Source organism: Primulina eburnea, chromosome 11, assembly GCF_022965805.1.
Source record: "Primulina eburnea isolate SZY01 chromosome 11, ASM2296580v1, whole genome shotgun sequence".
Classification (NCBI taxonomy): Eukaryota; Viridiplantae; Streptophyta; class Magnoliopsida; order Lamiales; family Gesneriaceae; genus Primulina; species Primulina eburnea.
Genome location: NC_133111.1, coordinates 29,862,056 through 30,006,234, shown reverse-complemented (window position 1 = coordinate 30,006,234; position 144,179 = coordinate 29,862,056). Strand labels below are relative to the sequence as shown.

General features: G+C 39.1%; 1 protein-coding gene and 1 long non-coding RNA gene across 8 annotated transcripts; both read right to left on the bottom strand.

Moving 5' to 3' along the window:
- Positions 1–40,894: 40,894 nt before the first annotated feature.
- Positions 40,895–41,291, bottom strand: LOC140804955 (uncharacterized). Its single transcript, XR_012112243.1, has 3 exons — positions 41,240–41,291; positions 41,058–41,165; positions 40,895–40,951 (listed from the first exon to the last, which is right to left on the bottom strand). It is a non-coding gene; the product is annotated as an uncharacterized lncRNA (long non-coding RNA).
- An 8,714-nt stretch (positions 41,292–50,005) lies between these two features.
- Positions 50,006–131,460, bottom strand: LOC140804954 (uncharacterized). 7 transcript variants are annotated; one of them, XM_073161120.1, is made up of 4 exons: positions 131,413–131,454; positions 131,230–131,322; positions 130,996–131,112; positions 50,015–50,319 (listed from the first exon to the last, which is right to left on the bottom strand). In XM_073161120.1, exons 1-4 carry the CDS (start codon positions 131,428–131,430, stop codon positions 50,206–50,208), a joined length of 342 nt encoding a protein of 113 aa, XP_073017221.1. In that variant the 5' UTR covers positions 131,431–131,454; the 3' UTR covers positions 50,015–50,205. The 7 variants fall into 7 exon arrangements, 3 of the variants coding, with proteins under 3 accessions (XP_073017221.1, XP_073017220.1, XP_073017222.1); XR_012112240.1 differs by lacking the exon at positions 50,015–50,319 and adding an exon at positions 130,744–130,899 and having other exon boundaries at positions 131,413–131,460; XM_073161121.1 differs by lacking the exon at positions 50,015–50,319 and adding an exon at positions 130,744–130,915.
- Positions 131,461–144,179: the final 12,719 nt, after the last annotated feature.

Below are 144,179 nucleotides of genomic sequence, written 5' to 3'. Positions count from 1 at the left end.
TTCTTTCACCCCCTTGTAGCCGATACCCTTTCATCTTATTCTTCTATTTTTTTTTCTGCAGGTACACGTTGATTTGCTAGGTATTTAGTTGAGGAAGGATTAAGGTTAATTATTGTGTTTGAACTACTCACAATTTGTGAATTAAAAGTGGAAATGAATGAAAAATATCATTTAGGAGTGACTTGAATGGGTTTACTCCACATTTGAATTTGTTTAAAAAGGTTGACCGATGTCCTACAAATTTTTCATGGTATGTTATGGTTTAAACTTTGCATTTTACTTGTTTAAGATTTTAAATACCCATTATACATTTTAGTGAATTTACACCTTAATTTAAAATGAACTCTTGTATGGCATTGCATTGTTAACAATTTAAGTATTTAAATTTTATATTTAATTTCTTGAATATTTTATACCTAGATTAATTCATCCACATTTGTTCACATATTTTAATTTAAGCTTTAATTAAATATTGAACCTAAAAGAATTTATTTAACAACTTAGATCTAATTAATTTAATAAATCTTAGAAAATTCTTTTTATTTGAATTAAATTATTACTTGACTAAATTTAAATTTAGGAATATTTTTCTTATTATTAATCTTATCTTCTAATCTCCAAACTTCGGTCTGCCTCGCGTATTTATCTTGAAAAGATAAAGCTAAACATCTATTTTTAAAACAAATAATCATGATTTAAAATTATTAAAAATGCATTAATATCTCGTTTATAAAATTTCATATTTAATTTAAATAATAGAAATTATTCATGACTTATACGTAATCTGATTTTCGGGTTCTACAATAACTCCACAGACAATGCATGAATCAATGCAAATCGTTCAGAAATAAATGTATGAGAAGCACCCATATCTATCAATACATAAGCAGGGTAACCACATAAAGAACAGTTACCTGCAACAACATCATCTGGTGCTTCCTAGGCCTGGTCTTCAGTCAAGGCAAATACTCTGGCCTGCTGTCTAGGAGGCTGGCTAACTGTCTGGCTTACTCCTGGCCTCTGCTGTGACGGAGTAGTAGTCGGTGGGGGCTGGAATGTGTGAACAGCAGATGATCGTCTGTCAGGTTGTGCCACAGATCCAGATGATTCAGCTCCCTGAGATCTTTGGGAACCTCTTTATGGACAAACTCTGGCAAAATGTCCCTGCTGTCTGCAGATGTTGCAAGTACCAAATACTCCTTTACATTGCTCTGTGTGATGTCTCCCTCCGCAAGTTCTGCAATAGGCCCATGTATAACTCTGTCGGGAACCACTGGAGCTAGAAGAACTGCTGCCAGACTTCTTAAATTGTTTCCCTCTAGCTTTCAACTGATCTTTCTTTCCACTGCCGCTACTGCCACTTTCGAATCTAGGATGACGTTGTTGGAACTGAGTCGAGGGTGGTTGTTGTGGTCTCGATGCTGGAGGAATATACAAAGCTCCTTTCTGTCTCATCAGACCTGCTTCAGCTCCCTTGTCTCTGTTCAAAGCATCAGCAAAGTTATTTGGTCGCCCGGTGTTCACTAATGTAAATATCTCAGGATTCAGCCCATTAATGAACTGATCAGCAACAGCTTGGTCATTCTCAGCAACATGTGGAGAAAAACGCAACTAGGTAGAGAACTTGTCCACATACTCTTCAATGTTCAACTGACCCTGTCTCAAATTTGCAAACTCTGCATCCTTGTCCTTTATGTACGACACTGGGAAGAATCTTTGGTAAAATTCAGTCTTAAAGATATTCCAGGTAATAGTCGTACCTTGATGCTCCAATGCTCTCTTTGTCATGATCCATCAGTGTTGAAAACTTAATTCCGGTGTTTTGACAAAAAGACTTACCAACTGAACTAAGCAACTGAACTGATCATCAACTGAACATGTCATCTGCTGAATTCAGTTAACTGTTCGATACAACTGAAGATCATTCTCGGCCTGATCTCTCAGCTGTACACGTCATCAGTTGAAAGCGACAACCAACAAATAGTACAAATACCTGCAACTAGTAGTGGAACGCCGCATTACAGAATTAACAGTGTACGATTGACAGAGTATATCGACGTGGCAATCAACGGTTAGAATATTCAAACATTCTTTTATGTTACCGTTGAGAGGAGAGCCTATAAATAGTCGAAGGCAGCAACTGAAGACACATCCCGACTTTCAGTTATCTTATTTTACTTGCTGTAACGCTGCAAAAATATCTACTTGCATTCAGAAATCAAAGCTCTCGCTTATCAGTTATATCAGTAATATTCAAGACTACATTCTCGAGCTTAAAATAGCACTTTTTAATATTTGATATATTTTCTGAAGTTGTGCTAAAATCAGTTACGATCTGTAAAAGTGTTGCATACTAAGAGTTTCAGTTTTGGCAAAGTGATAAGTCCAAACTGAAGTGGGTCAGTGCAGTGTTTTGTATTTGATCAAAGTCTTTTAGTGAATATCTATCTTCGTGATAGAAGGGGTGACGTAGGAGTTATTCAAATCTCCGAACATCCAGAAACAAATTGTGGTGTCATTACTTCAGTTGTCATTTTCAGTTAGATACTCTATCTTTCAGTCAGTTTATTTTCCGCAACTGTTTTATTCAGTTTAACTGATTGTTATTGACTGACGGGATATCTAGTTTCAGTTTGTAACAAAACTGAACTCATATTGTCGCAGAATATTTAAATTCGAGCAGTGTTTATTCAACCCCCCCTTCTAAACATTCTTTATTCTATTAACCGATCCATTCAAGGGGTATCAGAGCGAGTTATATCCTATCAAAGATTATCTATACTCAATTTATTCACTATGTCTTCATTCAACAAGATTCCTATGTTCTCTAGAGAGGATTTCGACGATTGGAAGATCAGGATGCAAGCTCACCTAGCTGCACAAGATGATAATATGTGGTACATTATAACTGACAGACCCAGGAAGATTTTGAAAGCCAATACAGCTGTTACCATTACTGATGGGGCACCTCATCGTATAGAAAAGCCCAGAGATGAGTGGACTACTGAGGACAAGAGGAAAGCAAATCTAGACAATGTAGCAAAGGACATATTGTATAAAACACTGGACTAAGTAACGTTCAGTAAAATCAAGATTTGCCAGACAGCCAAAGAGATTTGAGAGAAGCTAATTCAGCTTTGCGAAGGCAACGAACAAACCAAAGAAAACAAACTTTCTGTTGCCGTGCAGAAGTTCGACAACATCAGAATGAAAGTTGGAGAAACAATGCATGAATATGATGAAAGAACTAGCTCCATCATCAACGAACTGAATGCACTTGGAAAAGTGTATACCAATAAAGAAGTAGCTTTGAAGGTGATCAGAGGCCTTCCCAAGGAATGGGATGTTAAAACTATGGCAATGAGGGAGTCTAAAGATTTAAACAAAGTTGAACTCCATGATCTATTTGCTGACTTAAAGGCATACGAGTTTGAACTACAAACTCGAGAAGGAGAACCATCTACTCCAGCAGCTACTACTACCTTAACTGCTGTAAGAACAGAACCAACTGGTTCAGTTGAGAAAGCTGCTGATCAACTAAGCAATGATGCCATATCATTGTTCATTAAGAAATTTGGAAGATTTATGAGGAAGAATCAAGGGAATTTTCAGAAGTACTATCTAAGAAACAACTCCAGAGAAGAGTCAAATGCATGCTACAACTGTGGCAAATCAGTCATTATATTGCTGACTGTCCCAAGCCTAATAAGGACAACCAAGTTTCAACTGAAAGAAAGAAGAAAGTGTATGAGCACAAAAGAAGATCTAAGGACGACAAGAAGCCTTACAGAAAGAAACATGAAGTACTCCTAGCTGAAGATAGCAAAGCCAAATGGACAGACACTGACAGCGAGGAATCAGAACCAGAAACTTCATGCAGTTCTAGTGACAATGAAGAATAAGTGAAATGTCTGATGGCTGCTGATACAGAACTGGAGTACAACAGTCAACATGTATTTGACTTTAGTTCAACTGATTTACCAGAGAAGAAATTATTTCAACATTGCATGACATGGTTAATGAGTATCAAAAGCTTTCTTTATCTTTTGAAAAAGCCAGAGCAAAGCAAAATGATCCCAAAGACGATAAAAAAAAACTGATGAATCAGTTGATATGTTGAGTCTGAAAAAGGAGATTGCTGAGATCAGAAATGAAAGAAACATGGATCAATTAATGATTCAAAAGTTGTTGCTTGAAAATTCAAAGCACACTGAGCTTATTCAGGCTTGGAACAAATCAGTCTGATGCTTTAAATGATATACAGAATTCTCAGAAATCAGTTACTGATAAAACTGGTTTAGGATTCTGTAGTAAAGATGATTCGTCTTCCAAATATACTCAGCCAAAACTGAATATAGACAAAGGGAAATACATTCACTTTGTAAAATCAGTTATGGTACAAGAACAAGCTGAGCCGAGTAAACTGATTGAACAGCCAACTCAAAGTATGAACAAGGGCAAAAAATGTGGAATTGGTTATAGCCCAAAAGTTGTGACTGACTCTCGAAGTCAGCAACCAAAAACTTTCAGCAAAAATTACTCAAATGGCTTATAACGGCCCGAAAATTCTTGTTTGAAAATTTGCGGAAAAATTTAAAATTTTCTTTGTAAATTAAGAAAATGCCTCATTCATGAAATAGACCGTTAACTTAAGTTTAAATGATTAAAAATAGCAGCGGAAGGAATTATTTGTTTGCAAAAGAACAATTTAAGAATAATCCAACAACGGATAAACTGTTTGAGCATAAAATAGTAAGTGCTAAAATGAGGTCCTCGGGTTCCTACTACTGCCGACCCAAGCTAGCTCACTGGTCCCCGCCCTCGGCCCCGGCATCATCAGTACCTGCAACAATCAAGTCTAGTGAGTCTAAAGACTCAACATGCATATATCGTAAATAACAAGTAAATAAATAGTAAAATTTCATGCAAGTGAAAATATCATGTCATGAGGTATATCGTAAAATTTCGTGGCACAATTAATTATAATCGTGCATAAATGAACTCAAAATCAAAGTGAAAATGTTTGCTTCTTGGAGCTCTGTACTGAAATTAGCCTGTAATAATTTTTCTTGTGAGATTATGGTCTACGCAAGTGGCCCCTGCACTGAAACTAACCGGTAACTGGCGACCGGATAATAAAATTCTCCCATGACCGGTAACTGGCGACCGGCTAAAATAATAAACGTCTGATCAGACTATGCCTCAGTATACTGGGTGGTACAAACTGAACTGACCGGTAACTGGCGACCGGATTTAGCAATAATCCCATGATAGTGAAATGGCCACAAGCAATATCGCATAATCTCAAAAATGAACATTTTAGCACATAATATAATTAATTCCCGCAATTAAGTATCCTGTAACAATTTTACATGAGTGGATTGGATCGCTCTCAGGCTCGCTGCAACCTAAATATGTCATGAAAATATGCAATTGATTTATGGGACCAAACTACGAAATAACATTAAAAAACGTGACAATTACACCGAACAACTTCGTATTTAATCATGACTCCGAACCAACCCAAGCCAACACTGAAACGTCATATAGTCATTATTAAAATACGCTTAAAATGATAAATTAATGCTCCTAAAATAGTTAGGGCCGAAATCTAGGTGGATGGAGGCCAAAACATGAAACGCTCTTTCGAGAGTCAATTTGGCACATCGCACCGCAAATTCTCGTACGACTTAAAAAATGATCCGAATGACAAACGGCAAAAAACATGACCTTCCTAACTCGATGAGGCACTGTCCAGTCCAAGGCCATGAGCTAAAAGCCAACCGAGAACTCGAACGAGCCACTGAGCTATCACAGCAAGTTGCTGTCCAAAAATACAGCAACTGTGCTCTGGTTTCCTTGCGTCGTTTGCGAGGCTAATGGCCATTGGGGCTTGAACCACCGACCAGAACCTCTTACCAACATCCTAAGGAATGATTTGAACCATGGCTAAGGGCCCTAGGCCAGCCACAATTTGTCTCACACCATAACTAAACCTGAACGTCACACCCGAGAGCACCCTTGCATGCATGTAGTGTCTTGCTACGTTTGATATCACGTGTCGTTCCAGTGGCCATTTGATTGACCATGGCACGATCTAGACATCTAGGGGCATGGTATGAACCGTGGATAAGGGCCATAGGCCAACCAAGATCCACACCAAGCCACCAAAACCAAACCATACATGCTGTACAATGAGAGGTGCGAATGTGGGGAGGGGCTGTTCTTGTTGTTTAATTTAAAAACCGATTCACCATGGACCAAGCCACCAAAAGGGCGAATTAGTCATGTTTTAGACATGCTAGGGAAGTGATCTAACCATGGATATAGGCCCTTAGGGCAGGCAAGATCAGATCCTTTCCCCTTGACAGCAAAACCGAATTTTTGAAGCACAAAATGACACCGATGGAAAGCTGTTGTCATTTTCGGATTTCATCATGCATGAGGTTTGTTTGAATGGACCAACATGGTCCTAATGCCTCCTAATACATGTCTATATGTCGTCTTGGGAGCCTGGAGTCGAGCCAACCACCTGAATATACAAAAACAAGCGAAACCGTGAAGGCACAAGATGGACCGAAAATTCTGCACTATATTATCGAAAATGCTTGACATATATTTCGATTTTTGCTTATCTAAACTTGATCATGTAATGAAAATAAATGATATTATGACTTGATTGAAGAGTCAAGGAAGAATATATGCATGCCTGGTTTCGTTTGAAAGAAAAACGAAAAGAAGAGACGATCCGGCGCGGAGGAGGTGGAGCGCTTTCTATTCAACCTTGCTAGCTCGATTTTTCTCTCCTCTTTCTAGCTATGAGGGTCACGATTTCTACTCTGAAATGACTCTGAATTTTTGAGATTAGGGAGATGAGGAAATGGTTAGGGGAGTGAGGGTGATGGGTGCAAAATATAAGGGACAAATCAAGACCAAGTCTCCCTCATTTTGAAATTTGAATTGTTTTTGCTATCAAATAATTTGTTGGTGCTTGTAGGGGGTGAGGTGGCCGATTGTTCCTTGCTAATCTAGACTAATATAATGCTCATTAAATAAATTAAGTAGGATGAAAAGATAATCATGCTAAGGACTGACAAAGAATGGGTCAAAATGGTGAGTTGGCATGGAAATGCTTAATCTACTAAGGGGCCGAAAATTTACTTCTAAAAGAAGGGAATTTATTTTCTAACTAGTAAATTTATAACCCTTAAAAGCCTCACTAATCCTTTAATTAATTTAGTGAATTAATCCTTTAATTAAGGAACTTAAATGAACTTATTTCCTATTCACCTCAAGTAATTAAATTAAATCCTCAAACCTCTTTTTTAACTTAAATGAACTTACTTGCTAGCTAAAATAAATTCTGAAAATGTTTCTTGAATCTTAAATTTTATCTCTAAACTTCAACTCTAGTCCGGCCTCACTGAAATAACTGAAATGATAAAAATCAAATTGCTGCATGAATTAATTCACTTAAGGAAAATCATTTAAATACTCATGAAATAAAATCATTTAAAATACTAGAATTATGCATGGTTTATACGTAGTTTAAGTTACGGGTTCTACAATCCTTCCCCCTTAAAAGAAATTTTGTCCTTGAAATTAAAACTCACCGAATAACTCGGGGTATCGACTCCTCATCTCCGACTCAGACTCCCACGTAGCTTCCTCCTCTAAATGGTTAAGCCATTTCACTTTGAGCTCGCCTAACCTAGCTTGTTCCGAAGCTTCTTCTCCTGCCTGTCTAGGATCTGCACTAGTCTCTCCTCACAAGATAGGTTCGGAGTGAGCTGCAACGGCTCGAAGTTCAGGACATGCGAAGGATTCGCCATATACTTTCCTCAGCATAGAGACGTGAAAGACATTGTGTACTCCGGCCATATTCGGCGGAAGAGCCACACGATAAGATAGCGTCCCAACTCTGTCAAGGATCTCAAATGGTCCAATAAATCTCGGACTGAGCTTTCCTTTCTTCCCAAATCGCATGACACCCTTCATAGGTTCCACCTTCACAAAAACATGATCGCCCACGGCAAATTCTAAATCTCTCCTCCGCTGATCGGCATAACTCTTCTGTCGACTCTGAGCAGTCCTCATCCTATCACGGATCCTGACTACTACATCTGCAGAATGCTGAATAATCTCTGGACCCAACTCTGCTCTCTCTCCTACTTCATCCCAATGAACAGGAGAGCTGCACTTGCGGTCATACAGTGCTTCATACGGAGCCATACCAATAGAAGACTGGAAGTTGTTGTTATAGGTGAACTCTACCAATGGCAAATTTGACTCCCAACTCCCACAGAAATCAATGACGCAAGCGCGGAGAAGATCCTCTAAAATCTGAATGACTCGCTCTGACTGCCCGTCTGTCTGTGGATGGAAAGCTGTGCTAAACAGCAACTTCGTACCCATAGTCGAATGCAAACTCTTCCAAAATGAGGAAGTAAATCTGGGATCTCTGTCAGATATGATAGAAACTGGAATGCCATGGAGTCGGACTATCTCCCAGATATACAACTCTGCGTACTGAATCATGGTGAAAGTCGTCTTAATAGGCAAAAATGCGCTGACTTGGTAAGACGATCAACAATCACCGAGATGGCATTCGATCCTCTGGCTGACCTCGGCAATCCGGTCACAAAGTCCATGGTAACATTCTCCCACTTCCACTCGGGAATAGGGAGAGGCTTGAGCAAACCTGCTGGTCTCTGATGCTCCGCCTTCACTAACTGACAAGTCAGGCACTCAGATACAAATTGTCTGATGTCTTCCTTCATCCCTGGCCACCAATACAACGACTACAGATCTCGGTACATCTTCGTACTCCCTGGATGAATAGAGTACGGGGACATGTGGGCCTCTGATAGAATCACTGCTAGGAACCCACATCCTGTCTCGGTATCTCACAATACCGTCACTAACTGAATACAAGGCACTGCCCTTGGCCTCATCCCTCTGCTTCCACTTTGCCAATTGCTCATCTGCTGACTGACCACTGCGAATGCGGTCCAAAAGGGAAGACTGAATGGTCAAGGTAGATAGATGGGGAACTCTACCTTGAGGATAAGTCTCAAGATCAAACCTCAGCATCTCAAGCTGAAGAGGTCTCGAAACTGTCTAATGAGCCATCACTGCGACTTTTCTGCTCAATGCATCCGCAACTACATTAGCTTTATCCCGGGTGGTAGCTAATGTCACAGTCATAATACTTCACAAGCTCCAACCAACGCCTCTCACTGCATGTTCAGCTTCTTCTGCGTAAAGAAATACTTGAGGCTCTTGTGGTCGGTAAAGATCTGGCACTTCTCTCCATACAGATAATGCCTCCAAATCTTCAAGGCAAACACTACTGCGACCAACTCTAGATCAGTGGGTAGGGTAGTTCTTCTCATGAGTCTTCAACTGTCTAGAAGCATAAGCTATTACCTTCCCATGCTGCATCAATACTGCGCCAAGATCGAGCTTCGAAGCATCGGTATATAGAACAAACTCACCTGGCCCTGATGGCAAGGCCAAAACTGGTGCGGAGATAAGAGCTTGCTTCAAAGTATCGAAGCTCTTCTGACACTCCTCGCTCCAAACAAACTTCACATTCTTCTTTGTCAGTGCTATGAGTGGAACTGCAATCGAAGAGAATCCCTTGATGAACTTCCAATAATATCCTGCTAAGCCAAGAAAACTGCGGATCTCTGATGCATTCTGCGGCACAACCAATCTCTGACTACTGCAACTTTCGTTGGGTCTACCTCAATGCCACTGCTGGAAACAATGTGGCCTAAGAACGCCACCTTCTCTAACCAGAATTCGCATTTACTGAACTTTGCGAATAATTTGTGATTCTGCAAGGTCTGCAACACTGTGGTCAGATGCCTGCTGTGATCCTCCCGATTCTTAGAGTAGACGAGAATGTCGTCTATGAACACTATCACAAACTGATCGAGGTACGGCTGAAATACGCGATTCATGAGATCCATGAAGATCACTGGCGCATTCGTCAAACCGAACGGCATCACAAGGGACTCGTAGTGACCGTAACGAGTCCTGAAAGCTGTCTTCGAAACATCGGCGTCTCTCACCCTCAACTGGTGATAACCTGAACGCAGATCTATCTTAGAGAAAATCGAAGCTCCCTGCAACTGGTCAAACAGATCCTCAATCCTCGGAAGTGGGTATTAATTCTTCAATGTAACCCTGTTCAACTCCCGGTAGTCAATACAAAGCCTCATAGTGCCATCTTTCTTCTTACAACAGACTGGCGCGCCCCAAGGTGAGAAACTAGGGCGAATGAACTCCTTGTCAAGAAGTTCCTGAATCTGCTTCTTAAGCTCTGCCATCTCTGTCTGTACAAGTCGGTACGGTGCTTTAGATATCGGAGCCGTACCTGGCATAAGCTCGATGGAAAACTCCACCTCTCTCTCAGGTGGCATACCAGAGACGTCCTCAGGAAAAACGTCTAAGAAGTCTCTAACGATCGGAACATCTGAGGCTGACTGACTGGACGCCTCGGGGACAGATACAAAGGTAGCTAGAAACGCCCGACACCCTCTATGCATGAGCTTCCTAGCCTGGACATAAGGAATAATACGTGGTAGAGGAAAGTACCTGTCTGGCTCGAATAAGAACTGCGTCATTCCAGGCGGTCGGACTAGAACAGATCTCCGCTGGAAGTCAATCAAAACTCTATTCCGCAATAGCCAATCCATCCCTAGAATAATGTCAAACTCTGGCATCGACAGTACGATAAAATCCGCATAAACAAGGTTGACATGGAGCTCAAGATCTATGCCTCGGATCACATTGGTGGCTGCCATCTCCTCGCCAGACGGCAGTACTACGGAATAGGCTATATCTAGCCCAATGGTCTTAACTTTGAGGAGATTAGCAAAGACCTCTGAAATGAATGAGTGAGTGTATCCTGAATCTATCAAGGCCTTCGTAACGGAACCGGATATAAAAATTCTCCCTGAAAGATCGGAACTCTAAGTTGAACCCAATTGTTACAAAGACTAAAATTATAGACATGCAAAGGTTGAAGTTCTTCTAACTAAAGTTCCCAAGTAATACTAAGTAGAGCATGCAATCCTATCGCAATTCTATATTCAATATATTAACCCAAAACATTAAGTTCCAAATGCAGACTCAAAGCTTAAGGTACCTTGTCATCAGCATAGTGTCGGGGTTCGTCTCCGTCGCATGGAGAGCAAACACTTTGCCCTGGGTAGGCAGGTTCCTCTGAGGGCACTGCAGAAATAAGTGGTCTGGACTACCACAACTATAACACTTTCCTGAGCCGTACATACATGCTCCAGGATGGCGACGTGAGCACTTAGGACAGACTGGGCGCTCAAGAGCCCTCGGGGCTGGGCGTCCCCGCTATTGCTGCTGCTGCTGGCCTCTGTTCCTAGGCGGCCCGTGAAAAGGTCTCTTGTTCTGCTGCTGCTGCTGCTGCTGAGGAGGAGGGCGGTGCGATACCTGGACTGATCGCTTTCCCAAGCGATCTCTCTCGATATCCCGCTGATCCTACTCTGCGGCTAGGGCTTTGGAGACAGCGATCTCATAAGAAGTAGGGTCAGACACCCTAACATCACGGCGCAAGATCGGCTATAGACCAACCAGGAAATGCATCATCTTTGCTCTAGCATCATTTGCGATCAGGGGTACAAAATGAGAACCCCTCTCGAACATACGGATGAACTCCGTAACAGTCATATCTCCTTGCCTCAAGCTCATAAACTCAGTGGTCAACCTGGTGCGGACTTCCTCAGCAAAGTATTTGGAGTAGAAAACCTCCGTGAAGCGCACCCAACTCAGCGTCCACGTTCAGGGCTACCGATGCTCCTTCCCACCATAAGCGGGCATCTCCTCCGAATAAGTAGGTGGCACATCGGACTCTGTCTGCATCTCCAAGCTCCATGAACTCGAAGATAACCTCGAGGGACATGATCCAGTCCTCAGCAATCATGGGGTCAGACGTCCCAGAAAACTCCTTCAGACGCATCTTCATGAATCTTTCGTAGACAGTCTCGGGCCCTGTCGGCCTGGTCGCCACAGCATGGTTCCCCGCAAACTGTGCGAAGAACTGCGTCATCCCAGCTAGCATCTGGGCATTCATGTCTGGTGAAGGTGGACGTGGTAAGTCTCTCTCCTGCCTCGGCTGCTCCCTGTCCTCTCGGCGAGGCTCATCCTCAGTAGGGCGCTCAAGGATGCGTCTAGGGGGCATATTGTTTCATACATAACCCATACGTAACTAACATGCATAATTCCATAATTTATTTAAATTTAAATACTGAAAAAATAAAATGAATCTGGACATAAAATGCTTCATGAAATCATGCCATTACAAATAATTCATGCTTTAAAGAAAATGCGTAAATGTAAACTTACAGACCGAAGAAGTGACTTCATGAGCTTCTCGTGATCAGTAGTAGTACAACCCTATACAGAAACATTGCTCTGATACCAGCTATAACAGCCCGAAAATTTGCGGAAAAATTTAAAATTTTCTTTGTAAAGTAAGAAAATGCCTCATTCATGAAATAGACCGTTAACTAAAGTTTAAATGATTAAAAATAGCAGCAGAAGAAATTATTTGTTTGCAAAAGAACAATTTAAGAATAATCCAACAACGGATAAACTGTTTGAGCATAAAATAGTAAGTACTAAAATGAGGTCCTCGGGTTCCACTACTGCGACCCAAGCTAGCTCACTGGTCCCCGCCCTCGGCCCCGGCATCATCAGTACCTGCAAAAATCAAGTCTAGTGAGTCTAAAGTCTCAACATGCATATATCGTAAATAACAAGTAAATAAATAGTAAAATTTCATGCAAGTGAAAATATCATGTCATGAGGTATATCGTAAAAATGTCGTGGCACAATTAATTATAATACGTGCATAACTGAACTAAAAATCAAAGTGAAAATGTTTGCTCCTTGGAGCTCTGTACTGAAATAGCCTGTAATAATTTTTCTGGTGAGATTATAGTCTACGCAAGTGACCCCTGCACTGAAACTGACCGGTAACTGGTGACCGGATAATAAAATGCTCCCATGACCGGTAACTGGTGACCGGGTAAAATAATAAACGTCTGATCAGAATATGCCTCAGTATACTAGGTGGTACAATCTGAACAGACCGATAACTGGCGACCGGACCTGTAACTGGCGACCCGATTTAGCAATAATCCCATGATAGTGAAATGGCCACAAGCAATATCGCATAATCTCAAAAATGAACATTTTAGCACGTAATATAATTAATTCCGCAATTAAGTATCCTGTAACAATTTTACTGAATGGATTGGATCGCTCCCAGGCTCGCTGCAACCTAAATATGTCATGAAAATATGCAATTGATTTATGGGACCAAACTATGCAATAACATTAAAAAATGTGACAATTACACCGAACAACTTCGTATTTAATCATGACTCCGAACCAACCCGAGCCAACACTGAAACGTCATATAGTCATGATTAAAATACGCTTAAAATGATGAATTAATGCTCCGAAAATAGTTAGGTCCGAAATCTAGGTGGATGGAGGCCAAAACATTAAACGCTCTTTCAAGAGTCAATTTGGCACATCGCACCGTAAATTCTCGTACAACTTCAAAAATGATCCGAATGACGAACGGCCAAAAACATGACCTTCCTAACTCGATGAGGCACTGTCCAGGTCCATGGCCATGGGATAAAAGCCAACCGAGAACTCGAACGAGCCACTGAACCGTCACAGCAAGTTACTGTCCAAAAATACAACAACTGTGCTTTGGTTTCCTTGCGTCGTTTGCGAGGCTAATGGCCATTGGGGCTTGAACCACTGACCAGAACCTCTTACCAACATCCTAAGGAATGATTTGAACCATGGCTAAGGGCCATAGGCCAGCCACAATTCGTATCACACCATAACTCAACCGAACGTCACACCTGAGAGCACCCTTGCATGCGTGTGGTGTCTTGCTTCGTTTCATATCACGTGTCGTTCCGGTGGCCATTTGATTGACCATGGCACGATCTAGACATCTAGAGACATGGTATGAACCGTGGCTAAGGGCCATAGGCCAAACAAGATCCACACCCATTTGATTGACCATGGCACGATCTAGACATCTAGAGACATGGTATGAACCGTGGCTAAGGGCCATAGGCCAAACAAGATCCACACCAAGCCACCAAAACCAAACCATACATGATGTACAATGAGAGGGGCGAAGGTGGGGAGGGGCTGTTCTTGTTGTTTAACTTAAAAACCGATTCACCATGGACCAAGCCACCAAAAGGGCGAATTAGTCACGTCTTAGACATGCTAGGGAAGTGATCTAACCATGGCTATAGTCCCTTAGGGCAGCCAAGATCAGATCCTTTCCCCTTGACCGCAAAACCGAATTTTTGTAGCACAAAATGGCACCGATGGAAAGCTGCTGTCATTTTAGGATTTCATCATGCATGGGGTTTGTTTGAATGGACCAAAATGGTCCTAATTCCTCCTAATACATGTCTATATGTCGCCTTGGGAGCCTGGAGTCGAGCCAACCACCTGAATATACAAAAACAAGCAAAATCGTGAAGGCACAAGAGGGACCGAAAATTCTGCACTATATTTTCGAAAATGCTTGACATATATTTCGGTTTTTGCTTATCAAAACTTGATCATGTAATGAAAATAAATGATATTAGGACTTGATTGAAGAGTCAAGGAAGAATATATGCATGCCTGGTTTCGTTTGAAAGAAAAACGAAAAGAAGAGACGATCCAGCGCGGAGGAGGTGGAGCGCTTTCTATTCTACCTTGATAGCTCGATTTTTATCTCCTCTTTCTAGCTATGAGGGTCATTATTTCTACTCTGAAATGACTCTGAATTTTCGAGATTAGGGAGATGGGGAAATGGTTAGGGGAGTGAGGGTGATGGGTGCAAAATATAAGGGACAAATCAAGACCATGTCTCCCTCATTTTGAAATTTTAATTGTTGTTGCTATCAAATAATTTGTTGGTGCTTGTAGGGGGTGAGGTGGCCAATTTTTCCTTGCTAATCTAGACTAATATAATGCTCATTAAATAAATTAAGTAGGATGAAAAGATAATCATGCTAAGGACTGACAAAGAATGGGTCAAAAGGGTGAGTTGGCAAGGAAATGCTTAATCTACTAAGGGGCCGAAAATTTACTTCTTAAAGAAGGGAATTTATTTTCTAACTAGTAAATTTATAACCCTTAAAAGCCTCACTAAGCCTTTAATTAATTTAGTGAATTAATCCTTTAATTAAGGAACTTTAAATGAACTTATTTTCTATTCACCTCAAGTAATTAAATTAAATTCTCAAACCTCCTTTTTAACTTAAATGAACTTACTCGCTAGCTAAAATAAATTCTGGAAATGTTTCTTGAGTCTTAAATTTTATCTCTAAACTCCAACTCTAGTTCGGCCCCACTGAAATAGCTGAAATGATAAAAATCAAACTGATGCATTAAATAATTAAATTAAGGAAAAATCATTTAAATACTCATGAAATAAAATCATTTAAAATACTAGAATTATGCATGGTTTATACGTAGTCTAAGTTACGGGTTCTACATGGCTACTCAAATTACTAAAACAGTAAGCCAATTCAGAAAAGATACTGGCTGAACAAATAGTTGAAAAAGGGCAAATCACATATTGTATCTCCTGCACACCATACACCAAACTCACACAAACAGGGAAAGACCATCTGGAATACAGCAACTGGACAGTCAGTTAGACTAATCCAAGTCTGGATTCCTAAAGGACTAATCAACTTTGGACCCAAATAGAAAAAAGGGTACCAGAATCTTATCTTGTGTGTGATTGCAGGTAACAAGTACAAGCATTGAATCTATATGGTACTTGGATAGTGGATGTTCACGCCACATGACAGGAGATTCAAAATTATTATCTCAACTGGTTAAGTACACTAGACCAAACATCAGTTTTGGAAATGATTCTAAAGGTAAAACTGTGGGTAAGGGTAAGCTTATCCATGGTAACTTCACTATTAATGACGTTTTATTAGTTGAGAATCTCAAGTATAATCTGATTAGCATCAGTCAGTTATGCGATAATGGATTCTCAGTTCAGTTTAACAAACATTCTTGTTCAGTCAAAAGCTCAACTGAAGAGATCATTCTATCTGGCAAAAGGTGGGGAAACACTTATAAAGTCAGCTGGAATGATCAACCTTATGCGCCAGTATGTTTTATTGCTTCAAAATCTTCTAAAAACTGGTTGTGGCATAAGAGGTTAAACCACCTGAATTTCAAATCTATTGCTTATTTGAGTAACCACGATCTTGTTACTGGATTGCCCAAAATGGATTTTATCAAAGACAAAATTTGCTCAGCATGTCAGTTTGGTAAGCAAATCAAATCTTCTTTTAAGAACAAGGGTCGTAAATCTTCTTCCCGATGCTTAGAGCTGTTACATATGGATCTATTTGGTCCAATACCAGTCATGAGTTTAGAGTGAATGAAATACACCTTGGTGGTTGTAGATGACTTTTCAAGATTCTCTTGGGTCATATTTCTCAAATCCAAAGACCAAACTGCTGCTCAACTGATTAAGCTTTTCAAAAGATTATTAAATGAAAAATCAGTTGGAATTGACAGAATCAGATCCGATCGAGGAACTGAATTTGTCAATCAAATTCTTTCAAATTATTTAGAGAACACTGGAATCAAGCATGAGCTCTCAGCAGCTAGAACACCTCAGCAAAATGGTGTAGCTGAAAGGAGAAATCGGACCCTCAAAGAGGCTGCTAGAACGATGCTTGTTGATTCCAGTATCTCTCAAAGGTTTTGGGCAGAGGCAGTGAACACTGCGTGTTACACTCAAAACAGATCAATGATTAATAAGAATCATATGAAAAAACCTTATGAGATTTGGCATGGAAGAAAAAGTGTGGTTTCCTACTTCAAAATATTCGGCTGCAAATATTTTGTACTTTTCAACGGTAAAACTCATTTAAAATCCTTTGATGCTAAATCTGCAGAGGGAATATTTCTTGGTTATTCTTCAGTGAGTAAAGCTTATAGAGTCTTCAAAAAAAATACTTTGAACGTTGAGGAATCTATTCATGTTGTGTTTGATTAATCTGCACTAACTATTAAGCCAACTGATACAGTTGAGCTAGCTGATAGATTTACAGATATAAGCTTGGATGATGATGATGAAGAAGATATCCATATCAATCAAAGCAACCTCGAAACACCTGAACCGGAAGTATTAGATCAACCAGACGAACCAGAAGTTATCCCTAATGATCAGTTAATAGAGCAACCAAATGAGATTCAGTTACCAACTGAAACTGCTCCAACTGAAACTGAAAACGTTCAGTTGCCCACAGAAGTAGTTGCTGACTCAGAAGCAATAAATGTTGAACTCAGATGGAAGAAATCACATCCTCCAGAACTGGTAATAGGTAATCCATCTGATCCAGTAAGAACCAGAAATCAGATGCTCAATCTATTTATTCATTCAGCCTTGTATCTCAATTGGAACCAAAGAAAACTGATGAAGCTCTTGTTGATCCTAACTGGATAAATGCAATGCAAGAAGAGCTAAATCAGTTTGTCCATAACAATGTCTCGAACTTAGTTCCAAGACCAATTTCAAAAACTGTTATAGGTACAAAATAGGTGTACAGGAACAAACCGAATGAAGATGGTTCAGTTGTGCGTAACAAAGCAAGGCTAGTAGCATAAGGCTATAGGCAGGAAGAAGGAATTGATTATGATGAGACTTATGCACCAGTTGCAAGACTGGAGGCAATCAGAATATTCCTCGCCTATGCTTCATTCAAAAACTTCAAAGTCTATCAAATGGATGTAAAGAGTGCATTTCTGAATGGCCAGTTGCAGGAAGAAGTCTACGTTGAACAACCTCCAGGTTTTATCAATCATCACCTTCCTGATCATGTCTACCATTTGAACAAAGCCTTATATGGTCTTAAACAAGCTCCAAGAGCTTGGTACGAAACTCTTTCAAAATTTCTAACTGATCACGATTTCTTGGTTGGATCAGTTGATAAGACCTTGTTCAAATTCTCCAAGAATGATCATATTCTACTCGTTCAAATTTATGTTGATGACATTATTTTTGGGTCAACTAACCCCAAATTATGCGAAAGGTTTGCTAAGCTAATGCAGGATAAGTTCGAAATAAGCATGATGGGTGAACTGACATTCTTGCATGGTTTACAAGTGAAGCTACTGGATTCAAGAACTTTATCAGTCAAACCAAATACAGTAGTGAATTGCTGAAGAAATTCGGCATGGAATCATGTTCAGCTGCAAGCACTCCCATGAGCTCATCAGTTAAATTAGACACTGACCAAGGGGGAATATCAGTTGAGATGACACTTTACAGAGGTTTAATAGGTTCATTATTGTACCTAACTGCTAGTCGTTCTGATATTGTATTTGTTGTATGCATGTGTGCTAGATTTCAAGCAAATCCTATGCAATCACATTTTACAGCTGCCAAGCGTATTTTGAAATATCTTAAGGGCACACAAAATGTTGGGTTATGGTATTCTAAAGATTCATCTTTCAATTTAGTTGGATATGCAGATGCAGATTATGCAGGATGCAAGCTTGATCGAAAAAGTACAAGTGGATCATGTCAGTTTCTAGGAGACAGACTGATCTCTTGGTTCAGTAAGAAGCAAACATCTATAGCAACTTCCACAACTGAAGCAGAATATCTTGCTGCTGGAAGCTGTTGTTCTCAACTGCTCTGGATTCAGCAACAACTGAAAGATTATGGTGTTGATGCAAAGGAATCTCCAATATTCTGTGACAACACAAGCACAATTGCTATCACCTATAATCCAGTTCTTCACTCCAGGACTAAGCACATAGATTTCAGACATCACTTCATCAGAGATCATGCTTTAAAGAAGAACATCAGACTGGAATACGTCTCAACTGAGCAGCAAGCGGCTGATATCTTCACCAAACCATTGGGCAAGACTAAGTTTTCTCATTTTCTCAATATACTTGGATTAATTGATTTATCCTAACCAGCTGTTATTGCTGTCTTGATTCTTAATTCATCTTTCAGTTTTACTGTCATTTACTGATTCTTCAGTTAGTTGTTTATTTATATGACTCTCAACTGATGTCAGTTAATCTTCTATCGGTTAGTGTTTCATCAGTTCATTAGTTCATCTGTTATTAAAACTTATTACTTGCAGGAAAAAGAAACACCAAGTTACACCAAAATAAACATTTCATTCAACGATAAATATTCGCTTGGATTACATTGTCATATTTTTCCTCTACATCGTCTATCCACATTCTCAACCAAACTGATAGAGCTGAGGAAGACGTCTTACAAAAGCTATGGAAGAAGCTATGCGATTGAGAATCTCCAGTTCCTTTTGAAGCATCAGCTGATGAATATGACCATCTTTAAAGACGTCTACCCAAACAGCGATATTCAAGCACTCCCGCACTTCTGTCAACTGTTCCACCAGTCTGGGAGTGGTAGCCTCTCCAGATTTATGCAGGAACTCAAGCTCCTGTAATTTTTCCCAATAAGGAAGACTGGTGTAGAAGACTTCATCTTCGATAGCCGCCTTTCTAGCTTCCAGAGAAAATGGAGAACCACTCGAGCCACTCGCATCTGCCATTTTCTTCTTGAATGTTTTCTCTTTCTTCCACCAATATGACTGAAACTAACAATATCACTTATATTTATAGCAGATTTTCAAGGAAGCTGAAGGGTAATCAACGTGTCATCAACAAATAATATCTATGTTATTTACTTTTCACTTTATTTATTTTATGCATTTATTTAGGGGGAATATTGGTTTTAAGAGGTTAACTGAGAATACAATTGATTAGTCAGCTCTCAACTGAAAGGACACAGTAACAACTGATCGTTCAGTTGAGCTTCTCACTAATCTTCTAATATAAGTTAACTAATTAAACCTATTATATTCAAAATCAAGCGACGTGACTGTCTTTCAAGCATTAAATGATGCCTTTCAATAAATTATTAGTGTCGACGTGGACACCTTTGAAACCGTTCAAATACACACGCATTTGGCACACGTACACATGAATTTATTTAAAATTTTCTTGGACTGACACGTGTCCAAAAATTCGAACAGTAACTTACAAAAAGATTTTACCCGCTCCATTTCAGTTTCTCTTTACGCTTATCCACAATATTTTGAGAGCAAGAACAAATTTCATCCTTCAATTTTCTTTTCAAAAATTCATTCAGTTCTCAATGGCAACTCAAATACCCGCTTATATGCTAAATGCTAAGGCTATCAATTTTGGGTCAATACTATCCTTCGGGGATGATGATGTCAAGAAAGTTTTTCAAAAACTTAAGATTGCTGGATTACGGACGTTCTTGGGAAAATCATCTCAAGAAATCTACCCAAAAGAACTTCAGGATTTCTACTCCACCGGTATGGTCAACTCTGATGGAAACATAGTTTCTACTGTCAATGATCAGTCTCTGACCATCTCTGAAGAATCCTTTGGAGAAATTTTCTCTCTACCCTCTGATGGATTGGCACATCTCTCGGCTGTTAAAGCTTCTGATATTGAAGAGATGAAAACTTCACTTTCCGCTGATGGACGGAAGATCAAAGTCTCCGATCCAAAGTAAGAACTGAAGTATGAAGTTCAGTTACTTGCTGATGTTGTAGCCAAAGGGCTGTTGGCAAAAGCTGGATCGTTTGCTTGCCCTTACTTTGGAGAAATTTCAAGTCATTTCTGTTATTATGGCTGATCGTCAATTCAACTGGAAGCATCTCATATTTAATATTCTGAAGAATATATTCCTGTCTTCCAAACAATCCAAGGAATTTGCAGTGCAACTCAACTATCTGCTGAAAATAAACGGGTTAGTGGCTGATGATTCAGAAAGATCATTAAAGTTTAAAGTTTTTAATGCGAAGAACACTATGCCACTAAAGACCAAACTGTACATTTCTCCTGCTCAATTTTTCAAGATCAAACAGGAGATTGGGACTGGTTAAGCGGCCCCAAAATCAATGAAGAAGGCCAAAATTTTGGCTCTACTGAAGGTAGCAAAGAGGAAATTAATTTTGAGTGCATCTGATTTAAAGAAAACTCCATCCCCACAGATTGCCAAGAAACCAAGAACCCAAAGGGTTAAATCTTCATCTACCAAGGTATCCATTCCTACTGATATGATAATTTCTTCAGATGCTCAGCAACCAATAGAAGCAGTCCCTTTGAAAATCATTCCACCAGAAGCTTCAGTTGGTGCCAAAAAGGAATCAGTTAGGACCAAAGCGCCTCTGATTCAGATCACTCGCCCTGCTAGTGTGGCACCTGCTCGACCCAAAGGGATAAAATTTATAGAGGTGGTGGAATCAACTCGAATAGGATTGGAAATCCTTCACATTCTAAGTACTGATAAAGGCAAGGGTAAGCTTATTGAAGAGCTCAGACCTTCCAATGCCATTCAGACACACATTGACCTTGTTTGGGCAAAGGTTAATAGTTTTGCAGCTTCAAAAATTCAGTCCTATGATGCTTGGACAGATTTTCGCACACAAGTTTTTGCCAAGAAACTGAAGAAGAAATCACAGCTGAACACCTTCATCAAATTGGAAGCATTTGTTCTCAGAACGGTGAAAGCTGCAACAATTGCTTAGGCTATGGAAAGAAAAACTTATTTGTTTGATCAGATGAGAGAAAAGAAGTTAGCACAAATTCTTAATAAGCTGAAGGCTAACTACATTCCAACAAATCCTACTGCGTTTGCTGATCAAGCAGTAATTACTCAGCTTGATACCGATTTGCTTGGGTTACAATCTCAGATAAAATTTTGGGAAACAGATCAAGAATTAGTTCTTTATCAAGGCGATTTAGACAATGATGAAGAGGAAATAATTGAGGAACCAACTTTTGAGCAGCAAAAACCTTCCTCTGAACAAGTTCTTGTTCCAACTGACGAGCCCGCAAAGAATTTGCCTCAACCATCTCCTGCTGAACAACAACTGTACACTGAAGTAGAGCTTTCCTTTGCGAACATTGTGGAAATTATCCAAGCAGTGGTGCAGGATACTAAATTGAGTGAACCTATGTCTAATCCAGTTGATCACTCTGCTGATCAAATCAATCCAGAGGTCACCATCTCTTTAGAAGAACCTAGTTCAGCAAGATCTATTTGCTGAACAAGCTATTTCAACTGATGTGCCAATTGATTCTCAAGTTCATTCTTTAGAGGCACCAGTTTTGGTTTCATCACCATCTTCTATTCATCAAGCCATTTCTTCTGCCGATCAGAATCCATCCTCATCGTCTCCAGTTCAAGGAGAAATCATTGTAACTGATGTTCCAGTTCAGAATGTTGCTGCTACAGTCTCGACTGACCAATCCTAGTCATTTCTGAACACACAACAAGAGAACCAGGAACCTCTCATCAGTCTCCTCCTCCGTCTTCATCAGATTTTGATCTTATTTTTGAAGAGGTTCAGAATATGCAGGACAGTATGCAACAAATGCTTACTGCCATCTCAAAAATTCAGAACACTCAGCTGTCACACACTCTGAATGCCATATAAGCTATTGTTACCTCTCTGTCATTTGCAGTTGAAGATATACAGAAAAACAGAGGGATACTTTCAAGTCTCACTGCCACTCAAGACTCTATCAACAAACGAGTTGACAGTGTGGAGTCTCTTGTCTCAAGAAAGATAGATTTGCTTCAAGTTGCAATGACTAATGCTATCAGCAATATTTCCGACTCTGTCCACCTCCTGTCTATTGACGTTCGTAAATTATCTACTAAGATGGAGCTGTTGGACAAAAAGGGGGAAGAGCCTTAAACTGATTTTAGAAAAGCAGAATTTGTGAAGAATATGAGTTCAGTTGAATCTACATCTTATTTTATATACAAGAGTTCAATTATTCAGTTATATTTTCTCTAAGTTTTGTCAAACACCACAAAGGGGGAAATTGTTGAAAACTTAATTCCGATGTTTTGACAAAAATACTTACCATCTGAACTAAGCAACTGAACTGATCATCAACTGAACACATCATCTGCTGAATTCAGTTAACTGTTCGATACAACTGAAGTTCATTCTCGGCCTGATCTCTCAGCTGTACACGTCATCAGTTGAAAGCGACAACCGACAAATAGTATAAATACCTGCAACTAGTAGTGGAACGCCGTATTACAGAATGAACAGTGTACGACTGACAGAGTATATCGACTTGGCAATCAACGGTTAGAATATTCAAACATTCTTTAATGTTACCGTTGAGAGGAGAGCCTATAAATACTCGAAGGCAGCAACTCAAGACACATCCTGACTTTCAGTTATCTTATTTTACTTGCTCTCACGCTGCAAAAATATCTACTTGCATTCAGAAATCAAAGCTCTCGCATATCAGTTATATCAGTAGTATTCAAAACTACATTCTCGAGCTTAAAATAGCACTTTGTAATATTTGATATATTTTCTAAAGTTGTGCTAAGATCAGTTACGTTCTGTAAAAGTGTTGCATACTAAGAGTTTCAGTTTTGGCAAAGTGGTAAGTCCAAACTGAAGTGGGTCAGTGCACTGTTTTGTATTTGATCAAAGTATTTTAGTGAATATCCTATCTTTGTGATAGAAGGGGTGACGTAGGAGTTATTCAAGTCTCTGAACATCCAGAAACAAATTGTGGTGTCATTACTACAGTTGTCATTTTCAGTTAGATACTCTATCTTTCAGTCAGTTTATTTTCCGCAACTATTTTATTCAGTTTAACTGATTGTTATTGACCGATGGGATATCTAGTTTCAGTTTGTAACAAAACTGAACTCATATTGTCGAAGAATATTTAAATTCGAACTGTTAGAGTAGGTGCCCGTCGAGCCAAGTGTTGGCCGAGTGTTCACAATGAAACTCTATGTATAAACGATCTTTATTTTAATAATATTTGAAATTATTATTTTGGCACTTCTTTATCTGAATACCAATACTAGTTGCATAGATAAAGTCCTTGAATATACAAATAGTAGAAAGAATATGAGATGCTCATATGATGAGTATCATGAAACTCATATTTGGAATACTGTATATTCTAAACAGTTCCTAGTCGATTCAGCCGCCGCTAAGAAGGATATAGGCCGCTCGAGTTAGAGACTAGTATCTGCGATGTGAGTACCATGTTTCATTGTTAGGGGACATTGTGATGTCCGAGCATGCAGATAGGTGCTGCTGGTAGAATGCACTGAACAACCCTCCATAAAGGACTTTCCAAGTGGTTCTCACTTATAGAGTGGAAAAGTCCTAGTTTATGGTTGTACACCATTAGTCCTTATGACCCGGGACAACATTGAGACTCTATGTGCTAGAATTACACTTTGACTTGTTTACCGACTCTTATGGGGTCATCAGGTGGCAAGGTTGGGTGTTCTGTCGAAACATATAGGAGTCGATGCATTGTAGTCGGGGATTCACCGCTTACCTTCGGGTATGGATATCATATGTGTTCTCATGTGTATGTAGGTTGAAATCTCTGATCAGAGTATGGTGGTAATTATGAAAGGGATTTCATAGATTACACCATCGATGTAACTACAACATGACACATAGTATCGATTCATTGACAACTCTCGATAAACCAATGGTTGTCGAATCGGTCGGGATATATGAGTTGAAGGGATCGTACTGTACGCTAACCATAATTGAATGGTTCTTGCAGGCACTATCATTTGATACCTAGGTAATCATGTAAGCGATGCTGCTAGGCGTTTAACATGATTCGTTGGGTGCTATCAGACTTGAGTTCTGACATTCTTATTATCCAGGAGTTGATAATTAAGAATAGAGCAATTGGGGTATGCTCATATAAGGACATGTTTAGTCCGAATCACATGGAGATGTGAACCCACGGCTAGTTGTATCAATGAAACATTGAGGGCCACACAAGTACTAGCTTTCTAGATCCCGTTGAGAAGTAAAATAGTTCAAAGTGTTGAACGGCTTATAAATGAGTTTATAAGCGTAAGAAAAAAATAGAAGTATGACTTCTTTGAGAGAAATGTAACTTTTAATTTATGAATGTGTTCTTAAATTAAAAGTTTGCCAAATAAATAATGTATTTGAAAATTGTGATTTTCATAAACATTATTGTGGACTAAATTAAATTATTTCAAGTGTTGAATTAATTATACACTAGTGGACCTAGTAGAGTCCAAGTAATTAAATTAATTCAAGTGTTGGATTAATTTAATAACATTGGGCCTTGTAGAGCCCAATTAGAAATAATTATTCAACTAGTGACTTGAGTGAATTCAAGTAATGTTTAATTAGTGTCAAATATGTTTGAGATAATTAAAATATGTCCATGGATTTTTAATTGTTAAAAATCAAATAAGACTTGCATGCATGGGAGGTGAAAAGTTGGGAGACAACTTTTGCAACATCCAAGGCATGGCATGCCTTTGGAATTCACACCTTTTTCCACAACCAAGACAAGTCTTCCCTCCTCCCTTTTTGAATCCCATGGCCGAAAATTGCAAATTGGATTCTCCAAGTTTTTATCTCATTTTTCTTCTTCAATAGTTGAGGAAAGAAAACACTATCTCAAAGAAAAATGCTCTAATTTTTCTAGTGCAAAATTAGAGTGGTTCTAGCTTGTTGATAGTGGGCTTAATATTTGAGCAAGGGGGCTCAAAGGGAAGCTTGAAGATTATCTTGCCATTCAAGAGCTAAGGTGTTTACATCTTAGTTGGAGCCATCATCAACCTCAAGAGGTTGATAGGTAATTATTTCTCAACACCCTATGTATGACAAAGTTGAGATTTTGTATATGCTACAATTAGTACTAGGTGGCCGAATTTTTCATGTGATTTTCGAAATTTTTGTTGCTACAATTGCATTTTCGGTCACCTAAAATCGATCCCTTTCAAGTTGTATCAAGAGCTAAGGGTACTAGTTTTTGTGTAGCATATACATAATATTATATTGAGGTCGATTTCTAACCGCATGAGATTAAAATTTGCAACAAAATCAAGGCCATTTTTGGGACATATTTCGGAAGCTTGTTGCTGCCCATTTTGGGCAGCTCGGGCTGTCCGAGGGGTTGCCTGAAACGGGCAGCAAGGGCAGCCCAAGGGGATGCCCGAACAGCCCCTTGTTTTTCTAAAAAAAAAAATTTATGTTGGCCGGAATCCGGCGACGGTGATGACTACTAGGGTTTTCAAAAGGTGTTTTGAAATATCAAAGTGTCATGGGACCTTGAGTTGTTGGGCCATTAGATGGCTAACATATTTGTGAATTTAAATGGGCCAAAATGTTTTTGGTGAAAAATGATTTTTTGGGCCCTTAAGTTTAAATTTACAAAAGTTGCAAATATTTTCTCATGAAATAAATAATTGAAGTTGGACTTTAATTATTTATAGTAAATTGTGATTTACAAGAAATTCGGTTATAAATAAATTAATTAGAAAGTAGACAAAGGTGTTTGTATACTTTGTTAATTTAGTTTATAATCGTGGCAGGTTAGTGATTTGATCAAGATATATAATATTGGATCAATTAATTATTGTGATAATTAATTGATGGTGTATGATATGTGATATTATGCATGAAGGATGATCAAAAGCCCAAGCCAAATTTGCTAGGTGTATGCTAGGATATTTTGTGTTGAATGATTGTAATAATTATCAATTTATAAAGTGGGCTTGGTTTATGGCCCGTTCCCACCCCCATGAGATGTATCCCTATTTGCCATGGATATTTATTTGTAAATATTAGTATAGTAGGATGATCAAGATTGGAAGATGGTGGCCTATGATGATTATGAAGATCAAAGACATGTAAATATTGGAAGCTAAATGTAATAATTGCATTTGCATCCCTTGCATTTCCCTAGGATTGGACCTAGGCCCGTGCTTAGCTCACACGGGCCATTAGTATTGGGGCGATTGATCATCCCTATTTTGTTTACTGTTTATAATATATGCATGATATGTTATAAATAATGAGTATGTGCGTTATTATTATGATAATAACAAAGTTGCATGAATCCGGCAAACATACGATCAAACATGGCGAGCTTTTAAATAAAATTAATGATGAGACCTTTAAAAATTAAAAACCCTCATTTTGAATAAGATTCAAATTAATATCAAGTCCCGAAAAGGGGAATTATAAATTTGTTTATAATTTCCATTCTTCCATCGACAATAGGTGCATGATGAACGCTACCCGTACTCGGGGCTCGGCTCATATTATTGTGGGGGCCCTGGGTGCCGAAAAGCTGTGACATCCATTGACATGGTGATGTGAACTACGTGGAACTCCCATGATTTCGGCTCATATTATTGTGGAACTCATGGCGACCGTCCATTAAGGTTCAACATCGATGTGTAAGACTTGACACGTGAAGATGAACGACGTCATATTATTGGGTCCTAATCAAACGTGAGACAAAGTTTACGTAGAGGGTTGCATTGTGATGCAATTGGAAATTACCTTCTAGGAATTGTCATTGGCTGATATTATTCGTGATCATGATTCGCTAATTGGACCTTGCGTACCTACTGAGGAAAGGAGTTTCCCGTTTTCACTAGAGGGTAGTGAAAGATGTCAAAACAGTGGGAGTAAACATTTATAAAGTTAAAGTCCATACTTTGTATCTTACTAAATATTTTAAAATAGTCATTAACATTTATCTGTTTACTTTTCAGTACTATTTGACAATGTCTTCAATTCGCAATCCGCTTTCTGCCATACTCGAAAAACATGTATTAACCGGACCTAATTACCTCACTTGGCTAAGAAATCTGAAAATCGTCTTGAACTCGGAAAAGATTGCATATACACTGACTGAGTCGCCCCCTGATAAGGCTCCGACTGACTGCACTCATGAGGAATTGTAGACCTACAAGGATTGGTGTGACCATGACTTGAAGGCCGAAATGTTATATGCAGGCTTCTATGAATGATGAGCTACAGAGGCGTTTTGAGGGTGCAAAGAGTGCTGCTGACATTCATTTGCATCTCAAAGATCTCTTTGGAGAGCAAACACGTCCTCTTAGGCATGCCACGGTCAAGGAGCTGATCACTTTACGCATGCGAGATGGGGCTTCGGTCCATGAGCATGGCCTAAAGATGATTGGGCTCGTGGACAAGCTCGTTGGCATGGATTTGATGTTGCCTTCGGAGTTGACCACCGACGTGTTGCTTTTGTCACTGCCTAGCTCGTTTGATCCTTTTGTGGTGAATATCAATATGAACAAGATGGAGCCGACCCTTGAGGAGTTGGTGAACATGCTTGTGACTTTTGAGTCCACCATCAAGAAAGAGAAGTCGGTTCTTTATGTGGGTTCTTCATCTGGTACGGAGACCGATCCACGTGGGAAGAGAAAGAAGCGTTCTTTCAACGTCCCAAGATGAACGTGCCCTTGAAGAGGCAGACTCTGGGTCCCGTTCTGGCAGCCACACCAATGAAGGCTGACAAGACTGTTGACATCTGTCATCACTGCAAGAAGCCTGAACATTGGAGGCGTAACTGCATGGAATATCTTGCCCAGAAAAGTTCTGGAAACGGTATGTTCTACATTGAAGTAAACATTTCAATTAACTCTATTTCTTGGGTATTGGATACCGGCTGTGGCTCAAATCTTTGTAATGATTTGCAGGTGATGGGAAGAAGTAAGAGGCTCAGGGAAGGTGATACCTTCTTGAGGATGGGCAAAGGAGCAAGGGTTGCTGCCAAGGCTGTTGGAGATGTTTACTTGCATTTGAACAATGATTTTAAGTTTGTTTTAAGAGATGTTTTGTTTGTTCCAGACTTGGTGAAAAACATTTTTTACATTTCTATGCTTGATAAAGATGGATTTTCTTGTTTATTTAGCAAAGGTGTTTGCAACATTTACAAGAACGAATGTTTAATTGGTATCGGAGAACTAGAAAACGATCTCTACACCTTAAAATTAAAAGATATTCCACTTAACAATGTCCAAGCTATAACTACAACAAACAAGCGCAAACAAGATACTCTAAATTCGGCACAATTATGGCATGCTCGATTAGGACATATTTCCCTAAGAATTGATGAACAATCTAGTGGGAGTGGGCATGTTTGATATGTCTGATATTAATGCTCTCACGACTTGTGAATCCTGTCTAAAAAGAAAGTTGACCAAAATTCCCTTTAAAGGCCATGTGGAGCGAGCCAAAGGGTTATTGGATTTGATCCATACCGATGTGTGCGGTCCGCTTAGCATAACCACCAAGCATGGACATGCCTACTTCATCACCTTTACCGATAACTTTTCGAGGTATGGGTATGTGTATTTGATGAAATACAAGTCTGAAGCCTTTGAAAGGTTCAAAGAATTCAGAAGTGAAGTAGAGAAGCAATTGGGACGAAGCATCAAGACACTTCGATCTGATCGAGGTTAGGGAGAATGGGATTCTCTCTCAGTGGACTCCGCCCTCTACACCGCAGCTGAATGGTGTTTCGGAGCTTCGTAACCGGACTTTAATGGACATGGTTCGGTCTATGATGGGGTTCACGGAGTTGCCGCCATCTTTTTGGGGATATGCGCTTGAGACAGCGGCACTGTTGTTGAACAATGTCCATTCAAAGGCAGTTGACAAGACTCTATATGAGATATGGATGGGTAAGCCAACCAAATATTCTTATCTTAGAATATGGGGGTGCCCTGCTTATTTGAAGCAGGTGGTGGGAGATAAATTGGATAGTCGATCCATTTTATGTTACTTTGTGGGATATCCAAAGAATTCTGTTCGATATTACTTCTATAATCCCCAAGAAACAAAAGTGTTTGTTTCTAGGAATGCAACCTTTTTGGAAAGGGAATTTCTATTGGATAGAAAAGGGGAGATGATAGAACTCGAAGAGGTTCGAGAGACACCCACCATTATAGAACCCACACCCGAAGAGCCAAGAGAGGAGATACAAGCTCCTAGAAGATCCGAGAGAGTCTCGAGACCACCTATGAGGTATGGTATACTTCTTGAAGAGGGCCATGACGAGCCTATCATGGATGTGATCCAAGGACCTTCAAGGAAGCATTATCTGATGCCGATTCATCCAAGTGGCTTGAACCAATGGAATCTGAGATGAATTCCATGCATTCGAACCAAGTGTGGAATCTCGTTGATCCACCTGAGGAAATTGTTCCCATAGGGTGTAAATGGATTTACAAGAGAAAAGCTTGGGGCGGATGGGAAGGTATTGACCTTCAAGGCGCGATTGGTGGCAAAAAGATATACTCAAAGACAAGGAGTTGACTTTGAGGAAACCTTTTCTCCAGTTGCAATGTTCAAGTCCATAAGGATTTTGCTATCCATAGCTGCATGGTATGACTATGAGATATGGCAGATAGATGTTAAGACAGCCTTTCTTAATGGGGATATTAAGGAAGAGATTTACATGTCTCAACCCGAAGGGTTCACATCTGTCGGGAGTGAGCATATGGTATGCAAACTTCAAAGATCTATTTATGGTTTAAAGCAGGCATCTAGGAGTTGGAACCTTAGATTCGATAGTACAATCAAAGGGTTTGATTTTACTAAGAATCCTAAGGAATCCTGTGTGTATAAGAAGGTTAGTGGGAGTGCTGTGACATTCCTGGCGCTGTATGTTGATGACATTCTACTCATTGAGAATGATGTAGGAATGTTGCAATCAACTAAGATATGGTTAGCAAGTAAGTTCTCGATGCAAGACTTGGGTGAAGCATCTTTTGTATTGGAAATACAGATCTATAGAGATAGATCAAAGAGATTGCTTGGTCTCACCCAGTCCACATACATTGATACCATCCTGAAGCGGTTCTCGATGGATGAGTCCAAGAGAGGACATCTACCAATGTGTCATGGCGTGTCCCTATCCAAGTCTATGTCTCCCAAGACTGATGCAGAGATTGCGGCGATGACACGCATTCCATATGCATCTCCAATTGGTAGCATCATGTATGGGATGATATCTACATGTCCTGACATGGCTTTCGCACTAAGTGTAGCAAGTAGATATCAATCAAACCCTGGTCTTCCACATTGGAAAGCTGTGAAAGACATCCTATAGTATTTGAGGAGAACCGATGAATTGTTCTTGGTCTATGGGGGTGGAGAACTAAAATTGGAAGGCTATACCGACTCTAGCTTCCAAAGCGATATTGATGACTCAAAGTCAACCTCTGGATTCATATTCATGCTCAATGGTGCTGCTGTCTCTTGGAAGAGTTCCAAGCAAAACAGTACAGCGGATTCCACCACTGAGGCAGAATACATTGCTGCATCAGCTGCAGCAAAGGAGGCTGTTTGGATAAGGAATTTCGTCCAAGAGTTGGGCGTCATTCCTAATGGAGTTGCTCCTGTCCCGGTGTTTTGTGACAACACGAGAGCCATTGCTCAAGCAAAGGAGCCGAGGTCTCATCAGAAGTCCAAACACGTATTGAGAAAGTACCACATCCTCACAGAGATCGTGGAAAGAGGAGATGTCATGATTGACAAAGTCGACTCCGCAGATAATGTTGCTGAGCCGCTAACTAAGCCTTTACCTAGACCATTGTTCGAGAAGCATCGCGAATCAATAGGGTTTGAAGCATATGGGTAATTGGCTCTAGTGCAAGTGGGAGATTGTTAGAGTAGGTGCCCGTCGAGCCAAGTGTTGGCCGAGTGTTCACAATGAAACTCTATGTATAAACGATCTTTATTTTAATAATATTTGAAATTATTATTTTGGCACTTCTTTATCTGAATACCAATACTAGTTGCATAGATAAAGTCCTTGAATATACAAATAGTAGAAAGAATATGAGATGCTCATATGATGAGTATCATGAAACTCATATTTGGAATACTGTATATTCTAAACAGTTCCTAGTCGATTCAGCCGCCGCTAAGAAGGATATAGGCCGCTCGAGTTAGAGACTAGTATGTGCGATGTGAGTACCATGTTTCATTGGTAGGGGACATTGTGATGTCCGAGCATGCAGATAGGTGCTGCTTGTAGAATGCACCGAACAATCCTCCATAAAGGACTTTCCAATTGGTTCTCACTTATCGAGTGGAAAAGTCCTAGTTTATGGTTGTACACCATTAGTCCTTATGACCTGGGACAACATTGAGACTCTATGTGCTAGAATTACACTTTGACTTGTTTACCGACTCTCATGGGGTCATCAGGTGGCAAGGTTGGGTGTTCTGTCGAAACATATAGGAGTCGATGCATTGTAGTCGGGGATTCACCGCTTACCTTCGGGTATGGATATCCTATGTGTTCTCATATGTATGTAGGTTGAAATCTCTGATCAGATTATGTTGGTAATTATGAAAGGGGTTTCATAGATTACACCATCGATGCAACTATAACATGACACATAGTTTCATTGACAACTCTCGATAAACCAATGGTTGTCGAATCGGTCGGGATATATGAGTTGAAGGGACCGTACTGTACGCTAACCATAATTGAATGGTTCTTGCAGGCACTATAATTTGATTCCTATGGAATCATGTAAGCGATGCTGCTAGGCGTTTAACATGATTCGTTGGGTGCTATCAGACTTGAGTTTTGACATTCTTATTATCAAGGAGTTGATAATTAAGAATTGAGCAATTGGGGTATGCTCATATAAGGACATGTTTAGTCCGAATCACATGGAGATGTGAACCCACGGCTAGTTGTATCAATGAACCTTTGAGGGCCACACAAGTACTAGCTTTCTAGATCCCGTTGAGAAGTAAAATAGTTCAAAGTGTTGAACGGCTTATAAATGATTTTATAAGCGTAAGAAAAAAATAGAAGTATAACTTCTATGAGAGAAATGTAACTTTTAATTTATGAATGTGTTCTTAAATTAAAAGTTGGACAAATAAATAATGTATTTGAAAATTGTGATTTTCATAAACATTATTGTGGACTAAATTAAATTAATTCAAGTGTTGAATTAATTAAAAACTAGTGGACCTAGTAGAGTCCAAGTAATTAAATTAATTCAAGTGTTGGATTAATTTAATAACATTGGGCCTTGTAGAGCCCAATTAGAAATAATTATTCAACTAGTGACTTGAGTGAATTCAAGTAATGTTTAATTAGTGTCAAATATGTTTGAGATAATTAAAATAAGTCCATGGATTTTTAATTGTTAAAAATCAAATAAGACTTGCATGCATGGGAGGTGAAAAGTTGGGAGACAACTTTTGCAACATCCAAGGCATGGCATGCCTTTGGAATTCACACCTTTTCCCACAACCAAGACAAGTCTTCCCTCCTCCCTTTTTGAATGCCATGGCCGAAAATTGCAAAGGGGATTCTCCAAGTTTTTCTCTCATTTTTCTTCTTCAATAGTTGAGGAAAGAAAACACTTCTCAAAGAAAAATGCTCTAATTTTTCTATTGCAAAATTAGAGTGGTTCTAGCTTGTTGGTAGTGGGCTTAGTATTTGAGCAAGGTGGGCTCAAAGGGAAGCTTAAAGATTATCTTGCCATTCAAGAGCTATGGTGTTTACATCTTAGTTGGAGCCATCATCAACCTCAAGAGGTTGATAGGTAACTATTTCTCAACACCCTATGTATGACAAAGTTGAGATTTTGTATATGCTACACCTAGTACTAGGTGGCCAAATTTTTCATGTGATTTTCGAAATTTTTTTTGCTTCCGATGCGTTTTCGGTCACCTAAAATCGATCCCTTTCAAAAGTAAGGAAGAAAACTCATTCTACCCCACTCACTCTCTTCTAGCTCAGTCTACGAAACATACAGTTCTGGAACCTACTGCTCTGATACCACCTGCTGTGGGGACCCGGACGCTAATTCATCTCTTAATCGTTCATGGGGAATAATTGGATCAATTCAATAAACTGGGTCTAAATTTTTATTTTTTTAAAATAAAAGTGCGGAAACATAATAGAATCAATCTGATATAAACATCAACATAAAAGTACAAGTATTGTACAATTACATTAAAGTCAAACTAGGGTTCAACTACTATACATCAAGTGCCGAATCCTATTCTACTTCTAGGTCCGAATCTCCACGCTAACATGGTAATCTCTCATCCTCTTCTTGACCCTGATCATGTCCCACCTCTTGTCATGCACACATATAAACACAACAACAGCCGGATAACTCCGATGAGAAATACATTTCCAGTATAAACAATGTATACATGCAATCATATAACAGATATAAAAGCATATAACAATCATCAGTAACATGTATCAATCTGAAACATGAAATGATATAAAACTGTAACTCAAACTCATATCTCTGACACAAATCTGATCTAGTCTAGTCTCGGGATCTCGGTTCCCGGACGTTGGCATATCATATAGAATCTCTGCAATAGAAGTCGATCTACTCCTAAGAAACATCGATATAAACCAAACATCCAATGTCTAGGCACCTCTGCCCAAGATTTGGCACATCTGCCAATGACTCGTTCTCGTAATCTATCTTCTGTTCTCTGCTATTCTATAAGTCAGTAGAATAGGCATATATATTCAAATAATACAAAGGTATTAAAACAATAACAATAAGTATGTGGTTTAGGGAAACTCAAGTCAAGTCTAACTCGAGTCGATCTCCTGGTTAACATTGATTTACACCTTTCGTTTCTCGGTCTGCGAAGTCGAAGTCTCGAATTCGAAGCCTGTCAATACTAAATCTGGCAATGACAATATCGAAGAGTACAATATCAATATACCACTCAAATCAATACTGGATATAATCAGAACTCAATCTAAGTCTATTTCAACGGCATAACTGCACAATCTCAATATACCCAGCAATACAAATATCAACAGATATCAATCTCAACTCATAAGCGATCGACAAACATAATCTGATATCAAATCTGTATAATCTCAATCAAATCAACTCTGAAAAGTCATAACAATTTCATACGGTATCTGTTCTTCAATCCGGTTTCGATTATACGATGTCTACTATGTCAAGAATACCATTTATCAATCATATCTGATTCCTTCAATATCATATTTTCAAATCATATCAAAACGTAGTAAAACTTACGTCTGTGTGAAGCTCTTGTTGGGAGGAATACAAAACTATGTTCGGATTAAAATTTTTATAGTCGGATCTTGAATAATCAAATTTCTAAGAAATGAAACCTCTTTCTGATGAATTCTGACTTATGAAGAAACGATAGTATATATATGTATATATATATATATATATATATATATATATATATATATATATATATATCAACTTGGATGATAAGGATACGTGGCTTATTCTTCATACATATCAGTCGGCGCTCGGGCAGTCAAAGATTACCGCTCGGGCGCGGAACGTTCTGCCCGAGCCTTCACTTGTGATGCACTGGCGTGGGGGCCGTAATTTTCTGCCGCTCGGGTGCCGAACATTCTGTCCGATTACTAAACCTATTGCACACTAGCGCTCGGGCGGTCCTTTCCTACCGCTCGGGCACCAGACCTTCTGTCACAAGGTTTGTACGGTAATGTACCGGCGCTCGACTTCCCAACTCATATTTACTTTAGTTCCTGAAATCTCTATTGTGTCAATTAATCAATGTCTGATTAGAGGGATAAAATCTCGGGCATTACAAGAGTGATTAAAAAAAACCTGGTGGTTGTTACACATATACTTCTTCCTGCAACTGACCATTCATAAATTCACTCTTCACGTCCATCTGGTAAACTTTAAAGTTTTTGAAAGATGCATAGGCAAGGAACATTCTGATTGTCTCCAGTCTTGCAACTGGTGCATAAGTTTCATCGTAATCTATTCCTTCTTATTGCATATACCCTTGTGCTACAAGTCTTGCTTTGTTGCGCACAACTGAATTATCTTCGTTCAGTTTATTTCTGTATACCCACTTTGTACTATAATGGTTTTAGAAACTGGTCTTGGAAATAAGTTCCAGACATTGTTATGGGTAAAATGATTTAGTTCTTCTTGCATTCCATTTATCTAGTTAGCATCAGTAAGGGCTTCATCAGTTTTCTTAGGTTCCAGTTGGGAAACAAAAGAAGAATGAACAAATAAATTAAACATTTTATTTCGAGTTCTTACCGGATCAGAAGGGTTACTATCACCAGTTCTTGTGGATGTGATTTCTTCCATCTGTATTCAGTATTTGTTGCATCCATCTCAGCAACTGATTCAATTGGCACTGAATATTATTTTCAGTTTCAGTTGTTTCTGTATCAGTTGGTAACTGATTGTTATAATTTTTCTCCACCAAATGATTATCAGTTACAATTTCTTGTTCAACTGATTGATCCAGCACTTCTGATTCTGGTGTTTGAAGGATGTTTCGATTAATATGATTCTCCTCTTCATTATCATCTTCCAAACTGATATTTGTAAATCGATCAACTAGCTCAACTGGATCAATTTGGCTTATCAGTTATCACAGATTCATCAAATACAACATGAATAGATTCTTCTACATTCAAAGTGAAATTGGTAAAAATCTGTAAGCTTTACTAACTGAAAAATATCCCAGAAATATTCCCTCTACAGATTTAGCATCAAAGAATTTTAAATGATTTTTGTCATTGTCAAGAATAAAACATCTGCAGCCGAATATCTTGAAATAAGAAACCACACTTTTGCATCCATGCCAGATCTCATACGGTGTTTTCACATGGTACTTGTTAATCATTGATCTGTTCTGAGTGTAACATGCATTGTTTACTTCTTCTGTCCAAAATCTTTGAGAAATACTAGAATCAGCAAGCATTGTTCTATACTAGAAGAAAAACGCTAAATGAGAACAGATTTTATCCGTTTCTTTTAGGGTGAAAAAATGATGTTGTAAGCAGTGTTGTTAAAAACCAGGACAACGACAACGGATCAAATCCGTTGTCTTAGATAACAAAGACAACGATTTTGCATTGTTTTTAAAATGTTTTGTAATATGAGATACGACAACAGTTTTACAATGCTTACAAACCATTGTGTTATATGAGCTATGACAACGTTTTTGCAACAAATTAAAAACGTTGTTGTTCTGAATTTACAACAACATTTTGACAATGGATAAAAAACGACGTTGTTTGTGTTTTACAACAACATTTATGCAAGGAATAAAAACTGTTGTTGTAAGTTATTTTAACAACAAGTGAAAACCGATGTCTTTGACCTGGATTACAAATCAATTTTGCATCATTTTATAATTGTTGTCGTTAAATTTTTAAAAACTGTTGTCTTTCACATTTTATATACAATGAACTAATTAATTAATAATTGTATAAAAACACAAATTAAAAAATCCTGAAATTAGAACTAATAAAAACTAAAAGCATACAATCATCCTCAAAAAATTCAGCCCAAAAGTGCTTACATAAATTGTTCCCACATCAACGTACCATAATCCATAATATTTGATCGAAAATAAGTCTACAACACCAAAAACACTAGATATAACTAAAGGTGCATATTTTTATGAAGCTTTCTTTCTCCGTCTACCGAAGCTTTAAAGTGTTTATGTAGAACCCGAAGATCAGATTACGTATAAGCCATGCATAATTGCTACTATTTAAATTAAAAATGAATATTTTATATATATATATATATATATATATATATATATATATATATATATATATATGAAGTGTTTTATTTATTTTAATAATTTTAAGTCATGATTATTTATTTTAAAGATAGATGTTTACGCGAGGCCGGACCGGAGTTTGGATAGTAAAGATAAGATTAATAATAAGAAAAATATTCCTAAATTTAATTTAATTCAAGGAATAATTTAATTTAAAGAAATATAATGTTTTAGAATTTATTTAATTAATTGGAGCTAAATTTTAAATAAGTTCTTTAGATTCAATATTTAATTAAAGCTTAAATTAAAATATGTGAACAAATGTGGGTGAATTAATCTAGGTATAAAATATCCAAGAAATTAAATATAATCTTTAAATACTTAAATTGTTAACCATTCAATGCCATACAAGAGTTCATTTTAAATTAAGGTGTAAATTCACTAAAATGTATAATGGATATTTAAAACCTGAAGAATTTGAAATACAAGATTTAATCAATGTTATACCATGTAAAATTGTTGATCACTTTCAGTTCAATCTTCCCATTTTAAATGTGTGGTTAACCTCATTCAAATCACCTCATTAGCCATTAAGGTGAATACAATTCCTCACCTCTGATTCATTAGTTATTAGTGAATTCAAACACAATAATATACCTTAATTCTTCCTTAACCCAGCATGCTAGTAAATAAACGAAAACATGCAGCAAAAATGAGGAAAAGAATCGACTAACAAGGAGAGAAGAAACAATTTGAATCCATTCAACTCTTTCACTTGTAACTCCCATTTTAATGTATATTAAGACCCTTTAACACCACCTATAACATTCATCTTCCTTACCCAAATGTCCTACACTCATATGCTCAAAAAATCAGAAGGAAACAGCTGAGAAAAATCGTGAAAAACAACGACAGCAAGGGAATGGAGAGCAATTCAAATTCCATTCAACTTCTTGACTTGTAACCTCTATCTAAATGCACTTCAATACCCATTTACCAATCCTTGAACGTCCATCTTCAATATCTACATTTACTACATAACCTTACCTTCGAATTATATCAGAAACATAGCAGCTTAGAATCATGAGAGCAGCAGAAAAGCAAAGAAAGAAATCCAACTCCGTTCCGCCGCTCGTATTCGTCGTATTGATTTGTTTTTGTCAAAACAAATTTTCAGGCATGTATCTGTTGTTTCTTTCTCTTCAATCAAGTCCTATAGATATTTTTAAACCCCATATGTTCATAATTCACAGAGCAAAACATGAAATTTGACAGCAAACACAAAAAGGCATCACAGGTTTTCTCGGCTTTTTGATTGTGCCTCACGGTTGCTAAGTTTTTGGTTGATTTCAGGATGTTGTTCGGTTCCAGGCACTCAAGGCTACTTCTAGGCATAAATTAGAATGTGTTAGGGTGTTTTTGGTACAATGGTTCAAGTCCATACACACAATAACCAAGATATGACAGCAACATTTCCATGAGTACATATTTTGTGTCACGTTTTCTGTCATTGGATGGTTTAAAGGGTGTGTTCGAATCTTGACTGTCCTAAGGGCTGTAGCCATGGTTATAACCCTCTCATATCATGTCTAGGACATTAAAAAATCACCCTTCCAAGGTTAGGTACACGGCGTCATCAGATTTTACATTTACATGGCATGTGTCACACGGTTTTTAAAAATTCAAATTTTTGTATGAGTATGGTTTCGGTTTTTGGGTGTTGGATGGATTGTGGTTGGTTTGTAGCCCATAACCACAGTTCATACAACACTCCATCATGTCTAGATTGAGCCATGGTCAATCAAATGGCCACTGGAACGACACAAGACAATAAAAAAAGTCAATACATTCCATTGCACAGAAATTGAGCTCTCGGCTGGTAGGTTTCAATGTTCTAGGTGTTAGCTTGGTTTGTGGTTGGCTTTTAGCCCTTAGCCATGATCAAAGTTATACCTTAGGATGTTGGTAAGAGTCTTTGATTGGTGGTTCAAGCCAATGTCCGTTTGTTTCAGATATATACCCCACGCACACACCACAGCTGCCGCTGAAGTTCTGTTCTAGACAGCATCTTTGTGTTCTTGGTTGGCTTTTAGCCCATGGCCTTGGACTGGATAGTACCTCAATGAGTTAGAAAGGTCATGTTTTTGGCCGTTTGTGATTTGGTTAAGTTTAGAGGTCGTACGAGAATTTACGGTGCAATGTGCCAAAATGACTCTCGAAAGAGCGTTTAATGTTTTTGGATTTCATTCACAAATTTTCGTGAATACAATCATCTTGAATATTTTTCAATATGTTTGGGATAATTTAATCATGGTTAAACGTTGGTTTAATGTTGGTTTGGGTTGGTACGATGCCATGAGTGAAAATCAAGTTGTTGGTCCTAATCGTCTCATTTTTTTTTGGTTCTATTGCTAAGTTTTGGTCATTGTGAGATTTATTGCATGTGTCAAATATTAGAATTAAGTCGCAGCAATCCTGAGAGCGATCCAACTCATCCGGTAAAAATAAGGTTATAATTATATTACGTGCATAAAATTATAAAATGTTTATTTTTGAGATATATGCGATATGTCTTGTGGCCACCTTATGCTTATGTTTGGAAGTCGGTAGGCGCAACCGAGGACCTCTCCTCCCGGTGACTTACGACCGGTTTAGGATTATGTATGGGTACAGATATCCAGTCCAAGGGCTGTGGTAATCTCTACCGCCCAGTATACTGTGGTTTAGTCTGATCAGGCACTCACGTTATGATACGGGCCACTTGCTTAGAACCATTATCTCTACCAGAAAATTATGATATGACATGACAGAGCTCTATTGAAGTCCCCAAGGAAAAGCATCATATCATTATCAAAAGGGATATATCAAACATATTAGGTTAGGTTTTAATTCAGAACATAAAGAAGGATTTCATAATGGTATAAATATTTTGATTTACTTTTCTAGAAATTTCGACATGACCTCCCCGTAAATAGGACATCCCGAAAAAAATCAACACAACATAACAACTGTATACTCGAAAATGAAGTCCATCGATTCTAACATAAAACAAATCGCATGCAGAGCCGGCCAAGCTCGATCATTCCAAATAAAATCTATCAATCAAGTATCACACCATATGTACACATACACGGGGTATGTCCTCGGCAAATGACTGAAGATGCAATTATTTAACACTTACCAACAAAAATATCCGAAATGTTTCAACAGCACAACAACAGCAATTCCCTGGAAATGGAGGAGTTATAATTTTCAAACTTTTCAAATGTTATTCACTTATATCAAACAATTGTGAAATGAAAAGAGAAACATAGAATTATGGAGGGAAGCGTTCTATACATAATCATAAATATGATCCTTTCTGCCAACTCAGAACGCACCTCATCGATTTCTTCCCGAGAGTACTCTGATTTTGTGAACTGTGAACACACATACAAATTATGTTACTAAAAAAACAATAATTACTGAATTTTCAAAATGTTGAAATCGATAATGTAAATTTTCAAAGAAGCAATATAATTTTACTATTGATCATAATGAATCTCTCTCGATAGTTGCAATTTCTTCAAAAATTTGTCTCATAAATCTCATCACATAATAACCACATTGTTTTGCATCTGGTTGTTGAGGAGCCTATGGTAATTATAAACAAATGATTAATTAAAAATATAAGCATTAAAGTTACTGTTTAACATAATTACACATACATTTACCACTTCCCACAAAGCATTTTTCCTGCCTTTCCTTCCCTTGTTTGAAAGGCCCTCCATACAATAACAATAATTATTATGAGTTTTTTATTGACTAAATTTAAATTCTTAATAAAAAAAGAATATTAACTCACATTTCCACTACATATTTTCATTCCTCATCGCGAATACGATGATACAGGGAATCCAACAAATAAATAACCTCCTTGTAAGGTTCAATGACAACGAGGATCCAATGAAAACTGTAAGGCCCAAGAATTATAGAATTGATAAACCAAGATTATCAATCTTCATTAACGAGAGACTCAGAAGATATGAGAATGCATGAGATGCAATGAGGGAAGAAAAGACATGAGAAAATAGGGTTTGCAAGACCGCACCCGCGCCCAGAACAGGAGTGCACCCGCGGTCATGCAATTATGGATTTTTGCAAAAGAGGCCGAAGCCATACTGCACCCGCGGTAAATGGACAGAAAGTTGTCAAATTTATTCGAAGCAAGACCGCACCCGCGGTAGGAACAAGACCGCACCCGCGGTGGTGTTACCGCACCCGCGGTCTAAGATGTACCGCACCCGCGGTCGTGAATTTCAGAAAATGATAAGCATGCCGAAGCATGAGCGCACCCGCGCTGCTGAACACACCGCACCCGCGGTCATGCGTGGTTGCTGAAAAATAAGCCACGTCTCTGGAGGTTGCATGCAGTATATATATAGAAGCATGACACGTTTTCTTCAGAATTTCAGAAGGGAAATCGAGAGCTTTGGGAGAGAAGTTGATTTCTTAAGTTAGAATTTGATTTACAAAGAATCCGTCCATCAGAATTCAAATCCGAACGCAGTATCATGTTCCTCTTGACTCAAGCTACACAAGGACGTAAGTTCTGTTACGTTTTGAGATGTTTTGAAAATATGATGTTACTAGAATTGAATATGGTTCAGATATGGTGTTTCTACTACCGTAGACATTTTAGAATTGAAGTCAGATTAAAGACAGAATGTTTATGTAATTGTTATGATTTTTGAAAGATATTGACTGAGATTCTATATCAGAATTGTGTTAGTATGCAGAGTATGAATTGTATTGACACAGATTATGAGTTCCAGTATTATATTTGTGATGTTCAGATTGACGAGGTTATTCAGATTGTATGGTTATGCTGTCGAAACATCAGTAAATTGATATTGATCAGATTCAGTAATGATTGAGATTGTATTGTGATATCGATGACATGAATTGAATTGTATCTTGTTCAGATATTAATCAGATTATGTACTGATTTGAGTATTGATCAGAACAGATTGTGTATTGACTTATTCACTGATACAGTGTATTCGATATTGTCATTTCAGATTTGATATGGACAGATTTGAATACAGGTCATCGTCTTCGTCAGACCGGGACGACAAATGTATAATTCATGTGATATTCGGGAAGACACAACTCAAATAAGATCCTATTTGAGTTTCCCAACAAAATCACATACTAGATTATTGTTATATGCTTTGTTTATATGTTGATATGCTATGCTTTATTTACAGATTGTTATTAATTGCATTTAAGATAGGGAGTATTGACAAATCAATCAAACTTCTAGACGTTCGGTGGTATCACAGCGTAGGGGAAGATCAGTCTCCTATTGTACATGTGGATATAGATCAGACCGAAGTCTAGGAATAAGACGTACCGTCACCCCGATTGGTAGGGTAGGTGATAGATTGTCTTATTCACACCGGGATCCCTAGAGTTATAGTTGAGTCGAGTCTAGACATGATTTGACTAGAACTGCATGCGATTATGGATGTGGTTTCATAGATTATGAAACCCATTTTCATTTGCTTTCAGTTATGATAGCATGTTGTTATGATTTGATTTGAATAGCATGTTTAGTTGATTTGAGTTGCATGCTTATTTGGATTTAATTTCATCGATTATGAAATCTACTGCTTTAACTTTATTCATGATAGAACTTTTCATGATTTACTCTGTATATATGCATGTTTATCATGTTTTATACTGAGATTTATTCTCACCGGAGTATCCGACTGTTGTCTTGTTTTGTATGTGTGCATGACAACAGGTGGGACAAAATCGGGGTCGAGAAGATGATGAGAGAAGACGAGTTTAGCGTGGTGATTCCGGACTTGGATAGATTTGGTTTTATTACTTGAACTTTAGTGGTTGAACCTTAGATTAGTTAAAAGATTGTTGTATCTTTATATTGAATTGTAGTTTTATACAGATATGTATATTATGTAGATGCCATTACCATCCGCACTTTATTTTAAAAAGAAAATTTTTAGACCCTGTTTATCTTAATTGATAATTAAATCCCAAATATGATTAAGAAGAAAGATCAGCGTCTGGGTCCCCACAACAGGTGGTATCAGAGCGATAGATCCTTTAGACTGAGATAGATTGAGATAGAAGAGAATGAGCGGGGTAGATTGAATTTTCTTTCCTTGCATGTGATTGCTAGCATGAGAATTATGTTAATGTTGATTGACATGGTGTGTGCTAGCATGATTTATTGCTTTCCCTATTACATGTTGTTTGTTATCTGAATTGACTACAACATATAATTACCAAGACTGAATCAGAATAGAGTCTGAATCAGAGGTATATGATCAGAGGAGGGCTGAGACAGAATATATAGATTGTGTATTAATTTGTTTGATATTCAGATATACCGCCTCGGAGAATTCCAGAAAGGGAGAGTACTTCGTCTGCACAGATAGATGCATCAGAAACTCAGATGGAAATAAAGATGGCAGAATTTCAGTTATTATAGCCGCCGATTCTTAGTGGTTTCGAGACATCCGAAGATTGTCAGAACTGGTTTGATGATATAGAAATACTATTTGATTTACTTGCTTGTACAGATGAACAGAGGGTTAGAATGGTGCCTTATCAGTTACGAGAAGCCGCCAGGAATTGGTGGATTACAATCAAAGGAGTATTAGCACAACGTGGTACTGTGATCACATGGGAAGTCTTCAAGACTGAATTCTATCAAAGATTATTCTCAGCTTCGTACCGAGAGGACAAGAAATCAGAGTTTGAGAATTTGAGCCAAGGGCAGCTGAATATTGAAGGATATGTGGCTAAATTCTCTACTCTACTGCGTTTTGCTCCTCATTTAGCTGGAAATGATGAAGCTGTAGTGAATCAGTTCATCAGAGGATTGAATTCGGAGGTAGTTGCATTGATGAATTTGCAGTGACCTTACCATTTTGCGGATATCTTGAGTAGAGCGAAGAGAGCGGAGGCGAGTCTGATTAGACAATTAACAAGGTTGTGTGTGAAGCAACCCCAGACACAGCAATCCCCTCTCAGATTTGATCGCGGCAGTACGAGTGGGAAGCAAGATTTGCTGAAAACTCGAAAGAAGCCATTCAAGAAGATGGGAAGTGGCTCCTCTAGCTCAAGTGGTTCCAGTCAAAGCCATACTGAAGTCTATTGTAGGACTTGCGGAGGGAGACATTACCTAGAGCAATGCCAAGGAGTGCTTGGTAGATGCAATATTTGTAGACAGCCAGGGCATTTTGCTAAGGTTTGTCCACAAAGAGGTCCCCAAAGATCTTAGAGGGCTGGACCATCTGGATATGATGATCGAGGGACAGACCCAGGACCCACTGGGTGACATAGTGACAGGTACTGTTCTTTTACAATTACAATGCATATGTATTGATATATACTAATGCATTTCTTAAGATTATCTTTGACTGAGTTGCATTGATACATGATGTACCTGTTGGGTCTGTACTACTGTAATATCGATGTCTTTACCTTTTGGGAAAGAAAGATTGATATCAGAGATTTCTGTAACATTTTGTATATTACAGTAAGATGAGAATAAGATCGAGTTAGATTATGATGTACTTGTGTTTCTGATTTGATTGCATTATTGATGTTAATATGCTAAACAAGTACAGAACTGTTTTAGATTCCTTTCAGGAGAATATAAGATTTAGACCAGATATGGTTGATGACTAAAGATTTCACTGTAAGGATTCTAGATTTAGAATTCCTTTGATATCTGTGATGTCTATGAATCGATTATTACAGAAAGAAACAGATGGTATCCTTATGTATTCAGTAGATTTACTGAAATCGAGTCTAGCATTGGCAGATTTGCCAATAATGCATGAGTTCGCTGATGTTTGCCTAGATAGGATGTTAGATTTAATTTAAATCAGAAAGATAGATTTCAGAATTGAATTTAGCTCAGATACTGATTGTTATTTTATAATTCAACACAGAATAACGTTGAATGTACAGAATGATACAGAATGAATTGAAATATCAGTAGCAGAATACCAACCAGGAGTTACATCTGATTTAGTGTTTCTCTTTGGCATGTGTCAGTATATTCAGAGATGTTCTGATGATTCTATGCTTGTTATATCTATGAGATTTTTATATATTTGCAGCATCTGATTGATTGAATCGAATATTTGAAGATTGTATTGAATATTCTGAGAACTGTGATAATTGTATACATAAATTATTCAGATAAGAATCTTGCTTGAAACAGATTGTATTCAGAGTATACGTTATCTGAAATTAGTATATGGATTGAGTTTGACACAGTTGAGATTGTGATCAGGGGCTGATAACGATATCGATATCAGAAAGATCATAAATTTCAGAGATGTCAGAAATATCAGAAATGTCAGAAATGTATTTTGTTTGATTTGACAGATTATTTTATTCGACTGTTGCTTTATATCTGCTGAGTATTGTTATTGTTCTAAATCAGTAATTGAGACATCTTATATTGTGTTGGGGAGCATATTTTATTTGCAGATGGAATATAACAGTTGATCAGAATGATATGAAGATATGGACCAGAAATCATTGTTTTATGAGTTCACTGAACTCACTAGATCTGTATAGGATATTGATACTTCGTTTCTGATTTGATATTACTGTTATTTTGAATCCGTGTTCGATACAGATTATTGTGAACCGTTGAAATTAAATACAGTTCAAACCGAATCAGAGCTGAATTCGAGAATTACAGCAATTCAGAAATGTGATTAGAATGTGCAGAACTAGATTTTTATAATCAAAGCTGAGTAACAGATATGTGATTTTATGTTTTGTATGAGACTGACTATCTTGCGATGTCAGAATGTTTCAGAATTGTATAACAGAATTGATATCGATAATCAGAACAGATACCAGGTAGGTATATTTTCTTTAATTTATGTTATTAACTGATTTGTTATATCGAATACTTTGAATTAGATATCACAGATAGGGTCAGATGCACCGTAGTGGATTCAGTTTTCATTCTGATGATTGAGAATGTATGATATTCGAACAGATAGTTGTGATATAGACAGATAATATCAGTTATGACCAAAATTGTACTGAAATGTTGGCAGAAATTGTACTGATATGTCCAAATCGCTAACAGAAAAGACAGAAAGATAGAAATCAAAAGATTTATTGCAGAATTGAATAGTTCTAAATAGAAGCTTTCGTAATGAAATTACCGCTATTTTCTACAGATTGTGATATAATACGATTGTGATTGACAGATTGTTCAATCTATATCTATTAGTTTGTACAAGATGACGTACAAACATGACCAAATGACACAGATCGATGTCAGAAAAGTGGTCAGAATAATAAGAATACCACAGTAGATTATATCAGATTGTGATTTTTGATTGATTGTGTACTTGTGATAGAGTATATCACGAGTTCTCTCTTTAGATTGGTTTTACAGATTGACAGATAGTTAGAAGGTATTATCCAGATATTAGAAGATTTTGGTACAGCTTTAGTGCTGAATGGTAGCACTATACAGCTTTAGTGCTGGATGTTAGCACTAATTGTTATGACTTATTATTACCGTATGACAATAGCTATTAAGATAGTTCAGAATGGACAGATTTAAGAAACCAACATCGGATAATGACAATTGGTATTTGAAGCTAAAGATTGTATATGTCTTTGCTTGAGATAAACAGATTTGATAATAGCTGATGGAAATGATAGGTGATGAGCTGTAGATTGGTTTATACGGATGTTGTATAACCAGTAATGCGAGATCGATTCTGTCAAAAGGATTGGAGAAGTAATATGACATTATGCTTAGTGAATTCTTATTCCAGATTGGAATTAGATATTCTAGTTTTCATTCAACTCTATTATGCATTTCCTCTGATATCTCCAAAGTGATTGTTTATGAGTTCGAGGACGAACTCAGATCTAAGAGGGAAAGAAATGTAAGGCCCAAGAATTATAGAATTGATAAACCAAGATTATCAATCTTTATTAACGAGAGACTTGGAAGATATGAGAATGCTTGACATGCAATGAGGGAAGAAAAGACATGAGAAAATAGGGTTTGCAAGACCGCACCCGCGCCCAGAACAGGAGTGCACCCGCGGTCATGCAATTATGGATTTTTGCAAAAGAGGCCGAAGCTATACCGCACCCGCGGTGCCAGACGAGACCGCTCCCGCGGTAAATGGACAGAAAGTTGTCAAATTTATTCGAAGTAAGACCACACCTGCGGTAGGAACCAGACCGCACCCGCGGTCTAAGATGTACCGCACCCGCGGTCGTGAATTTCAGAAAATGATAAGCATGCCGAAGCATGAGCGCACCCGCGCTGTTGAACACACCGCACCCGCGGTCATGCGTGGTTGCTGAAAAATAAGCCACGTCTCTGGAGGTTGCATGCAGTATATATATAGAAGCATGACACGTTTTCTTCAGAATTTCAGAAGGGAAATCGAGAGCTTTGGGAGAGAAGTTGATTTCTTAAGTTAGAATTTGATTTACAAAGAATCCGTCCATCAGAATTCAAATCCGAACGCAGTATCGTGTTCCTCTTGACTCAAGCTACAAAAGGACGTAAGTTCTGTTACGTTTTGAGATGTTTTGAAAATATGATGTTACTAGAATTGAATATGGTTCAGATATGGTGTTTCTACTACCGTAGACATTTTAGAATTGAAGTCAGATTAAAGAACAGACCGTTTATGTAATTGTTATGATTTTTGAAAGATATTGACTGAGATTCTATATCAGAATTGTGTTAGTATTCAGAGTATGAATTGTATTGACACAGATTATGAGTTCCAGTATTATATTTGTGATGTTCAGATTGACGAGGTTATTCAGATTGTATGGTTATGCTGTCGAAACATCAGTAAATTGATATTGATCAGATTCAGTAATGATTGAGATTGTATTGTGATATCGATGACATGAATTGAATTGTATCTTGTTCAGATATTAATCAGATTATGTACTGATTTGAGTATTGATCAGAACAGATTGTGTATTGACTTATTCACTGATACAGTGTATTCGATATTGTCATTTCAGATTTGATATGGACAGATTTGAATACAGGTCATCGTCTTCGTCAGACCGGGACGACAAAGGTATAATTCATGTGATATTCGGGAAGACACAACTCAAATAAGATCCTATTTGAGTTTCCCAACAAAATCACATACTAGATTATTGTTATATGCTTTGTTTATATGTTGATATGCTATGCTTTATTTACAGATTGTTATTCATTGCATTTAAGATAGGGAGTCTTGACAGTTCAGTCAAACTTCTAGACGTTCGGTTGTATCACAGCGTAGGGGAAGATCAGTCTCCTATTGTACATGTGGATATAGATCAGACCGAAGTCTAGGAATAAGACGTACCGTCACCCCGATTGGTAGGGTAGGTGATAGATTGTCTTATTCACACCGGGATCCCTAGAGTTATAGTTGAGTCGAGTCTAGACATGATTTGACTAGAACTGCATGCGATTATGGATGTGGTTTCATAGATTATGAAACCCATTTTCATTTGCTTTCAGTTATGATAGGATGTTGTTATGATTTGATTTGAATAGCATGTTTAGTTGATTTGAGTTGCATGCTTATTTGGATTTAATTTCATCGATTATGAAATCTACTGCTTTAACTTTATTCATGATAGAACTTTTCATGATTTACTCTGTATATATGCATGTTTACCATGTTTTATACTGGGATTTATTTTCACCGGAGTATCCGGCTGTTGTCTTGTTTTGTATGTGTGCATGACAACAGGTGGGACAAAATCGTGGTCGAGAAGATGATGAGAGAAGATGAGTTTAGCGTGGTGATTCCGGACTTGGATAGATTTGGTTTTATTACTTGAACTTTAGTAATTGAACCTTAGATTAGTTAAAAGATTGTTGTATCTTTATATTGAATTGTAGTTTTATACAGATATGTATATTATGTAGATGCCATTACCATCCGCACTTTATTTTAAAAAGAAAATTTTTAGACCCTGTTTATCTTAATTGATAATTAAATCCCAAAGATGATTAAGAAGAAAGATCAGCATCCGGGTCCCCACAAAAACTATGCAGAAACACATAATCAGTGCATAAAATGCAATAAATTGTCGAAATGAAGCGATTGAAAGTTATATTGTAATTCGTACTCACCCGATATTATACGGCACAAAAACTACATGATCCACTGATGCACCACTGAGCCTACCTGCTATAACAATTGCATTGTGGTTCAACCTTTCAAGCTTACCTGTTTTGTTCTGTGTATTTTTTGACACGTATAGAATGCTATGTGGATTGACAAATCTGAATTTCTCCGTCTTTTTATCTTTCAATAGATTTTTGTAAAGATTCCTGGCATTTAAAACATAAGTAGCATACAAAACAATAATGTAAACAAGACAGAATGGTGGCACAAAATTTTATGTTGCAACAAATTAGATTTCGGGTTCATTATAATGACGGTAGAACAAATTTTTTGCAAAATATTTGTGTTTATAACTCAAATCAAATCACTTAACATATGTAGCCAACTACACAATTGGCCGAAATTGGGTCCAAATGATACAAAGTAATGATGTCGTCAAGGTGCAGAATAAGTATGTAATCATCGCCAAATACATCATGATCTAAAATCATTGATATGTATCTTCATTCATCAAGAGCACGCTTACTATAACAATACAACATATGTAATGATCTTGGGACACTTGCTGACAAATGATGTTTCTTCATTGACTGTTCAATTGTCTTCCTTTCGGCCTTCTGGTAATTGCAAATATAAAAATGTTAGATAGAATGAATAAGAAACATTTTAGTCAATTTAGTTTTCCATCGAATATAACATGTACCTCATTGAATTTCACTATCAAGTGTTCTGGCCAAACCACAAGTGTTCCCGCAGCATCACAAATAGTTTCACATTCACTAGGAATCGGAAATGGCAAAGATGTTGATTTGTTCACTGCTTCATCAATGGAGACCCGTATGCAATTATGGGGTAACGGAACACCATGGATCAATTTATCTTCTTCTTTGACACAGACAACTGTACCGTATGCAAAAATATTTTTGCTACCTTCCAAAGTCAATGCAATTTGTTTACCCTAAAAAAAGTAGGAATTTCGATAAATTTTACTTACTCTATGTTACGTTGTTATTACTTTACCTACAGCTACTATCATACATGTAAAACATCAAATTTGCTAACAATTTGCAGCTCCACATCATCATGTTTCATGTTGCTTTCATTCATTTGATTTAACTTCACAAAGCAACTACCTTTTTCATCGATCGACATGTCACATGCACCATTTTTATACATAATTGCTTCAAGTTTTTTGATACGTGTATCTTGTTCTGAAATTTTCTTCTTTGCTTCCATCAACTCCCTTTTGTGCTCAGTGCTTACATCTTTCGCAACATGTAGAGGCTCGTATTTCGTATTTGTAAATTTGCGGAATTATTTTAAAAAAAATTCTTTAAAAGTAAATAACTTGCCTCATTCATAAAATAAATTGATAAAAAGTTTAAATGTTTAAAGTATCAGCGGAAGTAAATATTGTTTTTCAAAACAACAACTTAAAATAATTCATTGTAACAAAATAAGTTAGAGCATAAAATGATAAATAAACTGAAACATGAGGTTTTCAGGTTCCTACTACTGCCGACCCAAGCTAGTTCACTGGTCTCCGCCCCCGATCTCGACCTCATCATTACCTACACCAATCAAGTCTAGTGAGTCTAAAGACTCAGCATGCATATATCATAAATAAAAAGTAAATATATCATAAAATTTGGCGTAACATAAGAATGTCGTATCATAAAACGTAACGTGAGAAGCGTGTAATTAATAATTATAAATACGTGCATATCTAAAAGTCGTATAAAAAATGCTTGCTCGATAGAGCCCTATCATAAAATAGCATATCATAATTTTTTGTTGAGATAATGTTCTACGCGAGTGGCCCATAACATAACATAAATCGTCCGAGCAGACTAAACCACAGTATACTGGGCGGTAGAGATTATCACAGCACTTGGACTGGATATCCGTACCCATACATGAACGTGAACCGGTGGTAAGTCACCGGTTGAAGTAATAATCCCATAAGCTGCAATCCCATAAGCGTGAGGTGGCCACAAGACATATCGCATATATCTCAAAAATAAACTTTTTATATTTTATGCACGTATTATAATTAAATTCCTGTGTTATTTTACCAATTGAGTTGGATCATTCCCATGTTCGCTGCGACCTAATTCTAACATGAGAAACATGCAAATAACTTAACTTGAGAATAAATTCGTAATGGAACCCAAAAACGGGGCCAACTAGACCAACAACTTAACTTCTAACCATGACTCCATACCAACCCGAACCAACATCAAACCATCGTTTATTCATGGTAAAAATACGCCTTACACGATGAAATAATGCTCCTAAGAATTGTAAAACTCGAAATTTGGTGAATGAAGGCCAAAATCGTGAAACGCTCTTTCGAGAGTCACTTTGGCACATCGCACCGTAAATTCTCGTACGACCTCTAAACTTAAACAAATCACAAACGGCCAAAAACATGACCTTCCTAACTCAATGAGGTACTGTCCAGTCCAAGGCCATAGGCTAAAAGCCAATCAAGGACTCGAAACAAGCCTCTGAACCGAAGGCGAAGTTGCTGTCAAAACAATTACAGCAGCAGCTGTTGCATCTCCGTGCTTCGTTTTCGAGACTATCGGTCATTGGGGTTTGAACCACCAATCAGAGCCTCTTACCAACATCCTAAGGTATGGTGTATACTATGGCTAAGGGCCCTAGGCCAACCACAATCCAAGCCAACACCTACGACGATCCCAAGCTTCACCCGAGAACACACATGGCACGGGTGGCGGTGTTGCTTGTTTTGCTGTCATGGATCATTCCAGTGGCCATGTGATCCACCATGGCATGATCTAGACATCATGAGGGATTGTGTGAACTATGTCTAAGGGCTAAAAAGCCAACCAAGATCCACACCAACCTCAAAACCAAGACTACATATGCAGGGAAAAGAAAGGGGATCGAAGGGGCACTTGTCTTGTTTACTTTAAAAACAGATGGAACCATGAACAAAGCCATGAAATGTCATCTTGGTCACGTCCTAGACATGCTAAGGAGGGGTTCTAACCATGGCTACAGCTCCTAGGGCAGCCAAGATCCGAACCCTCACCTTAGGCAATAAACCATGCAAATCGAGACTTATAAATTGCAACATGGAAAGTTTCTGTCAAAAAGGGTTTTGCTGGGGCGAAAGGGCTGAAACCATTGGACTAATCCCTTCCTAACACACCCTATAACATGACCATAAGCAGCCTAGAATTCTTGGAACCGAGCCAGACCCTGAAACCACAAAAACAATACCAAACGTGAAGTGCAAGGAAGGCCAAAAATCTATGCAGAATTTTTATAACACTTGCTGTCAATTTTTGGTTTATGCTCCATGAAACATGATCATATTATGTTTTAAATTACTTATATGGCTTGACTGGAGAGAAAAAAAACGTGTATACATGCCTGAAATTTGTTTGAAACGAAAACAAATCATTACGACGAATACGGCGCGGCGGAGACGAAGTTCTCTTTTCTTGTTTGATTTCTCTCTTATTTTCTTCCTTCCTTCTCACGATTTGCTACTGAATTCTCTCTGAATTTCGAGAATATGGGGAGGAGAATGGCTAGGGAAATGAAGGGAAAGTCTACTAATTAAATGGGGGTTGAATGGCAAGATCAAATCTTTCTATCCTAGAGTTTGAGATATAACGAAATGAGGTGTGATTTGATTTGATTGAGCGAGTGTGAGGGCCGATTTTATCATTCAAAAAATGTGGTAGAAAAATTGCTTAATTATTATTTGCTGAGGATTAAATGTGAGGGGATTATCTACCAAGAATGGATAAGGAAAGAATCAAAGAAAATGAGTTGTCAAACTTTTGAATCCTACAAAGATGATGGCCGAAAATTGCTAGATAAACATGGTAAAAATATTTCTAAATTATTGAATTTTAACTCTTTAAAGTTTTAAACACTAATTATGTATTTTAGTGAATTAATAAATTAATTTTGGATAACAATTTTCTTGCATGCATGGCTACTTCTTTAAATTAAATTACTAGCATATTAAGTTACTATTTCTTAAATAAAATAAGCCTAGATTAACTTATCTCAATTGGTCACACATTTTAATTTAGGCTTGTAGTTAAATTATTTGACATAAATGAACTTATTTACTACTTGACTCCAATTAATTAATTAAATTCCTAAACATTCTTTTTCATTAAAATAAATTATTCTTTATCTTAAATAAACTCTAGGAATATTTTTTTATCATTAAATTTTATCTCAATACTCCAACTCCGATCCGGCCTCGTTTATTTATCCGAAAAGATAAAAGCTAAACTACTGCGATTTAAAATAAATGATCATGACTTAATGAAATTTAAAATGCTTTAAATAATAAAGAAATCATTTTTAATTTAAATAATAGTAATTATGAATGGCTTATACGTAGTCTGATTTAACGGGTTCTACAACTCTCCCCCCTTAAAAGAAATTTCGTCCTCGAAATTAAAATTTACCGAATAACTCGGGATACCGACTCCTCATCTCTAGCTCAGATTCCCACGTAGCTTCCTCATCTGAATGATTAAGCCATTTGACTTTCACTAGCTTAACCAGCTTGTTCTGAAGCTTCTTCTGTCTGTCTAATATCTGCACTGGCCTTTCTTCAAAAGACAGGTTCGGAGTGAGCTGCAACAGTTCAAAAATCAGGACATGCGAAGGATTCGCCATATACTTCCTCAGCATATAGACGTGGAACACATTTTGTACTCTGGCCAGATTCGACGGAAGAGCAACACGATACGCTAACGTCCCAACCCTGTCGAGGATCTCAAATGGTCCGATGAATCTCGAACTGAGATTTACTTTCTTCCCGAACCGCATGACATCTTTCATAGGTGCTACCTTTACAAAAACATGGTCGCCAACGGCAAACTCTAGGTCTCTCCTCCTCTGATCCGCATAACTCTTCTGTCGACTCTGAGCAGCCCTCATCCTATCACGGATCTTGACTACTACATCGGTAGCCTGCTGAATAATCTCTGGACCCAATTCTGATCTCTCCCCTACTTCATCCCAATGAACAGGCTATGTGCACTTACGACCATACAGTGCTTCATACGGAACCATACCTATAGACGACTGAAAATTGTTGTTATAGGTGAACTCTACCAATGGAAAATTCGACTCCCAACTCCCTGAGAAATCGATGACACAAGCACGGAGAAGATCCTCCAAAATCTGGATAACTCTCTCTGACTGCTCATCTGTCTGAGGGTGAAAAGATGTGCTAAACAAAAAATTTGTACCCACTGCTGAATGCAGACTCTTCCAAAATACGGAAGTAAATCTAGAATCTCTGTCAGACACGATAGAAACGGGAATACCATGAAGTCTGACTATCTCTCGGATATACAGCTCAGCATACTGAATCATGGTGAAAGTCGTCTTAATAGGCAGGAAGTGTGCTGATTTGGTAAAACGATCAAAAATCACCCAGATAGCATTTGATCCTCTGACTGACTTTGACAAACCGGTCACGAAGTCCATGGTAATATTCTCCCACTTCCACTGAGGAATTGGAAGAGGCTTGAGCAAGCCTACTGGTCTCTGATGCTCCGCTTTCACTAGCTGGCACGTCAGACACTCGAATTCAAAACTTTTGATATCCTTCTTCATTCCTGGCCACCAATACAACAACTGCAGATCTTTGTACATCTTCGTACTCCCAGGATGAATGGAGTACGACGACATATGGGCCTCTGATATAATATCTGCTCGAATAGAATCACTGCTAGGCACCCACATTCTGTCTCGGTATCTCACAATACCGTCACTAACTGTATACAAGATACTGCCCTTGGACTCATCTCTCTGCTTCCAATTTTCCAACTTCTCATCTGCTGATTGTCCGCAGTGAATTCGGTCTAGAAGAGAAGAATGAATCGTCAAAGTAGATAGACGGGGAACTCTACCTCGAGGATAGGTCTCTAGATCAAACCTCTGCATCTCAGACCGAAGAGGCCTCAAAATCGCTAGATGAGCCATCACTGCAACTTTCCTTCTCAGTGCATCCGCAACTAAATTAGCTTTTCCCGGGTGGTAGCCAATGTCACAGTCATATTCTAGCTCCAACCAACGCCTTTGACGCATATTCAGCTCTTTCTACGTAAAGAAGTACTTGAGGCTCTTATGGTCGGTAAAGATCTGGAATTTCTCTCCGTATAAATAATGCCTCCAAATCTTCAAGGCAAAAACTACGGCTGCCAACTCTAGATCATGGGTAGGGTAATTCTTCTCATGGATTTTCAGCTGGCGAGAATCATACGCTATCACCTTCCCATGCTGTATCAACAATGCGCCTAAACCGAGCTTCGAAGCATCATCGGTATACAAAACAAAGTCTCCGGGCCCTGACGGCATGGCCAATACTGGCGCGTAATATACAAAACAAAGTCTCCGATAGTATCCTGCTAGCCCAAGGAAACTACGGATCTCTGATGCATTCTGCGGCACAACCCAATCTCTGACTGCTGCAACTTGCGCTGGGTCTACCTCAATACTGCTGCTAGAAACGATGTGGCCTAAGATTGCCACCTTCTTTAACCAGAATTTGCAATTATTAGAACTTCGCGAATAGTTTATGCTTCTGTAGGGTCTGCAAAATGCGGTCAGATGTCTGCTGTGATCCTCTTGATTCTTTGAGTAGACGAGAATGTCGTCTATGAATATCACAAACTGATCAAGATACGGCTGAAATATGCGATTCATGAGATCCATGAAGATCGCTGGCTCATTCGTCAAACCGAACGGCATCACAAGGAACTCGAAGTGGCCATAATGAGTCCTAAAAGCAGTCTTGAGAACATAGGAATCTTTCACCCTTAACTGGTGATAGTCAGAACGCATATCAATCTTAGAGAATACTGAAGCTCCCTGTAATTGATCAAATAAATATTTAATCCGCGGAAGTGGGTATTTGTTCTTCACTGTAACCCTGTTCAATTCCCAGTAATCAATACAGAGCCTCATCGTACCATCCTTCTTCTTCACAAACAAGCCTGGCGCGCCCCATGGTGAAAAACTCGAGCAATTGAACTCCTTTTCAAGAAGTTCCTGAATCTGATTCTTAAGTCTTGCCATCTCTGTCGGTGCTAATCGGTACGATGCTTTGGAGATCGGAGACGTACCTGGCATAAGCTCAATAGAAAACTCCACCTCTCGCTCGGGTGGCATACCAGAGACGTCGTCAGGAAAAACGTCTAGAAAATCCCTAACAATTGGGACATCAGAGGCTGACTGATTGGGTGCCTCTGGAACAAATATAAAAGTTGCCAAAAACATTCGACACCCTCTATGCATGAGTTTCCTAGCCTGGACACAAGATATCAAACACGGTAAATGAAAGTACATGTCTGGTTCGAATAACAACTGCTCCATCCCAGGCGGTCGGACTAGAATGGATCTCCGCTGAAAGTCGATTAAAACTTTGTTCCTTAGTAGCCAGTCCATACCCAGAATGATATCAAACTCTGGCATCGGAAAAACGATAAGATCCGCATAAACAAGATTGCCATGAAGCTCGAGGTCTATGTCTCGGATCACATTAGTAGCTGCCATGATAGGATCGATTAGGGGGGGTAATCGTTGAGCTACAATAGCTCGGTTCTTGAAATATTGAACACCGATGAATTAAATCGAGTTTGGTGTTCAAACCAAGCGGAAAATACTCGAAATAATCCTTCGTAGAAACCGAATAAATATTTTGTAAACCATTTAAAATATATGCACGTTGAATGAGTTAAAATATTCAGTTGAAGCATTTTATCAAACACTTGGTGTACAATATTTTGGTATTTGAAGAACACATAAAATGCTTCAACAATGCATCTTTAAAACTATGGAAATCATAAGTAAATGCAATAAATAAATAGACACGAATTTGTTTATGGATGTTCGGAGATTTCAAACACTCCTACGTCACCCCTTCTTCCCCTTGGGAAGGATCCACTAGAAGACTTTGATTTATACAACTCATTGTACAAACCCATTCAGCTAGGACTTACCCACTGCCTAAAACTGAACTCCTAGCACTCAAGATTGTAGGCAGCACCTCACAATCAGCATATTGTTTAATGTCTCATATGCAAAGACTACAAACACAATGTTTTACGTCTTTGTGTAAAGACTCACTCAACTAAACTTTTCAGCTCAAACTCTCTGTATATGTGTGAGTGATTGTTTGTGAGGAATTTATCAGTTACAGTGTACATCTCAAATGTTTCCTCACACAAGGGCTTGTGCTCTCAACTAGCTGATATATTCATGCTAAGTGCCCATGCTTTGAATCCACTTCCAAAGCTCTTGTTTGATCTTCAAGATGTTGTATTTATAAGCTCCAACACTGATATATACGTTAGACACAAGAATATGACCGTTAGGAATATTTCTGTACTGTTTCAGGAAGTGCAACGGTCAAATTCGTCTTGCTGGAAAATTTCCCGACTGGTCAACTCTGGTCAACTCAACTGGTCAATCAGTTCAACTGGTTCAGTTGGTCTGGTTCAGTTCAACTGGTTCAGTTGGACTGGTTCAACTGGTCTGGTTCAGTTCAACTGGTTCATTTCAGCTGGTCTGGTTCAACTGGTCTGGTTCAGTTCAGCTGGTCTGGTTCAACTGCTCTTCAGCTGGTCTGGTTCAGTTCAACTAGTTCAGTTGGTTGGTCAACTGGTCAGCAGCTGGTTCAGTTTCAGCTGGTGTGCTGAAATCAGTCTAGCTGATTTCAGTTTGTGCAGAACCAGTAGCTTCATCGTCATTTATCAGCATCGTAAGCTTCGATTCAGACTTTGACTTATTAGATTGATTTGTAGATCTTTGTCTTATCTTTCCAACGCATACTGAATCGCTTCGTTTCGATAACCGAGCTGAGAGATATGACCAAAATACCGCAGCTGCTCAAACCCAACTGATTGCTGTTTTCGTGCAGTCAGTTCGTCACTTCAGCGATCCGTTATCCCTTGATAACATTCGATTTTGCCCAACTGACGTGAAATACGACTTGTTCCAAATTGAGTTTTCTGATCAGTCCAGTTGGCGGATTGTCGTTTGGATCATCCAGCTGAGAGATATAATCAAAATACAGAAGCTTGCCAGAAATTCAGTTTGTGCAGAATTCAGTTTCAGCTTGCTTCTTGTGTTTGCAACTTCACACTTGAGTAAATTTGTTAGAAACACAATAACAAGTTTTGTTAACATCAAAATCAAGATTACGAACATGAAATGTTCCAACATGCCAGCTCCTCTCCAGAAGGCAGTACTACTAAATAGGCTATATCTAGCCCAATGGTCTTGACCTTTAGAAAATTAGCAAAGGTCTCCGAAATGAACGAATAGTAGCCCCTGAATCTATCAAGGCTTTCGTAGGTGAACCAGCTATAAAAATTGTAAGGCTGGAGAATTATTTGTCTTCATTGATGTGATATTCGAAGATATGAGAATGCATGACATGTAATGAGAGGCACTAGATTTATTAGTCTTCATTGATGTGATATTCGAAGATATGAGTATGCATGACATGTAATGAGAAGCACTAAATGAGATGATGAAGTGTTGAATGAAGAAGAGACCGCACCCGCGGTAAGAAAAGGACCGCACCAACGGTTTTAGTTCATGAAATGTGGAAGAATTACAGTAGGGTCACCGCACCCGCGGTCCAAGAAAGAGTGCACCCGCGGTTGATGGACAGAAAGTTGGCCATTTTTTACAGTTGTGCGACCGCACCCGTGGTGTAAACCAGACCGCACCCGCGGTCGTCGATTTTAGAATATGGATAGGGCTGCCGAGACCTTAGCGCACCCACGGTCTAAGAAGCACCGCACCGGCGGTGCAACGTGTTGCTTGAAAAATAAGACACTTGCCCTTGCCATGCATTATGGTGTGTTGTCCTTATTCATTTCCTTCTTCAGCAGATAGAACCGAGGGATTTAGGGGAGAAAGCTTCAACTTTTCTTGTGCTCTTAAGCTTGTGATTTTGAAAGATTCACACATCCAAACTTTAATCCGATTTCGGTTTTGAGCTCCTCTCTTCAATGGCTATCAAAGGATGTAAGTTTGGTTATGTTTCAGCATGTTTTGAAGTGTACATGTTGGGGAAATTCTGTTATGCTTATAATCATATGTTCTTGAGATTATGGACGTCGTAGAAACGTAAATGGATCGAGAAAATGATGGCATATGATATTGTTACGATTTTCAGTATATATATATATATATGTGTATGAGATTATGCAGATTTTGAGAATATGGTGGAGTATGTTGTTGAAGATGTTGTGGATTATTGATAATTGTTGTATTGATATGACCCGTATCAAGAAACTACGTCGTTATGCCGTCGAAATGACTTGAAATGAAATATTGATTCCTATGTGTATTGTTGTGTACTAGAGATTGACAAAATGCACATTTACTATGCCATTTCAGATTTTTATTGGCAACTTTGACATTGAGATTTCGACTACGATAAAGACTACGACAAGAAAGGTATAATTCATGTGAATTCGGGGAGATACAACTCGAATTAGAATTGATTTGAGTTTCCCAAAATCACATACTAGTTGTTGTTTGTATTGCGTTATGTTTATGCTTTGTTTATAGATTTATATTCAAGCATTTAAGATAGGAGAGTCATTGGCAGATTTGCCAAATTTCTAGATGTTCGGTGGTATTGACGCATAGGAGCAGACTTCCTCCAATTGTAGACATTCGATACAGACAGGACCGAATCTAGGAATAAGACGTGCAGTTACCCCGATTGGGAGGGTAGTTGACAGACAGTGACGTCTTATTCATACCGGGATCCCTAGAGTTAGAGTTCGAGTCGAGTCAAGATATGAATTGATTTGAATTGCATGCTTATATCGTCCAACCAACTTTCACATTCCACGGAATTCTCCGTCCCTTTCAAAGTCGGTGGATGGAATGACTGAAATCTTTTCAACAATTGCTCCATTGGAGTAGGGGTCACATCCATAGGAGGATTCGATGTACTTCCCTGTTCTGGTATCCTTCTCGGAGGCATATCTGATAACCGAAGAGGTTAGTAATTCCAAATACCACTTACCAGTTTCAATCCTCCTCGGATCATCTTACAGCTGATCCATTCCAATAATATACAATATCATATCAATATCAGATAATTCAGGTAGCATATATTAAAACAGGAATCATGCTAGCAATCAAAAGCAGGAAAGAAAATCAATCTACCCCGCTCACTAGCTTCTATCTTAGTCTAAGGGATCTATCGCTCTGATACCACCTGTTGTGGGGACCCGGATGCTAATCAAGTTCTTAATCATAATTGGGACTAATTAATCAATTAAAAACAGGGTCTAAATTTTTTTTTTAAAATGCGGAACGTAGTGAAATTAAAACATATATACATATCAGTATATAAAATACAAGTCCTGTATTACAACATATTTATTCAAACTAGGGTTTGACAATTACTATCAAGTGTTCAACCCTATCTCTAGTCCAAGTCCGGTGCCACCACTCTAATCACGATCTCTCTCTTCATCTCCTGGACCCTGATCCTGTCCCACCTGTTGTCAAGTACACATACAGACAAGACAACAGCTGGATAAACCGGTGAGAATATAATCCCCAGTATAAATCAACGAAACATGCAATCATATAAACAATATAAAGCATGTAATCAGGTAACAGCTATATGTAACAAAGTCTGAAACATAATCATTATCAAACTGTCAACAATACTCGTAGCTACATCATTCAGACTAGACTCAATCCTAGTCTAGGGATCCCGATTCCAGAAGTTGGCATGCATATATCGACTAACAGTAATAGAAAAGACTCCAGTTCTATCCACGCCGATATGGTATCGATCAACAATAATAGAAAAGACTCCAGTTCTATTCACATCGATACGATATCGATTACCAGTAATAGAGGAAGCTATTATTCTATCCACATCAATATAGTACCGATTAACAGTAATAGAAGCAACTCTAATTCTATCCACATCGATATGACATCGATTAACAGTAATAGAAGAGCTACTAATCTATCCACATCGATACGATACTGATTAACAGTAATAGAAAAAGCCACCATCCTATCCACATCGATAGCCAAACATCCAGTGACAGACTTTGGCACATCCGCCAATACACCATCTTATGACATCGTGCAATGTGCCCGTGGTGATCCCACCACTAACGGCACTTCTATCATAAGATTACTCTTCTAAAACCTGTAATCTATAACTCAAGAAAACAAGTATATCAATCAATCAATGCAAATATCAATGCAAATATCAATGCAATAAAGTAAAGTATGTGATTTAGGGAAACCCTAGTCTAAACCGACTCAAGTCCATCTCCCAATACCACATTGACTTATACCTTTCGTTGCCGTCTCGGTTTCTCGCTCAGTCAAAGTCCTAAACTCAAAGCCTGTCTGGTACTGACAATATCAATAATCTCATATCAATATACCAGTCAATTCCATAACAATCTGATCAATCTGGATCTAATTCAAAATTGACGGCATAACTGTACAATCTCAATATTCCCGTCAATACAACATCACCAGATAACAGTTACAATCCATAACCTATACCCAATTCAATCTATAATCAATCCATAATCCATATCTGTCCAATATCAACTGATTATAATCAAAAAATCATAACAATTCCATAATCAGTCTATTTCTTAATCTGACTTCGATTTTACGATGTCTAACATGTCAAGAACATCATAATCTGAATCCTATTCAATTCTGACAATAGCATAATTTCAAAACATGTCAAAACGTAGCAAAACTTATGTCAAGTTGTAGCCTACGTCGATAGGATTACCGTACCGAAGTCGGATTACGATTTGGACGGACGGATATTGCACAGTAGAATTTTGAAATCAAAATCCCTCGGCTTCCAATTCTTTTTCTCTCCGATTTACAAATTCTGTATGTATACATATATATACTCGTGCATGCACATGAAACGTGTCAGCTTGAGAATTCGTGCGTAGCCTCTCGCGCATATGCGCGCATTGTTGCCGCGCATATGCGCGAGACCATGTCTCTGCGCGTGCAACACAACTTCGCCTCGCGCATATGCACGCACGCTATCGGCGCATATGCGCGGGGCCAATCAAAATTTAGGGGGGCTACTGTCCCCTTCGCGCATATGCGCGCAATCACCCGCGCATATGCGCGAAGCCCACTGTTCGATGCGCGCATGTGCGCGCATTGGTCCGCGCATGTGCGTGCTGCCTCCTTACACTTACACACACTTTTCACACGTACTTGTATTTCATGTCCCGATTAATCCTTTCATAATCATATCAAATTATATTTCAATAATTACAGATTACTAGGATTAAATTTCCGGGCATTACATGTTGTGTCTGTATGTGTGCATGGCAACAGGTGGGACAAGATCTGGGTCTCGACGAGGATGAGAGATTGATAGAGTGGTGATCAAGGGCGTGGAAGAAGAACTAGTGGTCTAGATGTTTGGACATTGTTAGTACTAGTTTGTATATAAATGTTGAAACAAGACATATTTGTATTTATGTCTATTGAAATAAAATAGATACATCTTGCTTTATTTATACATTTGATTTTATGTTAAAAGAAAAAATTTGACCCACATTTTATTGAAAAGATCCAATAAATCCCAAACAGAATCGAGTTAGAGCCCGGGTCCCCACAAAAATTCTCCCTGAAAGATTGGAACACTAAGCTGAACCCAATAGTTACAAGAACTAAACTTATAGACATGCGAAGGCCAGAGTTCTTCTAAACTAAATTCCCGAAAATAACACTGTTTAGAGCATGCAACCCTGTCACAATTCTAAGTTCAAAATCTCAACCCAGAACATTAATTCCCAAATACAAACTTAAAGCTTAAAGGTACTTGTCATGAGCATGGTCTCCGGGTTCGTCTCCGCTGCATGGAGAGCAACAACTCTGCCTTGGGTAGGCAGACTCCCCTGCGGGCACTACTTCACCAAGTGGTCTGGACTACCACACTTTTAACACTTCTCCGAGCCATACATACACGCTCCAGCATGGCGGCGTGTCCACCTAGGACAGACTGGATGCTCTAAAGTCCTCAGGACTGTACGTCCCTGCTGCTGCTGTCCTCTGTTTCTGGATGGGCCGAGGAAAGGCTTCTTATTCTGATGCTGCTGCTGAGGATGGCGGTGCGGCACTTGGACTGGTCGCTTACCCTGGCGGTTTCTCTCAATATCATTCTGGTCCTGCTCTGCAGCTAGAGCTCTGGAGGCAGCAATGTCATAAGTAGTAGGGCCAGCCACACTAACATCACGGCGCAAGATCGGCCGCAGACCATATAGACAATGCCTCAGTTTGGCTCCAGCATCATTCGCAATCAGGGGCACGAAATGACAACCCCTCTCAAACTTACGGATGAACTCCATAACAGTCATATCTCCCTGCCTCATGGTCATGAACTCCCTGGTCAACCTGGAATGCACCTCGTCAGTAAAATATTTAGAGTAGAATACCTCTGTAAAGCGCATCCAGCTCAGAGTAGCCAAGTTCAAGGCTACGGATGCTCCTTCCCACCGTAGGCGGGCGTCTCCTCCAAACAGATTGGTTGCACAACGAACCCTATCTTCATCTCCGAGCTCCTTGAATTCAAAAATAACCTCGAGGGACATAATCCAGCCCTCGGCAATCATAGGATCTACCGTCCCTGAGAACTCCTTAGGTCTCATCTTCATGAATCGCTCATAGGTCGCCTCAGGCCCCACCGGCCTGGCTGCCACAGCATTATTCCCCGCAAACTGTGTGAAGAACTGCGTCATCCCAGCTAACATATGGGCGTTCATGTCCGGTAGAGGGGTGGAGGTACATTCCTATCCTGCCTCTGATTCTCGCCGTCCTCCTGGCGAGGCTCATCATCTCTCGTGAGCTCAAGAATGCGTCTAGGAGGCATACTGTTCCATATATACAACCCATACGTAACCAACATGCATAATTCAATTATTTCTTTAAATTAAAATAAATATTGCATTATCATAATCTGATCATAAAATATTTCATGAAATCACGCTGTCAAAATATTTCATGCTTTAAACAAAATGCATAAAAGTAAAACATACTGACTGAAGACGTGGCTTCGTGAGCTTCTCGAGATCAGTAGTAGTACAACCATTTACAAGAACATAGGCTCTGACACAAATTTTAGAGGCCCATATTTCGTATTTGTAAATTTTCGGAATTATTTTAAAAAAATTCTTTGAAAGTAAATAACTTGCCTCATTCATAAAATAAATTGATAAAAGTTTAAATGTTTAAAATAGCAGTGGAAGTAAATACTGTTTTTCAAAACAACAACTTAAAATAATTCATCGTAACAAAATAAGTTTGAGCATAAAATGATAAATAAACTGAAACATGAGGTCCTCGGGTTCCTACTACTACCGACCCAAGCTAGCTCACTGGTCCCCGCCCCCGGTCTCGACCTCATCAGTACCTACAACAATCAAGTCTAGTGAGTCTAAAGACTCATCATGCATATATCATTGTTCCATGTTTTCTTAAATGCTCGCAAGCGCACGATGTCAAGTTTTAATACTGATTAGAGTACAGATATCGATCCCACGAGGAGTGTGTAAAAAATGTATATCAGTTCTTGTAATTAAATAGTCTCAATTTTATTTAGAAAAATCAATTAAAAGATTGATTTGTTTGAACGAATTAATTGAAAACAATGAATTAATTAAATCAACGAATTGAGAAATAATAATGAGAGAAAATATCTAGAGAAATGATTTCACAAAGTTTCCACGATAATTATTCACAGTTGAATTTATATTATTCTAATTATTTAATGTCCAAGAACACTTAAATTATTTTATTCCCCCTTTCCCAAGTGACGAATAACTATATCAATCAAACTTCGATTCACTTATTCCTAATAAAATCTACGTTTGATTGGTAAATGCTAACGATGTTCTTACATAAGCCTCGCTAAAGTTATACGCCTTCCGAACGTTATACGCATTCAACGATGTGTCTCTAATGATCTATAATCCTAGTCCCTCTACCGAGGTATAAGATTAATCAAACAAAAAACAATTTATGGCCAGTAAATTGCAGTGTAATAAATACAGAGAACACAATTAAACAAGAGCGGAATTCAATCAAATAAACCACTGTGTCAAATCATAGTATCCACAAAGTTACGTCATTCTCTAGACTAGAAAATTAGTTCATGAAGAATTCTAAATAAAAGCAAAACATGTTTGAATATTTAGACTCGACACAATAGAAAATAAAGATGAAAGAATCAGTTAACAAATCCGAGGTGTCGTCTCTGTCCCCAGATCCGTCGTTCTTTGTATTTATTCTTGTTTCCTCGTGTCTTTTAATCCCTGGACGGCTGAATCTCTCTTGGAATTCTTTCTCAAATGACGGCCCCTTCTTTCTGACCTAGCTCACGCATTTTATAACATTCTGGACGCTCGGTGCGCGCGGTGGCACGAGATCGCGCGCGGTTGCGCGTGCGCTGCTGCTCATCTAGCTCGTGCATGTGTGCGCGCGGTCGCGCTGCCACGCTTAAGCGTCTGGTCATTCGCTTGTATGGGTGCGCGCGCCTGCGCGTGATGTGGCGCGGCCGCGCCCGCCTCTCGGGTTTTCTGCTGCTTCCGTGCGCGCAGGAGCACGAGATGTCGCGCGGTCGCGCACAAGCTTCTAGTCTCCCGTCCATGTACTTGTGCGCGCGGCTGCGCGTGAAGTGGTGCGGTCGTTGATATGCGTCGTTTTTACGTGTTTTATTGCATTAGTCTGTGTGTTTTGCATTGTGCATACGTTTATTTCAATCACATTCTGTGCATTTTAGAGTAAACATTTGCATTTTAGCATATCTCACTCGGGCATGATGAATTTGCAGGAAAAGTGGCCGGAAAACCAAAAATGGAGCAAAGTGTACAAAAGAGAGGGCAACAGACAGAATGAGCAGCGCCCGAGCGGTAATTTTCTACCGCCCGGGCGCGAAAGGTGACCAAGTCGACAGAAAGGTCGGCGCTCGAGCGGTAGTTTTCTACTCTCGAGCGCGAATGCCGCACATCCCAAGAGATTTTACAGAAGGTGTGGCGCTCGAGCGGTAGTTTTCTACCGCCCGAACGCCACCTATTTTTAGAAAGATATTGTGTGCGATTCCTTAACTTATTTTTGAAGAAGAATGCTATGGAAAGATGAGGGTCGACATTCAGATGGATAGAGACTTGATTTTGCAGCCGCCACAAGTTTTTGGAGAGCACTTTGTGCTTGGATTGAAGATTGGAAGTTTTCCGAGCATCGTTCTTCGCAGATTTCGTCTCGCCTAGTATTTCTAATTTTGTTTTCATCGTTTAAACTTTGTTATGCTTAGTTTGATAATGAGCTCCGTTGCCGGGGACTGTTAATCTCGCCTTGTTTTTAGTGCCGTTTCCGGGGACTGTTAATCTACGATTTTATTTTTAGTTATTTTCTCTAGCATTGTTTTATTTCTCTTGAGATAACACTTCACATTTTATTACAGATATCCCTTCCAGTGCATGCCAAAGTCACTTGACGTGGAGCTTGAGTTCGATCCTGAAATTGAAAGAACCTTCCGCAGGAGAAGACAACAACAGAGGCTTAAAGAACTGATGGAGAGACACGAGCCAGAACGTGAGGAGGAACAGCGTGAAAATAGACAAGTTGAGATACCGCGTCGCATACCAATGCTGGAGTATGCCCAACCTTCTTTGGAGGGTGCAAGCCCTAGCATTGTGAGGCCTATCGTGCGGGCAAATCACTTTGAAATCAAGCCAGCCATAATCCAGATGATTCAGAACACAGTTCAATTCGGAGGAACTGCAGAAGATGATCCAAACACGCACATCGCAGATTTTCTTGAAATTTGCGATACTTTTAAATTCAATGGAGTTTCTGATGATGCTGTTAGGTTGCGTTTATTTCCTTTCTCCTTACGTGATAAAGCTAAAGCGTGGTTAAATTGTTTGCCTGTAGGTTCGATCGCTACGTGGGACGACATGGCTGAAAGCTTTTCTCATCAAATACTTCCCTCCCTCCAAGACCATGAAGCTACGGGCAGACATTACGTACATTTGCTCAATTTGATCAGGAATCTCTATATGTAGGCATGGGAACACTTCAAGGATCTACTACGAAGATGCCCACATCACGAGTTACCACTTGGGTTAGTCGTTCAAACATTTTATTATGGTTTTCTTACGCCTAACCGTACTATGATAGATGCGGCTGCATGTGGAAACCTGTTGAGAAAGACCGCGGAGGAAGGATATGAATTGTTAGAGGAGATGGCTGCTAGCAGCTATCATCCTCAATCTGAAAGGAACAACCAGCGGAAGAGTGCAGGAGTGCACCAGGTAACTGATTTTTCTGCTATTACTGCACAACTTGATGCTTTAAACAGGAAAATAGACGGCTTGAATGTGGGTGGCACGGCGATGCGTCTTCAAGAGATATTCTGTGAAAAGTGTGCAGGGGAACATTATGCGAAGGACTGTCAAGACAACAATCCATTCTATGTGCAAAATGAGGCACCAGTGAACCAAGTGGGAGTCCAAAACCGCCCAAGGCATGACCCTTATTCGAACACATACAATCCTGGGTGGAGGCAACATCCCAACTTCTCATGGGGCAGGTCAAAACAGTCAGAATAGACCGCAAGGAGGACAACAATATGGGAAACAACCGATGTAAAGATCCGATCCTCCTAGAGAAGAAAAGTCCAACTTGGAGCAAATGATGTCTAAGTTTATTTCATCCACTGAAACTAGACTTCAAAATCAGGATGCGTCGATAAAGGGGCTTGAAAATCAGATTGGTCAGTTAGCGAAGATGATAGAAAGTAGAGAGCAAGGCACCTTGCCAAGTAACACAGAGACTAATCCAAAAGAGCAAGTGAAGGCCATCGAGTTGCAGAGTGGGAAAGTTTTGGAGTCAAGGGAAAAAGATAAAACTCAAATAGAGGATGAGCAAACTGCGACATCTAAAGGTAAGTCCTCTAACTCTACACTAGCACCCACTGCACAACCAAAAATTGTTATTCCTCCACCCTTCCCTGCAGCATTGAAAAAAGCAAAACCAGATGCACAATTCGGTAAGTTTCTTGAGGTGTTTAAAAAATTGCGTATCAATATTCCCTTTGCCGATGCTCTAATGCAAATGCCTAGTTATGCTAAATTTTTTAAGGACATTTTAGCAAATAAGAGGAAGTTAGAGGGTCACATGATAGTGAACTTAACTGAAAATTGCTCCGCTTTGGTGCAAAACAAAATCCCACCGAAGCTAAAAGACCCAGGGAGTTTTTCTATTCCTTGCATGATTGGTGATGTTGTTTTTCATAAGGCATTATGTGATCTTGGTGCAAGTATTAATCTTATGCCATTATCTGTGTTTAGGAAACTTGGGTTGGGAGAGCCTAAGCCGACGAGGATGTCCTTGCAACTGGCTGATAGATCTGTCAAATACTCACGCGGAGTGATTGAGGATGTGCTAGTGAAAGTGGACAAATTCATTTTTCCTGCGGATTTCGTGGTGCTCGACATGGAAGAGGATACAGAGATGCCTCTAATTTTGGGGAGACCATTCCTTGCGACTGGCAAGGCACTGATTAATGTACAAGAAGGGAAGTTGAGATTGCGAGTGGGCGAGGAGGAGATTACTTTTGATGTCTTTAATGCACTTAAGCACACACTGCATTCTGATAGTTGTTTTAGAATTGATGCTTTTGACTCTCTTGTGTCTCACTATGTGCAGGATGCTTTTAGGGACCCTTTGGAGGCCACTATCACTACTGAGTTGGGAGAAGAGGAATTGGATGATGAAAAAACTGAAATTGTGGCACATCTCAATGCCAACCATCCATGGAGAAAGCCAATGAAGATGAAACTGAAAGATCTAGGAGAGCGCAGAGATTTGATCCCTCCAAAGTCGAGCATCGAGGAGCCACCGACGCTTGAACTCAAACCCTTACCTCCGCACTTAAAGTACGTATTCCTAGGTGAGAATAACACATTGCCTGTCATTATTTCTGCTGCTTTGACAGAGGCTATGGAGGACAAATTGTTGCGAGTTCTCAAAGAGCACAAAAGGGCATTCGCTTGGAAGGTGGCAGACATCAAGGGAATCAGTTCATTGATATGCATGCATAAAATCTTGATGGAAGAAAAGTACTCACCTCTCGTGCAACCTCAAAGACGACTAAATCCAAAGATGCAAGAGGTAGTGAAAGCTGAAACTATTAAGCTTCTCGATTCAGGTATTATCTACCCTATTTCCGATAGTGCTTGGGTAAGTCCGGTTCAATGTGTGCCTAAAAAAGGTGGGATTACGGTGATCACCAATGAAAATAATGAACTTATTCCCACGAGAACTGTTACGGGGTGGAGAGTGTGTATTGACTATAGGAAGTTGAATGATGCCACCTGTAAGGACCATTTTCCACTTCCTTTATTGATCAAATGTTGGAGAGATTAGCGGGGCATGAATTTTATTGTTTTCTAGATGGGTATTCGGGGTATAATCAAATCACAATTGCACCTGAGGACCAAGAGAAAACCACTTTCACTTGTCCTTATGGCACGTTTGCTTTTCACCGAATGCCTTTTGGTCTTTGTAATGCACCTGCTACATTTCAGCGCTGTATGACTGCTATATTCCATGATATGATTGAAACCTTTCTTGAAATATTTATGGATGATTTTTCTATCTTTGGTGCAACGTTTGATGAGTGCTTGCAGAATTTGAGATCCGTGTTGAGAAGATGCGAGCAGACGAACTTGGTGCTCAATTGGGAAAAGTGTCATTTCATGGTACAAGAGGGAATTGTTTTAGGGCACAAGGTTTCGGAGCAAGGAATTGAGGTGGACAAAGCAAAAATTGAAGTCATAAAGAACCTACCACCACCAGCCTCAGTAAAGGGAGTTAGAAGTTTTTTAGGCCATGCCGGTTTCTATCGGCGGTTCATCAAAGATTTTTCTAAAGTTGCCAAACCTCTATCTTCTCTACTTATGAAAGATATGCCCTTTGATTTTAATTCTAATTGTTTGCAGGCATACGATGATTTAAAGGAGCGCTTGGTGACGGCTCCTGTCTTGGTGGCACCGGATTGGGATCTGCCCTTCGAGATCATGTGCGATGCCAGTGATACTGCGGTTGGTGCGGTCCTCGGCCAAAGACGGAACAAGGTATTCCACACTATATACTATGCAAGTAAGACTCTAGATGAAGCACAATTAAATTATGCCACCACTGAAAAAGAGTTACTTGCAGTAGTGTTTGCACTTGATAAATTTCATGCATATCTTGTTTTGTCAAAAGTCATTATTTACACAGATCACTCTGCACTGAAATATTTGCTTGCTAAAAAAGATGCAAAGCCACGCTTACTTCGGTGGATCTTACTGTTACAAGAGTTTGATTTGGAAATAAAAGATAAGAAAGGTGTTGAGAATGTGGCGGCGGATCATTTATCTAGACTAGAGCTTGTTAATAATGACTGTGTAGATCGAGCTATTAATGATTGGTTTCCTGACGAGCAACTGTTTGAGATGAAACATTGTCCATGGTATGCAAATTTTGCTAATTTTCTTGTCACAGGCGCACCTCCACCAAACCTATCGTTTCACCAACGAAAGAAATTCTTTTCTGACGTGAAATACTATTTTTGGGAGGAACCGTTTTTGTTTAAAATTTGTGCAGATTCCATGATAAGACGATGTGTCGCGGAGGAAGAGTTTGATCAAATTCTCAACCATTGCCATGACTGTGAGGTAGGTGGTCACTTCGGACCAACAAGAACGGCATCCAAGGTACTTGAATGTGGCTTTTATTGGCCAACTCTCTTTAAAGATGCTCGTTCTTATGTGCTACATTGTGATAAATGCCAGCGGTCAGGTAACATCTCTAACCGTCATGAAATGCCTTTAAATAATATCATTGAGTGTGAGGTTTTTGATGTGGGGGGATAGACTTTATGGGACCGTTTCCCAGTTCTTTCATAAAAAAATACATCTTGATTGTGGTGGATTATGTGTCTAAGTGGGTAGAGGCGGAAGCGTACGCCACTAATGATGCTCAAGTGGTCTTAAAATTTTTGAAGAAAAACATTTTTAACCGATTTGGAACACCCCGAGCAATCATTAGTAATGGTGGCACTCATTTTTGCAACGAACTTTTTGAAAAACTTTTGAGCAAATACGGTGTCACACATAAGATATCTACCCCTTATCACCCCCAGACGAGTGGTCAAGTGGAAGTTTCTAACCGAGAGATTAAGCGGATTTTGGAAAAAGTGGTAGGTGTCAATAGGAAAGATTGGTCGGTGAGGTTAGACGATGCTCTTTGGGCATATAGGACTGATTTTAAAACACCTATAGGTACTACACCGTATAGGCTTTTGTTTGGTAAAGCATGTCATCTACCTGTAGAGTTAGAGAATCGGGCATATTGGGCAACAAAAGCACTAAACTTTAACTTTGCTGATGCAGGTGAACGACGTTTGCTTCAACTAGATCAGTTGGAGGAATTCCGGAATCTGGCCTATGATCTAGCACTGTCATACAAAGAAAAGACAAAGAAGGCTCATGATAGGCGGATCATCAAAAGAGAATTCAAAGAAGGTGAAAGTGTCCTACTCTACAACTCCCGGTTGCGACTATTTCCCGAAAAATTGAAGTCGCGATGGTCTGGTCCATTCGTGATCTCGAAAGTTTATCCATCGGGAGCTGTAGAATTGAAAGATGGGAAGGATGAGACATTTACGGTCAATGCCCAGCGCCTGAAGCACTACATGGGTGGCACAATTGAGCCACAACTTGGAATCACCCGGTCCCAAGACATGCCGAACTGAGACAGACCGACAGTCAAGCTCTCGACTATAAATTGAGAATTATTTTCTTCCCCTTCTCTCGCATTTGATTTAGATTTTCTTTCGTGTCAATTTAGTTATTTTCTCTTGTTTTTGTTTTACTTTATTCTTGTTTTTTTAAAAAAAAAGAAACAAAAAATATTAGTTTTGAAATAGGCAGAGAGGTTCGCGCTCGAGCGGTAATTCTTTACCGCTCGAGCGCGAACGTCTACCTCGTGAAAAAATTTCCCGAGAGGTTGGCGCTCGAGCGGTATTTTTGTACAGCCCGAGCGCGCGGGCGTACCTATGGAAAATAAATTCCAGTGAGGTTCGCGCTCGAGCGGTAGTTTTCTACCGCTCGAGCGCGACAGCTTTTAAAACGCGGAATCCCTTCCCCCTTTCTTCATTCTGCACGAAATCAACCCAAATATCCTCCCCAAATCCCTAACTCTCCCCCACCCCCTTTTCGATTTTCTTGTGCAGGCACCACCATCTCCACTCATTTTTCCGGCGGCAAGGCACACTCTCCTTCAGGAAGCAAGAACACCCTTCTCCAATTCAAGGCATCATCTTCCACTCTTCCAACACAATGGCTCCCAAGAAGCAAAGAAGAAATCCCAGTTCCTCCTCTTCATCCTCATTTGATAGAACACGTTTTGTGAGTGCGGAAGCTCGTGCTAGATACGACCATGCTAAAATTCACCGAAACCCCATTCCCAAAAGGGGATTTCGTCGCCAATTTGAGGATAGATATTTAGAGCCCCTTGTGGACTTGGGTCGAAGGGGATGTGACAAATTTAGTGAGCACCCTCAAGCTACAGTGGTGTCGGTAGTTAGGGAGTTTTATGCAAATGCTTGTGAGCGAACTGATGGGAGAGCTTTTGTTAGAGGCAAGCTTGTGCCGTTTGATTCGGCGACAATTAACGCCCTCCTAGAAACAGCGGAGGTTGACGACTCCAACTACCAGGCATTGATTGCGGAGCCCAACTACACTGAGATTATCGAGACTTTGTGTCTTCCTGGGGCGAAATGGAAACCACTAGGGGGACCCCCGAGTTGTTTCGACGAGAAGTATTTGCGCACCACTGCTGCCATGTGGTATTTATTTGTGGCCCGGCGGATGATGCCAGTCTCGCATAAGAGCGAGGTTCAAAAGGAAAGAGCGGTGCTGCTGTTTGCGTTGACCCGAGGGTACAACATCAATGTTGGCATATTTATAACCTCTCAGATCATGTTGAGTGCCCACAACAGCCACATCGGGCTTTTCATTCCGACGATCATATCCGAACTGTGTGCACGGGCTGGGGTACTGTTTCGGGACGACGAGGAGTGGCTTCAACCGATGAAGCCGATTTGTCAGAAGGATGAACAGAGAAAAAGAGCGAAACAACAGGCGGACTTCCCCACTCAGGAGGGGGAAGCCGGTGGATCTAGCACTGCCATCCCACGCCGCCTCCCACCACAACCCCGCAGGCGAACTCAGAATGATAAGATGGATGAAAGTCTAGCCTTCCAAGCACATAAGAGTCAGTTCAACGCCTATGTCGCGGACCATTTATCGCACATTGACTCCATCATGCGCACTTTGCTTGTGCACGGGGGCGTTGACCCGTCGACCATTCCACCGACTCCGCTACCTCCTCCCCCATTCCAGTTCCAGTATGATTATTCTCAGCAGGGGGAGGCCGTAGGAGTGCCACCGAGCATGATGAGGATGACACTTGATCAGGGGAGTTTACTGTTTTCCCTCCTTTGCACATTTAATTTTTCGCTGTTTTCTGTTTTTCTTTCTCACCATTGTTTATTTCTAGCATGTTTTAACTTTCATGTTTATTAGTCTGCATTTGTGTTTGCATTTCTGTGTTTGACTCTTTTGTGCAATGGGGAAATTGCACACTTCTAGTATGAGGGGGTCGTCTTGCATATTCGTATTTGTTGTCGTGCATGAGTGTCCGTAGATGGTGAAACTAGTGAATTGGTAGCCGATGATGATTGTGGGGTGAATGAACTGCATGTTACTTAGTTTTATCACACGTCATGAATACCCCAGTGAAATGAAATGTTTATTGTATATGCGTACATTGTGGGTATTATTAGTAGTGTACACGATAGTCGAGTTTAAGATTCGGTGGGAGGAACTGGAATAACATGAGATGCAAGTCGAACTTGAATGAATTTTGTTGACAGTCGCGACCGACCAGTGACATGAAATAGCGTAGATCATTTGAACCCACCGGAATAACTTTCGTCCCAATTGTGCATAATACCTCAAGAGTTATCCCTAAGCCAACTAAACAAACATACCATATACTCAAAATTTAGGGAGTACACTTGAGAAAATTATGCACTAAAAAAAAACGAAAAAAGAGAAGTATTACAACAAGAGTGTTGTAAATGAAAAAAGGGGATGTAAGGTGTGGGGGAGCCAAAAAGGGATAAAATCCTATCCCAAGGCTAAATAGATGGAGAAGTAAGGCGTTGAGGAATGTCAGATAAAAATTCTGACAAGTGCATAATGAAAATGATCAGTGTACGTCCCGTCCCATCTTCTTTAGCCGTTCGAAACCTCATGATATTGACTCCCTAATTCCTGGTGTACAACCTTGAAAATTAGCCGCTTTGTGTTCACTTGTTGGTCACGACTAGAAACAGAACTCAGGATAGGGAAACTTGCATTGAACTGTTGATTTCGTGACTCGCATGATTTGCAAATGAAACTGTCTGAAGCACGAGCTAGTGAGACCCACAGCACACACACGACCACACTTTCTGGTCAAAATCAAAATGTTATAAGGTGCTTTAAAAAGGAGTATTGGTGAATGTTGTGATTTGACTAATTGGATGTGGTCCAAACACCCGCTGAGGCAGGAGATACCGGTTTGCTACTTCACCATCAGTTTCGCTAGTTTAATTCTTTCATTTTGTGTTTATTTCGTATTTTGGTTGTGGGTTGTGACCTATTTTGCTTGAGGGCAAGCAAAAGGTTAGTATGAGGGGGTTGATATGTGTCGTTTTTACGTGTTTTATTGCATTAGTCTGTGTGTGTTTTGCATTGTGCATACGTTTATTTCAATCACATTCTGTGCATTTTAGAGTAAACATTTGCATTTTATCATATCTCACTCGGGCATGATGAATTTGCAGGAAAAGTGGTCGGAAAACCAAAAATGGAGCAAAGTGTACAAAAGAGAGGGCAACGGACAGAATGAACGGCGCCCGAGCGGTAATTTTCTACTGCCCGGGCGCGAAAGGTGACCAAGTCGACAGAAAGGTCGGCGCTAGAGCGGTAGTTTTCTACCGCCCGAGCGCGAATGCCGCACATCCCAAGAGATTTTACAGAAGGTGTGGCGCTCGAGCGGTAGTTTTCTACCGCCCGAGCGCCACCTATTTTTAGAAAGATATTGTGTGCGATTCCTTACCTTATTTTGGAAAAAGAATGCTTTGGAAAGAGGAGGGGTCGACATTCAGACGGATAGAGACTTGATTTTGCAGCTGCCACAAGTTTTTGGAGAGCACTTTGCACTTGGATTGAAGATTGGAAGTTTTCCGAGCATCGTTCTTCGCAGATTTCGTCTCGCCTAGTATTTCTAATTTTGTTTTCATCGTTTAAACTTTGTTATGCTTAGTTTGATCATGAATTCTAGTAGCTAAACTTTATTATTTGTTGGGATTAAAGGGGATCCTACCCGGAACTTGATTTGAATTAATTTATATTTCGATTGTGCGTTATTCTTGATTTTACTACTGTTTTATCGTGTTGTTAGAGCGTAGCTAACTTTAACGACCTTTTCATATCACGAGTGAGTTCGAGAGAATAACGAGTGATAGGAACGAGTAGTATAATTCGCAGATCTACAATTTACATAGATATATGAAATTGGATACGTGCCGATAGTCATAGTCCTTAGGGTCGAAAACTAGGGGAGTTCATATATCGAAATGCGATTTGCTCTTGATAACTAATCAAAGATATTTAATTACTTCATTGAGTAGAATTAGTTTGGCATAGCTCGAAAGAGTGTGTTCAATAGATGAGGAAATCCTGTCGGAAGCGTAGATCACGATCGAACGAATTAATTAATTAACGAGAGGTAGGTGAACCGAGATTCCCGACAAATCCATTTCTCATTGAATTTTAACTCAACATTTTAGATTAAATTCTCATTCATTACTTGTTGAATCATTTTAATTGCATATTTATTTGAGCATAGTAGAATAATCACACAACTCAATTTTCGTTGCTAAATGTTAAATAACTGAAAATAATAATTGTTAAACACAGTCTTCAGTGGAACGATACTCGTACTCTTGTACACTATATTATTACTTGACATCGTGCACTTGCGATTAATTTTGAGCATACAAAATCATATTTTTATTGAGGATATCACAGTGCAAGTTTTGCTCGATCAGTCGTGCGCACCTCTCGGTCGATCTTCTTGCATATCATCGCGCGCGTCTGCGCATGATCTCGCGCGGGAGCGCACGAGGTTCTGTCCGAGGGCTTCATGGCACTATGTTTTCTTGACTCTACTTGGCTTCGTGTCCGCTATTTTCTCCATTCCTGAAAAGACAATCAAAACAAACCAAAAACGCATAATTTTGTTCGAAACAAGCATAATTCAAAATGGATTCTAATATAAATTAAGTGCAAATCTTGCACTTATCAAACCCCTTCAAACTTGAACTTTTGCTAGTCCAGAGCAAAATAGAATAAAATCTAATAACTAAGGAAAAGATTAACGCAACTACTAAAGTCATGGATATTCGAAAAGTGATATTGACCTCCGACTCATCTAAGTTCATGTAATTAACGATTTCCCAAGAGTCACGTGTGTGTGATATGTAAATGTTCATTTACCCCATCGAATGCTCAAATAGAGTTGTAATGCCCATTCTCCTTACAGAATCAAGAAATCCTCAGTTCAGTTCAACTCACACTTCATCAAAATATAAATTTGCATTCACAGATCACATAGGACTTTATCGGTGATTATTTGGCTCGAAAGATGGTCAAAACAAATATGCCAAAGATGAAATCACAAAATGAGATGCTTGCAAGCAAGTAATTAAAGTTTATACTCGTTGACAATGTTTTTCAGGTAACCATAGGCTTGGTTTGAACGACTTTTCTCCACTAGTATATTGGATAAATGTGACAAGGTTAATAGGTCTTGTAAGCTTGTAACGTCAGGCCACGGCTCACGGCTACAATAAAGGGTATGAAAATCAAAATTTGAGAGAAATAATCAAATCTTCATAATTTTCACTATTTCATTCACCATCACTTTATTGCTTTCTTCTCATTCATATCCTTTATCTCCCATATATTTTCTTTTTCACCACTTTTGATTAACAATTTTTTTTTTTGAATTTATTTCTTCTTTCAACTCCTTTTATCACATTTAACTTTTTCTTTTCTTCTCAAGAAGTATTTGAATCATTACAACACTCATGAACATATTTCTCTCAAAATTAGGTAAGACAGTAAGTGTATAAGCTTCATTCGGTAGTCGTTGTGGAAAGTAGAATAAATACAAGTGGGGGCTAATTGTATGTCATGGACATACACCACTTGATTTTTTAGTAGGCTCAAAATGGGACACTAGGGATATTTTATTTTCGTTTGGTAGGCTCGAAGGCTCAAAACGGCTCCAAAGATCGCCTATATCATTCCTATGTCACATATTATCCTTATTTTGCCTCGAATAGTGTTCAAACAAGTTCTAGACTTCCGTCCATCTTTAGTCAACTCATACAAACCAATCACATGCAATTTTCAATAAAAATGATATATGAAATAGGTGCACGAAGAAAATTTAATCATCTCAATTAACTTGAAGCTCAAAGGGCTACAATTGACAGTAAGCAAAGAACACAGGCCCAAGAATATTGTGAAAAATTGTCTAGCTCATTCCTATGATTGCAAAAGTGTCAATCAATGTCATGCAAGAATTACCAAGAATCAGATCTCCCTCATCTGTTTAGCATCACAGGCATGCAACAAGCTCTAAGCAACGATAGTATCAACAAACACGACAGTGCAAAATAATTGTGACTCCTAAATTATCATGAACACATATATATTTCAGGAACGCAATTCAGTTTTCATCATCGGTCACACATTTTACTTATCCATGACTCTACCTAACAAATCTAGCATGCAATAAATAAAAAAAATCAAACTAACTAATGAGCAATAAAACAAAAATTTGCAGAAAAGTTCTAAAAATTCTAACAAGCAACGCAATTTTACCTCTCCCAAACTTAAAGTATGCATTGTCGTCAATGTATAACAATAAAGAACATGACAACACATACCTCGCTCCCGAGTGTCAGAACTTGGGGCTCGAGTCATCGTTCCCGGTATCGTCAGCATCATCGCCCATGGGCTGTGGCGGTGATAGATTTGGTGGTGAGTACTGTGGTGGCCACACTGGAGATGGTGGAAAGGGAGCATCCTCGGGTCCCATGGGTGGAAAACGCTGGGAGAGCACCGATGTAATGTCCATCATAAAAGACATGAAGGTATTTGTAGTCTGTCGGTGTTCGGCCAGCTCTTTGCGCTGCGCCCGCATATCATGTTCCATTCGGAACATCCGATCTCGCAAACTGGATCGAGGGATTGATGGTGGTGGTGGTGGTGGCTGGCGTTGTCTGGCCCTCTGGTTGTAATCTGCCCTAGCATCTTGTTGTTCTATTTCGCTTCCAAAGCGCAAACAGTCTGCTTCATATACCGTGATTGGGCCCTTGGCTTTCAAACCTGTTCATCGGCGCCCCACTGCACACCGGCATGAAGACATAGGGCAATGATAATATGTGCACAAGGGAGGCTGACGGTCATGAGTCCCGTACCAGCACGCATGATATAACTGTGAATAAGCTTCCCAATATCCACGGTTTTCCCAATCATTATGGCGTAAATCAACGCCACTTTATCCTTTGTAATTTCTGTCTGATGTGAGGAGGGCATGATCCGTGAGAGAATAAAAGATGCCCAACTGCGTGGGTCACGGCATAAGTCAAATTTCTTCAGAGTAACTGGGGAGCCCTGATTCAAGCGCCACTCTGCACCCTCGATGCATAAGGTCCTGATAATCGCATCGTAATCAACATTCCCAGTAATCAAAGTCAGTATACTCGTCATTTTCAAAATCCGGCAGATTGTAGAATGCATTAATGGTTGCCTAATTGAAATAAACTAGTTGCCCTCGTACCAAAACTCCGTAGTCCTCGTGTTTGATTCTCAGATTAGCATAAAATTCCCGGACTATAGATATCACGGCGTCTGGCGGAGACTGTGCTATATCTACCCATCCCCTTCGCACAACTTCCTCAATTATATCACAGTCAAGGTTGCTCATATCTAGCCCTCTTTCCTTAATAATAGATCGAGACATGGTGCTCTCATATACCCGAAAGGCTTCCTCGTTCCAAAATTTTTCAGGATCATATGAACGAGAAGAGGAAGCCCCATCCTTCGATCTCTTTCTAGGCGGCATAATTTTTTTTCCACATTATCCACACTTATAATCAACAACTACAGACACAATTCCACCAACAATTTCTTGATCTCTTAAAATATCCCCAAATGATAACACATAAAAGAAACAATACCCTTGAGTGTAGAAAATTAACCGGAGATGACGCTCGGCAGTAGCAAGTGGCGGCGGCGAGGAGCGGAGACGGCGGCGGCGTCGTCTGTTGGTGGTGGGGGAAGATGAGTTGTGTGAAGGATGTTTGTGAGAGAAGGAGTTGGCTTGAAGGAGTTTATGGAGTAGTTTTGGTGATGGAGGTTTATGGGTTGAGTGAATTTGGAGAGGATTTGTGAAGGGGATGAAATTTTTTGGAGAGGATTTGCTGAGGGTGGCGGCTGTTTCTCAGAGTGAGGAGTTGTGTGTGTGTAAAATTGTGAGATATGGTTTTACAGGGGGAGCTGCACGCGGTCGCACGAGAAGTGGCATGGCCGCGTGCAACTCTCTGGTTTCCTGCCAATAATTGAGCACGCGCGATTGCACGTAAAGTGGCGCAGCCACGTGCGCTCCTATGGTTTCTTGCGATAATGAGGTGCGCGCGGTCGCGCGAGAATTGGCGCGGCGGCACGCGTGCTTCTGCGCTTGCCCACTGGTCTTGAGCGCGCTGCTGCGCGAGAAGTCGCGCTGTGGCGCGCATGCGTCTGTCCACCCTTTTTTTGTTTTTATTTTCACACCTTCAAAAATTAAAGCAATTCAGATCAATACGCGAATGAAAATAATTAAAAGCAACAAATAAAATATTAAAATGAAAAAATGTAAGCAAAAGGAATGCGAAAAATCATTGTGAGTTGCCTCCCACACAGCGCTTGGTTTAACGTCGTCAGCCCGACTGTCACGAGTCTGATTAGTTTGGTTCGCTCAACTTGATGTTGTCAATATTCCTTTATTCAGTCCCATAGTACGGCTTAACCCGCTGTCCATTCACCTTGAAGGTTCTCCCATCACTGCACTTTAGCTCGATAGCCCCATAAGGAGACACCGTTTCCACAAAAAATGGCCCTGACCAACGCGACTTTAGCTTACCAGAGAACAACTTCAGACGAGAGCTGAACAATAGTATTTGTTGTCCTGGTTTGAGCTCCCTTCGGACAATGATTTTGTCATGCCACTTCTTAGTTTGCTCCTTGTAGATCTTGGCATTCTCATATGCGTCATTCCGGAATTCATCCATTTCGCTCAACTGCAGTTTTCTAACGTCGCCAGAAGCTTTCAGATCAAAATTTAATTTCACCACAGCCCAAAATGCTCTATGCTCCAACTCCAACGGCAGATGACATGCTTTCCCAAATACTAGCCTATAGGGAGACATCCCAATAGGCGTCTTGAATGCATTCCGATAAGCCCATAACGCATCATCCAACTTCATAGCCCAATCCCTCCGGTTGGTGTTGACAGTCTGATACGAAACCTCGTACGAATGAAAAGCAAGCACGAATATTAAAATCGCACCCTCAATTCAATAACAAACAAGTATCGATTATGTTGTCCCGATCTTTTGAAACAAGTAACAAATTGTGATATTCACCTCTAAGCAATTATAACTTAGCAACAAATATCAACGATGATAACAATTGCATTTTCAAACGAACCTTCAAAGATCTTGTTTTGACAATCCGAGCGAAAAAAAACAATCGACAAACGCCACAAAGATTCAATCTTTGATAAGTTTGATTTGAGTTGAAGGTCAAAGCAAAAATGCCTTGAATATTGAGAAAAAATCTCCAATAATATGTTCAAAGTCTGAATTTTTTTCGTGCATCATATGATACAATTCATATATAATCAATAAGGCATGAAAAAGTAGTGTAAAAAGGCTTAATTAAGATAACTAGCAAGTTTGACACGGAAGTGAAGACCGCGGTTGCGCTGATTATTTGACCGCGGGTGCAGTGCAGCTTCGGGAAAATCGATTGTCATGGACCGCAGGTACGGTCAGTTTATGAGCGCGGGTGCGACGATCCTTCGATCATTGGACCGCAGGTGCGGTCCCTGTTTTAGCACGGGTGCGCTGGACCTTCGGCAATTGCACTTGAATAACATTCCAAAAACCTTCAATATTATTCCCATGATTCCCAACCTCCTCTAATTTACTCATTAAATTTGTAGATCCTCCTTACTAGTTCATCATGAGTCCTTGAAGTGCTTCTTTAAACTTCTTGCTACGTCCCCTCGTTATAGGTCCTTAGGGAAACTCCAACGACTCCCATACTTTCTTTGGTGCTTGATGAACCACATTTGCATCATTCTCCCCTTCTTGAAAAGGATTTGTCCTCAAATCTTTATCATCTCCTACATCAAACAACGAAAGATCACTAACATTAAAAGTAGAACTGACATGGTACTCACCTGGTAGGTCTAATTTGTAGGCATTGTCGTTGATCTTTTCAAGCACTTGAAATGTTCCATCACCCCTAGGTAAGAGTTTCGAACGTCAATTTTCTGGAAATCTTTCCTTTCTTAAGTGCAACCATACCCAATCTCCCTTTTCAAAAACCATCTTTTTCCTCCCTTTGTTAGCTTGCTTCTTATATTGTAAATTCTTCTTCTCGATGTTATTCTTGACCTTCTCATGCACACTTCTAACGAATTCAGCTTTCTTCTTGTAATGCCCGAGAATTTGATTACCGTAATCTAAAATGATTTGTATATATTTACCGTAATCTGAGATTAATCTGGGATGATTTCTTGATTAATTGAAGTAATTATAGACAGAACGGAGTGGACCGGGAAAGACGAGAACAAACGCGAAATATGCGCGAAGGAAATGCCATACGCGCACATGCGCGAGTTGGTGCGCATATGCGCGAGGTGTCAAGTAGCCTAGGGGAGTGATCGGCGCCTATGCGCGACATGAACGGGCGCATATGCGCGAACAGGGCAGAGAAGTTTGCGCACATGCGCGGTGGAAAGTGCGCATATACGCGAGTGGGTGTGTGCACGAGACAGTAAGTCTCGGGCATATGCGCGACGATGGGGCGCGCATATGCGCGAGTACTACAGTAGAAATTTCCGGATAAAGCTTCCGGCGCATATGCGCGGGGCTTGAGCGCGGATATGCGCCAGTCATGCAGAAGGAAAGATTGCCACTTGGTTTGCATGTGCGATGTGTGTATATATATATATATATATATAATATATATATATATATATGTATACATACATATCCTACAATTCATCATACAAGAATTGAAGGGGAAAACCGAGGATTCAAAGGGAAAAGCTGCAAAGTGTTTCGTTGGAGCAAAATCAGTCTATCCGATTTTGAATCCGACTTCAGTATTGAGTTCCTATCGACGCAGTCTACAACTGGACGTAAGTTTTGTTACGTTTAGATACGATTAGAAAATATGATATTGTCATAATCGAATAGGAATTATATATGGTGTTTCTGATATAGTAGACATCGTATAATTGAAGTAAGATTAAAGAACAGACTGTTTCTGTAATTGTTATGATTTTCGGAATCGATTTGACTGAGATGCGATATCAGATTTGTATTATCGTTGAGATTATGAGTTATATCAATAGCGATTATGAGTTCTGGTATTATATCTAGGATATTCGGACTGACGGGGTTATCGAGAATATATTGCTATGCCATTGAAACATCAGTTGATTATATTGACCAGATTTGGTATTGCTTTAGATTGTATTATGGTACCGTATGTTGATTAACATTGATTAGAGTGTATTTTGATTTGAGTATTGATCAGAACAGGTTCTGAATTGAGTTATATATTGATATTGCGTATGTTCGGTATTGTTATTACCATATTGAGAATGGACAGAGTTGAATTCAGGACTTCGTCTTCATCAGAGCGAGAAGATAAAGGTATCAATTAATGTGGAGTTGGGATTGCACAACTCAAGTGAGGTTTGACTCGAGTTTCCCTAAATCAAATACTTTACTTTATTGCATTGTTATTTGCAATTGTATACGATTGATATTTTTGGTCTATGGATTTATAGACAATGTATGTCTTGAGTCATAGGCGGATATGCTTAGTTGTAGACATTTGATCTTGTGACAGAAGGGCCGGATAGTGAGGACTCGTCACTGGCCCATTGCACTTTGTCACAGGACAGGATATTGGTGATAGGACCTACAGTCCATTACGGTTAGGTCAGGACACTGGATGTTTGGTTATATCGACGTGGATAGAACTGAAGTCTTTTCTATTACTGTTGGTCGATATAGGAATACCGCATCTGGAAACCGGGATCCCTAGGCTAGGATTGAGTCTAGTGTAAAATGTAGAGTCACGAGTCTAATTGACAGTTATATATTGATTTATGTTTGATATGTTCTTGAATATGGTACATGTCGATTTATGTTCTTGATAATGGTACATGTTTAGAATAGGAATTATTCTTGATATGAATTTATGTTCTAAGTTGAATATATGTTATGAATGTTTGTTATATACGTTTACATTGATTATATGATTGCATGTATACATGGTTTATACTGAGAATATAATTCTCACCGGAGTTATCCGGTTGTTGTCTTGTTTGTATGTGTACATGGCAACAGGTGGGATAGGATCAGGGTGAAGAAGAGAACGAGGCTGGACTAGATAGCGTGGAGATCCGGGCTTCCAAGAAACTTAGGATTCCGCACTGATATATAGCTGAACCTAGTGAACTTTTGTAGATAACACAAGATTTGTATGTTTATGTTTAATATGTAATTTGAAGTAAATTACATTATGTTTCCTCTTTGTATTTAAAAAAAAATATTTAGACCCTGTTCATTATAATTGATTAATTAGTCCCAATGATGATTAAGAATATGATTAGCGTCCGGGTCCCCACAACAGATGGTATCAGAGCATTAGGTCCTAGAACAGTAAGTTCCTTAGATTGAGATAGAGAAGAGTGAGCGGAGTAGAATGAGTTTTCTTTCCTTGCATGTGATTTATTATAATGTTGAATTACATGGTGTGTGATAGCATGATATTATTTTTTACTTGCCTGAAGTTACATGTCATATACTGGAATATAACTGTTGAAATTACATGGTATATGCTACTGTTTAGAAAGTTACATTTTACCTGAATATCTGAGTTGATTTGGTAATATGTATTATTTGAAACGGGATTAGAACCAATTCTTGATCAGAGGTAAGCTGATCAGGATTGGGATTGAGACGGATTTGTCTCCTATTACTACTAATGCTTGTGATTACCAGATATTCCTCCTAGAAGAATTCCAGAACGAGGTAGTACTTCGATTGATCCGATAGATGTGTTAGAGACTTTGATGGAAACACAGTTGATGAGATTTCAGTCATTCCAACTGCCGATTCTGAGGGGGTATTGAGGCGCAGGCAATTGTGAGAATTGGCTGGAGGATATAGAAATGTTATTTGAATTTCTTGGTTTTACAGATGATTGTAGAGTTAAACTGGTTGGAAATCAACTACGGGAAGTCGCTAGGAGTTGGTGGTTGGTAACCAGGGAAGCCATAGCACAGCGTGGTTCAACGATTACGTGGAAAATTTTAAAGTTGAATTTTATCAAAGATTTGTACCTCTATCATACTGACAGGATAAAAGTGCAGAGTTTACAAATCTACGACAGGGTCAGTTGAATGTCGATGAGTATTTGGCCCAGTTATTCACCTTGCTACATTTTGCTCCTCAAGTGGCTAGAAATGATACAGCTGTATCTGATCAGTTTATCCAGGGATTGAATCCGGTAGATACGCACATAGTGAATGTGAAACAACCAGGTAACTTTGCTGATACTCTGAATCGAGCAAGAAGAGCAGAAACCGTTCTGATGAGACAAAGGGAGCTTCATATGTTCTTCCAACACCGATACCACAACAACTGCCTTCCAGGATCGAGATTGGCAGCAGCAGTGGTGGAAAGAAAGAGCAGTTGAAAGTTCAAAAGAAGCAGTTCAAGAAGTTAGGAAGCGATTCATCGAGCTCCAGTGGTTCTTGCCCGAGTTATACTGGAATTTATTGTAGAACTTGCGGAGGGAGACTGAAAAGGGATTGGTTACGGTGACCGGAAGCGCAACGGAAGTTTAAAAATCGACTTTTTACAAGAAAAGTTTCGACCACCATGATATTGTGTGTAGCAAATACAATAAAACACCAAAATGTCATAAATAGGGTGTCTAGAAGAGAACGAGGCTGGACTAGATAGCGTGGAGATCCGGGCTTCCAAGAAACTTAGGATTCAGCACTGATATATAGCTGAACCTAGTGAACTTTTGTAAATAACACAAGATTTGTATGTTTATGTTTAATATGTAATTTGAAGTAAATTACATTATGTTTCCTCTTTGTATTTAAAAAAAAAAATTAGACCCTGTTCATTATAATTGATTAATTAGTCCCAATGATGATTAAGAATATGATTAGCGTCCGGGTCCCCACAACAGGTGGTATTAGAGCATTAGGTCCTAGAACAGTAAGTTCCTTAGATTAAGATAGAGAAGAGTGAGCGGAGTAGAATGAGTTTTCTTTCCTTGCATGTGATTTATTATAATGTTGAATTACATGGTGTGTGATAGCATGATATTATTTTTTACTACCTGAAGTTACATGTCATATACTGGAATATAATGTTGAAATAACATGGTATATGCTACTGTTTAGAAATTTACATGTTACCTGAATATCTGAGTTGATTTTGTAATATGTATTATTTGAAACGGGATTAGAACCAATTCTTGATCAGAGGTAAGCTGATTAGGATTGGGATTGAGACGGATTTGTCTCCTATTACTACTAATGCTTGTGATTACCAGATATTCCTCCTAGAAGAATTCCAGAACGAGGTAGTACTTCGATTGATCCGATGGATGTGTTAGAGACTTTGATGGAAACACAGTTGATGAGATTTCAGTCATTCCAACCGCCGATTCTGAGGGAGTATTGAGGCGCAGGCGATTGTGAGAATTGGCTGGAGGATATAGAAATGTTATTTGAATTTCTTGGTTTTACAGATGATTGTAGAGTTAAACTGGTTGGAAATCAACTACGGGAAGTCGCTAGGAGTTGGTGGTTGGTAACCACGGAAGCCATAGCACAGCGTGGTTCAACGATTACGTGGAAAATTTTAAAGTTGAATTTTATCAAAGATTTGTACCTCTATCATACTGACAGGATAAAAGTGCAGAGTTTACAAATCTACGACAGGGTCAGTTGAATGTCGATGAGTATTTGGACCCAGTTTTTCACCTTGCTACATTTTGCTCCTCAAGTGGCTAGAAATGATACAGCTGTATCTGATCAGTTTATCCAGGGATTGAATCTGGAGATACGCACAATAGTGAATGTGAAACAACCAGGTAACTTTGCTGATACTCTGAATCGAGCAAGAAGAGCAGAAACTGTTCTGATGAGACAAAGGGAGCTTCATATGTTCTTCCAACACCGATACCACAACAACTGCCTTCCAGGATCGAGATTGGCAGCAGCAGTGGTGGAAAGAAAGAGCAGTTGAAAGTTCAAAAGAAGCAGTTCAAGAAGTTAGGAAGCGATTCATCTAGCTCCAGCGGTTCTTGCCCGAGTTATACTGGAATTTATTGCAGAACTTGCGGAGGGAGACTGAAAGGGGATCGGTTACGGTGACCGAATGCGCAACGGAAGTTTAAAAATCGAATTTTTACACGAAAAGTTTCAGCCACCATGATATTGTGTGTAGCAAATACAATAAAACACCAAAATGTCATACATAGGGTGTCTAGAAATAGTTACCTATCAACCTCTTAAGGTCAACTAAGCTCTTCAATGATGACAATCTACAAGCTTCTCTTTGAGCCCACCTTGCTCAAATATTAAGCCCATCACCAACTAGCTAGGACCACTCTAATTTTGCACTAGAAAAATTAGAGCATTTTTCTTTGAGAAGTGTATTGTTTCCTACAAAAATTGAAGAACAAAAATATGGAGGGAGAATAAGATGAAATTTCGGCCATAGCATGTTTTGAGGGAAGGGGAGACTTTTCTTGGTGTGTGAAAAAGTTGTTGTGGTGTCCCAAAAGCATGCCATGTCTTGGACATTGAAAAAGTTGTCTCCCAACCTTTCACCTCCCCATGCACATTCTATTTGGGCTTGTAACAATTACAAGGTCCATGGGCTTTTATTTAAATGTCTCAAACACATTTGAGACCATTTAACATTTACTTGATTTTACTCAAGCCCACTAATTTAATAATTAATTCTAATTGGGCTCTACAAGGCGCAATGTAGTTTAATTAATCCAACACTTGAATTAATTTAATTATTTGGCCTTTACTAGGACCACTAGTGTTTAATTAATTCAACACTTGAATTAATTTAATTTAGTCCATAATAATGTTTATGAAAATCACAATTTTCAAATACATTATTTATTTGGCCAACTTTTAATTTAGGAACACTTCCATAAATTAAAAGTTACATTTCCCTCGTAGAAGTCATACTTCTATTTTTCCTTACGCTTATAAACTCATTTATAAGCAGTTCAACACATTGAACTATTTTACTTCTCAACGGGATCTAGAGAGCCAGTACTTCTGTGGCCCTCAATGGTTCATTGATACAACTAGCCGTGATTTCACATCTCCATGTGATTCGGACTAAACATGTCCTTATACGAGCATACCCCAATTGCTCCATTCTTACTTATCAACCCCTTGATAACAAGAACGTCAGAACTCAAGTCTGATAGTACCCTACCAATCATGTTAAACACCTAGCAGCATCGCTTACATGATTCCCTAGGTATCAAATGATAGTGCCTGCAAGAACCATTCAATTATGGTTAGCGTACAGTACGGTCCCTTCAACTCATATATTCCGACCGATTCGACAACCATTGGTTTATCGAGAGTTGTCAATGAATCGATACTATGAGTCATGTCGTAGTGGCATCGATGGTGTAATATATGAAACCCCTTTCATAATTACCACCATACTCTGATCAGAGATTTCAAACTACATATACATGAAAACACATAGGATATCCATACCCGTAGGTAAGCGGTGAATCGCCGACTACAATGCATCGACTCCTATATGTTTCGACATAACACCCAACCTTGCCACCTGATGACCCCATGAGAGTCGGTAAACAAGTCAAAGTGAAATGCTAGCACATAGAGTCTCAATGTTGTCCCGGGTCATAAGGATCCACTCGATAAGTGAGAACCACTTGGAAAGACCTTTAAGGAGGGTTGTTCAATGCACTCTACCAGGAGCACCTATCTGCATGATCGGACATCACAATGTCCCTTACCAATGAAATATGGTACTCACATCGCAGATACTAGTCTCTAACTCGAGCGGCCTATATCCTTCTTAGCGGCGGCTGAATCGACTAGGAACTGTTTAGAATATACAGTATTCCAAATATGAATTTCGTGATACTCATCATATGAGCATCTCATATTCTTTCTACTATTTGTATATTCAAGGGCTTTATCTATGCAACTAGCATGGGTATACAGATAAAGAAGTGCCAAAACAATAATTTCAAATATTATTAAAATAAAGATTGCTTATACATAGAGTTTCATTGTGAACACTCGGCCAGCACTTGGCTCGACGTGCACCTACTCTAACAATCTCCCACTTGTACTAGAGCCAACTACCCATATTCTTCAAACCCATTGATTTGTGATGCTTGTCGAATAATGGTCCAGGTAAAGGCTTAGCTAGTGGATCAACAACATTATCTGCGGAGCCGAATATGTCAATCGACACTTCTCCTCTTTCCACAATCTCTCAGAGGATGTGGTACTTTCTCAATACATGTTTGGACTTCTGATGAGACCTTGGCTCCTTTGCTTGAGCTAAATCTCCCGTGTTGTCACACAACACCGGGAGAGGAGCAACTCCATTAGGTATGACGACCAACTCTTAGACAAAATTCCTTATCCAAACAGCATCCCTTGCTGCATCTGATGCAGCAATGTATTCGGCCTCTGTGCTGGAATCCGCAGTATTGTCTGGCTTGGAACTCTTCCAAGAGACAACAGCACCATTGAGCATGAATACAAACCCAGAGGTTGACTTCGAGTCATCGATATCGCTTTGGAAGCTAGAGTCGGTATAGCCTTCCAATTTCAGTTCTCCACCCATAGACCAAGAACAATTTATTGGTCCTTCTCAACTACTTGAGGATGTCTTTCACAGCTTTCCAGTGTGGAAGACCAGGGTTCGATTGATATCTACTCACTACACTTAGTGCGAAAGCCACGTCAGGACGTGTAGATATCAATCTCATACATGATGCTACCAATTGCCGAAGCATACGGAATGTGTGTCATCGCCGTTATCTCTGTATCAGTCTTGGGAGACAGACTTGGATAGGGACACGCCATGACACATTGGTAGATGTCCTCTCTTGGACTCATTCATCGAGAACCGCTTCACGATGGTATCAATGTATGTGGACTAGATGAGACCAAGCAATCTTCTTGATCTATCTCTATAGATCTGTATTCCTAATACAAAAGATGCTTCACCCAAGTCCTGTATCGAGAACTTACTTGCTAACCATATTTTAGTTGATTGCAACATTCCTACATCATTCCCAATGATTAGAATGTCATCAACATAAAACACCAGGAATGTCACAACACTCCCACTGACCTTCTTATACACACAGGGTTCCTCAGGATTCTTAGTAAATCAAACTCTTTGATTGTACTAGGGAATCTAAGGTTCCAACTCCTAGATGCCTGCTTTAGACCGTAAATAGATCTCTGAAGTTTGCATATCATATGCTCACTTTCGATAGATGTAAACCCTCCAGGTTGAGACATGTAAATATCTTCCTTAATATCCCCATTAAGAAAGGCTATCTTGACATCCATCTGCCATATCTCATAGTCATACCATGCAGCTATGGCTAGCAATATCCTTATCGACTTGAACATTGCAACTGGAGAAAAGGTTTCCTCAAAGTCAACTCCTTGTCTTTGAGTATATACTTTTGCCACCAATCGCGCCTTGAAGGTCAATACCTTCCCATCCGCTCCAAGTTTCCTCTTGTAAATCCATTTACACCCCTATGGGTACAATTCCCTCAGGTGGATCCACGAGATTCCACACTTGGTTCGAATGCATGGAATTCATCTCAGATTCCATTGCTTCAAGCCGCTTGGATGAATCGACATCAGATAATGCTTCCTTGAAGGTCCCTTGGATCACATCCATGGATAGGCTCATCATGGCCCTCTTCAAGAAGCAGACCATACCTCATAGGTGGTCTCGAGACTCTCTCGGATCTTCTAGGCAGCTTGTATCTCCTCTCTTGGCTCTTCAGGTGTGGGTTCTATAATTGTGGGTGTCTCTCAAACCTCTTCGAGTTCTATCATCTCCACTTTTCTATCCAATAGAAATTATTTTTCCAAAAAGGTTGCATTCCTAGAAAAAAACACCTTTGTTTCTTGGGGATAATAGAAATAATATCCATCAAAATTCTTTGGATATCCCACAAAGAAACATAAAATGGATCGACTATCCAATTTATCTCCCACTACCTCCTTCACATAAGCCCCCATATTCTAAGATAAGAATATTTGGGTGGCTTACCCATCCATATCTCATATGGTGTCTGCCTTTAAATGGACATTTAGTGGACTATCTTTCAATTTTAAGTTATAGAGATCGTTTTCAAGTTCACCTGTAACAATGAAACATTCATTCTTGTAAATATTGCAAACACCTTTGCAAAAGAAACAATAATATCCATCTTTATCAACATAGAAATGGAAACAATGTTTTTCACCAATTCAAGTACAAACAAAATACCTCTTAAAATTAACTTAAAATCATTGTTCAACAGCAAGTAAACATCTCCTATGGCCTTGGCAGCAACTCTTGTTCCATTGCCCACCGTCAAGAAGGTCTCACCTTCCCTAAGCCTCCTACTTCTTCCCATCACCTGTAACTCATTACAGAGATGTGAGCCACAACCGGTATCCAATACCCAAGAAGTAGAGTTAATTGAAATGTTTACTTCAATATAGAACATACCAGTTCCAGAACCTTTCTGGGCAAGATATTCTCTGCAGTTACGCCTCTAATGTCCAGGCCTCTTACAGTGATGACATTCATCAGCAGTCTTGTCAGCCTTAACTGGTATGGCTGCCACAACGAGATTCGGAGATTTCCTCATCAAGGGCACGTTCTTCATGGGACATTGGAAAGAACGCTTCTTTCCCTTCCCATGTGGATAAATCTTCGTACCAGATGAAGAACCCACATAAAGAACCAGCTTCTCTTTCTAGATGGTGGACTGAAAGGTCACAAGCATGCTCAACAACTCCTCAAGGGTCGGCTCTAGGTTGTTCATGTTGAAATTCACCACAAAAGATCAAATAAGCTAGGCAGCAATAAGAGCAACACGTCAGTGGTCAACTCTGAAGGCAAGATCAGATCCATGCCAACGAGCTTGTCCACGAGCCCAATCAACTTCAGGCCATGCTCATGGACAGAGACCCCATCTCGCATGCACAAAGTGATCAGCTCCTTGACGGTAGCATGCCTAAGAGTACGTGTTTGCTCTCCAAAGAGCTCCTTGAGATGCAAATGAATGTCAGCAGCACTCTTTGCATCCTCAAAACGCCTCTGTAGCTCATAATTCATAAAAGCCTGCATATAACACCTGGCTTTCAAGTCATGGTCACACCATTCCTTGTAAGTCTGCAATTCCTCAGGAGTGCAGTCAGTCAGAGCCTCAACAGGGGGCGACTCAGTCAGTGTATATGCTACCATTTCCAAATTCAAGACGATTTTCAGGTTTCTTAGCCAAGTGAGGTAATTAGGTTCAGTTAATATGTGTTTGTCGAGTATTACGGATATCGGATTGCGAATCAAAGACATTGTCAATTTGTACTGAAAAGTAAAAACAGATAAATTTTGATGACTATTTTAAAATATTTAGTAAGATATGAAGTTTGGACTTTTACTTCATAAATATTTACTCCCACTGTTTTGACATCTTTCACTACCCTCTAGTGAAAACGGGAAACTCCTTTCCTCAGCAGGTACGTAAGGTCCAATTAGCGAATTATGATCCCGAATAATATCAGCCAATCACAATTCCTAAAAGGTAGTTTCCAATTGCATCACAATGAAACCCTCTACGTAAACTTTGTCTCACGTTTGATTAGGACTCAATAATATGACGTCGTTCATCTTCACATGTCAAGCCTTACCCATCGATGTTGAACCTTAATGGACGGTCGCCATGAGTTCCCCTAATAATATGAGCCGAAATCATGGGAGTTCCACGTAGTTCACATCACCATGTCAATGGATGTCACAGCTTTCCGGCACCCAAGGCCCCCCCAATATTATGAGCCGAGCCCTGAATACGGATAGCGTTCATCATGCACCCATTGTCGATGGAAGACATGGAAATTATAAACAAATTTATAATTCTCCTTTTCGGGCTTGATATTAATTTTGAGTCTTATTCAAAATGAGGGTTTTTAATTTTGAAAGGTCCCATCATTAATTTTATTTAAAATCTAGCCATGTTTGATTGTATGTTTTCCGGATTCATGTAACTTTGTTATTATCATAATAATAACGTGCATACTCATTATTTATTACATATCATGCATATATTATAAACAGTAAACAAAACAAGGATGATCAATCGCCCCAATACTAATGGCCCGTGTGAGGTAAACACGGGCCTAGGTCCAATCCTAGGGAAATGCATGGGATGCAAATGCAACTATTACATTAGCTTCCAATATTCACATGTCTTCGATCTTCATAATCATCATGGCCACCATCTTCTAATCTTGATCATCCACTATACTAATATTTTTCACATGTCTTCGATCTTCATAATCATCATGGCCACCATCTTCTAATCTTGATCATCCACTATACTAATATTTACAAATAAATATCCATGGAAAATAGGGATACATCTCATGGGGGTGGGAACGGGCCATAAACCAAGCCCACTTTATAGAAAGATAATTATTACAATCATTCAACACAAAATAACCTAGCATACACCTAGCAAATTGGGCTTTGGCTTTTTTATCATCCTTCATGCATAATATCACATATCATACACCATCAATTAATTATCACAATAATTAATTGATTCAATATTATATATCTTGATCCAATCACTAAGCGTCACGATTATAAACTAAATTAACAAAGTATACAAACATCTTTGTCTACTTTCAAATTAATTTATTTATAACCAAATTTATTGTAAATCACCATTTACTATAAATATTTAAAGTCCAACTTAAAATATTTATTTCATGAGAAAATATTTGCAACTTTTGTAATTTTAAACTTAAGGGCCCAAAAACTTATTTTTCACCAAAAACATTTTGGCTCATTTAAAATTCACAAATATGTTAGCCATCCAATGGTCCAACAACTCAAGGCACGTGACACTTTGATATTTCAAAACACCTTTTGAAAACCCTAGTCGTCATCGCCGTCGCCGGATTCCGGCCAACTTGGCAAAAAAGAATTTTTTTTATAAAATGTAGGGGCTGTTCGGACAGCCCCTCGTGCAGCCCAAGCTGCCCGAAATGGGCAGCAACTAGCTGCCCAAAATTCCCCAGAAACCGGCCTTGATTCGATGCAAAATTTTGTTCTCATGCGGTTAGAATCGATCTCAACATAATATCTTGTAATTGCTACACAAAATCGTAACCATAGCTCGGATACCACTTGAAAGGGGATCGAGTTACGGTGACCGGAAGCGCAACTGAAGTTTAAAAATCGAATTTTTACAAGAAAATTTTCGGCCACCATGATATTGTGTGTAGCAAATACAATAAAACACCAAAATGTCATACATAGGGTGTTTATAAATAGTTACCTATCAACCTCTTGAGGTTGATGATGGCTCCAACTTAGTTGATAAACAACTAAGTTCTTCAAGGATGACAATCTACAAGCTTCTCTTTGAGCCCACCTTGCTCAAATACTAAGCCCACCACCAACTAGCTAGAACCACTCTAATTTTGCACTAGAAAAATTAGAGCATTTTTATTTGAGAAGTGTATTGTTTCCTCAACAATTGAAGAACAAAAATATGGAGGAGAATAAGATGAAATTTCGGCCATAGCATGTTTTGAGGGAAGGGGAGACTTTTCCTTGGTATGTAAAAAAGTTGTTGTGGTGTCCCAAAAGCATGTCATGCCTTGGACATTGAAAAAGTTGTCTCTCAACCTTTCACCTCCCCATGCACAATCTATTTGGGCTTGTAACAATTACAAGGCCTATGGACTTTTATTTAAATGTCTCAAACACATTTGAGACCATTTAACATTTACTTGATTTTACTCAAGCCCACTAGTTTAATAATTAATTCTAATTGGGCTCTACAAGGCCCAATGTAGTTTAATTAATCCAACACTTCAATTAATTTAATTATTTGGGCTCTACTAGGCCTACTAGTGTTTAATTAATTCAACACTTGAATTAATTTAATTTATCCATAATTATGTTAATGAAAATCACAATTTTCAAATACATTATTTATTTGGCCAACTTTTAATTTAGAAACACTTCCATAAATTAAAAGTTACATTTCCCTCATAGAAGTCATACTTCTATTTTTCGTTACGCTTATAAACTCATTTATAAGCCGTTCAACACATTGAACTATTTTACTTCTCAACGGGATCTAGAGAGCCAGCACTTGTGTGGCCCTCAATGGTTCATTGATACAACTAGCCGTGGGTTCACATCTCCATGTGATTCGGACTAAACATGTCCTTATACGAGCATACCCTAATTGCTCCATTCTTACTTATCAACCCCTTGATAACAAGAACGTCAGAACTCAAGTCTGATAGTACCCAACCAATCATGTTAAACTCCTAGCAGCATCGCTTACATGATTCCCTAGGTATCAAATGATAGTGCCTGCAAAAACCATTCAATTATGGTTAGCTTACAGTACGGTCCCTTCAAATCATATATCCCGACCGATTCGACAACCATTGGTTTATCGAGAGTTGTCAATGAATCGATACTATGTGTCATGTCGTAGTTGCATCAATGGTGTAATCTATGAAACCCCTTTCATAATAACCACCATACTCTGATCAGAGATTTCAAACTACATATACATGAAAACACATAGGATATCCATACTCGTAGGTAAGCGGTGAATCCCTGACTACAATGCATCGACTCCTATATGTTTCGACATAAGACCCAACCTTGCCACCTGATGACCCCATGAGAGTCGGTAAACAAGTCGAAGTGAAACGCTAGCACATAGAGTCTCATTGTTGTCCCGAGTCATAAGGACTAATGGTGTACAACCATAAACTAGGACTTTTCCACTCGATAAGTGATAACCACTTGGAAAGACCTTTATGGAGGGTTGTTCAGTGCACTCTACCAGGAGCACCTATCTGCATGATCGGACATCACAATGTCCCTTACCAATGAAACATGGTACTCACATCGCAGATACTAGTCTCTAACTCGAGCGGCCTATATCCTTCTTAGCGGCGGCTGAATCGACTAGGAACTATTTAGAAATATATTATTCCAAATATGTGTTTCATGATACTCATAATATTAGCATCTCATATTCTTTCTACTATTTGTATATTCAAGGGCTTTATCTATGCAACTAGCATGGGTATACAAATAAAGAAGTGCCAAAACAATAATTTCAAATATTATTAAAATAAAGATTGCTTATACATAGAGTTTCATTGTGAACACTCGGTCAACACTTGGCTCGACGTGCACCTACTCTAACAGAGACATCTCACGGAGCAATGTGATGGAGTGACTAGTAGATGCAATTTCTGTAAACAGCAAGGACATTTTGCTAGAATCTGTCCACAGAAAGGCTCCCGGAGATCTCATGGAGCTGAATCATCTGGGTGTAAGGACCAAGAGACAGATCCAGGACACACGCGATGACATAGTGGCAGGTACTGTACTCTTATGATTATATTGCATATGTATTGATGTGTACTAATGCATTCTTTACGATTATTGTCGACTGAGTGGCATTGATATATGTTATACCTGTTGAGTCTGTATTACTGTGGTATAGATCTTTTTACTTTTTTGGGAAAGGAATTGATATCAGTGAATTCTGTGATATATTGTGTATTACAGTAAAAAGGGAATGAGATTGAATTAGATTGTGTTGTACTTGTATGGTCTGATTCTGACTATATTACTGAGATTGATATGCTAATGAGTACAGAACTATTATAGATTCTTGCCAGGAGATGGTAAGATGCAGATCTAAAATGACCGAAGAATGAATGATATACGGTAAGGATTCTCGATTTTGAATTCCTTGATATCCGTATTATTTATGATTCGATGACTATCAAAAAGAATGGAGTAATTCCTTATATATATATTCTGTGATTACTGAAGTTGAGCCTATCAGAAACTGATTTATTAGTAGCAGGAGAGTTGCTATAGTTTTTTAGATGAGATTTCAGACTTGTCTTATATCAAGGTGGTAATTTCAGTCTTGCTTCGATACCAGTTGCTGGTTTCATTTTGAATTCCGTAGAGAATGATACTGATTGAATTAAAAGAACTAAATGTCAGTTAGAAGATTACTGGCCGAGAGTTAGGGTTATATATGATTATGTGTTTCTTTGGGAAATACTTCAGTTTTGTACATAAGTTGATCAATCATGTATTCAGAGTATGCTGATGACTTTATGCTCATTTATCTATGATATTTTGATATATTCGCACCGTATGATTGAATTGAATCGAATAGTTGAAATTGTATTGAATATTTTGGGAACTGAGATTATTGTATACAGAATGGTTCGAATATGAATCTTGATTGCAACAGATTGCATTCAGAGTCTGTTATATCTGAAGATATATACTGATTGATTGTAGCACAGTTGAGACCATGATCAGTGGCTGAAAATGACATTGAAAATGACAGGACTTCAGATATGTCAGAAATTGAGTTTTATGAGTTTATTAGATCAGTATAAATGATTGGTATGTTGAATCCGATCTGATATTGCTTTTTTTTTTTGAATCCGTATTTGATACCGATGGTTATAAACTGTTGGGATTATATACAGTACAAGTCGACTCAGAGCTAATGTTGAAAGTTACAGCAGTTCAGAAATTTACTCAGACTGTTCAGAATTTGATTTTGATAGTCAGAACAGAGTGTCAATTAGAATACCAGGTAGGTAATACTTTATTTTATATAACTAGTTGATTTGTTTGTGCCAGATATTTCGAATTTGAAATGACAGGTATTGTCAGATGCACACAGTAGTAGATTCAGTATTATTCTGGTAACAGGAAATGTGTGATAATTCGAAAGGACAGTTTTGATGTAAAAAAATGAAATCAGTTATGTCAGAATTTGTATTTAAAATGTCTAAATCGCTGACAGATGAAGACAGGAAAATAGAAATCAGGAGATTGGTCATATGGATTATTGATTATTAAATAGAAATGGAAGTACATTTCTATGGATTGTGTGACGACACTACTGAAATCTGGATAAGATTGTACTATGATGTAATTATGATTGACAGATTGCTTAAATCTGCCTATATGTTATGTTGTACAGGATGATGTACAAATATGACCAGACAACTGAGATATATGTCAGAAAATGGGGTCAGATTGTATTGAATACCAGAGTTGATTATTTCATACCATGATTTTTGATTGATTTTGTACTTTTGGCGGAATGTATAGCATAATTGTTCATCTATGATTTATAGATTGACGGATAATTGGAGCGAACTATTTAGATACTGGAGGATATTCAGGAACTGTAGTGCTGGATGTTAGCACTAGTGACTTGATGTCTTGTCACTTTACGAATTATTGTACCATAATAGTTATTAGATGAGTATCGAGATAGCTCTAGTCGAGGTATTGTACAGTGAAAACTGCAGATTTCCTTCATTTGAGGATGATATTGCGATAATTCCTGAGATTTGATTTGATAGGATCAGGGATTTAATAAAGAAAACGAAACTGATTCAGAAGCAAATGAAGATAGCTCGGAAATTAACATGTATGCCAACGTCGGGCGATGACTGTTGGTATTTGAGGCCGAAATTGAGTTGTTAGGAGCTATTGCATTGGTATACACGAATGTTGTATAGCCAGTATTTGCGATTGATTTTATCAGAATGATCTTAAATAGTATAAGGATATTATACTTCTTGAATTCTTCAGATTGAAATCAAAGATATTATCCGAAAGACAGAAATTGATTTGAGTTTATTGTAGTTTATGTACATCTCCTTCTTGTATCTGATTTGGGATTTGATGTGATTATCTGTATTCCACGAATGGATTGCTTATGATTTCTGGGACGAAATCGTATCTATGGGGGGGAGAAATGTAATGCCCGAGAATTTGATTATCGTAATCTGAAATGATTTGGATATATTTACCGTAATCTGAGATTAATCTGGGATGATTTCTTGATTAATTGAAGTAATAATAGACAGAACGCGAGTGGACCGGGAAAGACGAGAACAGACGCGAAATATGCGCGAAGGAAATGCCATACTTGCACATGCGCGAGTTGGTGCGCACACATGCGCGGTTTTGACAGAATACTCCGCGCATATGCGCGGGGTGAGGGCGCGCATATGCGCGAGGTGTCTAGTAGCCAAGTGGAGTGCTCGGCGCCTATGCACGACGTGAACGGGCAGAGAAGTTGGCGCACATGCGCGGTGGAAGGCGCGCATCTGCGCGAGTGGGTGTGTGCACGAGAGAGTAAGTCTCGCGCATATGCGCGACGATGGGGCGCGCATATGCGCGAGCACTACAGTAGCAATTTCCGGATAAAGCTTCCGGCGCATATGCGCGGGGCTTGAGAGCGCATATGCGCCAGTCATGCAGAAGGAAATATCGCCACTTGGTTTGCATGTGCGACGTGTATATATATATATATATATATATATATATATATATATATATATATATATATATATATATATATATAAATATATATATATATATATACACATACATATCCTACAATTCTTCAGACAAGAATTGAAGGGGAAAACCGAGGATTAAAAGGGAAAAGCTGCAAATTGCTTTGTTGGAGCAAAATCTGTCTATCCGATTTTGAATCCGACTTCAGTATTGAGTTCCTATCGACGCAGTCTACAACTGGACGTAAGTTTTGTTACGTTTAGATACGATTTGAAAATATGATATTGTCAGAATCGAATAGAAATTATATATGGTGTTTCTGATACAGTAGACATCTTATAATTGAAGTCAGATTAAAGAACAGACTGTTTCTGTAATTGTTATGATTTTCGGAATCGATTTGACTGAGATGCGATATCAGATTTGTATTATCGTTGAGATTATGAGTTATATCGATATCGATTATGAGTTCTGGTATTATATCTAGGATATTCGGACTGATGGGGTTATCGAGACTGTATTGCTATGCCGTCGAAACATCAGTTGATTTATATTGATCAGATTCGGTATTGCTTTAGATTGTATTATGGTACCGTATGTTGATTAACATTGATCAGAGTGTATTTTGATTTGAGTATTGATCAGAACAGGTTCTGAATTGAGTTATGTATTGATATTGCGTATGTTCGGTATTGTTATTACCAGATTGAGAATGGACAGAGTTGAATTCAGGACTTCGTCTTCATCAGAGCGAGAAGATAAAGGTATAAATTAATGTTGAGTTGGGATTGCACAACTCGAGTGAGGTTTGACTCGAGTTTCCCTAAATCACATACTTTATTTTATTACATTGTTATTTGCAATTGTATACGATTGATATTTTTGGTCTATGGATTTATAGACAATGTATGTCTTGAGTCATAAGCGGATATGCTTAGTTGTAGACATTTGATCTTGTGACAGAAGGGCCGGATAGTGAGGACTCGTCACTGGCCCATTGCACTTTGTCACAGGACAGGATATTGGTGATAGGACCACAGTCCATGACGGTTAGGTCAGGACACTGGATGTTTGGTTATATCGACGTGGATAGAACTGGAGTCTTTTCTATTACTGTTGGTCGATATAGGAATACCACATCTGGAAACCGGGATCCCTAGGCTAGGATTGAGTCTAGTCTAAAATGTGGAGTCACGAGTCTAATTGACAGTTTATATTGATTTATGTTTGATATGTTCTTGAATATGGTACATGTCGATTTATGTTCCTGATAATGGTACATGTTTAGAATAGGAATTATTCTTGATATGAATTTATGTTCTAAGTTGAATACATGTTATGAATGTTTGTTATAAACCTTTACATTGATTATGTGATTGCATGTATACATGGTTTATACTGAGAATATAATTCTTACCGGAGTTATCCGGCTGTTGTCTTGTTTGTATGTGTGCATGGCAACAGGTGGGATAGGATCAGGGTCAAGAAGAGAACGAGGCTGGACTAGATAGCGTGGAGATCCGGGCTTCGAAGCAATTAGGATTCAGCACTGATATATAGCTGAACCAAGTGAACTTTTGTAGATAACACAAGATTTGTATGTTTATGTTTAATATGTAATTTGAAGTAAATTACATTACGTTTCCTCTTTGTATTTTAAAAAAAAAAATTAGACCATGTTCATTATAATTAATTAATTAGTCCCAATGGTGATTAAGAATATGATTAGCGTCCGGGTCCCCACACTTCTTGCCATCCATGTTCAACCTTTCACTCACAGGTAAAGACATCAAATCCAAAGGAGTTAAAGGATTAAAACCATAAACAATCTCAAATGGTGAATAATTCGTAGTAGAATGCACGCTATGGTTATAAGCAAACTCAACAAATGACAAACATTCTTCCCAATTTTTCAAGTTCTTTTTGAGTATAGCACGCAAAAGTGTCCCTAGAGTTCTATTAACAACTTCAGTTTGTCCATCCGTTTGAGGATGACATGTAGTAGAAAACAACATTTTAGTGCCATGCTTAGCCCACAAAGTTTTCCAAAAGTAACTCAAAAATTTAACATCACGGTCAAATACAATAGTCCTAGGCATACCATGCAACCTAACGACTTCCTTGAAGAACAAATCTGCAATGTTTGATGCATCAACGGTTTTATGACCAGCAATAAAATGTGTCATTTTAGAGAATCTATCAACAACAACAAATATTGAATCCCTCCCCTTCTTAGTTCTTGGCAAACCTAAAACAAAATCCATAGAAATATCAATCCAAGGTTCACTAGGAACAGGAAGTGGTGTATACAATCCATGTTGTTGTGTTCTAGACTTAGCTTGTCTACAAGTAATGCACTTTCACAAACACGCTCAACATCACGTTTCATATGTGGCCAATAAAAATGCTCATGCAAACAACTTAAAGTTTTAGCCACACCAAAGTGCCCCAACAAACCACCACCATGTGCCTCCCTCACAAGTAATTCACGAATTGATGACTTAGGAATGCACAATCTATCTTCTCTAAATAAAAACCCATTATGCAAACAAAATTTATCATGTGGACCATGCATACATGTTTCAAATACTTCCTTAAAATCCTCATCCATCGCATACAATTCTTTCACATGTTCAAATCCCAAGATTTTTGAATCCAAGGTAGAGATTAGTACGTACCTCCGTGATAGTGCGTCGGCCACTACATTATCCTTACCTTGTTTGTATTTGATTATGTAGGGAAATGTTCCTATGAATGCCACCCACTTGGCATGTCGCTTGTTCAGTTTCTGTTGTCCCTTAAGGTACTTTAGTGACTCATGATCGGTATGGATCACAAACTCCTTAGGCCTCAAGTAGTGTTGCCACATCTCCAAAGTCCTCACAAGCGCGTACAACTCCTTGTCATACGTTGGATAGTTCAGTGCTGCTCCATTGAGTTTCTCACTAAAGTACGCCACTGGTCGTCCTTCTTGCATCAAAACACCTCCAATACCTACACCTGAAGCATCACATTCAATTTCAAAAGTATTAGAAAAATCAGGTAAAACAAGTAAAGGCACATTAATTAATTTTTGTTTAATAGTATTAAAAGACTTCTCTTGCTCCTCGCCCCAATGGAATGGAACGTTCTTCTTAATCACCGCCGTCATCGGTGCCGCCAGTGTGCTAAAATCTTTTACAAACCTCCTATAGAAGCTTGCAAGACCATGAAAGCTTCGAACTTGACTAACATTAGCAGGCGTTGGCCAATCTCAAATAGTAATTACCTTGTCCTCATCCACTTGTATTCCCTGTGAACTTACCACAAACCAAGAAAAAGAAGTTTGCTTGTACAAAAATCACATTTCTTAAGATTAGCATATAAATGTTCATCCCTAAGTATTATCAATACAAGTCTTAAATTCTCAATATGCTCTTCTAAATCTTTGCTATACACAAGAATATCATCAAAATAAACCACAACAAATTTCCCTATGTAAGTACGCAAGACATGATTCATCAACCTCATAAAGGTACTAGGAGCATTAGTTAAGCCAAACGGCATGACCATCTACTCATATAATCTATACTTGGTTTTAAATGCGGTTTTCCACTCATCACCTTCCTTCATTCTAATTTGGTGATAACCACTTTTCAAATCACTCTTACTAAAAATGCATGCACCATGCAACTCATCTAACATATCATCTAGTCTAGGTATGGGATGCCTATACTTGATGGTTATATTATTGATTGTCCTACAATCTACACACATTCTCCATGATCCATCTTTCTTCGGAACTAATAAAACAGGTACAACACAAGAAGACATGGACTAACACACAAAACCCCTTTCTAACAACTCACTTACCTTCCGCTGAAGCTCCTTCGTCTCCTCCGGATTGCTTCTATAAGCTGGACGATTTGGCAATGCACTTCCGGGCACAAAATCAATCTGGTGCTCAATCCCCCTCAATGGTGGTATTCCTTGAGGTAGTTCCTCCAGAAATATATCATCAAATTCTTGCAAAAGGGAAACAACAATGCTCGGAAGATTTCCGGCTATATCACTTGTGTTAAAGAGAATCTCTTTGTAAAGAATCAACACAAGTGTATCATGTGTGTGCAACAATTGTTTCATATCACTCTTTTGGGACATATATGTTTTCTTTTTGACTTATTTCCTCTATTTTCTTTTCCCTCTTTTTTAATCTCTATGGTCATTCCATCACTTTTTTTATCACTTATTTTTTTGACCATATCATTTTCTTGTTTGTTTAAGGCCACCTCACTTTTCTTTTCACTCTTTCTTTCGGCCTCATCTCTTTTTTTCTTTTGTCGTTGGTCTTCCATGATTTATTTTGGGGACAAAGGAAGTAAAACAATGGGTTCTTTCTTGAGTACAAAAGAATATCTATTTTTAAACCCATCATGTGTCACTTGCCTATCATATTGCCATGGTCTCCCTAAAAAAATTTGACAAGCATGCATTGGCTCCACATCACATAACACCTAATCAATATACTTCCCAATCGAAAACGCAACCAATACTTGTTTGTTCACTTTCACTTCAGCACAGTCATTCAACCACTGTAGCCTATATGGTTGTGGTAGTTTTAAAGCAGGCAAGCTCAATTTTTCAACCATTTCAATACTAGCAACATTGGTACAACTTCCTCCATCTATAATAAGATTTAAAACCTTGCCATTGACAAAACACCTAGTATGGAATAAGTTTTCCCTTTGGTTAGTTTCTTCTTCCTTGACTTGGATACTCATTATACGTCTAGTCACTAACGCTTCACCCACAACTGCCTCATATCCCTCTTCAGGATCCTCTAATGTAGGCATCTCATCTTCATCCCCTCCATCATCTCCCTCACTATGAGATTCATACTCCCCATAATTATTTAACACCATCACCCTTTTAGTGGGACATTGGCTAGCAATGTGACCAACTCCTTGACACCTAAAACATTAATATCTTTAGATCGATTAATAGGAGTTTCAGGTTTACCTTGCACTCCCTGCTTAGGCGTCTCCTGTTTAATGTCAACTTTGGGCTTGACCACTACCTTGCTTTCTTCATGTTTAACAACGTTGGAACGCCAAGGTGTTGATGTATTCCCAGCTTGAGTGGTACGACCAACTCCTCTCCTCTTCAGTTGTTGCTCCACTTTTATCGCCATCTGCACCATTTCATCTAGATCCAAGTAATGTCTAAGTTCCACTTGGTCTTGAATTTCCCTGTTCAAACCACACAGAAAACGAGCCATAGTAGCCTCACTATCCTGATCTATTTTTGCTCTAATCATGACTACTTCCAATTCTTTATAGTAGTCCTCAACACTCTTCACACATTGTCTCAAAGTTTGTAACTTCTTAAACATTTCTCTATAGTAGTGATTTGGTACAAAGCTCTTCCTCATTACGCTTTTCATCTCAGCCCAAGTTTCTATAGGCCTCTCATTGCATCTTCTCTTAGTGGTCACTAATTGATCCCACCAAATAAGTGCATAATCAACACATTCAACCACGGCCAACCTAACCTTCTTTTGTTCGGAATAATGGTGACAATCAAACACAAATTCAACTTGCTTTTCCCATTCTAAATAAGCCTCTGGATCCGACTTACCATGGAACGACGGAATTTTCATCTTAATGTTACCTATGTTATTATCTTCCTTATTCCCATCATCGAACCTACCACGTAAGGCTTCTCTTCTTCCCTTACCAAATCCTCTACCTCTTCCGCTCCTACCCCAGTTCTCGTTTTGACTCTCCTCTTCTACTCCCAATTAATAATCATCCTCTTCTTCTTCGACTGTACCCAAACCTTTAGGCTTAGATTTATTTTCACTAGTGATAACTTCAAGCCTATCCAACCTCTCATATAAAGGATCCAACTCGGCCCTCATCATTCTACTAAAATGCCCAAATAACGCCTCCATTTGAACCTTAGACAACCCCTAGTTCGAACTCTCTCCTACTTCCCTCTCCATTTTAATTTCAGATTTTGTACCTGCAATAAAATTTTAGTACAAATAAAAGATTTTCCTTACCCAAATTCTCACGATCACTCCAAAGAAATAACACTCGCACTCAAATGTTTTTCACACTCAAATGTTTTTCACTCGAATTTGATAGTTCTCTCAAAGGTGTGCTCAATATTTATATTATTTTTTTATCAAACTAACAAGTTTCAACTTGTGAACACTTGCAACTGTCTCACTTGGATTGCACAAAAACAAGAACGATAGAATAACACAGAACAAATTTTTCGAGAGTTCTGGATTATCAAATAACAAAGGATGATAGAAATAACGCAGATCTTAAAATAGAACAAAGGATAACACAAAACTGAAACAGAACGAATTTTTGTTTTTTTATTTTTGATAGATATGACAATAGAAACAAAAGTATAACAAAGATCTGACGAATTTTTAAACAGATCTGAAAATAACAACGTTAACTTACTTGAATCAAACATAACCAGAAGCTCTGATACCAATTGATACGGAACCTCGTATGAATGAAAAGCAAGCACGAATATTGAAATCGCACCCTCAATTCAATAACAAACAAGGATCGATTATGTTGTCCCGATCTTTTGAAACAAGTAACAAATTGTGATATTCACCTCTAAGCGATTATAACTTAGCAACAAATATCAACGATGATAACAATTGAATTTTCAAACGAACTTTCAAAGATCTTTTTTTTACAATCCGAGCGAAAAAAAACAATCGACAAACGCCACAAAGATACAATCTTTCATAAGTTTGATTTGAGTTGAAGATCAAAGCAAAAATGCCTTGAATATTGAGAGAAAATCTCCAATAATATGTTCAAAGTCTGAATTTTTTTCGTGCATCATCTGATACAATGCATATATAATCAATAAAGCATGAAAAAGTAGTGTAAAATGGCTTAATTAAGATAACTAGCAAGTTTGACATGGAAGTGAAGACCGCGGCTGCGCTGATTATTTGACCGCGGGTGCAGTGCAGCTTCGGGAAAATCGATTGTCATGGACCGTGGGTGCGGTCAGTTTATGAGCGCTGGTGCGCTGATCCTTCGATCATTGGATCGCAGGTGCGGTCCCTGTTTTAGCGCGGGTGCGCTGGACCTTCGGCAATTGCACTTGAATAAATTCCAAAAACCTCCAATATTATTTCCCTGATTCCCAACCTCCTCTAATTTAGTCACCCAATTTGTAGATCCTGAAGAACCTAAAGGGGGGGTGAATAGGTTCTTTAAGGCCCTTTAGCGTTTTTAAAACGAGTTTGCAAAAATTGCAAGCGGAAGACTTGAGGGACAATCACAAATAAAAATGAATGCGTAAAGTAAGTGCGTAAAATAAATGCGTAGTAAAGTAAATGCGTAAAGTAAAGAGGGATAGAGATGTTTATGGAAGTTCGACGAAGAATCGTCTACGTCTCCCCTTCTCGATGAGGATCGAGGTATCACTATGACGACTTGGCTTTAGGAGCTCCAAGCTAGCTTTTACAACCACGCCTCGATGCGTCTACTTGGCCTTGAGGGCTCCAAGGATAGCCACGAACTTTACAACCCACTCGAGAGTATTACTTTCACTCTTTTTCTACAACTCTTTTGATATTACAACTCTTTTAATCAATGCACACAAGAGATAGTAGAAAGCTTTGTAAGAGACAAGAGAGAATGGAGTGGGATTATTGAGAATGCATCCTCAAAGGCCTATTTATACTAGTCTTGGACGCCAAGGTTTGGATCTTCTGTTTATACTTCGGAACGTCCGATGTGATTGAAATCAATTTGCGTAATTCTGGAATGACTTCGGATCTTCCGTTCTTGACTTCGTAAGGTCCGAACATATGCTTCGGAGGGACCGATCAAACTTCGTTTCTTCTGAACAGTTCTTTTAGACAGTGTATGAACAACTTCGGAAGGTCCGAACTCCAGTTCGTACCGTCCGAACATTCCCGCGTTTCCGGAGATTTGAAATCTTCGATACTTCGTAGCTTCCGATCATGTCCATCGTAGCGTCCGAAATCTACTCAATCAACAGTCAGATCAATTTGTCTCCGGATAGAAGTGATTTGATTGCTTGTGTTCGGAACGTCCGATCCAGTCTTCGGAACGTCCGAACTTGCTCCTCGCAGCTTCCGAACAGCTTCTATTTTGCTTCTGATTGGCACAATTTCGGAACGTCCGAACCAAATTTCGGATCTTCCGAACGTAACCTTGTTCTTAATTTCCTGCATGCCTCAATATAAAACATTAGTACATTTTTAATCCAAGTTTTGGTATCATCAAAACAAAAACTTTGGGATATGTTACAGCATTAAAAACATTAATCTCATCCTCGAGATTTGTATGCGTTTAAGGCGTAACAATCTCTCCCTTTTTGATGATCACAAAACTTGGTTAAAAATTGAGAAACAATAATCAACATAATCTAATGGTTATTAAATAACTCCCCCTTAATCAAATAACAAGTCTAAGAGGTTGAATTAATAGCAATTTTAACCAAATAAATTCTCCCCCTTTTTGCGATAATCAAAAAGACATAAGCATAAAGAGAGACAAATAAACAGGTAAAATATCCACTAATAAATGCAAGTCTTGTATACAATGATGCATAAAGATAAAATAAACAAAAATAACAAAAACATAAGCTAAGAATCCGCATCCCGCGACTCTCTATGGCTCCTCATCTCACCTAAAATTTAAAATATTTAGCACATAAATGAATGTTGAGCCATAATTATGGATAAATACAATTAATTTGTATTATCCGACATTATAATGCTCACATTAATAATACTCCCCCTCAATTTAACAAATATGTACGAGAGTATTTGACTAATGTTTACAACTCAATCATGCCAAGTTCACCACGCAAACGAGTAAAAGTAGATTCATCTAGTGGTTTTGTAAAAATATCAGCAATTTGATTCTTGGTGTCAACATAGTGAAGTTCAACATCATTTTGCTCAATGTGATCACGAATAAAATGATGTCGAATGTCAATATGTTTTGTACGAGAATGTTGAACTGGATTCTTTGTTAGACATATGGTGCTTGTATTATCACAAAAGATTGGAATTTTTGAAAAAGTAACACCATAGTCGAGTAATTGATACTTCATCCAAAGAATTTGTGCACAACAACTACCGGCAGCCATATACTCGGCCTCGGTCGTTGAAAGTGCAACACAGTTTTGCTTTTTAGAAAACCATGACACCAAGCAATTTCCCAAAAAGAAACAAGTACCACTAGTGCTCTTTCTATCCACCTTATATCCTCCAAAGTCGGCATCACAGTAAGCTTTTAAATCGAAAAATGAGTTCTTAGAATACCATAATCCGAGATTTGGAGTACTTGAAAGATATTTGAAAATGCGTTTTAAGGCGAATAAGTGTGATTCCTTTGGACATGATTGAAATCGTGCACACAAGCAAACACTAAACATAATGTCAGGTCTACTAGCAGTCGCATAGAGTAGGGAGCCAATCATGCTACGAAATAACTTTTGGTCAACAGTTTTACCTCCCTCATCTTTGTCGAGTCTGACTGTCGTGCTCATAGGTGTGGATGAGGCTTTGGAAGACTCCATCCCAAACTTTTTGAGCATCTCCTTGATGTACTTCCCTTGGTTGACAAAGAAACCATCCTTGCATTGCTTGATTTGGAGACCAAGGAAGTAGTTGAGCTCGCCCATCATGCTCATCTCAAAGTGATCCTGCATAAGCTTAGAAAAATCTCTACACAAGTGTTCATTAGTATCACCAAAAATAATATCATCTACATATATTTGTACTATCAGCAAATCATTATCTTTAGTCAAGGTAAACAAGGTAATATCAACTTTACCCCTACAAAAACCATTAGACAGCAAGAAAGTAGACAATTTCTCATACCAAGCTCTAGGAGCTTGTTTCAAACCATACAAAGCCTTATCAAGTTTATACACATAATCAGATAAGTGCACATCTTCAAAACCAACAGGTTGCTCAACATACACTTCTTCTTTCAAATCACCATTAAGAAAAGCACTTTTAACATCCATTTGAAACAATTTAAAGTCTCTAGAGCAAGCAAAAGCAAGTAGCATGCGAATGGATTCTAGTCTAGCAACAGGGGCATAAGTCTCATCATAATCAATTCCCTCTTCTTGACTATATCCTTTAGCTACTAGCCTAGCTTTATTTCTAGTGATTGTACCCTGCTCATCTAACTTGTTCCTAAATACCCATTTAGTTCCTATGACAGGTCTATCAGTGGGTCTAGGTACAAGATTCCAAACTTTATTCCTTCTAAATTCATTTAGTTCATCTTGCATAGCAATAATCCAAGAATCATCAAGTAAAGCTTCTTCTATGTTCTTAGGCTCTATGTGAGAAAGAAAAGCAAGATAATTGCACATATTAGAGGAGCGAGTAGATACTCCCTTCGATGGGCTACCAATGATGAGGTCCATGGGATGATCCTTGTGCGTAGTCCACTCCTTCGGAAGAGGTGCGTCCTCTTGATCTTTAGGAACATCATCTAGGCTTGTGGACTCCAACTCTTCGCCAAGGATATCTATATCATCATCATCAGAAACAACAGGTCTAGGCAAGCAAGGGTTAGTTTCATCAAATATGACATGTATAGATTCTTCAACTAGTAAAGTGCGTTTATTAAAGACTCTATATGCTTTGCTAGAAGTAGAGTAACCAAGAAAGATACCTTTGTCCGATTTAGCATCGAACTTACCCAGGTTGTCCTTACCATTGTTGTGGATGAAGCATTTTGATCCAAAAGCGCGGAAGTAAGAAATGTTAGGCTTTCTCCCTCTCCATAGTTCGTATGGAGTTTTCTTGAGAATTGGCCTTATTGATACGCGATTGATGATGTAACAAGCAGAACTCATCGCTTCAGCCCAAAAATATTTTGGTAGAGAATGCTCACATAGCATGGTCCTTGCAATCTCTACTAGGGTCATATTCTTCCTCTCAACGACACCGTTTTGTTGAGGAGTTCTAGGACAAGAAAAGTTGTGACCAATGCCTTTGTTTTGACAAAAAATTGAAAAATTTTCATTTTGAAATTCCGTTCCGTGGTCACTACGGATTTGTTTGATCAAAAGATTTTTCTCATTTTCAACCTTTTTGACAAAAATTTTGAAATGATCAAAGGCATCACTTTTATGGGCTAAAAACAATGTCCAAGTAAAACGTGAAAAATCATCCACAATGACAAAAGCATAGGATTTACCTCCTAGACTGGTTGTCCTCGAGGGACCACATAAATCTAGGTGAAGTAATTCAAGGGGCATAGAAGTGGATACAAAATTTTTATTTTTGAAAGATTCCTTTGTGTGTTTACCAAGTTGACAAGCATCACAAAAAGAATCTAATTTTAAATTCAGCTTTGGCATTCCGGAAACTAGGTCAAGTTTTAAAAGTTTTTCTATGGTGCTCATCCCAACATGACCAAGTCGTCTATGCCAAAGAATGTTGTCATCAACATTTAATGTTACAAGGCTTTTTATTTTTGAAAAAGATGAAATCTTTAAATCGACCTTGTAAACATTTTCACTTCTATAACCTTTGAAACTAATGGATTTGTCAGTTGTGAGTGATACAGTGCAATCGTGTGGTGTGAATTTGACTTCATAACCCCTATCGCACAATTGACTAATGCTTAGGAGGTTATGTTTAAGTTCTTTCACAAGAAGTACATCATCAATAATAGTAGAGTTAGATATACCTATTGAGCCGATGCCTTCTATGATCCCTTTGCTGTTGTCTCCAAAGGTCACCGATCCCTTTTCTTTTGGTCGAATGGATTGTAGCAGCTTCTTTTCTCCCGTCATGAGTCGAGAGCATCCACTGTCAAGATACCAAGTGCTCGATAACTTGTCTCCCCTTTGTCCCTATAAGATTGAGATACAATTTGATAGTTGGTACCCGTTTCTTTGGGTCCTTTGAGGTTAGTAGTAGTTGGGGATTTGGGGATCCATTTCCAATAACTATTCTTATTGTGTTGGTGTCTAAGTTTCTTGCATTTAGGTCTTATGTGGCCTATCTTACAACAGTAAGTGCATGTTGGTGGTGTTCTTAGTTTTGCCTTTGCGATAAGACTAGCGAAGTTGACTGATTTGTTTTCATATCCTAGACCTCCTTTGTCGAAGTTACACCTTTGTATGCTCAAGAGGTTTTCTAGTTTACCGCTACTCACATTGAACTTGTTGAAGGCTTTCTCTAAGTCTCTTAGGTTTGTCTTGAGCTTAGTGTTGTCATGCATCCTAGCTTCTAGTTCAGTTTTAAGTTGCTTATTCTCATTTCTAAGTGACTTAGCCTTATTGTACATACTAGTGTAAGCGGAGAGTAATTCATCGTAAGAGGGTACCTCGTCGTCATCCGAGTCGGTCAGATGATCTTCCTTTGCCATGAAGCATAGGGTAGACTCCTCTTCGTTGTCGCTGTCGCTCCACGTGGCTAGAAGGGCCTTTTTCTTGTCTTTGCCGGCCTTCTTCTTGGAGGGACACTCGTTTGCATAGTGACCCTTTTGTTGACAGTTGTAGCAGGTCACTTCCTTCTCAATCTTTTTGTCCTTCTTGTTGAAGTTGGAACTCCGCATGAATCTTTTGAACTTTCTAGTGAGGAGTGCCATTTCTTCATCGTCGATATCTTCAAGTTGACTGGTCAAGACGATCCCTTTCGCCTTTACTTTGTCGTCATCTTTCTTTGTCTCCTTCCGGGTAGATACTTCAAGTTCATGGGTCTTTAGGGTCCCATGAAGTTGATCAAGGTCGTAGGATGCCGCATATCCCTTGTTGGATTCAATGATAGCCGTGCGCTTTGCATCCCATTCCGCCGGTAGTGCTCGAAGGGCTCTCCTCCAACCTTGTTTAGTTGGGTAGTTCTCACCAAGTTGGGCAAGCTCATTGATGATTTGGGTGAGCCGCCGGAACATGGTGTCGATATCCTCCTTGGGTTCCATCTCAAAGGTCTCGTACTTGAGTTGGAGAAGATCTATCTTCGTTTCTTTGACTTGATTGGTTCCCTCGTGGCAAATCTCCAATTTGTCCCAAATCTCTTTGGCGGAGGTGCAAGCCAAGATTCGGTTGTATTCATTCATATCTAGGGAACAATGAAGAATATTCATAGCTTTAGCATTTCGAGAGATAAGTTTCATATCGTCCTTGGTGAGGTCATCCATTCCCTTAGGAATTTCCTTATCATCCACCGTTTTCATGGGGATATAGGGACCTTTCACCGTTATTTTCCAAAGGTCGTAATCGACGGATTGGATGTATAGAGATATTCTATTCTTCCAATATCCGTAATTGGTACCATTGAAAAGAGGGGGACGATTTGTGGATTGTCCTTGGGCATACTCGCTTGCTAGATTGGCCATTTTAAAAGATTTTGAAAAACTAGGCTCTGATACCACTTGAAGAACCTAAAGGGGGGGTGAATAGGTTCTTTAAGGCCCTTTAGCGTTTTTAAAACGAGTTTGCAAAAATTGCAAGCGGAAGACTTGAGGGACAATCACAAATAAAAATGAATGCGTAAAGTAAGTGCGTAAAATAAATGCGTAGTAAAGTAAATGCGTAAAGTAAAGAGGGATAGAGATGTTTATGGAAGTTCGACGAAGAATCGTCTACGTCTCCCCTTTTCGATGAGGATCGAGGTATCACTATGACGACTTGGCTTTAGGAGCTCCAAGCTAGCTTTTACAACCACGCCTCGATGCGTCTACTTGGCCTTGAGGGCTCCAAGGATAGCCACGAACTTTACAACCCACTCGAGAGTATTACTTTCACTCTTTTTCTACAACTCTTTTGATATTACAACTCTTTTAATCAACGCACACAAGAGATAGTAAAAAGCTTTGTAAGAGACAAGAGAGAATGGAGTGGGATTATTGAGAATGCATCCTCAAAGGCCTATTTATACTAGTCTTGGACGCCAAGGTTCGGATCTTCTGTTTATACTTCGGAACGTCCGATGTGATTGAAATCAATTTGCGTAATTCTGGAATGACTTCGGATCTTCCGTTCTTGACTTCGTAGGGTCCGAACATATGCTTCGGAGGGACCGATCAAACTTCGTTTCTTCTGAACAGTTCTTTTAGACAGTGTATGAACAACTTCGGAAGGTCCGAACTCCAGTTCGTACCGTCCGAACATTCCCGCGTTTCCGGAGATTTGAAATCTTCAACACTTCGTAGCTTCCGATCATGTCCATCGTAGCGTCCGAAATCTACTCAATCAACAGTCAGATCAATTTGTCTCCGGATTGAAGTGATTTGATTGCTTGTGTTCGGAACGTCCGATCCAGTCTTCGGAACGTCCGAACTTGCTCCTCGCAGCTTCCAAACAGCTTCTATTTTGCTTCTGATTGGCACAATTTCGGAACGTCCGAACCAAATTTCGGATCTTCCGAACGTAACCTTGTTCTTAATTTCCTGCATGCCTCAATATAAAACATTAGTACATTTTTAATCCAAGTTTTGGTATCATCAAAACAAAAACTTTGGGATATGTTACAGCATTAAAAACATTAATCTCATCCTCGAGATTTGTATGCGTTTAAGGCGTAACAGATCCTCCGGTAGTTCATCATGAGTCCTTGAAGTGCTTCTTTAAACTTCTTGCTACGTCCCCTCATTATGGGTCCTTCGGACAACTCCAACGACTCCCATACTTTCTTTGGTGCTTGATCAACCACGTTTGCATCACAGTCTTTCCCAGTATTTGCTTAACTTCCCGGTTGGATACTTCAGCTTGTCCATTCGACTGAGGATGATATGCTAGTGCCACTTTGTGCTTCACATTGTATTTAGCCTAAAGTGAGTTGAAAATTCTATTGCAAAAATACGTACCTTCGTCACTTATGATGGCTCTCGGTGTTCCAAACCTGATGAAGATGTTCTTATGCACAAATTTCGCTACAACATGAGAGTCATTAGTATTGGTGGTGATTGCTTCCACCCATTTCGAAACATAATCAACAGCCAATAAAATATAAGAATTACCAAAAGAAGAGGGAAAGGGTCCCATGAAATCTAGGCCCCAAACATCAAAAAGTTCAACTTCCAAGACATTTGCCAGTGGTAATTCATGACGCCTAGATATGTTTCCTAACCTTTGGCATCTATCAGATGACTTTACTAAGGTATAAATATCCTTAAACAAACTAGGCCAATAAAAACCAGATTGCAATACCGTAGCTGCTATTCTTGATGCTCCAAAATGTCCACCATATGGTGAAGAATGACATTTTCTCCAAAATTTGTTGAGCTTCGATACCCTCCACGCATCTCCTAATCACTTGGTCAGCACACCTCTTATATACAAATGGATCATTCCAATAATAGAACTTGATGTCATGGACGAACTTCTTCTTCTGATGATAACTCAAATCTTGAGGAAGGGTGCCGCAAGACAAAAAATTAGCAATATCAGCAAACCAAGGAAGTATAGATTTACCTCGAAGAGTTGCTCATCAGAGAATGTTTCTTGTATAGCTCCCTCTATTCTCTTCTCATCCAGCTCAAGCCTCGACAAGTGGTCAGCCACTTGGTTCTCACTACCTTTTTATCCTTGATGTAGTGCCCAAATTCAGTACACGTATAATTTATGAATTTATTTAATTATTAAATCATTTAACTAAATTTAAATTGATTTTTAGCAGTGCATGATTTATGAAAATATATTATTTTAAATTATTTATGTTTATGTGATACACGTTAAAATGTTTTTCGAGTTTCATGTTTCAGGCGATTATTCGAGGTGGGATCGAGGAAAAGACCGGTGACGATTTTTGGCAATTTTTAAAATGCGGTATTTTTATTTTAAGTTAGGAAAGGGTATTTTGAATAATTTATTTAGTTTTAATATTTTTAAAAGTCTAATTTTATCACTAGGTGATTTAATAAATTTAAACTTTTAAAATTAGCATTTTTAGCGTGTTATTTTAATTAAGTAGTTTATTTAAAATTAGTATGTATTTTATTTCTAAGGAATTGATGAGCTAGTGTTGGATTAACTTTTAATTAGTGGTTAATTTATTATTAAGCAATTTATTTTCCCTAAATCACACCACTAACTCACGCCACACACACACATTTTCACACACTAATATCGGCTAACACACACACACACACAAAATTTTAATTCAGATTTTTATTATTTTGAGAGAGCAAAACCTAGGTTCCTAAGAACCCTAGCAGCCGCCCCACTTCCCCCTATAATTCCCAGCGAATTTGCGTTGGTTTTCTTCAAGAATTTTAGCGCCACAGTCGTCCCGAATCAATCCTCGCTCCGTTCCCGCGTCGGTATCGCCGTTTCGGTAAAGTTTATTATCATAAGGCACGTATAATATTTCTTTTGCTGCATCGATCATGTCATATTATGTGTTGCGTTGTTTATGCGTAAAAATATATGTGTGACGTTCGTCGTTTGAGCGGAAAACGGTTCGGATCAGATTTGAGATAATTTTAGATCTGAAAACTCGTTTTCGATATCATTTTTAAAACTGAGACTTTTCGGTCGTGATTCTGAGAAAACTTTCAACGTGAAAATTGTAGAACTTTTTGATACCTTCGCTTTGATATAAAATTCGATATATTTGGATAAAAATTGAGTGAGTTATGACCAGTTTTCGTGGGACTGCTCAACTTGCATTTCCTGAAAATTATGTTAGTGATATGTTTTTGAAGTTATTTGTTGCAGGCTTCGTTGGCGTCGACGGGCTTGTGCTACTGCATTTAGATATGTTATGATATGTATTTAGGTGTTATTTGGTGGTTCGTTTGGGTCGGGATTGGCTTGGGATGTAATAGAAGTCGTAGAAGCGAAACGATGCCGAATTGCGGGTTATTGTTGTATTGAAGTTACTTGTCGATGTTTGGGAACGTTCGGGGTGTTTGTATGGGTTTGAATCAATGTAATAACATTCTAGGATGAGTCTTGAGGTGTTGGTTCATGAAAGGGTGAATGAATAAGTTAGTGAATTTTCGTGAGTTTGCAAGTCCAGTGCCTACCCGGACCCCTTCTCGGACCCCTACACGGAGCCCGTGTCCGTTTTCCTTCAAAAATATGAAATTCCCGTGCCTACCCGGTCCCATACACGGACCCCTACACAGGGTCCGTGTACCCTTTTTTAAAAAAAAAAATTTTTTAAAAAAATATATTTTAGGATTTGCTTCGAGGTTCTATATCATGGTTTAGCACCATGGTTAAAATTTATTTATGTAAAAATATTGGATTTGTTTTGTGGTTTATGTCATGGTTTAGTACGATGATTATACGAGGTCAAGTCCGGAGCTACCTAGAATGTCATAAGCAACTTATTCACTTTGGTGGTGAGCTCAAGTACCTACGTCTAAAACATGCAAGTTAAGTATTTAAAATTCATGTTAGTTTGTGCAGTAGCGGCCCCAAGTGAGATCCAACGAATCCCTCAACGCCAAGTAAGTATGTTTACGTGCAAAAGAAAATATTTCAAGTTTTTGAGGTATGCTAATGGGTTTGGAAGTCGGTGAACGTGGCCGAGGACCTCTCCACCTCGTTAAATTATGAACGGGTTAGATCATGGTTGGAAAGCGTTAAATTATGAACGGGGACCAACCAGCCCGTTAAATTATGAACGGGGATCTCATGTATGTGGCAGTGGATACGTCCCTGTCATCCTAGTACTGCGGTTTGTCTGATCAGGCATTTATTATGTATGGGTCACTTGCTTTGAAACATGCCTCTATGCAAAGATAATTATGAAGTATGTATGTTTAAGTATGTTCAAGTATGCAAGCATGTTTATGAAAGTTTCACGTTATGGCACGTCTAAGATACGTACGTATGTTCAAGTTATTCCAACATCAAGTTAAAGTATGTATGCTCTATTTTGAAATTTGCATGTGATTTTATTACGTATTATTCGTTATTTCCGATTTATACATGTTGAGTCTTTAGACTCACTAGACTTGATCGATACAGGTGAGGATGTCTATGAGGAGACAGGAGGTGGGGACCAAGGAGCAGGCTTGGACTGAGCAGGGAGGCTAGACCCGACGACCGCCCACGTTACTTTAATATTTTTATGAAAGTTTAAAATACTCTGATTTTATGCTTTGGTGAGGGATTTTTGGAACAAGCATTTTGTTAGCAAAATTTTATTGGTGATGGATGATTTCAAAGATATTTTTATGAACGATGAGTTGACGACCGTATGCATGTTTTTATTTAAGAAAATTTTGAATTTTTCCGCAAATTTTAAGTAGCAAAAGTACGGTTCGTTACAGTTTGTATCAAAGCGGTGTTCTTGTAAAGGGTTATGCCTACTGCCAGTCGCAAGAAGCTCACGAAGTCACACCTCAAGTCTGTAAGTTTTAAAGTTTCAAATTTATGTTATGTAGTAAGCATTAATTTCTGATTTCAGCATGTGCATATTTTCAAGTTGTAGTACGTGCATCTTATGTCATTTATATCATGTTCATGCATATTGGGTTTACGTGTTGGGTAAATTATTGGAACTGTATGCCTCCTAGACGTGTGGTTGACCGTGAAGCAAGGGACGAGGATAGAGAAGCTCGAGAGGAGAGGAGAGACGCTCCTCCACCTCCACCCCCACCTCCAGACATGCAGGCACAGATGCTTGCAGGTATGACGCAGTTCTTCGCGCAATATGCAGGGAACTAGGCTACAACAGCGGGTGTAGGTGAGGCCCCAACCGGAAGCAGTGTATGAGAGGTTAATGAGGATGAGTCCAAAGGAGTTCTCGGGTACCACTGACCCGATGATAGCTGAAGGATAGATCAAATCCATTGAGGTAATATTCGACTTTATGGAACGGACTGATGCAGACAGGGTTAGATGTGCCACCTTCTTGTTGACTGGGGACGCTAGATTATGGTGGGAGAGCGCATCAGTGGCAGTGAACTTGCAGACTTTGTTTTGGACTGGATTCAAGGAAGTGTTCTTCGCCAAGTACTTCACTGAGGAAGTACGATACCGCCTGACCAGGGAATTTATGACACTGAGGCAGGGGGACAGCAGCGTGGCAGACTTTGTCAGAATGTTTGAGAGGGGGTGTTATTTCGTACCCCTCATTTTGAATGATGTCCAAGCAAAGCTGAGACACTTCATGGATGGATTGAGGCCAATTTTGCGCGGTGATGTGAGGGTAGCTGGCCCCACTTCTTATGCAGTCGCCGTATCTAGGGCTTTGGCGGCAGAACAAGACTAGCGGGACATTGAGGCAGACAGGCAGGGCAAGAGGCCCTATCAGGCACCACCACAACACCCACAGCAGCAGCATCAGAGGCCCCAGTTTAAGAGGCCGTTCCAGGGGCCGCCAGGGAAGAAACCATATGAGGGACCGCCAAAGGGCAAGGGTCCAATTCAGCAGCAAGGGGCACCTCAGAAGCCCATTACTTTCCCAGTGTGTCCTAAGTGCAACCGTCAGCATCTAGGGCAATGCTTATATGGATCAGGCAAGTGCTTCAAATGTGGAGCCAGTGACCACATGCTGAAGGAGTGCCCGCAGTGGAAACAACCAAACCAAGGGAGAGTTTTTGCCATGCATGCTCAGGAGGCGAACCCAGACACTACACTACTGACCGGTAACCTTTTTCTACCTAAGCTCAGTATTATTTTTCCTTGCATGTGAAATTTTATTTGGAGTTATTAGTGTACTAGTAATACTTTTGGGTCACTTGGAGTATTGATTCTTTCTATGCTTGAGGTCAATGTTAGTAATTTGGGATGTAAGTTCTGGGTTGTGCTAACGTCTCTCAGGGAATATATTCGTTAAGAGATTAGCCACAACGGCACTGATAGATTCAGGAGCCACTCACTCCTTTATCTCAGACGACTTTCGCTAATCATCTGGACATCAAGTCCATTGGCCTAGATATGAATTTTTCGGTGACTGTCCCATTCGTGGAAGAACTGTTAGCGACAAGCGTGATCAGAGACATTAATCTAGAATTGCAGGGCCATCTAGTATATGCGGATTTGATTCTACTGCCGTTGCCGGAGTTCAAATTATTTTGGGAATGGACTGGCTAACAAAGAACAGGGTCCTGATTGACTTCCAGAAAAGATCAGTATTGGTTAGACCGTTCGTCCTGGAACAGTTTCTATTTGAGCCAGACAGATGGAGAAGCTTCCCTCGCATGATTTCTTGCATGCAGGCGAGGAGGCTGATTTCCAAGGGTGTCAGGCCTTCTTGGCCAGTATTATTTTAGCGCCTGATTTGCCCACTCCATCTTTATCCGACGGGCCAGTATTCAGCGAATTCCCAGACGATGTTTCAGGTCTTCCACCAGAGAGAGAGGTGGAGTTTGCTATTGATCTCATTCCAGGCACCGTGCCAATCTCTAAGGCACCGTATCGATTAGCTCCAGCTGAAATGTTAGAACTCAATCAGCAGATTCAGGAGCTTCTCGACAAGGAATTTATCCACCCTAGTTTCTCACCGTGGGGCGCACCCGTGCTCTTTGTGAAAAAGAAGGATGGAAGCATGAGACTCTGCATCGATTACCGTGAGTTGAGCAATGTAACGATCAAGAATAAGTACCCACTTCCTAGAATAGAAGACTTGTTTGATCAGTTGCAGGGAGCCACAGTATTCTCTAAGATAGATCTTCGATCAGGGTATCACCAGCTGAAGGTGAATGATGCAGATGTTCACAAGATGGCCTTCAGGACCATATATGGGCATTAAGAGTTCTTAGTGATGCCAGTTTGGACTCACGAATGCTCCAGGTATTTTCATGGACCTCATGAACCGAGTATTTCAGCCTTACCTTGACCAGTTCGTCATAGTATCCAATGACGGTATTCTCATTTACTCGAAGGGCCGTGAGGAACACAGTAAACACTTGAAACAGTTTTGCAGACCTTGCAGAGTCGCATGTTGTTTTCGAAGTTCAGTAAGTGCGAGTTTTGGTTAGAGAATGTAGAGTTTTTGGGTCATATTATTTCTAGCAGTGGAATCGAGGTGGATCCAATCAAGATAGCGGCAGTTAAGGATTGGGTTGAACCGAAGAATGCATCGGAAATCCGCATTTTTCTGGGTTTAGCCGGTTACTACCATATGTTCATCCAAGGATTTTCATCGATAGCAGTGCCACTCACGTCACTGACCAAAAAGAATGCTAAGTGTGTAGAGTGATGAATGTCAAAAGAGCTTTGATACTTTGAAGCAAGCTCTTATTTTAGCGCCAGTTCTAGCCATGCCGACAGGGCAAGGTGAATTTGTGCTTTATACCGATGCATCTAAGCTCAGGCTTAAGCGCATTGTTGATGCAGCAGGGTCGAGTGATAGCTTATGCTTCCAGACATCTAAAGGTGCATGAGAAGAATTATCCGACGCATGACTTAGAATTAGCCGCCGTCGTCTTTGCATTGAAGATTTGGAGACACTACTTGTACGACGAGAAGTGCCAGATATTCACGGATCACAAGAGCCTCAAGTATTTCTTCACACAGAAAGAACTGAACATGAGAAAGAGACGGTGGTTAGAGTTGGTAAAGGACTACGACTGTGAGATTAGCTACCATCCGTGAAAGGCTAATGTTGTCGCAGGCGATTTGAGCAGGAAAGTGGCAGTTGTATCACAGTAGTCAGTACTGAAACCTCTTCAGTCTGAGATTCAGAGGTTTGATTTAGAAGTTTACGGCAAGGGCAGAGCTCCGAGGCTGTCTAATCTGACAGTCCAATTTCTCTGCTAGACCGCATTCGTGCAGATCAGTCTTCAGATGAGCAATTACAGAAATGCAAACTGAAGGATGAAGCTAAGGGCAGTGTTCTCTACACCGTGTCAGATGGTATTGTGAGGTACAGAGATAAAATGTGGGTGCCTAGTGTTTATTTGATCAGAGAGGATATTCTGACAGAGGAGCACGCATCTCCGTATTCTATTCACCCAGGAGGTACCAAGATGTATAAGGACCTACAGATTCTGTATTGGTGGCCAGGGATGAAGAGAGACATCCGCAGATTTGTGTCCGAATGCCTCACTTGTCAGCAGGTGAAGGCAAAGCATCAGAGGCCAGCAGGATTGGTTAAGCCACTCCCAATCCCAGAGTGGAATGGGAGAACATAACGATGGACTTCGTCGTTGGATTGCCTAGATCAGTCAGAGGCTTTAATGCCATTTGGGTTATCGTGGATCGACTCACGAAGTCAGCGCGTTTTTTGCCAGTGAAGACAAATTTCTCCATGACGCAATATGTGGAGCTTTATATCAGGGAGATAGTCCGTTTACATGGGTTCCCAGTTTTGATTGTGTCCGACAGGGACCCGAGGATTAAGTCGTCCTTCTTGAATAGCTTACATGCAGCCATGGGGACAAAGTTGCTGTTCAGTACAGCTTTTCACCCGCAGACAGATGTCCAGTCTGAGCGAGTGATTCGGATTTTAGAGGATTTACTGAGAGCCTGTATGATTGATTTTCAGGAGACTTGGGAGTCTAAGATACCTCTAGTGGATTTTACCTACAACAACAGCTTCCAGTCATCTATAGGTATGGCTCCCTAAGAGGATTTCTATGGAAGAAAGTGCAGATCACCAGTTCATTGGGACGAAGTTAGTGAGAGAGCAGATCTTGGTCCAGAGATAGTTCAGCAAACGGCCGATGTGGTGGTCAAGATTCGTGACAGAATGAAGACTGCCCAAAGCCGTCAGAAGAGCTATGCTGATATGAGGAGGAGAGATCTCGAGTTTGCCGTTGGTGATCATGTATTCGTCAAGATAGCACCTATGAAGGGCGTAATGAGATTTGGGAAGAGAGGCAAGCTGAGTCCGAGGTTTATTGGGCCGTTCGAGGTTTTGGACAGAGTTGGGACATTAGCTTACCGTGTAGCCCTTCCGCCGAATCTGGCTGGGGTACACAATGTGTTCCATGTCTCAATGCTGAGGAAGTACCTTGCGAATCCTTCGCATATTTTGAGTTACCTGTCATATGAGGAGCGACCGATTCAAATCCTAGACAGACAGGAGCGCAGACTCCGTAACAAAGTGACTAAGCTGATCAAAGTCCGGTGGCTAAATCAATCGGTGGAGGAAGCCACTTGGGAAGCAGAAACAGATATGAGACTTCGCTACCCAAAGTTGTTTGGTAAGACTTAACTTCGAGGACAAAATTTTTATAAGTGGGGGAGGAACTGTAGTGCCCAAATTCAGTACACGTATAATCAATGCATTTATTTAATTATTAAATCATTTAACTAAATTTAAATTGATTTTTAGCAGTGCATGATTTATGAAAATACATTATTTTAAATTATTTATGTTTATGTGATGCACAGTTAAAATGTTTTTCGAGTTTCATGTTTCAGACGATTATTCGAGGCGGGATTCAGGAAAAGACCAGTGACGATTTTTGGCAATTTTTAAAATGCGGTATTTTTATTTTAAGTTAGGAAGGGGTATTTTGAATAACTTATTTAGTTTTAATATTTTTAAAAGTCTAATTTTATCAATAGGTGATTTAATTAATTTAAACTTTTAAAATTAACATTTTTAGCGTGTTATTTTAATTAAGGAGTTTATTTAAAATTAGTATGTATTTTATTTCTAAGGAATTGATGAGCTAGTGTTGGATTAACTTTTAATTAGTGGTTAATTTATTATTAAGCAATTTATTTTCCCTAAATCACACCACTAACTCACGCCACACACACACACACATACATTTTTCACACACTAATATCAGCTAACACACACACAAATTTTAATTTAGATTTTTATTATTTTAAGAGAGCAAAACCTAGGTTCCTAGGAACCCTAGCAGCCGCTCCACTTCCCCCTATAATTCCCAGCGAATTTGCGTTTGTTTTCTTCAAGAATTTTAGCGCCACAGTCGTCTCCAATCAAGCCTCGCTCCGTTCCCGCGTCGGTATCGCCGTTTCAGGTAAATTTTATCATCATAAGGCACATATAATCTTTCTTTTGCTGCATCGATCATGTCATATTATATGTTGCGTTGTTTATGCATAAAAATATATGTTTGACGTTCATTGTTTGAGCAGGAAAACGGTTCGGATCAGTTTTGAGATAATTTTAGATTTGAAAACACATTTTTGCTATAATTTTTAAAACTACGACTTTTCGGTCGTGATTCTGAGAAAACTTTCAACGTAAAATTGTAGAACGTTTTGATTCCTTCGATTTGATTTAAAATTAGAAATATTTGGATAAAAATTGAGTGAGTTATGACCGTTTTCGTGGGACTGCTCAACTTGTGTTTCCTGACAATTATGTAAGTGATATGTTCTTGAAGTTATTTGTTGCAGGCTTTGTTGGGCATCTATGGGCTTGTGCTACTGCATTTAGATATGTTATGAGATGTATTTAGGTGTTATTTTGTGGTTCATTTGGGTCGGGATTGGCTTGGGATGTAATAGAAGTCGTAGAAAGCGAAGCGATGCCGAATTGCGGGTTATTGTTGTATTGAAATTACTTGTCGATGTTTGGGAACGTTCGAGGTGTTTGAATGGGTTTTAATCAATGTAATAACATTCTAGGATGAGTCTTGAGGTGTTGGTTCATGGTCCTTAGGCTTGGATTGAAAGGGTGAACGAATAAGTTAGTGAATTTTCGTGAGTTTGCAAGTCCAGTGCCTATCCGGACCCCTACACGGAGTCCGTGTCCGTTTTCCTTCAAAAATACGAAATTCCAGTGCCTACCCGGACCCCTACACGGGGTCCGTGTACCCTATTAAAAAAAAATTAGGATTTGCTTCGGTGTTCTATATCATGGTTTAGCACCATGGTTAAAATTTATTTACGTAAAAATATAGGATTTTTTTTATGGTTTTATGTCATGGTTTAGTACGATGGTTATACGAGGCCAAGTCCGGAGCGACCTAGAATGTCATAAGCTACTTATTCACTTTGGTGGTGAGCTCAAGTACCTACATCTAAGATATGCAAGTTAAGTATTTAAAATTCATGTTAGTTTGTGCAGTAACGGCCCCAAGTGAGATCCAACGAATCCCTCAACGCCAAGTAAGTATGTTGACGTAGCAAAAGAAAATATTTCAAGTTTTTGAGGTATGCTAAATGTCTTGTGACCAAATTATGAATGGGTTTGGAAGTCGGTGAACGTGGCCGAGGACCTCTCTACCCCGTTAAATTATGAACGGGTTAGATCGTGATGGGAAAACGTTAAATTATTAACGGGGGCCAACCAGCCCATTAAATTATGAACAGGGATCTCATGTATGTGGCAGTGGATACGCCTCTGTCAGCCTAGTAATACGGTTTGTCTGATCAGGCATTTATTATGTATGGGTCACTTTCTTTGAAACATGCCTATACGCAAAGAGAATTATGAAGTATGTATGTTTAAGTATGTTCAAGTATGCAAGCATGTTTATGAAAGTTTCACGTTATGGCACGTCTAAGATACGTACATATGTTCAAGTTATTCCAAGATCAAGTTTAAGTATGTACGCTCTATTTTGAAATTTGCATGTGGTTTTATTACGTATTATTCAGTTATTTTCAGTTTATACGTGTTGAGTCTTTAGACTTACTAGACTTGATCGATGCAGGTGAGGATGTCTATGAGGAGACAGGAGGTGGGGACCAAGGAGTAGGCTTAGACTAAGCGGGAGGCTAGACCCGAAGAAAGCCCACGTTATTTTAATATTTTTATGCAAGTTTAAAATACTCTGATTTTATGCTTTGGTGAGGGATGTTTGGAACAAGCATTTTGTTAGCAAAATTTTATTGGTGATGGATGATTTCAAAGATATTTTATGAGTTGACGACCGTATGGATGTTTTTATTTAAGAAAATTTTAAATTTTTCCACAAATTTTAAGTAGCAAAAGTACGGTTCGTTACACTTGACCTCAAAGTCAAATTATTGTAATAGCAAAATCCACCTTATCAGACGTGGTTTTGCATCCTTCTTGGCGAACAGGTAGCGAATAGATGCATGGTCAGTGAAAACGATTAACTTTGTGCCGATCAAATAAGGCCTGAATTTTTTGAAAGCAAACACTACTGCAAGCATTTCTTTCTCAGTTGTATTGTAATTTTGTTGTGCAGCATCCATTTTGCGGTTTGCGTAGTAAATTGCCCTAAACACCTTTTCCCTTCTTTGGTCTAAAACAGCGCCCACTGCAGAGTCACTTGCATCACACATTAGCTCAAAGAGCTGCTTCCAGTCCGGCACTATCATAATAGGTGTAGTCACCAATGCCATTTTGATCTTCTCAAATGCCTGCAAACAATCATCATCAAATATAAAAGTCGACTCCTTTTCAAGTAAATTACATAGGGGTTTAGTGATCTTAGAAAAATCTTTAATAAATCTACGATAAAACCCATCATGTCCTAAGAAGCTCCTAATTCCCTGGATGCTCTTTGCGGAGGAAGTTTTTCAATGGCAACCACCTTAGCTCTGTCTACCTATAGTCCCCGATAAGACACTTTATGTCCAAGAACAATGCCCTCTTGGACATAAAATGGTATTTCTCCCAGTCAAGAACTAAGGTCTTTTCTTGGCATTCTGCAAAACAAGGGATAGGTTGTGTAAACAATGTTCAAATGAAGAGCCAAATACTGAGAAGTCGTCCATGAAGACTTCCATGATCTCCTCCACCATGTCTGCAAATATGGCCATCATGCACCTCTGGAAAGTGGCAGGTGCATTGCATAACCCAAATGGCATTCTCCTAAAAGCAAACGTGCCATAGGGACACGTGAAAGTAGTCTTCTCCTAATCTTCTGGCGCTATAACAATTTGGTTATACCCTGAATAATCATCTAAAAAGGAATAATGACAATAGCCAGCAAGTTTATCAAGCATTTGATCAATAAAAGGCAGTGGAAAATGATCTTCACGTGTCGCATTGTTCAACTTTCTATAACCAATACATACTCGCCAACCAGTTACAGTACGAGTAGATATCAGTTCATCATTTTCGTTTCTAATTACAGTTATCCCACCCTTTTTAGGCACAACTTGTACAGGAGATACCCAACTACTATCAGAAATAGCATAAATTACACCAGCATTCAGTAATTTCAATACCTCATTTTTCACAACCTCTTTCATTGCTGGATTCAATCTCCTCTCGTGATCCACATAAGGAGTATATGACTCCTCCATCAAAATTTTATGCATGCATATAGTGGGGCTAATTCCCCTAATATCAGAAATCGACCATCTTAAAGCCGTTTTAAATTTCCTCAATACTCTCAATAATTTAACTTTTTCAGTACAAGTAAGAGAGGAAGAGATGATTACCGGATACTTCGACTTTTCACCTAAAAATGCATAGCAAAGGTGACTTGGCAGCTCCTTCAAATCAGGGGAAGGAAATATTACCTTTGTTTGCTCATTCACCTCCAATTCCTCAAGCGGTGCATCCATTTTTCTTTCTTTCTGTGCTGCTTCAAGAGCCAACAACTGCTCTTTCACTTCCCAATTGCCTTCATCCACAGTTCCTGCAGTGCTTATCAAACAGCACTCGAAAGGATCCCTAGTTCCTGCACATTCAAGAGACATACATGAGTCTATAATATCAATACTTTTACAAGTGCTTACCTCATTTGATACCTTCATGGCGTGATAGAAATTAAAAATGACTTCTTCTCCACCAACTCTTAAGGTGAGTTCACCCTTATGCACATCTATCAATTCCCTTCCAGTCGCCAGGAACGGTCTCCCAAAGATTAATGGAGCATCCTGATCCTCTTCCATATCTAAAATCACAAAGTCCGCAGGAAAAATAAATTTCTCCACTTTTACCAGTACATCTTCGACGATCCCACGTGAATACGTGAGGCTTCTGTCTGCAAGCTGTAAGGTGATAGTGGTAGGTTTGACTTCTCCAAGCTCCAAATCCCTGTAAATAGAAAATGGCATCAAATTAATACTTGCTCCTAAATCACATAAAGCTTTACTACATTTAGAACCACCAATAAAGCAATGAATAGTAAAACTCCCTGGATCTTTTAATTTCTATGGTAGTTTCTTTTGCAGGATGGCGCTACATTCTTAAGTCAATTTCACAGTCTCAAAATCCTGCAACTTCCTCTTCTTAGACATCACATCTTTAATAAATTTTGCATAATTCGGCATTTGCTCCAAAGCATCAACAAATGGTATGTTGATGTGTATCTTCTTAAAGATCTCCAAAAATTTTGCAAATTGATCATCCAATTTCTTCTTTTTGAACCTCTGCGGATATGGAAGATTCGGCTGAAATACAGGAGGTTTTTCGACTTCAACTTCGTCATTGGGCTTTTGATTTTTCTCTTCTTTTTCATTGTCAAACTCACCTTCTTCAACTGTCTTCTCCTTGTCCATTCCCTCCATGGAACTTTGCACCTCTAACTCTTTTCCACTTCTCAAAGTAACTGCCTTGCATTGTTCTTTTGGGTTAACCTCCTGTGTTACTAGGAAATTGACCCCTGTTCTGATCTCTCAAAGCGTTGGCTAACTGTCCGATTTGTGTCTCCAGAGATTTCATTGTGGCCCCCATATTTCCCATGTGAGTCTCCATGTTGTCCAGACGAGACTCGGTTCTTGCCATCCTTTTTCCAGACTCAGCAACAAATGTTCCTACCAAATCCTCAAACGAAGTCTTTCCTTCCCCCTTTGATGCATTGAACCCCGGTGGAGGATTCAACACATTTTTATTATTTGCATAAGAAAAATTTTCATGATTTCTTAATCCTGGATGATAAGTATTAGGGGGAGGGTTACCTCAATATCCTCTGAATCCTCCAAAATTTCTGTTGTTGACATACTGAGCTTATTCAAGAATAGATTGTTCTTCAGCAATAGTCGATGGACTCTCAGTTTCTGATTTGCTTACCTTATTCATCGCGGCTATTTGAGTGGTCAATGAAGATACCTGAGCAGTGAGTGACGTAATAGGATCCACAGCATAAATTCCAGCTGTCATTTTTACTCCTGCCCTTTCAGACGGCCACTGGTAGCTATTTATCATCATCTGTTCAAGCAAGTCGTAAGCTTGCTCGGGAGATTTAGCAAAGATCGTGCCACCAGCTGCTGTGTCCACTGTTCCTCTTGTTTGCCCATTCAGACCGTTGTAGAATAATTAAATTTGCACCCAGTCTTCAAACCCATGGTTCGGGCACTTTCTCAACAACTCCTTGTATCTTTCCCATGCCTCGTACAATTGCTCAAAATCTGTCTGCCTGAAAGTGCTAATCTCAATCTTCAACTGTGCAGACTTTGCAGGGTGAAAGTATTTCGCCAGAAATTTCATCGCCAGCTCCCTGCCATGTCGTGATAATTCTCAAGGGAAGCGATTGGAGACATCCTCTAGCATGATCCCTAAGAGAAAACGGAAACAAACGCAGTCTAATAATATCATCAGGAACATTATTAATCTTTACCGTGTCCGTTATCTCCAAGAAGGTCCTCAAGTGAACGTGAGGATCAGAAGTAGCAGTCCCAACAAACTGGTTTTGCTGAACCATATTGATTAGAGCAGTCTTCAGCTTGAAATTATTTGTTGACGGTCCCTCTTGCAATACCAGAGTAATGATTGTTGATCACTGGTCGGAAGTGATCTCTGATAGGAATGGCCACTGGCGAGAAGTGATCTCTGATAGGAATGGCCACTGGCGAGAAGTGATCACTGGCGAGAAGTGATCTCTGATAGGAATTGCTTGTATCTCTTCTCTCCTTGCTTTTCTTAATTTTCTCGCAGTTCTTTCGATCTCCGGGTCAAAAATCAGCAAGTTTGAGTTTTGCGATCTTAGCATACACTTTCAAGCAGGAAAAAATGAAAAACTCAATCAATATAAAATAAAATAAAAATAAAAGCTCTAAATTAAAATCTAGACTAATTGGTAACAATACTGATATAAATTCAAATTTGACACTTCCGGCAACGGCGCCAAAAACTTGTTGCGTGTTTTCTTAAATGCTCGCAAGCGCACGATGTCAAGTTTTAGTACTGATTAGAGTACAGATATCGATCCCACGAGGATTGTGTAAAAAATGTATATCAGTTCTTGTAATTAAAATAGTCTCAATTTTATTTAGAATAATCAATTAAAAGATTGATTTGTTTGAACGAATTAATTGAAAACAATGAATTAATTAAATCACCAAATTGAGAAATAATAATGAGAGAAAATATCTAGAGAAATGATTTCACAAAGTTTCCACGATAATTATTCCCAGTTGAATTTATAAAAAGTTTTATTTTTGAGATATATGTGATATGTCTTGTGGCCACCTCACGCTTATGGGATTGCAGCTTATGGGATTATTACTTCACCTGGTGAAATCATTTTAGTGAATTAATAAATTAATTTGGGATAATAATTTTCTTGCATGCATGACTAATTCTTTAAATTAAATTACTAGCATGTTAAGTCACAATTTCTTAAATAAAATAAGCCTAGATTAACTTATCTCAATTGGTCACACATTTTAATTTAGGCTTGTAATTAAATTATTGGACATAAAGGAACTTATTTACTACTTAACTCCAATTAATTAATTAAATCCCTAAACATTATTTTTCATTAAAATAATTATTCTTTATCTTAAATAAATTCTAGGAATATTTTCTTATCATTAAATTTTATCTCAATACTCCAACTTCAGTCCGACCTCGCTTATTTATCCAAAAAGATAAAAGTTAAACTACTGCGATTTAAAATAAATGATCGTGACTTAATGAAATTTAAAATGCTTTAAATAATAAAGAAATCATTTTTAATTTAAATAATATTAATTATGCATGACTTATATGTAGTCTCATTTAACGGATTCTACACAACATCAGAACCCGTCCTGTTTCTACCAACATTGAAGTAGATCATTGGAGTGATATGACCTCCAATACCTCTCACACACCCATCATGTTATTCAGTCTCAAGTGCTTTTGTAAGTATACCATCTTTTGGCCCTTCAATTTTCAGCTTACCCTCCCGTTTTTCTTGTATATAAGCATCCTATAATATTTAAAACATTTTTTATTGAATGAGTACAGTTGCAATAAAATTATTGGTTGACTTATTTTCATTTTGCTTACAATCTTATCCACTCTTTTTGTCAAATCATCGCCTTCAAAGCTCCCTTCTTTGTTGAGTCGTCCTTTCTTCCAAATAATAGCTCTATTGATCTCATCATCATCACATAATTCAGCAGCCTACAACAAGAAAATAGTAACTTATCAAACTCCAGATAATATCAAACTACAAAAATCCCAGATAAAATAAAGAGATTTAAAAACATCAAAAAATAAAATCTCAATTGGTTGACTTACTATTTTTTTGGCAAAGCATGCATATCCTTTATGTGCAAGCCTATGAGGGTATATATTCTGCTTTCTTCTCTCTTTTTGTTGATCACTTAGTCTCTAGTTATTTCAGAAATTCCACAATCAAATTTCAATATAAATAATGAATTATGGTAGACTAATTTTGAAAGAAAAAATTAAGAATCTTACAATGAAGTCGTCTGACATGCGACTAATGACAAAAGAACTCCAATCATAGCCAGTAGGTGGCTCGTTCAGCTCTTCTGGCTTGTCAAGCTTGCTTAAAATGAATGTTCGAGTGAGATGAGTTTTGTATTGACGCCACTTGTTATTTGTTGATTTAAAATAGCCCTTCTTCCATGTTGTGTCAACATTGTACGTCAACTTGTAAAATAAAAAAATGGAAATAAGTTCAAAAAATAAATTAATAACATTAAATGTACCATATAATCTAAATATTATACCTGTAAAAACATGACAACTTACTTACATTAACCGATTCCCATATCAATTTTTAACATCACTTTGAACCCGCTTCCAATTTTTGTAACTAATCCTAATCTTTTCTCGAGAAAGTACGCCAATATAACTTTTCATTTCAACAGCAGCTTTTCCTATTGATTGTCCAAGTTTATTGAATGTAACATCCTTTCTAATTCCTTGAACCTTTTGTCTAGCAAGCTTATCCATATGTGTCCGACCTCTAGAATTTCTTGTGGTTTCGGTATCTGTTGATACCAAATTTGTGTTGCATTACCAGCTTTCTCGCGTGCCAGTAGACGTAATTTTTTCTTTACCCTTCTCAATACTTGCATGTTGTCTTAATCTCTTACTGTTTCCAACCATGTCATCACCAGGAGAACCTATCTTAAGGTTGGTATTGGATGTCATCAAGTCCACAAATCTATAGACAAAAAAAAAATGGTGTTAACAATTGATATATGTAACATAATTTATAGGCAGAATTTACAACCATAATTTTGAAAAATAATATGCTTACTATGGAAACTACAGCATTGAGAAATTCGAAAACACATTGCACCACTGTTCCACAAAATAGAATCTATGCAGCTTTTATATTGCAACACTAAAGGAACAAGTAGAACATATAATATACTGAACAGATGTTTGTAATTAAACAATCAATTGATGACCAAACAACAAATTGAGAACCCACAACAACACGATAAAAACGAAGACAAGATAAGAAATCAATAGTCAAAATCAACGTAACAAATCAATAGTCAAAATCAAGATAACAAATCATTGGTTAAATATTGTTAACTCAAGTCCCATCACAGTCTTCAAGAACGCATGGTGGTTCATTATCATCTGCTCCGTCAACATCCATCGATGGCAAGCCTCTGCTAAAACATTGATAGTGGAGAATAGTGTCTTCACACTCGTCACCCTTTATGTATTAAAAATACTCCCTACTTGGTGTTGCAAGTACAACACTCCATAAAGGATCTTCAGGATCTTCAATGTAAAATACTTTCTTTGCTTGACTAGCCAAGATGAAAGAGTCGGATTTGAATCCAATTCTATTGAGGTTTATCAACGTGAACCCAAGATCATCTATGGTGATACCACCATTATTTTCCACCCACTTACATTTAAACATTGGAATTTGAAATCTGTGGTAATCAAGTAACCATATTTCCTCTTGCACTAGCAACTTGCATTGTCTTTGCGACTAAGCTAACTCCAGAGTTCTGAACAACTAGTACATCATTACGCTCTTTTGTAGCGTAAGTAACCCCATCAATCAAATAACCAGAGTACTTTAAGACTTGCTTGCTAGGTCCGTGCGCTATCCACTTCAATCATTCTGATACTTGATGTGTTGAATGGTCAACTACATGTGCAACATATATTTTTGTATGTGATAAATTATTTGTCTTGCGTAAATTGAACCAAAGAATGTATGAAAATACGTAATGCATAAGTAACTTACACGATCACGCAACCAAATAATAAATGTTCGGTTATGCTCATCTTGTAACCACTTCTTCGACTTAGCCCTATGAGGAAATCTTGCGATCAAATACTCCATGTGTTTACTTGTAAGCAAAGCGCGTGAAATATTATTAATTTGGAGAAATTACTTGATATAAAGATCAATCTCAACATCATTTTCCAATACATAACGATGTGCTTGCTGCAACTCATCGTGACAAGCGGAGTGCACTACTGCACTAGATAAAGGCTTCGTAAGTTCTATTTGTCGATAACTTGATGGGATCCCAATTGTGTGCGTACTAGACAGATAGTCTGAGCAAAATTCAATAGCCTCTTTAGCAATATAACATTCAGCTATACAACCTTCAGCTCGATTGCGATTTCACGCATAGCCTTTCAAAACCTTCATTGTATCTTTCAAACGGGTACATGTACCTATACCAAATCGGTCCACACAATTTCACCTCACGCACAAGATGAATAGTCAGATGAATCATTATGTCAAAAAATGAAGGTGGAAAATACTTTTCAAGTAAACACAATATCGTCACAATCTCTCTTTGCATTTCATCCAACTTTGACACATCTATCACTTTATTAGATAACACATTGAAGAAGAAACACAATTGAGTGATAGTGTCTCTGACATGTTTGGGCAAGACACCACGGATGGCCACTGGAAGCAATTGTTGTATTAAAGTGTGGTAGTCGTGTGACTTAAGGCCAACAAGTCTCAATTCCTTCATCGATACAAGGTTTCTAACAATTGATGAGTCACATGCAGGGACTTTAATTCCAGCCAAAGTATTCAAAACCTTTCTTTTTTTCAACCTTACTAAGTGTATAATATGCTGTTGGCAAATACGTTCTCTTCTCCCCCATATTTGGTGCTAAATCTGATCGCACATTCATTTCCATAAGGTCTAATCTCGCGGCTACTCCATCCTTTGTTTTTCCAAGAATGTCAAGTAACGTACCAATGAGACATTCACATACATTTTTTTCAATGTGCATCACATCAAGAACATGTCGAACATGTAGATGTTCCCAATACTCAAGTTAAAAGAATATTGATTTCTTTTTCCAGCAAGATTTTATCTCATCCTTGTTCGACTTAAGCACCCCGATACTTTTTCCCCAGCGACAATTAATTCTTCCAACTCTTTCCAAAACTTCATGGCCACTCAATGGTTTTGGTGTGGGGTTGAAGTCTTGGTTACCGTTCTTTGTCGTCGATAAGGATGAGTTGCAGGTAGAAACCTATATGGCCTGTATATGACATTTTCCTACTATGCTTCAATCTTTTTGAATAGGTGTAACCCGGGTGTTAATCTGCGAAATGATTTATTGTGAATTTATATGATTATGAGAGGATTAATCGGGACACGATTTGATTCAGCATGAAAAGATGTATGTGCGAGGACAATAGGTCTCGCTCATATGCGCTGACATGATGCACGCATATGCGCGAGATGGGAAGGGGGCCTCGTGCATATGCGCGGAGGGTGTGCGCGCATATGCACGAGCCTGTGCAAAGAAAATTGTAAAGTCCAGAGAACCTCGCACATATGCGCGAAAATGGGGGGCGCATATGCGCGAGCTGCCGAGAAGCTAAGCAAGGAGACCAGTAGGCCTCGCGCATATGCGCCGAGGAGAGCCGTGCATATGCGCGAGACGTTTTACTTGAAACAATGAGCCACCTAGCCTTCACATGCAATATAATATGTAAATCCTTTTCATTCCTTAGAAATTGGCAGAGGAAGAACGAAAATCTTTGGGGAGAAAGCTTAAGTCCTTCGAATAAGAAATTTAAAGATTACGCAAAATCTGCCTGTCAGAATTTCAATTCGACTTCAGTACGGTGTTACTATCGACGCAGGCTACAACTGGACGTAAGTTTTCTTAAGTTTTAATATAATTTGAAATTATGGTATTACCAGAATCGGATATGATTCATTTATGGTGTTTCTGATATGTTAAACATCATATAATTGAAACCAGATTGAAGAACGGTTATTGTATGAAATTGTTATGAATTTCGGAGTTGATTTGATTGATATTTGGTATCAGATCTGTACGGTTATTGATTATGAGATATTGGGATTGATATCTGACTGATATTATATTGCTGGGTATATTGAGACTGTGTCATTATGCCATTGAAACGGAATATGATTGAGTTCTGATTATATCCAGTATTGATTGAGTGGGGTATTGATATTGTATTCCTCGCTATTTTCATTTCCAGATTGAGTATTGACAGACTTTGAATTCGAGACTTCGTTTTCAGCCGATCGACATAACGAAAGGTATAAATCAATGTTAACCGGGAGATCGAATTGAGTCAGATTGGACTCGAGTTTCCCAAAAATCACATACTTTATTTATTGCATTGATGTTTGCAATTCTTGATATTGATATGCTTAGTCTATTGATTTATATTAAAGCATGAGTTAGAGTTTTTGGGCAGATTTGCCTAGTCTTTGGCAGAACCGCCAAGTCACTGGACTTTTGGGTATATATCGTTGTGCTTAGGAGAAGATCGACTTCTATTGTAGATATTCGATATAGATAGCCAAAGTCTGGGAATAAGAACGTACTACCATCTAGCTGGGGAAAGTAGGTGGGAGAACGTAGCGTTCTTATTCAACCGGGATCCCTAGATTAGAGATGAGTCGAGTCAGATATGACGAGTCCAGAGTTTATTTACAGCTTGATATTGATACATGTCTTTCTGATTTGATACATGCTATTGAGATCTATTTTATGCTTTTAATATGTTTTATATGATTGCATTTATTCATTGTTTATACTGGGATTATATTCTCACAGGAGTTATCCAGCTGTTGACTTGTTTGTATGTGTGCATGACAACAGGTGGGACATGATTAGGATCAAGAAGACGATGAGAGATTCAGAATTAGCGTGGAGATCTGAACTTAGAGTAGATCTATTTTCAGTACTTGATATAGTGACTGAACTTGATTTTGAGATAAATAAAGGTTGTACAAGACTTGTACTTTTGTATTGACATTTATATCAGATCGAGTACATTACGTTTCCGCATTTGCATTTTTAAAAAATTATGTCCCACGTTACTTAATTGTTATATTGATTCTTAATAATGATTAAGAAGACGAATTAGGGTTGGGTCCCCACAGCAGGTGGTATCAGAGCAATAGATCATTTATATTGAGATAGAAGCTAGGGTGCGGGGTAGATTGAGTTATCTTTTCTGCTTTTGATTGCTAATATGTGTTACTGCTTTATATAATACATGTTTACCTGAATTGTCTGATTTGATTGGTAATGTGTATTATTGAGAATGAATCAGAACCGATTCTTGATCAGCAGTAAGATGATCGGAGGAGGACTGAAACAGAATTGTTGTATTGGGTTACTAATCTTTTTGGTAATCAGATATGACTCCTCGAAGAGTTCCAGAACAGGGTAGTACATCTACAAATCTAATGGATGTGGCAACTAAACCGATGGAAGCATTGTTAAAGAGGTTTCAGTCGTTCAAACCGCCAACCCTGAAAGGAACAGAGACTTCTGTTGACTTTGAGTGTAGGTTAGATGACATTGAGATGCTGTTTGATTCCTTGGATTACACAGATGAGCGGCGAGTCCGATTGTGTAAGGCTCGAGAATTATCAGTTATCATTGATGTGAGATTCACGGATATGAGAATGCATGACGTGCAATGAGGGAAGAAAGACATGAGAAATTATGAGTTTGCTAGACCGCACCCGCGCTTAGAACAAGAGTGCACCCGCGGTTATTAATTCTGGAATTTTGAATGTGCTGCCGAAGCAACACCGCACCCGCGGTCTAGGAAGCACCGCACCCGCGGTGCATGGACATAAAATGAGAATTTTATTCGAAGCAAGACCGCACCCGCGGTACAAACATGACCGCACCCGCGGTCGTCGAATTTAGAAAATAAGATGGGATGCCGAAGCTTAAGCGCACCCGCAGTCTGGAAGCTCGCGCACCCGCGGTCATGCGTGGTTATTGAAAAATAAGACATGTGTCCTAGGCCATGCATACTTAATGTGTTGTCTCTTCATCCTTTTGTTTCAGAAGCAAGAACCGAGAATATCTCCAGGAAAGGCACAAGCTTCCTCATAGCTTAGAATTTGATTTGCGTAAGATTTAGCCATCCAAACTTGAATCCGATTTCGGTTTTGAGTTCCTCTCTTCAAGGGCTTCAAAAGGATGTAAGTATGATTCATTTTCAACATGTTTCAAAATTCAGATATGAGAGGAATTATGATTTGAGTTGTAGAATATGTTCTTGAGATTATAAATGTTGTAGAATCATAAACGGATTGATAATCAGATGTGTTATGCTATTGTTATGATATTCCAGCATGTTTTAAGTTGTATACATTCAGATTTTGGGAAATTATGATTGTGGTTATTGATGTTATGACTTGTGGATTATGTGCTGATTATTGGTGGAGTACCGGTATCGAGAAATTACGCCGATATGCCGTCGAATGTTATTCAGATTGAATATCAAGTCCTATATGTATTGAATTGATTGAGAGGTTGATAGAATGTACATTGGTGATTTCCATTTCAGATTTGTATTGACGATTTTGATATCGAGACCTCGACTACGACAATACTACTACAAGAAAGGTATAATTCATGTGGTCACAGGATTGCACAACTCGATTCAGATTTGATACGAGTTTCCTTAAATCACATACTAGATTGTTATTACATTTGAATTATGTAATGTCTTGTTTACTGAATTATATTCAAGTCCTGAGATAGGAGATATTGGCAGATCGGCCAAGACTAGACGTTTCGGTGTATCGACGCATAGTAGTAGATTTCTCTATGTGTAGACCCTCGATACAGAGTTGACCGAAGTCTAGGAATAAGACGTACCGTCACCCCGAGTGGTTGGGTAGGTGACAGACCGTCTTATTCACACCGGGATCCCTAGAGTAGAAATGAATCGAGTCAAGAACTAGATGTTGAATACAGATTTGTATTCCTTTACATGTTTAGATTTTAATTCATGTTAATTGATATATGCTATGCTTTTGTACGTGATTATTACATTGCATGCATACATGTTTTATACTGGGATTTGTTCTCACCGGAGTTATCCGGCTGTTGTCGTGTCTGTATGTGTGCATGGCAACAGGTGGGGCAGGATCTGGGTCTCGAGCTAGATGAGAGATTGATGATAGCGTGGAGATCTCGGGCGTTGAAGATTTCTAGTGTTGTCCTACTAGACTTGTACAATTTATGTTTGTAGTTGGTATTTGAGTATTAGTGTATGCTTGTACGAAATAGACTTGTATGTACCTGATGTTGTTTAATTATTATAAATACATGTTATGCTTTGACTATACATTTGATCTAATGTTAAAAGCAAAATTTTGACCCACATTTTCGAGCAAAGATCCAATAAATCCCAAAAAGAATTGAGTTAGAGCCCGGATCCCCACAACAGGTGGTATCAGAGCAGTAGGTTCTGTAGACTGAGATAGAATAGAACGAGCGGGGTAGATCGAGTCATCTTCCTTGTTTTGATGTGCTAGCATGATTTATTGCTTTCCCTGTTATATGTTGTATTGTGTCAGAGTTGATTTACAGCATATACTTGTCAATGCCTGAATCAGAACCAATTCTCGATCAGAGGTATATGATCAGAGGAGGGCTGAGACAGATGGTATTGATTGTATACTAATCAGTTTGATAATCAGATTTATGCCACCTAGACGTATACCACAGCCAGAGCAGGGTAGCACATCAGGTGCACAGATGGATGTCACCGCTACGCCGATGGAGACCTTACTGAAGAGGTTTCGGTCTTTCCATCCTCCTACGCTGAAGGGCACAGAGAGTGCAGTAGAGTGTGAGAAATGGCTTGATGATATCGAGATGTTGTTTGAGTCTTTGGCATATACTGATGAGCAACGTGTGAAATTGATAGGGCATCAGCTGCAAGAGGTTGCAAAAAGCTGGTGGTTGACTACGAAGAGAGCCTTGGAGCACCGAGGCATTGACATTACGTGGAAAGTCTTCAAGGATGAGTTCTACCAGCGCTTTTTCCCCGTCTCCTACTGAAAAGATAAAGGAGCTGAATTTGCGAATCTGAGGCAGGGACAGTGGAACATCGAGGAGTATGTTGCTAAATTTTCTGCGTTGCTTCGATTTGCACCGCATGTGGCTGGGAACGACGAGGTAGTGGCCGATCAGTTCATCAACGGGCTGAACCCAGATGTCTTTACCTTGGTAAACACCGGGAGACCCAATACTTTTTTAGAGGCACTGAACCGGGCGAAGGGAGCAGAGGCTGTCTTGATCAGGCAGCGAGGAGCTTCCTATGGTGTTCAGGGTCAGAGACAGCCACAGCCTACCACTCAGTTTCCACCACCTCCTTCTCGATTTGATAGTGGATCTAGTAATAGTGGCAAGAAGGAATTTCTGAAGGCTAAGGGCAAGCAGTTTAAGAAATCCGGGAGTAGTTCATCGAGCTCAAGTGGATCTCGACAGAGAGGTCAGAGTTTAGATTATAGTGGCGTGTATTGTAGTTCGTGCGGAGGGCGACATGCCACGGAGCAGTGTCAAGGAGTTATGGGACGCTGCAACGTCTGTAAGCAACAGGGACACTTTGCCAGAGTTTGTCCCCAGAGAGGTGCACAACGATTCCAGTGTACCGGTTCATCAGCACCAGTGCCACAGATGGAGAGACAGGCATCCTCTGTACACTCCTTCCAGCCACCATCTACACAGACCCAGCAGAGACCAGGAGGTAGTCAGACAGTGAGTCAACCTCCCAGACAGCAGGCTAGGGTATTTGCGCTGACAGAGGAGCAGGCGCAGAAGGCACCAGATGACGTCATTGCAGGTAACTGTTTCCTTTGCGGTTATCCTGCATATGTGTTGATAGACACAAGTGCATCCCATACATTCATCTCTGAACGTTTTTCATTATTGCATTCTTTGCCTGTCGAGTCGATGTCTACTGTAGTGTCTATCACGTCTCCGTTTGGAAGTGGTCTGATATCTGTGACTACTGTTAGACACTGTAGGCTTCAGTTTGAGGGGCATGAAATTGATCTAGATTGTGTAGTACTTGGTTTAGCTGATTTTGATTGTATAGTTGGTATAGATATGTTGACCAAGTACAGGGCCACTGTAGATTGTTTCCACAAGATTGTCAGATTCAGACCCGAAATGACAAATGAGTGGAAATTCTACGGAAAGGGTTCCAGATCTCAGATTCCCTTAGTATCTGCTCTGACTATCAGTATATTGCTTCAGAGAGGAGCAGAGGGCTTTCTCGTATATTCAGTAGATCTACTGAAGTCGAGCCCAGCATTGGCAGATCTGCCAGTAGTTTGCGAGTTTGCAGATGTTTTTCCTGATAAGATACCGGGGTTACCTCCAGCTCGAGAGGTTGATTTCAGCATAGATCTTATGCCCGGTTCTGTTCCTATTTCGAGAGCTCCGTATAGGATGGCTCCGATAGAGCTGAAAGAGTTGAAAGCACAGTTAGAAGATCTTCTGTCCAAGGGATACATTAGACCGAGTGTATCACCTTGGGGTGCTCCGGTGCTATTTGTTCGAAAGAAAGATGGTTCGATGCGATTGTGTATTGATTACAGACAGTTGAACAAGGCAACAGTGAAGAACAAGTATCCTTTGCCGCGCATCGACGATTTGTTTGATCAGTTACAGGGATCTTCTGTATACTCGAAGATTGATTTGAGGTCAGGGTATCATCAGCTCAGAGTTAGAGACGTTGATATTCCGAAGACTGCATTCCGAACCAGATCATCTGAAAATCGTATTGAAGACTTTAAGAAATGAGCAGTTGTACGCCAAATTGTCCAAGTACGAATTCTGGCTGAAACAGGTTGTCTTTTTGGGACACATTATATCTGGAGATGGTATTGCGGTAGATCCGAGTAAAGTTGAGGCTGTTATCAGTTGGCCGAGACCGACTTCTGTGCCGGAGATACGCAGTTTCATGGGTCTAGCCGGGTATTACCGTCGTTTTATCCGAGATTTCTCCAGTATAGCAAAACCAATCACTCAGTTGACACAGAAGTACATGCCATTTGTGTGGTCCGAAGATTGTGAAGCCAGTTTTGTAGAGTTGAAGAAGAGGCTGACTAGTGCACCTGTCTTGACGATTCCTTCAGGTACGGGTGAGTTCGTTGTATATTGTGACGCATCTCACAGAGGGTTAGGATGTGTTCTTATGCAGCGAGGGCACGTGATAGCGTACGCCTCTAGACAGTTGAAGCCGCACGAGACCCGTTATCCGATTCATGATCTTGAATTGGCGGCGATTGTCTTTGTACTCAAGATCTGGCGTCATTATCTGTATGGCGAGAAATTTGAGATCTATTCCGATCATAAGAGCCTGAAGTACCTCTTTTCTCAGTCAGAGTTTAACATGAGGCAGCGACGATGGCTTGATCTGCTGAAAGATTTTGATTGCGAGATCAAGTACTATCCAGGGAAGTCGAATGCAGCGGCAGACGCCTTGAGTCGAAATGTATGTTCTCTTTCCTTGTCGACAGTAGGTGTATCGAATTTAGTAGAGGAATGTTGCTTGTCTGGATTGACATTTGATACAGAGAGTAGACCGTTGCGACTTGCTGCAATTCAGATTGAGCCAGATCTGATTTTGAGGATCAAAGAAGCGCAGAGAACGGATCCGAGTGTTCAGAGATCGATTGATATGGTCAGAGCTGGTCATATATCAGAGTATCAGGTTAGAGATTCTGTTCTGTATGTGTATAACCGCTTAGTAGTGCCAGAGGTTTCAGATTTGAGACGACAGATCATGTCAGAGGCACACTGTAGTCGGTTCAGCATTCATCCTGGTGGCAGGAAGATGTACAATGATTTGATGACGCAATTCTGGTGGAAGCAGATGAAGACATACATTGCAGAATTTGTGTCTAAATGTTTGAATTGCCAACAGTAAAGGCAGAAAGAAAGAAGCCCGGAGGTTTACTTCAGAGTTTTTCTATTCCTGAATGGAAATGGGATCACATTTGCATGGATTTCGTGACGAAGTTACCTCGATCTTCGCGGGGCTGTGACGCGATTTGGGTTGTGATAGACAGACTGACCAAGTCAGCGTGCTTTATTCCGTATAGAATGACCTATCGACACGATCAGATGGCAGAGTTGTATGTCAGAGAGGTCGTCAGATTGCACGGTGTGCCGAAGTGTATCGTATCAGATCGTGATCCACGGTTCACTTCTGACTTCTGGCACAGTTTGCAGCAAGCTTTGGGTACGACTTTACACCTGAGCACTGCTTATCATCCTCAGACAGACGGACAGTCAGAGCGGACTATCCAGACTTTAGAGGACATGCTGAGAGCTATAGTACTAGACTTTGGTACTAGTTGGCAAGATTCACTGCCGTTGTGTGAATTTTCATACAACAACAGCTATCAAACTAGCATTGAGATGGCACCGTTCGAAGCTTTATACGGAAAGAAGTGCAGATCTCCGTTGTACTGGGATGATATCTCTGAGGTACCAGAGTTGGGGCCTGATATGATTCGTGAGATGACCGAGAAAGTGAAGATCATTCAGAAGCGAATGAAGACGGCACAGGATAGGCAAGCGAAATATGCCAATGTCAGACGCAGACCGTTGGTATTTGAGCAGGGAGACAAAGTATTTTTGAAAATTTCACCCTTCAGAGGCGTCGTCAGATTTGGCAAGCGGGGAAAATTGTCTCCTAGATACGTCGGTCCGTATGAGATCCTTGAGAAGATTGGCGACCGAGCCTATCGACTTGCTCTTTCTCCTTCTTTATCCGAGATACATGACGTCTTTCATGTATCGATGCTGCGTAGATATATACCAGATACCTCTCATGTCATTCACCCTGATGAAGCGGAGCTTGACCAGACCTTGAGCTATGTTGAGCAACCGATACAGATACTTGATCGGAAAGAAAAGAAGCTCAGAACGAAGACTATTCCGCTAGTAAAAGTCCAATGGAGTCGTCATGGCATCGAAGAAGCAACTTGGGAGACAGAATCAGAGATGAGACAAAAACATCCCGAGTTATTCATATGATGTAAGTAAATATTCAGTTTTGATTATATTCCTTATGTTCGTGCTTTAATAGATTGCCTGCGATTTCGAGGACGAAATCATTTCTTAGAGGGGGAGAAATGTAAGGCTCGAGAATTATCAGTTATCATTGATGTGAGATTCACGAATATGAGAATGCATGACGTGCAATGAGGGGAGAAAGACATGAGAAATTATGAGTTTGCTAGACCGCACCCGTGCTTAGAACAAGAGTGTACCCGCGGTTATTAATTCTGGAATTTTGAATGTGCTGCCGAAGCAACACCGCACCCGCGGTCTAGGAAGCACCGCACCCGCGGTGCATGGACATAAAATGAGAATTTTATTCGAAGCAAGACCCGCACCCGCGGTCGTCGAATTTAGAAAATAAGATGCGATGCCGAAGCTTAAGCGCACCCGCAGTCTGGAAGCTCGCGCACCCGCGGTCATGCGTGGTTATTGAAAAATAAGACATGTGTCCTAGGCCATGCATACTTAATGTGTTGTCTCTTCATCCTTTTGTTTCAGAAGCAAGAACCGAGAATATCTCCAAGAAAGGCACAAGCTTACTCATAGCTTAGAATTTGATTTGCGTAAGATTTAGCCATCCAAACTTGAATCCGATTTCGGTTTTGAGTTCCTCTCTTCAAGGGCTTCAAAAGGATGTAAGTATGATTCATTTTCAACATGTTTCAAAATTCATATATGAGAGGAATTATGATTTGAGTTCTAGAATATGTTCTTGAGATTATAAATGTTGTAGAATCATAAACGAATTGATAATCGGATGTGTTATGCTATTGTTATGAGATTCCAGCATGTTTTAAGTTGTATACATGCAGATTTTGGGAAATTATGATTGTGGTTATTGATGTTATGACTTGTGGATTATGTGCTGATTATTGGTG

What these genes read in the sequence shown, in the direction of transcription:
- LOC140804954 (XM_073161119.1), bottom strand. Translation starts at nt 50,938, where the DNA reads ATGGAAGCAAAGAAGAAAATTTCAGAACAAGATACACGTATCAAAAAA. An exon ending in GCAAATTTGATGTTTTACAT is followed by an intron (nt 50,661 to 50,740) that starts GTATGATAGTAG and finishes TACTTTTTTTAG; the next exon opens with GGTAAACAAATTGCATTGAC. An exon ending in TGATAGTGAAATTCAATGAG is followed by an intron (nt 50,320 to 50,405) that starts GTACATGTTATA and finishes TGCAATTACCAG; the next exon opens with AAGGCCGAAAGGAAGACAAT.